The sequence below is a fragment of the Pempheris klunzingeri genome, chromosome 14, assembly GCF_042242105.1.
Source record: "Pempheris klunzingeri isolate RE-2024b chromosome 14, fPemKlu1.hap1, whole genome shotgun sequence".
Classification (NCBI taxonomy): Eukaryota; Metazoa; Chordata; class Actinopteri; order Acropomatiformes; family Pempheridae; genus Pempheris; species Pempheris klunzingeri.
In genome coordinates this window covers 17,369,185-17,513,363 of record NC_092025.1, presented here as the reverse complement: position 1 = coordinate 17,513,363, position 144,179 = coordinate 17,369,185, and the positions used below count along the sequence as shown (strand labels likewise).

At 39.8% G+C, this 144,179-nt stretch overlaps 2 protein-coding genes across 2 annotated transcripts; one reads left to right on the top strand and one right to left on the bottom strand.

Moving 5' to 3' along the window:
* Nucleotides 1-37,829: 37,829 nt before the first annotated feature.
* On the bottom strand, nt 37,830-87,767 carry LOC139212868 (gamma-aminobutyric acid receptor subunit beta-2-like). The gene is given in 11 exon segments (XM_070843425.1): nt 37,830-38,177; nt 38,775-38,915; nt 39,815-40,059; nt 42,156-42,308; nt 44,534-44,671; nt 54,484-54,566; nt 65,872-66,092; nt 86,552-86,619; nt 87,339-87,436; nt 87,594-87,689; nt 87,691-87,767. Coding segments are annotated over 11 exon segments (1,668 nt in total).
* A 13,916-nt stretch (nt 87,768-101,683) lies between these two features.
* gabra6b (gamma-aminobutyric acid type A receptor subunit alpha6b) lies at nt 101,684-119,824 on the top strand. The gene is made up of 9 exons (XM_070844233.1): nt 101,684-101,772; nt 101,932-102,050; nt 102,460-102,527; nt 103,627-103,847; nt 104,477-104,559; nt 105,119-105,262; nt 106,006-106,158; nt 111,482-111,753; nt 119,564-119,824. The coding sequence occupies exons 1-9, from the start codon at nt 101,684-101,686 to the stop codon at nt 119,822-119,824; spliced, it is 1,410 nt and encodes a 469-aa protein (XP_070700334.1).
* The last annotated feature ends 24,355 nt before the right edge of the window (nt 119,825-144,179 follow it).

Below are 144,179 nucleotides of genomic sequence, written 5' to 3'. Positions count from 1 at the left end.
AGGATCTGCTGTGACAGGAAGGATGCGAATGACACAGCATCTCTCCAACCACCATGAAGTTCATTTTCAGCCAGTGGCAGCATTTTAGGATCGTGTTTCACCTGCAGGACACCTATAAATGTCACTGAGTTAAAAACAAAGCAACCATTTTTAAACCTAAGGTAATTCTCCTTGCGTCACTCAGTAATACTATTGTATCATGAAGTGAAACGGTTGATGTTTATCTTGTGACTCCACAGTTCACTCACTTCACTCTGTTCTGTGTTTCAATGGAGCATTTCTGACAGCTGACAGCAAACAAACAAGGACCTGAGCTATCTGGCTTTATATACTTATATACCCATCAGAAATATCTGGATTGGCCATACACTTGTGCCCATGGATTGGTTTGGGACTTATGATTACATAGTTCAGTATTTTGTTTGTTAACTACCATGTAACTGGAGTTGTAGATGAACCTCCATACACAGCAGAGTAACCAGTATACCAGTAACAAGTTTTATCCTGACTGTGATGATATGCATTCTGTGATGTTTATTGGGAGCATGAATGATGCATACTTATGTATGCATGAAGGGTGCCTCTTGTCATTCATTGACTCTTAATCTAATCATTGTTCTTTTAATTTTCACAATGATTTCCATGTTCCTCATTTGCATAATAACAACATTTCTTATGCACACTAAATGATTACATCATTTCATCTATGAAAGGACATTTCTTCTCTACTACTCTCTTTCTACTAAAGAAAGCAGTTAACGCAAATGGTTATTGTGCCACACATGGTAAACAATATATATTTTTTCTAACCCTCAAACAACTAAGAAAAATTAGTTTTAAGGGAAGAACTCTCCGAGTAACACCATGGGGTGCAGGATCACAAAGTGAATAAAGAGGATCTTAACTCTCAAATTTGAGAGTTAGAAACTAGTTTGGGTTTTGAGATGATGCAGTTTCAGTTAAACCACCTCAGTGTTAATGTGATGACGCACAAAGTTGAACAAATCCCATCACCTTTAATTTGAACAGAAAATGAGAAAAAGAATAGACAATAACTGATGGAAGGAAAATTACCTGAACTGACAAGATGACTGTAAAGAAATGTCTCGTTGTGAAGCTGGAGCTGAGGCATACTGAATCCAGATGACAATATTAGTTTGGCTAAGATAAATATGTGCTTTACTCGAGTGCAACATGATGGCAAAATAATCAACTGAGAGTGGATATGAGTAAAGTATGAAGAAAACAGTTCCCATTTGACATGACCATTACCTCACTGTTGAAACATTGGTCTGTTTGCACTGTTAAAAGCTGCAAATCAATCAGTGTGGTGCAGTCCTCTGTTTCCCTCTCCGCTTGCTGTCCTTGATTTGAGAAGCAACTGATTTAGGTGGTCATTGCTGCAGAGACCATCGCTGCTTTACACCAAAACACTAACCACTTATCATGCTGCACACCACTGTTTTAACATGAAAGTTGTGTCAGTGGTCTTTAATTTACACTGAAAACGCTTCTGAATTAGTGTCAACTCCTGCAGGCTTATGCACCGCCTTTGGCACCGAAAATAAATAAATCCAGAAGCAGCTACGTATGTGCTACAGTTGCTAAACATTAACTATGCACATCGTGTAATCCAACCTGAAGTGTGCAATTTGCAACTTTGCCCTGAAGTGCTATGTGATTCAAATGTTCATGAGAAATGCCAGTCGTACTCACACTGCTGAATAAAATTCATCTCCAAGCTAAGGCCTCAGCTTTCCTCTCCAGTGCAATCCGATTGATTATGGAAGCATAAATACAGTGTGAAAGATGACAAAAACTATTTTGTTTACGCCATGTGGGGAAACAACAGACCAAGAATATTAAGTACTTGCATGACTCTGTACTCTCGTGTGGTTTAGAGGTAGGTGGAGAGCAAGAAAAAACAAGTGAATGATGACAAAAGGAGAAAATTAATTCAGGAAAAGAAAAGAAAATAATAAAAACTATGGAAATATACAGTATGTGTTCTTTTACTAGGACCTCTTAACCAACAGCAATATAAGCATGTACACTTAAGCCCAGGTCACTGAAGCATTTCACTACTTGTCTTCTCCCTGAGACAAAACCTTTTTTCTCAGAGAGCTCTGTGTGGCTTGCAAAGCACCTTTTGCCTTGTCATGTTCACCTTTTAAGAGGCTGTTTGAAGAATAATTACTACCAGAGAACACTCCAAGGCTCTGAAGCTGAACATGATCCCTGAAGCTGTAAACAGGTCAAAATGACTTTTGCCTTTCTCATGGGAACCAGTCGAAAATTACTTGCTAAGCTTCTTATTAGTGTCAAAGCCAGGGGAACGTCCCTGTTGTATAGATTGAGATTCTTTCACCACCTCGGCTAGCATTAATGTGCTTTCAAGGATTGTCATGCCTCTGTCAAACACTGCGGAGACAATTCTCAATTCCCAAACACATGTCTACATGTTGTTTAATTCCACTTGCTCAGTGATGCTCGGTAAACCTTTTTCTTAAGAGGTACAGTCTGGTCCTTTGATGAAGAGTTGAAAACAAACACATTTCTGATTTGTTAACCTACAGGTCCAACTTTTCAAAAGACGTAGGTGTATTTTACTCCAATTCATATGATCAAATAAGATAACATCTTGGGTTATTAACAGAGGATTTGTCCCGATGATATCAATCAATCAATCAATCATTATTTATTTATATAGTGCAAATTCATAACGTTACCTTTTTTTTCTGAACTTATTTTTGAGATCTGAAATGTTAAATATATGTCACAGCATCATTTTTTGAAGTTGTGTCATATCAACTTTTTCATAAAATATGGTCAGGTCAGGTTAATTGTAATCTAGAACAGTATTGGAATTGTTAAACTGTTTGAAACTTACCTTTTAAATACAAAGTTTTGCAATAGGTTTTAATCCGGCATTTTTGAAATGGTGTCCTGGGAACACAAATTGACACTGGTTCACATGACTGCACCAGGATGTTAAGTAGCTGTCACTTTGGGACTTCTTGAGTTTAATTCAAGGATAAAGCTGTATGGGGAAATCTCCAGAATATTTAAAAGGTCTGTGACACCTCTGTCACCGTGGATTCTTATGGCTTAAGAGAGAGAGACCCAACGAGTCAGGAATTCAAAATTAAGGATTCAAGAATCCCCACATGAGCAGCATCAGATATGAGGCAACAGTGGCAAAGAAAAACTCCCCTTTAACGGGAAAGAAGAAGAAACATTGAACAGAACCAGCCTCCGAGGTGGGCGGCTTTCTGTCAGGGTCTGAGAGAGAGAGAGAGAAACTAGGAACTAGTTAAGACAATAGGAATATAACTAATAATGACCAATACGTTAACAGTTAAAAATCTGATCTCATGTGGTCCCCATGGTAAAACCAGTCCAAACAAAATGGGCTATACTGTACTGTAGCCTGTAATTCTCCTAGCCCAGGGGAGCTCCCACAGTACGTAAGAGATACTATAGATAGGTTAATAATAACACACGGCTATAGATAGGTAGCCTACTGTGAATGTATGTTCAGCTCGTATATACCGCAGTCTGATTAGGAGATAGTGGAGTGCACAGAGGATCTGCTTCAGATGCTATGCATGTTAATCAGCCTTCGCAGTTGTCTTCTACTTTGGCACACACAATATGTAAAACCCCTACATACACCGACACATGCACATGAGATCTAAAAACAAATGTGCACAGACACAAACACACACACACACAGAAGCACACTCCTACACAGGAACATACTCCTACATAGGTTAACTAATTCAGGCTTGTGATGAGGACAGGCAGAAAACAGTATTAAGCTAAAATAGATAGGCCCGGTTAAGTCAAAAGCCTCAAACAATGAGAGTTACCATTGATTGGCATCTTTGTTGTCAATAACTCTGTAATCTTTTAAAATCAACATTATACACAATGAAAGCCAATATGGCAACAAAACATCTGAGACAGCCTGTTATTAATGGAGACGAGCAAGGCACATAATTATAACCGTCAAATAATTAAAATCACTTTCTCCACCGTTCTGTTTTTGTGAAAGAGTAGGAGAAAACAAAATTCTGTTGTGATTGCCTCGGTGCCCAGGCTAATGAATCATTTTCAACAAATTGCCGGCTTTGTTCAGTCGTCTTGATGTTCGGTGTTTGAGTATTTTCTATTCTCTTATTTTGGTGACGTTTATGCAGGCGCACGGTGGGTTTGGACGTCTCGACTCGAAGCCTACCACTGCGTGTATGGAAGTGCATTTGCCTGCCAAAACTCAAGTCCACTCGACGTAAATGTGTCAGTAAGTGGACAAGCTTCAACCAGTTCTGAGTTGGGGCAGGTGCACCAGCTGGCACTGCTGGAGAGAACCAAGCCTCACTCTATCTCCAGCTGCTGCTCCAAACACACCCGCCCATGTCACAAACAAATACCCCCAACTTGGATCTTCACTGCTTCCTTCTTCCTGACAAATTACTTAAAAACACTTTCCTCTCGTCTCTAACTTGCTTGCTACTTTTCCCTGTCCATATTCGATCCCGCTTTCCTCTTTACAGTAGTGAATTTTACAATGAGTCTTCAAACTCTGAGATTGACTTCTTACAGGGCTGGTTGGTAAGCTACTGAGGCCGGGTAGCGAACCTCTAACACGCTAGCAAATGTTGATGTTTGAAATGCTGGTGTGATACTTCATTTAATGGACACTCCAAAAGGAAAAAAGTAGCCAAAGTCAAGCGGTAATTGCAAAATTTCCCAAAGGTAATCTGAGAACAATTACCTCAAAAATGCACTTGAACCTGCCAGTCAATAACCTGGCTTAATAATAATGGCAGTACTAGAGTACTTCTATTTATTTATTTTTTTTTTTACAGCATATATCACACTTTCACTTAAATGAAAAGATCTGGTACTTTTTCCCACCAGTGCTTTTTTTTTTTTTTCACAACATCCTTGAAGGGTAACAGTTAGGCACATGGGAAACCCTGTGACCGGTTTTGCCTTGGGATCCCAAAGTCACTTTATCACCCCTTTCCTCGTCATGTCATCTCCCTTTTTCTCTTTCTGTTTCCCTCTCTGCTTCTTCACCTTCCTTTCCCCCCGTGTCCTCACCAAACCCTCTAAATGACACTTGCAGCCAAAGCAGAGGAGGAAAATAGTGAAATCCAAACAAGTGAAGCAGTTCCTCTGCTGACAGGCTGCTGGCCATCCATCCAAACACAGGTCAGATGTGAAAAAAGAACTGCTCAACCAGAACGCTTTTTTTTTTTTCTCCACTGCATGTGTGCTGTGTGTCACGGCATGAATGTGTGAATGCATGACTCTGTGCATCTTCTCATGTGTGTGTGTATGTGTGTGTGTCTAAGCTCGTGTATGGGCATTTATACAGCCACTGTGCGACATACTGTGTCTTCAGACTGGCTGAAGTGGCTGACTGACAGTTTTTTTTTCTTCCTTTCTTCCTTGACATTGAGTGATAGAAGAATTGAGATGGGTTTGAGTCTAATCTAAACAAACTGTGCAACACATCGAACCTCTGAATCCGAACATATCAATCATAATGAGGGATGAGAATATGAAAAATGGCTTTGTTCAATAGAGAAGTAACGACAGCGAGCACAGCACGTGATAGGACACAACATAGAGCCGCTTCTTCACTGGTCTCAACAATAGATATTTATTACTGTATTGATTATTGCAGGGAGGTCTCCTCCAAAGCCCTTTTCTTCCTCCTTTTGCACCTCTCTCGTCACAGGAGAGACGGGCCTCATGATGTAATAATGTAGCCTACACTTCTTGCATCATTTAACCTTCTGTTTTGTCCCCTCATGCTTAACCTCACCTCATTCCACCACTTGACTCCGTTTACTTTAATCACTAAATGTTGGTCAGTGAATCAACGAGTGACCGTAGCATGAATTGTATGGAAATTGTTTGCATTCATTAGTGAGGGAGGTCTTGAAGTACCAAAAAACAGGCATGAACAAGTAGAACAAATGGGCTATATTCTTACTAAATCTGAGACTGAAGTAATGAGCTGGGCCATTGATTACTCTTAAGTGAAGTTTAACAAAAGCGTGTGACTGTGTGGAATGATAGACACCCCTGCTGATGTGAAATAGGACACAGTGCAGTGATTATCGATTCGGCTCTACTTTCAGTGGTTGGGCACCACAGGATGAAACTGAATCAAAAACAATTCACATTACTAAAACCACTCGTATTTTTAAACAACTTTAGCTGAAAAAAAAAAATATCCTCACAAAACAAATGTTCTTCACAAATGAGTGGAAATCTTTATTTAGTTTTTTTTTTTTTTTACATCACCTTGTTTTATTTAATCTAATTATATTTAATTTATTTATTTAAATCACCTACAATCAATGCTTTGAAAGTACAGTTTGTATTCAGTGCTCACTGCTCCAAAATAGTGAATGTCAATACAGTCTCTAATTCACCTAGAACCCTATGACATATGGAAATCCAGGGCCCCTGGCAGCACACCACAGCAATCACACCACACTCACCCACACTCATTGCAAATTACCAAACATAGCATTGCATAAATAAACATTCAAATACGCACAAACACAATGATGGATGGCTCTGTAGGTGGACGTGTGAGCAACCGTCTGTCAGTGTGTTAGCCTGAAAACAGAGCGGAGCGGCGTGGATGTATGGATTCAGGCACTGTGGCCCCTGCGGAAGGTTGCTCACCTGAAAGCCACAGCATACCAATGAACATGCATACACACACATACAAACACACCGAGGAATACTTGTCAGATTGACTGGACGCCTGGGGACCTTTCCATTCTGGGAAAGGGCAGAAGCAACACAGCCAACTTGCATGAGCAAATACGCACACACACACACACACACACAGGCACAGGCACGCACACACACACACAAACACACACAAAAAACTCCTGTAGAATTTGTCTTAGATGAAATACTGACTCTTGCCATGTAATTATTTACATTTACTCCAAAATACCAACTGTTTTTTTAATGCAAGAATACATTTACACTTCTACCAGGTTCTTTAAACAATGCTTAGCGGATAAAGTCAAGCTTTCCTTGGAAAAATTAAACACACATTGATTTTAATTGTACATCAGCATTATTCAGACGATGTAGGGAGTTGGGCCAAGCTTCTGCACATTCATCTGGCAGCAGGACAAGATTTTTCTTTTGAACTGGAAATCAGGTAACAGCAGTTTGTTGAATAATTGGGTTTCAAGGCCAGCTGCTGCCTTTTTAACAGAATTCATTACATCTACAAGTCAAATTGTTCATGTGTGACAGAAATTACAGCTCCTAAATCCTTTTAATTAATTAGTCTCAGTATAATATACAGTAAAATAATACATGTGCATTTGTGCTGTGTACACCAGAGGCTTGCCTCATGGATTGTCATATGTAAGTATTAAACACACACACACACACACACACACACACACACACACACACACACACACACACAATGGTATTTAATTACAATTGAGTCTGAAATGGGTTTTCTGTGCATAAAGCTTGTGCATTGCTCCACATACTAATATTTAAATGTTTAATCTACTACATGTTTAGCTTGCCTATTTCCTCATACCTGGTTTCACTGCTTCATGTCAACGATCACATCAAAAGAGGGTAAGGAACAGGAAGGTGTTGTAGAAGCCTTTAGTCTATGACACATTGGACTGGTCCATACCCAGTCATTCATATACAAACTGCGACTGAACATAGCATATAGGTATTTAAGGTAGTATAACAGCATTACCCTCTGGATGTGAAGGGATACATTAAAATGATATGAACAAATGAATGAATGAACCTGAACGCCTCGTCTGTAAATATGCACTGTAATCTACACTCATCTGTCGTACTGGGATGTCTGGCAGACATTTTCAAGAGAAGCTGAACATGATGAAAAGGACAGTAGAATATGAGATTTGAGATATATATATATATGAGAATATGAACGTTTAATTCCAAACGTCATCCAAATCACACAGGTGACACTTTGACAAACGTTCTCCTCTGGAGCCGAAAGGAGACTTCCAGTTTCCACAGCCAAAGGTAGAAAGCCGGATCTTATCTGAGCTCTGGTTATATTTACATACTGTCAGGCCCTCCTAAAGCTGCAAATTCCATTACCTGGTGTATAAGGTGTAATATCCTTTAGGGATAGATCAGATTTGACTTGGAGCTGTGAGAGCTACTTATCAATAGTTAGTGTTTTACCAAGCATAGATTGCAGTCGGCACTCCCCCAGTTTGGAGAAGCAGGCAGGAGTTCTTATACAGATTCTAAGCAATGCACTGCTGTGGACAGGGGAATCAGAAAAACACATTTTAGGTATCTAAAAAAGGCCCACCCAAAAAAGTCAATATCAGTTCAAGTGTACGCAATGTACACATTTTCATCGCTTTTCATTGCCATCAGGTTTTGATGGAAAACCAAGCAATTCCCTTCGTCTTGGCTGGCTTCGAAGTCACCCAACCCCTTTGACAAAAATAGTCATTAAACTCACAATTTAAAACGGCAAAGTCACAAATAGCACAAGCAAACTGGCTAGACTGGCTACTCCCATTCACATCTCCACTTCCAATAATCAGAACACAACATTCTTGCAGTTGGTAGATATCAAGTGTTTTGCTCAAGGACATATCAACAGGGTATACATTTACTGACCGGGGGAAGAAGATGCCCTAGCATCTTGCCAAAGAACGCGGTTTCAACTTGCTACACCGTAACCCTTGCTACACCGCACCGCTGCCCAGAGCACTGTTAGTATCTGCAAATTGCTTTAGGGACTTGGGGTCCATAAGGAAGGGAGGAGGTGTAGCAGGATGTTCAAATTTTGTGTCCACATGAGATCATGTTAACAGGATGAGCTTGGCATGCCACATTTCATGCCATACTGTGAAAATTACCCACATTGGCCACCTTTTAAAGCCTTTCTATGTTTGGTTGGGGTGCGTATGATGTGGGGAGTTTATGCACTGTTGATGAAAAGCAGTAATGTCAGAGGAAGAAAAATCCACATAAATAATAGGATAAACTTTTTTTTTCGTTTAATGCAGTGGTTCTCATTTCGTCAGCATTTTAGCTGCATATATGTCTCAGTAAAATCAATTTTAACAGCTCTAATATCAAATATATCTATCAGCTCCTCAGGGATGAGTTTTAATAGGATGAAGGTACTGTCGCATTTATAAAAACTGATATCTGTTTTTGGGTTTTTCCCCATAAAGCTCAATGTTGTGAATCTATTCAGTCACAAAAGCCTTTGTTTTACATGCTGGTATATTTAAACATTCTGCAACACGGCATGCATTTTTTACATGCATACAAAAATAACACATTGAACTCGTGGGTATGCTTTTGCAGAAGTGCACTTATATGTTGATGAGATGTCATCAACATTCTGCTGGATGGTGGGGAATAGGAAATCACATCCTTGGCTGTGTTCCAACTTGGCTGATTATGTTGATGCTACCAGTTAATTGGCATTCATAAATAAATGCAACGGAAAGGGGCTGCCTGGTTTCACTTTCCCCACTAGCCTCACAAGAGTTTGAGGCATCAGCTCGTGATTTTTAGATTTGTCAAGGTGCTGTTGCATGATCTATGAAGCTGAGTATTAAAAAAACATCCCACTGCACAGCAGCACTTTGTTAGTGTGTGTGTAACTCTCTCTAAGTAATGTAGCAAACATTTCCCCATTGGCTTACAACAATCCAATTACTGCAAAAGGTAGGAGCTCACTAATTAATCAAACTTAGATGCTTTTTTAAGAGATTGATGATTTCCCCATCACGCATGCCTTAATTAAACTGTCTCTGCGACGTGTTTCTTTTTTTTCCCTTCCAGGTTGCACTTTCTTGAATCGTTCCCCCCACTCAGCATACAGGAATGGGTTACATACTATAATTAGCTTCTAGATTGGCTTTTATATTGGCTAATTTATCCCTTGAGGATAAATTCAAACCATACCAATAATTTTGTATTGTTCTTCGCTTTAGATGCAAGTATATTTAGAAAACACGTTACTTTTAATTATTGAGATGTTTTGTTATTCCTGCACTACAACCATGTATATGAGAGAAAATATGAATATGTTCTTTTTAATTATGTTGCCGCACTTTTTTTTAATCAGGCATAGCATTCCTTATGGTGTTATAGTGTGTCTGAGACCAAATTCAAAGAGTGATTCAGTCCCTGAAAGTGACCTGTGAACACTTGACAAAAGCATCAAACTTGCATTTCATTATCTCCGTTGTGTTAAAAGCAAAATTCTATTGGGGGATGAAACAATGGAATATTCCAGCTGTGAGTTCATTTTTCCAATGAACTCAAAGATATAGCACTGTAGGGCCATTCTAATTAAGGCTAGAATATCTTAAACTCACTTTCTTTTGAGGTGTGAGGAGCACATCAGCAATGACTTTTTAATTTGTTTCAAGCAGAGCAAATTGTGCTGATGACCTCTATGACTGTGCAAAGACAGAAGGTAGGTCTGTGTTACCAATCTTGTCTTTTATGCTACCCAAAGGAGGAAGCCTGATCACAGGCGTCTATGTTTAGCGGTCATCAAATGACTGGTTATCTATAGTGGGAGAAATTAGGAACACACTGAGAGATGAGTGTGTGGGAAGCGAAAGGTCACCTTTTGTTTCATAACGCCTTGTGACAATAGGAAATTAGACTAGGCCTGATCTGCTCTGAAGCCATTTACCTTCCATTAGGGATGGCCAGAATGAATCACAAAAAGTGCCACTTCATACAATGAAATGCAAATTCCACTAAATTAAGTGGATTCTTCACATTATCAATCACTCATTTCCACATTTTGCTTGTACTTTACCATCTCTCATAGTTTTCTTCGGGAAGCAGAAAAACAGCAACAAAAAATGGGTTTAACAATGTCAATCAGTCAGAAGTTTACAAAGGCTCAGAAGCACAATGTATTTTTTGATTTAACAAGATATTGTGTGTCTTTCATTCAAAGTCAGCACTTCGGAGAGAAAAGAAGGACTAGGCTATAACTCTGTTTAAATTGACAGATCAAACACAGACAGAACTTGCTTTAAAAATAATTGCAATTTGTTGGATTTGTAATTAGTCACATATAGATTTGTCCAATGCGTTGTTATTGCAACTCTGTCCCCTAAAAATGTTTCACCTAATATGTTTCAAGTGACACTGTTAATTCCTGCAGAGATCAAGTTGCATGTACAAAGAAACACTGTAATGATTGGCCGAGTTTCCAACAAACAACTTAACAATGCAAAAACAAAAGAAATCTAAATCAGTTAAAAAAAGAAAGGTTAGACGAGGCCCAATGCTAAGCGACAAGCTTTTTAGGACAACTGGACATACTACAACCCCTTAACTCTCAGTTAACCCAGAGGAGCTTCTAACCCTTGCTATTAAACAGAAAGCGCCTCCAAAAGTTGGAGCATAATCTGACAAGACAAGTAGATGAAATTTCAATGTGAAAACAATAAAGACCATTTTTTACTCTCAAAAACATGAGAACATATTAACAATACAAGTTGTTCAGAATACTTCAACAAACATTTCCCTGAACCACTGAAATGGTACAGTCTGAGTTCCCTATGGTATTAACCCTATTGGAAGGGTGCACTTCCTGTTTGGATGCTTGGATCCATGATTAGCAGGTAATATGAGTGGAAGCTCATGCAGCAAACATTTTGGTTAATTGCTACTCCACCATGTGCTAACATAGCTCAGCCACAGACGCCAAGGCTGCATAACTTGTGTTTGCAACCCTCTAGGGAACAAGTTAGCACCATGACATGCACATTCTTACCTGTTAGATGTTGTTGCCTTTTTTACTCTTTTTTTTTTCCTTTTTATAACTTTTCTGTTTTGGCTCTCTTGTGCATAAATGAGGAGACACTATAAACATCCGCAGTTACATGCTTACGGGAAGTGTCGTGCTGTCATTGTGAATATGGCAGTTCTGGTACTGCTTACAGTACATACTGTAAACAACCAGGGATGGATGTGACGGATCCCATTAAAACCCATAGATCCCTTAAGTAGTTCTCCACGTCAGCCTGCAGAGAACTGCAACTATGGCCCCTTTGCATTTTAAATGCTGCTAGAAATGCGTAATGCTTTAGAAATATTTCAATAGTGCTAACCCATAAATATGGGCTCTGATTCAATTTTCTGACAATCCACACGAGGATTTACTCAGTGTAAGACGTCTCATTGAAAGCTTTTCTCCCGACTTCTCATTTCAGACTCCCATGACATCCCAAAGAACAAACACAATATTGCCAACATAGTTTTAGAATTCAAGCTAGACACTACAATTGGAAGAGTGAGTTAGAGCGAGAGACTGTTTTCTCTTATTCTTCAAATGAAAGATTTGAATGTAATCCTTTAATTTCCTGTATTGAATCTGCATTTGTCCCAATGCACGCTGTATGAGCTTGCTTCTATAGGAAATATTATGCCGTTACTGCGAATAAAGCTGATAATGGCAACAACAGCATTCCTGTGGCAGAGGTTTCAGTTTTGCCTTGATTGCCTTAATTGAGAATAAAAGGGAAGCCTCCTGTTGCTATGAATAGGACGCTGACACTGTAACATATTTAGGAATGATTCTGCTCATATACTGCAGTCCATACATGTTTACTTTGTACTGACTGAGTTGGATGCTGGGTTTATTTGTCACTGAGAATGCATTTGTACAGATTTCCATCCAGGAGATGAACTGATATGGATAAGTTCTTTTTTTTTAATAGGGAGGGATATTGTCTTATCAGTGCTTCTTTTTTTTTTTTATAATATCCACAGGGAGGTGCGATGTGGGAGAAACATGAAGCGGTGAAGAATGTGAATATTCATTTATTATTGGATCACTTAAACGCCAACTGTTGCCTTTGCTCTGTTTTAGGAATTTAAGTGTGAGCAGTTATTGAGGCTTTTGGGGATTTTGTGTCCTGGTGAGCATTTGTCTTGAACAATGTGCGTTTGTGTTTGAATATACAAGCTTGTGTGTGTGTAGATGTGAGCGCATGAGGTTGGAAGGATCTTTGATTACAGCATGATGTCGCTGGTGATCATATTAGCAATTGAGAGCAACACGCAGGAAACTATAAATATGTATATATATTTATATCAACAAGCGCAGTGGGTGAGGTGGTTCAAATCATGTTAGAACATTCACTGATGTGCAGGCGTTATGTAATGCGTCAGAAAGGCCATGTTGTGGTATTGGGGTCATGTTGAAAATGTCGTTCAAGGTATAATTTGTCCACAATCAAATGTGCATGTTTACTGTGTTGTTTCGTGATGGGGTAGAGGAGTTTGTGTTTGTTTATTTCACATAGAAACTGGTCATTAAATGTGTTTTGTTAGAATGTGGTCTTTAGTCAATGCCTGAGGGTTTAGAGGTCCAGTCTGGTTCCTCTCATTGTTTCGTCGTCTGTTGTGATTTTCTTTTAAACGCTTGCACCTTGATTCATGTAAGTACAGATAACAACCACATTCTTGTGGCATTTTATCCTCTTCCTTGCCATTATGTTGCAGCGCCATATGCTGTTTGTTGGTGGAGGCTGATGGTTCATTTAAAGCACCTGGCCCCTGATTACTAACACCTGTTATTCAATAGGAAACACCTGTGTTTGCTTTTTTCTTGCTCTTCTGTATTGCCGGAGAAGGTTTGGGATAATCATTTGAAGAAAACAAAAAAAAAAAAACTGAAGGAACGCACTACTTTAGCTGACATGGTTTCGAGAATTCTGGTACCTGTTTTCATCTCCAAGTCATCAAATACCACCGCTTCCTCACTCTCCTCTGCTTCTGATATTGATGCACAAGGGACCCTTTCAGTTGCAAATTGGCCCTGTCTCTGTACGAATGAATTTGAATTTGATGCATGAAATTGTGAAGCTCTCCAACGTCCAGCTAGTTTGAGAGAGGGATTGTGATTGACCACTCATCAGGGTTCTAGTTACATGGAGCGGTCTGAGCTCCCATGAAAGCGGTATACAGCATACATTAACAACAAGCATTATCTTAATCATAAATAATGCATGTTTTAATGGAATGAGTATCATTTATGGTAACAAGACAAATAGGCTAAAATAACTATTTTCCAAAAAGAGCTAAGCACCATATTCTCTCATGAACGCGTGCCCAACATAAGTTGTTTTAGAGACCTCCTCAAAACCCAGATTATAACTCGAACCCTGCCTCTCATTAACAAAATCATATAGGCGGTGGAGAAGAAAGGATGCTGCTTGGCTGTACAGAGTGCAAGGGCAATATCAGACTGACAATTTCCTGTCTTGCCAGCTTTGTGCCACACCACCATTTTTTCCAAACTGCACTTTTAGTTCCAGCACTTGTTCGGCCTGCCTGCTTGTTTCTGATCTCTGGCCCTTGATTTTGCTAGCCGTCCTGCTCCTTGTGTATTCCCACTGACTGCATATTTGTTATCAACCTCGACCAAGTAAGCTGCCCTTTTAACCTACCTGCTTATTTATTGCAATATTTACATGATTCTGTTTTTGCAGCAGACATTTTGACTTGTCACAACAGGGAAAACACAGGTGTTACTACCAACATTAACAATGGCTCCGTTTGTCCCAGTGTGACAGTAACAGCCACAATTTCAGGTCTGCTGAACTGAAGCATCTAAATGGAATTCTGACATCATTAATGTTAATATTTACAATTGAGTTTGGAAAAGGCCTATTTATCATTTTATTATGTCTCTGAAGATCATTTGTATAAAAGCCTCAACAAACTCATCTTGAGAGTAATTTGGAGAGCTTTTTTTTTTAATCTCTTTCTTCTTTACAAAAGCAATGACCTAAAACGCACAAAAAATTAAACTGTGCTGTTTCCATAGACTGTAGCCAGCCAGGAAAATTGCTCTTCATATTGTTAAAAAGATTTAGCTGTCTTGCACTAAGCCATATCATGCGCTACTTGTCTCTGTCCTTTGCAGCCCTAATTATTTCCCCTATAATCTATTTGACTGTAAAGTCACAGAGCCTTATCAGATCAACCCTGGTTCTTTGCCATTTTCCAACACACCGATCCATATAAAGGTCCAGTGTCTAAATCACCAGCCACCATCTACTGTCCGACACTGATAGCTGGCTGATACTGCAGACATAGCAGTGGGAAGCACTTGAACGAATGCTCCCGCATCACTATCAAATCTGGAAGCCTTTTAATCACTTCACTACATTTGGTTGTGTGGTATCAGCGGTGTAAGCTTCTTCAAGAGGAGACAATGACATTAGGCTGAGATATTGTGTATTTATCTTCACTTATCCCAGATGCAGCCTTAAACTTTTTCATTTATTTTCAACCCATTTCAGTCAAATACTGTGCTCATGACATGTATTCATGTACCTTAGGCTCTCTGTACATAGGGCCATTATATGATTTTTCATTAGTAGATCTAACAAGATAATACCAGAAATTAGAAAGCAAAATAAAATACTAAAGAGCCAGTTTTTCCATGTGAATAAAGAGAAACTGCAATGATGAGAATGCTAGTGTTCCTGCCAGATGATCATTTCCTAAGCTCCCCAGACCAACTTATACACACCGTCTGGCTGAGGCCTGAAAGTCCACATAAATAAGCAATAACCAATAATCGAAACCCAGCATAATGTAGTCGCTGCCTGCTTGGAGGCAGGCATGCAGAGAGTGATTACAGAAGCGATGGCTGACGCGCGCCGGCTGCCACTGATGAGCTAAGAGGAGCCACTCAGCAGGAACCTTCTGTGCTATGGCGCCACTGCAGCATTGGCTAGTTAAATGGCCAGGCATTCAGTAACCAAAAGGCCTTCAGGAGGAGCCAAGAGGGGCTGGCTAACTGACCGAGTGAATGAGTCATCCTGCACAGCCACATGGTTTAATCAGAGAGCACACAAACATGAGAGTAGATGCTGTGGGGGGATGTGAAGCACATTAACATTCACATCGTTTGTCACATAGCCATGCATGCATAGGCTATAGAGTAGACTCACCTCATCACATTCAGCAAGACAATCAGCATACACTGGGTGGCAACTGGCAGTCTCTATAGCGCAGGCACTGCCAAAACAGTCAAGGTTGACAAAATACCCAGATTCGTCACAAGCAAACCTGCTATTGAATCTTAATCCTGAGTTTCCTCTAGCGAATGAATAAGGCGTCTATCTATAACTCCATCTTTATCCCTCCTTAGCCTTTCTTATTAACACATATATATTTTATTTATTTATTTGTTTTAGCTCATCTCTGATAGCTCATCTCTCTGCAAGTCAGTGTTCCAGAGTGCACATTCATGCTGGGGATGCATTGTCATTATTCCTTTAAATAAATGTTAATTGCGTTTCCTAAATATTTTTCTGTTTGTCTGCACAAGTGCCACTAAAATGTAAGCTTGGAGCCCATAAGTAAACTACACTCTCCATTATTGTTGCATATACTGATAAAATGAACAACAATGGTCATTTTAAGATGCACTGGGCTCTATTATTATGGGGCCACAAAACCAGACACTGCCAGAATTGCAGCTACAATGTCTCCCCCCCCCCCTGACATTTTGTGGCTCAAGATAAACCCATTCATGCTGAGGTAGGCAGAGCACCATGGCTGAGGTTTAATGTACTAATTGACATTTCCCATCAAGGTCAAACAGACAAAAACACAATTATTTTGACTATTTAAGAAGTAGGCCATACAAGAATAATAAAACAGGCACACAGAGTAACATTTTTGGTATCCCTCCCATAAATAGAGTCGATAGAGGATAAGAATGAGGCTGAAAAAGTGTTTTTAATCCCTGCTGTGAGGACACCTACGTTTGACCCCGTGGTAGTGTTGTTGTTGGTCAGTTCATCACTTTGGTATAGACTGAAAAATCTCAACTATCAAATGGATCGCTATGACAGTGTGTAGAGATATTTATGGTCTCCAGAGGAGCCCACTGACCTTGTTGATTACCTGACTTTTCCTTTCGCTGGCATACACATTAATGTCCCCCTCGGGATGGAGGGTAAACGCCCTTAGTCATCCCTTGTCATTTTATCTAGCGGCATCACCAAGTCAAATTTGCAGTCTGACTGATACTTTGACATATTGCCAATACCAATATACCTGCAAAGTGCTGCAAATTTGAAAATGTTAGGATATTCAAATGAGATGGTGATCATGGTAAACGTTATACATGCTTAGCAGCAGCATTTTCACATTGTAAGCACTCAATGCACAAACATGTCTAAATACAGCCTCACAGAGCTGCCAGAGTGGCTGTAGCCTTGGTCTTATTTATGATGCAAGGGGTTGGCTTCATAACCTCAGAAGCTGCGATCAGTCACATTGCATTAGACGGATATTTTCAAGCTCCACAGAGTGCAGGGATAAATAATCAAGCATATTCAACAGTAGTTTCAATATTATAATGAAAATCTTTGTTTGCATACACATTACGTGATAGAACAACACTCCAGGTGCATAATGGACAGAAAATGCAGTTTTTATTTCATGAAACCTATTTTTACTGTAGTAAATATAAAAAGAAAGATTGAAAAAATAAATTACTTTCTCCTGTACTCCTGTAGCACCATGCCTCATGCCACAAACCACCATCTGAATGGGTATGAAACCTTAAAAGTTGTATAAGAGAATGCAGTCTCTTGTGCTTGTGCACTAGTGTTGTAGCATTTTTAATATTCCTGGTGTTATCATTGTAACAACTAAGATAGTCCCATAGATTTCTTATCACTGTCTACACTGACTTCACATACACCACTGACAACCCCCACTCTCTTAAAAGTAAAATGTCAGCAGCAAAATGATTATTAGAATAATTTACAACATTTGGTGCAGGATATGCACTGACTTTTAAACAAGTACAAGCAAATTAGGATTTGTATTTGTACTAATGGATGACCCATAACTCCGGTGCACTGAGCACAAAAACAAAATGAAGGGGAGGAAGAAGTAAACCATGGAAAGATCAGTATTCTTTTAAACTACATAATAGATACAGTGATTGTTGTTCTGCGTTTTGCTTCCACGTCAGAGCCGCTGACAAAGTGCTTAAATCGCTACATCTGATAAAGTGTCAGCATTTCAATATGTCTGATCACCCTGTTAGCTCGCTTGCATGTTGTTTTTTTTTTGTCTCTTGGAGATGGAAGTGCGGCAAAATGTGGCCATGTTCATTTGATGAAATGCTGGCATGTTACATCTGTTATCTGTCATGTTTGGGGGAATAATCAGAACCTCAGTGTAGGAGGAGGAAAACACAATCCCTCCAATATCACCAAGGATGTCAAAATACAACCAGAGGGCGACAATATCAAATCAAAATAATGAAATATATCTCAACACAGAAACACAATCAGTTCATTTGTGCTTGCTCTTACCTTTAATTCCATGTCCACGCTTTCATCTGAGAATCCCCCTACTGTCAAAACTGATGAAACACCATCAAAGTGAGGCCGCCTGCATTCAGAAAATCATTATAGTACGTGAATGTGATTGGAAAGTAATAACGTAAAATATTACACCAGACGAGAAGTATCAAGCTCATAACATGCATGCTGGCGGACTGACAGGAGCTGCCACACTGCTGCCACATCAACTCCTCTCATGCACATGCTTAATGTTTAAATCCACAGTAAAGTCTCAGATCAGATGCTTTAATTTGGATTGTATTTCAATCAAGCTCTGATAGGCTGCCATGAATTATGCACAAACTCCCCATGATAAGGTAAATGAAATAAAAGCAATATACTGTTACATGTTCGCATCAATGCATTTATGAATTGTATTAATAATAGAGTGGATGTGCTGCAGTTTTAAAGAAAAAGACCATTGTCGCTGGCATCTGGAACGTGGCTCTTTTTTCAAACGGTGACATAAGAAACATCCTTTATTTTCATCAAATGTCTATTTTCTATAGGGTAGCAAGATATGTAGTAAACAGTGTTCAAACACTACACATACATTGTAAAAATAGCACGCATGCAATACAATATGAGAAATGTCTCATCAAGGATTCTTGATTGAAGGACTTGGTGCTTTTATGTTATTTCTTTTGTGTCACTGCATATAGATAGCACCACAGAACCTAGCTGACAGAAACTCATGGCAGCATGCTGTGCCACGAAATCCCTTTCTACAGTGGCAACCGCTGCTGTGTTTTGACACACAGTGTTTTTAAGAACGATTCGGGTTCTTTCAGCATTGGAGGGCAATTTGAGCAAAGAAACGACCTGTCGCTATTTGTTCCAAGTAGCTCAGGCTCTGGATGGTCTCCACTAGCGATATGTTCTTGCACAACTAATGCAAACACAACCTCGGCCTCTCTCTCTCCACTATCTGCTCCATTTCTTGTGCACAAAAACAACCTTGTTTGGTTAAGAGACAGATTGTTGATTGGGTTAAAATTACCTCTTTGATGACATAAGGTGAGCTTCATTGTCATGGTTACAACAATAAACACTTGGTTAAGGTTGGAAAATGATGGCGGTCATGCCTGACCTCCTCCCTGTATGGACTGTCTTTGAGTAATACCATCTGCTGACTTGCTCCTTACTCACACCATACATGCTATGGCCGCTAGAGGGTTTTGTCACTAAAACATATTTTATATTTTGGGCACTTCCTGAAATGGCTGATGCCGTTATTCGTCTTACGAGGACAGTCTCAGTGGATATGATATGAATCCCATGTTTTTGACATAAATGAAGCAGCCAAACTCTCATGTCATATAATGTATTTTTGTAAATTTATCAATTTATTTTTATCTATTGAGAGCCTTTGTAGAAAAAAGTGGATAAAAAGAAGCTCAGAAATATTTCATATTTCTTCTTTCACGTTACCAGAAAATTTCAAACTGAAAATAATCATATTTGTGTATGAAACTGTGCCTTTTGATCCGTCAAATTCTAAAATCCACACTAATACAAAGAGATTGTGGATCAGTTCTCCCACACAAACAGTCCTATTTTTTCTACAGGTTTTTTGTTCTCCTCTGAATTGAAATCAATCGGAGGCACAGAATGGTATAACTTATTGAAAAATATTTCTGGCAGAGCAAAAGGATTTTGTAATTATAGACTTGCTGGTGTGTTGGATACTTGGCATCAAATGCTTCGGAAGATTAGGGACAAACAAGAATGAATGTGATGTCTATATTTGTCGATGATCCCTTTTAAGCCAATTGGTTCACTAAATGTCAACTCACTAAACAGACAAAATTAAAACATTTTTACTCATTCAGTTTTAAAGATTTGTTCATAGCTGCTATTCATCAACAGTCAAACAGTCGCAAAACCCGCAAAATAAAGGTCTTTTCAATACCTAATGTCCCTTTTTATGCTGTTAATGTTGTGTAAATGAGGCTGTCTGGAGCACATGTGCTGTTAAGTGGAAGTGAAGCTATTTCGGACATCTTGGACCATATAATTTAAGTGCTAATGTGGCTAATGTGCCGTTTTTCCTGGCTTTGATAGACAGTTCGGTCTGTTAGGTTCAGCTTCATTCTCCACTCGTCTTTGCTATCCGTACAGGCAGATTAACACGTAATTATACAACATTTGTGCACAGCTAGGGCACCCTGCGGGATCCACCTGGCTCATGCAGCCCACAGTGTGGGTTTCACAGCGCCTCTCTTCCTGTGCACATGCTACTTACAGGAAGTGGGGGCCATTTTAAATGATACCCCCAACCTCCATGGACTCCATTGGTTTTCATACTGTATACTGTACACAAGTGATAACAGCAGACCCAGAGGGGGGTTTGGAAGGCTATATGCAATTTTCCATGTGCTATTTTTTAGTCTTTTTCTATTTTCATTTTTATTTTTATCCTATTTTGGCCATGAGCCTGTACTGAATTCCAACAGTTTGTGATACCATGTGCTGTATATTGGTGTGGTGCACAATGGTCAGGGCATGAGTGCAAATTAAATTCCTGTCCGTCCTAAATTGTGCAATAAATGTGTGGACATGAAAAACCAATGTACAGATACAATTATGATGATCATTAACCACCACAGAATGTTGAATGCATCTGTGCTGTAATAACCCCAAACCCATTATTTGTCCACAGTAGAGCTGATTAAACACACTGCATGTGCAATGAAAGTCAATTTGACGCCAACTTATTTCTGCATACATTTTGTGACCTCTCCATCATCGATGGCGACACGTATGACATTCCATTACGACGCCTGTCAACTAATCAAAATCGCATTCCTTTATTTCTGTGCTGGTGAAAGGCAGCTTCTACTTCAACAAGTAACACAGAGTTGTCCACAGTCTCTAGTTTTGGTGAGTGTTTCACATACCTGCTTATAATGCATTTTATGACATGCACTTATTCTGCGTGCTCTAAAAAATATTATTTCTCACAAATTAGGATTAGCTGGATATGTCCTTGGAGAGTGTGGCAGACTAAATGTGAACAGAATGTACATTTCTACAATGGCTCAAACTATGTTTTTTTTCCCTCCCCGGACTTCCTGCTTAAACGTGTGTAAACAAAACGCAACAAAAAACAGTTTTTCGATTGGTGATATTTTGTCAGGAAGATTATAGAAGAAATCCAATTTAGCCACTCTTGCCATCACAAAGGGTGTTTACCTCTAGTTATACCATTATTAAACATTAGAAGAATGGCTGCCCACTGTGCATCCACCTTCAATAGCAACAAAACACAAGAGATGTAACGAACAGATGTCTGGACTTCTGATGGAAAGAGCAGATAATTAATAGCCATGCTTTAGGTGGCCAATTTTACTTCCAAACCATCATACTAAAAATTCAATGCAGTCCACACTTCAGATAAAGGCATCCAAGAGCTGAAAAAAAAGGCAGGCATGTACAAACAGAGGCAAATAGCTTTTCTGCATATATAAATATCTGATCACACCATTAGATTGGTAAGAGCCTTTGATGTTTTTTGATGAACCAAACCAAGGTGAAATCCGGCACTTGACTAAATTAAACAATCTTGACCAAAAATTAAAAATAAATGTTGCGAGAATCTTTTGTTTGCAAGAATACTCAGTAGTAAGTATTTTCAAAGTGAAGTATGTTATAGCAATCAACACTCCTTAACGGAACAATAAAATCCTGTCTCTTAAATACTCAAAAAACTTCATTGCAACACTGACCTTGCATTGTAAACATAATATCACCATATTGTAAAGAAATGAGGGGCCTTACAGTATCAATATCTTTCGTTATACACAGACACAATAATGAGATATGCCAGATTGACATGCTGCTGTTCTTGGTGTATACAACACACCAACATGCCTCGCTCATGCCTCATCAGCCTTCAACTTGCCAGTGGCTTTTGCTGGCATATGACAGAGAAATGTGGGTGCGCTGATCCTGAAGGTGTGTGTTTGTGTGGGTGAATTTAGCAGATGGTGAGATCTAGATCTAGAACTATCTGGACAACCATGTCTCCTCTGTGGGTGTCTCAGAATGTGCAGAGATGTTTACCAACTGTAACAGTGTTCTTTTTTTTTTTTCCATTTTCAGTTAAAAACCCTTGATAGGCTACACGTAATCAGACATTTCTAACAGTTTCAGACAGTTTTAATTATAGAGCTTGGATTCATTTATATGAAGAACAAAATTTTGCCATTCTGAACAAAAAAAGCAAAGATGGATCATAAAACCTTAAATGTCACTTTTTTCACTAATTTGACCACATTTTAATTACTGTGTGCAGGTATGAGGCAACACATAGTCTTCTAATATGAATCCATAATCCATTAAACTACAGTAAAGAACAACGAGATTTCTTGTATAAATAAAAATGGATTCAAGGGAATGTGACAGCGGTGTTCATCATGTATCAAGTATTCATTGTGAAAAAGTGACGTGTGTTTCTGCTATTTTCTTGTAATCATGTTGTTAAAAGTTACAGCTTATACAGTATTTGTGTGTAATGTGCTGGAAATGTTCAGTGACGCGACTGGAAAAATAATAAATATATGGATTTAAGTCCGCTGCTCGAAATCTGACATTAATAACCTGTGCCTTTATGCAATTACTTCTATTGGGTTTGTTGACAATCAGCATGTAGGTTTAGCGTCAATAATAATAAGGCCATGTAGAAACAAAGATGAGAAATTGACATTATTAAGTATTTTTGACATCTTTGAACATCAAAAATTTTGAAAAAAAATGGAAACAAAAGGTGAAACCTGTACTGTACTGTCTGTGCTGTACATTTCATCCCATCATTGCCATCACTTCTGTGGATACATTCATTAGGGAACATTTAACTCCTTTTAGCTATATGCACCACTCTCCGCTTCATCAACAGTGACCTATTTACATAAACTCTAAGCAACAATCTGTCATGGTTGGCAGCACACATACAAAACTAAGCACGCTGTTACATTTATGATTGCACTATGAATGTTTAACATCAAAGGGCATGTGATTAATATGCATGATCAAGACTGCACAGGGGGTCCATTGCTTCATGAAAACAGTGGAAATGGTGGGCTGGAGAAACCGCCTTGTGCATTTTTATGCAAGTGCATATGTCTGTGTGTGTGCTTTGCCCCCTAGTCCCTCTGGCTCATGGTTGATAAATAGGTATTTGGCTTTGGTCACTGGTATCAATTCATAAGAGGATATACCAAACAGGGACATCTATCATGAAGAAAATGGCCAGTTGCTTGGCATATACTGAAGTTTGAATCATTAGAACTGACTAAATTACCCCATGTTGAAATTCATGCTGGTATTAAGGTGCGTAAGAAGCCATTTTTCATCATCTTTTGAGGATTCTTCTGCCAGTCTGAGGTGTGAAGCGGTTTTCTCAGTGAGCGGGAGGAGGAGATGAGTGACATGGCTATGAGCAGAGGACTTTAAATGGCTACAATGACCACCTGGTGAAGGACAGCATGACTCCAACCCTGTTTCCTGAGTGGAATTAAACAGCAGCAACCCTGTGACTGGATAACTAGAAAAAAAAAAACTGGATGTGTGTGTTCCCTTGGGATGTAAGCATGTGTTGTTGGAAAAGGGTGTATAATGATGGGGCAATAGACAGTGGGAGGTCTGTAGCCTCTCTATGGAAAATGTTGCTTGAAGGATAGGCTCGGTATGTGAAATCACTCTGTTTTTGTGAAAGCTTGTTTTTTCACACCCTGCACCGCTTCTGTATTTTAGTCACTTGCTGTGAGGTGTAAAAGGGATTCTGTCACAAATCATCAAATAGAGCATTGAATTTTGGTACCAAGGATTACTGGAATTTGCTCCTTATTTGCCTGTGTACTCAAGGTCAAATATTCTTTGTGCAATGCGTTTTAGTTTCGTGGCGTGAACGCATTGTGTGACGTGCAGCCCGACTTGAAAGAGTCCTAGTGAGGCGTCCAGTCATAATGAGCCTTTAGAACAAAGGTCAATGAGCCGCATTCACCAATATCGCCTTACGTTTTTTCTTAAATATGTTTTTAAGAAAGGTCATAAGGAAAGTCCACATAGGATTTTATAATGATGATGATAACGATTTATGATGATCTACCATTGTCCTCACAAGCTTGTGCCAGCTGTTCCTAATTACGACCCACGACTGATGAAATGAAAAAATTGTTTGATCATGAATCTGAAGCCAAAAAAAAATAAAAAAATACTGCAAAACACAGACAAGAGTGAAAGGCTTGGAGTTATGCATGAGCGCACTACAGATTGCATTCTCGTTCGTGCCATCATAATTGATGTGAGTTTAAGTGTGGAGTTTATGACCATAAAGCTTGGTATAATAACTGAAAATATTATAAATGACAAAAATATTATTGTAAGTGAAATCCTGTAAACTGTAGAGTTGAAGAAAATTAGCACAAACTTGTCAGCACTCAAATAGACTTAGACTTCTTTATTTTATCCCCCATAGGGGGAAATTTTCTTGTTACAGCAGCAACAATATAAACAGGGAGAGTGAAAGAAACAAAGCAATAGAAAAGACAAAAAATAGCAAATATAAATATAAATATAAATATAAATATGTATAAGATAAGAGCAAATGTGTATAAGATCCTGTTCTTACCTATTAGAACAAACCTCAAATAAGAAAACACTGGTGAATGAGGCCTGATATTCGCCGTCCTGCCCAAGTTCCTGAAGTCTCATTTGGTGTTTTAATGTTGATGGTGGACAGTGCTGTCTGAAATCTCCCATATGTGATCTGGTGACTGAAGGCCATAGAATATGACAGAATTTTAACTCTCATCAAACTATTCAGTGAGCCCTCCTGTCCTCTATGGATGCATCTGAATTTCTTATACTCTCTCTCTGCTCTGCTCTGCTCATGTTTGCAGGTCTTTTCTTTAATTCATCACCTGATGAACTCAATACACAGTATACGTGAAGAGTAACTCCAAAAGAGATGCACTGTTGGAGCTTCAAGCTTCTGGCTCTACTTCAAAGCCATCATGAACATACAATGAATTCTGTGCTTTTATTGTATTGTCCACAGGTTTCATTTGATTCTGCCTGAGAATTATGAAACTTACTTTTGAACTTTGGGCCCTGTGATTGGCTGGCGACCAGTCCAGGGTGTACCCCGCCTCTCGCCCGAAGTCAGCTGGGATTGGCTCCAGCTCCCCTGCAACCCTGATGGATAAGTGGTATAGAAAATGGATGGATGGATGGATGGACTTTTGAACTTTAGACTATTTTCATCAAAAAAGTCATGAGAATTACCTTTATCTATTCATTCAGATTTTCTAACTGAAATTAAAGATTGGCAACAGAGAGTCGGAGCAAATTTTAGGACCAATTATCTACATTTGTGTTTTTGTGAATCCAGGGAGTGATTTTGTATACTCACATGACATGACTTTTGAATTTTACAATTACTGAACAGTTTCTTACTGTGCTGTGCTCATTGTAGAATGAGAGCAATGCATTTAGCAAATGTGTTTTCTCCTCCCAGGCTAAACAAACGTAAAGTGTTTTATCTATACTCATTGTAATTCTGCACCTCCCACACAAGAACATCAGCGGTTATGACAGGTCTGCACTAAATTGTTGTCTTTCATCCACAAAACTGTCAGGGCACTTAGCCTCTGATAATGTATGTCTTCTAATCCAGCCCATTTTTTAAACAGTGCTGCATTGCCTATGCAGTTGGTGAAGATGAACTAGCGATTCATACCCTCCAAATTGATAGTTTGTGCATATTTTTACAGAATAATTTGTTATCCACTAAAAGTAATTTATGGGATGCCAAAGATAACACAACACTGTATTAAACAAACAAAATTTCAGTGACACGGCCACGTCTCTGTCTGTCCCTTGTGGCTGTTTGTGTCTGTGTGGGTGTCTCCCTGGCCTGGCTCCTACTCTCTTTACACATCCGCCTGCAATCAGCTCATCACCTCCCTCAAGCCAACTCACCTGCCATCCATCAGCTCATCAACTTGGCAGTATATCAACCACGGCCTTCTTCCCCACTCTTTGCCAAATCATTGTCATTCTGCTATAGTGAGACACGCTCAGCTGCAGTTTGTCTTAGCAGCTTTCTAGTGACAGTTTTCGTGCGCTCTTGTTTTTGTTCCTTATACTTATTTGTCCCTGCGCCTCAGGGTTCTAGCCAACCTGCCTGCCTGCGTACCCGCTCACCCATGCTCCCTCCGCTGGCCATAGCCTCTGGCCACCCATCTCTTCATCCCACTGTCATCTCCAGCCATCTTGTCTTCTCTTACAGGAACATTAAAATAAACTATTGGAGCTGTTCCGTACTTGGGTCCACCTTTTATAGTGAAACATGACCTGAATAATGTCTGTGGCATGTGTGTTCCTATCAGCCTAAGCTAACCAGCGCAGAAGTGACAAGCAGTGAAATCCATTCTATCATGTGAACGGTACAAGTGACAAATTCAAAAAACATTTCATTGTTTCATACTTGTTGCCTCAACAGTATCACGAGTTCATCGCAAAATCCTGCTTGAATCCAGAGGTTAAAGCCACAATAACTGCCGCTCGCAACGCTAATTTGTGCAAAGTGTTTTCCAGCCCTGGCGTCTGCTTTGCATCGTAACGTTTTTATTAATCCTTTGGCTGTGAGTGTATGACATCCGGTCATTTCTAATCATTTTGCGCGTAACCTTTTCAAACGACATCAAAACACTGCAACCTGCGCCCGATAACCATCGAAATGCCAAAGCAAACAGAGGGAATGATTTAATCAGTTTAGAGTATCAAACAATGATTATGGTTTCTACACACACAACAATTCATAAAGTGCAATCTCACCCTGAAACAAACATGGGTTTGTCTCATCCCTTCATCGTGGTTAGAGAAGCTCAGTAGATATAATCAAAGAAACTTCAAGCAAAATATTTCTCCCCCTCATAAATGTATCTAATCTTTGCAGTTCATTATTCATTGCATACATCAGTGCTCACATCAAACATGATGTGCATACTGTATGAGTGAGTCACTAGTGAAGGCACATACTGACTGTTTTTCTTTATGCAGAGGAGCTCCGAGCACCAGAGGAGTGTCACTCTTTCTTACAACCTACAGATGCTGGATTCTCGCTTCCTCTTTGCAATCCACATGGCACAGCATGTGGGCAACGCCGGAGATGGAAAACTGGAGAAAAGCCATCCGAAAAGATGGAATAATGTGATGAAAAAGGAAGCTGAAAGAGGAGGGTGAGAAGAGAGCGTTGAAGAGAAATAAACAGGCACACACAAAGAGGGTGTGACTCACATGAAGAGAAACTGAGAGGAAGAAAGCAGGATGGAGTCAGACAAAAGGAATTGTTAATATTAGTTTTTCTTTCTTTATTTATTTCTTGCTGAATACGCTGTTGCTATGGTGGATTTACAACATGAGGGGAAAAGTCTTTGATTTTCTTCCAGCAGGAACAAGCATAGCCTGCCTGCACATTGTAGCATGCAACGTTCAAAGTGACACCATGCAACGCAACAAAGTGGCAAAAACACACAGACACGGGCCCAGTAGCAAATAAAAAGACACACACCCACGCACACACATAGACAAAAAACCCATTATTAGATGATCACTGTGTTCCAGACTTAAATCAAGCCTGTGATCATCTGCAAGCCTGACATCAGTATCAGTAAAATTTGTATCTTGGCTATGACTAATTCCTGCTCACCAAAGTCAAGCTTAGTTATTCAAACACATTTTTTTTTTAACTTTATTATAAAATGTTAATTCATTATTGTAGCTAAGAATGTGTTTCATTTTCCAAGTGGAGAACAAACAGATACAGTACATTGTGTAATCTGTTCATCCAGTACATGTTTGAGCTGGGGTGATTTCCTCGACAAGCGAGCCAGCAGCAAGACACACACACACACACACACACACACACACACACAAGCACACACAATGACACGGGCGCACACATCGGGACTGGCTGACAGTATCTTCTCTCTAATCAGAATCTTAATTAGTCTGCTAGCAGCGTCCCATTAACATATATTCCTCCTAATTAACTAGGGACACACACATACACAGGGAGAGGAGCTGAGACAGACAAATTAAAGACGTTTCTTGAAGTTTCGTAAGATGAGAAAAATAAATGAACAAAGCAGAATAACAAAAGTAAAGCTTTAATCTGTCAACCTCGTTCTGTATTGCTGACAGAAAAACAGCTCGGCTCAAAGACTTTGCCGACCAAAGTCAACAGAAATTAAGTTTTTATCATTACAGCACTCTGTTCGGTAATGTTTCTCGCCAGTCAGCCATGTTACACAGTTTCTGTTTGCATATTTTTACCGGACAAGCAAGTGAATAAAAACCAAAGCAGAACAGCATCGGCTATCTGCGACCTCTAGGTTTATTCTTTAATCATGAGAAGTTTGTGCTTTAGCTCTATTTGTAGTTGAAGAAAAGGGCCATCTGTTTGTTTTGCAGTGTTAATATGCTTATGTCTGTCAGACAGACAAAGGTGGCACACAAACACACCGAACACAAGTAAAAGAGACAAATTCATTCATTGTTGGATGTTCTGAAAGTCAAAAGTTAACAAGTGAGTAATACAAATTAATAACAGTTAGATCTTCAACTGACTTGTGTCTATCAAAAAGATTCCAAGTAAAGACAACAAGGGACTTGTTTGTTTGTTTGTTTGACTTTTCTAGACCAAGAAGCTTAAAACCACATATTATTTGTGGCTATAGGAAGCTGTTTGTCTCTGGACATCAAAGGCACTGCTGCCAGACTAACCCACTGGTACTGCCTGGGACTTCCTTGTATATCTGTGTTGGAGTTTTTTTTTTTTTTTTTCTGTGGCTGCGATGGTGTGTGTTACCAAATCCAGCAAGTCTTGTAGTGTCAAACATGATTCATACAAGTCATTTACAAAAGTAAAAAGCAGGCTTTTACATACATATGTGTACATACACACACACACTTAAGCACATTTCTGGCATCTCATCTTCTTCCATTGCATCAGATGCAGTTTCTCACAAATCTCCTCTTTATATTTCAAGTATCCATCATAGGTGAGTCACCCGTCACAATGAGATGCCTTTTGCTAAACAAAGCTTCTGCTTCCCTTTGTCAGTTTAATCTGAAACACTGGATGATTTAGAAAAACGACAACGTGGGTTATGCGCAGACACACACACACAAACACACACACACACACTCATACATGGGCTGTGGGTGATGACCAAAAAGGGTGTTGTGGGTGAAAGATGAAAAGCAGCATTTTGCATTAGATTCTAATGCCTTTGTTGTAATGCCAGGCCTGCCTACAGTTCTGTGTCATGACTCAAGTCCTCCTATCCAGAGCCACCAGAGCTCTATTTCTGCACCGCAAATCTCAGCATCACACTATGCTCGCATAAAAAAGGCAATGCAAATTTCAAAAGATCTTTGTTACCATGGGATGCAGATTCTTTTGATTAAGCTGGCTTACACTGTGCAAAGTATGCATTTTGAACACACACATAATAAGCTGGATATAGCACAATATCTGCCAACAAAAAGCTTCCACTCAAACTTTGGACTGTTTTCACTGCTTTGCCCAAGGGCACTGCAGTTTTTGTTCTGTGGAGTCTAATTCATCCGAGCATTATTTATTTAGAAGCAACATTCTGTCAGATATTTTAGTGCACATTCATGTGGCGCTGCTTTTTTATCAGCGGTCCGTAGTGACAGCTGTCTTCCACAGCCCACATTTTCTTATCAACAGTTTCATGTCAGGATTTGAAATGGTGACAATTGGGACACACCTGTGTGGTTCTACCACAGCAAAAAAACACCACCAGGAGACTGATCATGCGTCACTTTTGGGAGCCAAAACAGTCACAGTTTATGATTACACAGCATTCACACCTGTCGTACTATGGATCTTTTGATCGTGTCCATGTGACTAGAAAGGAGGATGCTTTGATCACCCACAGTTTTAGCATGAGTAACACAGTGAGAAACATTTAATCAGGAAAATCTGTATGATTTGACTGTGGTCCATATCATGTTTCAGATATCGCTTCAGTACTGTTTTGATATTGGACAGACATAGAACTACAACTAAATGAGGACAGACCATCCTCTCTTTCTCCTGCGCCATCGTTCAGTAAATGTTTGTGTAAACGCTTCATTTGGATTTGGCTCTCCTGGTGATGCCCATAAGGGAATATGGTGAACATGTGACCCCTCCAGCCCTTCAGCAGGCCAACTATCTCTGTCAATACTGAACCTACTGAATTCACCTTGTTGTTTTTCCCTCACTAACACCGGCTCCCAGCGACAGGAAGATGTCCAGACGAGAGCGAAGCAGCAGATTGTTTCTGTATTTTTTTTGTTTTTTTTAACGAAGCATTCAGGCAGAGGCTGAAAACGGAAAAAAAAATAATGTAAACCTATTCGAATAAGACCTCCAAATACAAGTCTACACTTTTTTAATGTCTTTTCAATTAGAAAAACACTAAAAAAAAACACTGACCTGTTTCCATTAGAGCTGGTCGGTTCCGGGTTGATGAGTCGAATCTTTGTACTGAATCAGGAATCACGAGTCCGAGGTCTCCATTAATCCAGATCCTATGAGTCCTCCGGCCTGCTGCTGCTAAGTACACAAGGCGAGTTAGCGGACTCACGGAAACACCGCGGACTCACCGGAAACACAGCGGACTCAGGTGATTCAATTAGTTAGCGGACTAACCGGAAGTACTGCGGACTCACCGGAAACACTGCGGACTCAGGTGATTCAGTTAGTTAGCGGACTAACCGGAAACACCGCGGACTCGCCGGAAACACCGCGGACTAACCGGAAACACTGCAGACTCAGGTAATTCAGTTCACTGAAAAAAAAAAAAAAAAAAAGTTAAATACTGCAATAAACAAGTGGTTAAACACACTGGTGTTCCTTATATGGCTGATATATGTTATGCACATGCTATGATGATGATTATTAGTAGCTATTATTATTATTATCAGTAGTAGTGGCAGCATATTATTGTATGTGGATCCATGGGTTAATCCACAGCAGTGTTTTTTTTTTTTTTGGGGGGGTGGGGGCAACAAGACTGACTCAAGTGAACCGGATCACTTTAGTGAGTGACTCAGATTAACCCGAGTCCATAAAAGAGTTTACCACCACTAGTTTACATGTGATTTCAGGAGCATTTTAAAGTTGGCCAGCAATCCACACACCTGTGCATTACAGGATCCTGTGGAAATGCTCACCGTACCTCACCAATATTTTTGGTTATCATACTTTAGCCATTATCAGTGAGATAGAGGATAAAGTAGGCCAGAATAGAAAATAGGCTAATTTGTAAGTAACTGCTGCTTCATATTGAGACTCTGAGAAGTCAACTGCAATGAAATGTTTGATCCATCAATCCACCTCCCTACTATGCTTGACTTTGTCACTCTTTATGCTACGTCTCCTCACCGTCACTGCCCACTGAGTGACGCTGTATAACCTGGGAATTCACGAGTCCAGTACAACAAAGAATCCTGATTGACTATCCAAGGGCATTGTTTCTGTGGTCGTTTTTACACATCATGTGCCACCACTACATGATTTGGTTTGAAGAGGTCTGTTCATTTCATCGTCTAGGAAGAGTTAAAACGTCCATGAAACTCTAACTTTCTTGTTCACAGCTGAAATCACACTTCACTAAAGCTACACTGTTTTTTGTCATTTTTAACGGGACATTTCTGCAAAAGTACACTGACTTTTTAGCCTTAGTAGTCAAACTACACAAAGGCAACATCTGCTCCTGATGATAATTTACTTTTGGCATGAGGCTCAACTGAAGTCATTTTTACCATTATGAAATAAATACTACAGCAGAGCCTTGATGCGCCAAATGTGTGCTCTCCAGTTCCCTTAGATATTGTTATACATGTAAATTCTTTTCTTTCTTTTTTTCCAGTAGGTAGCTGCTTTTGAATTGCTTCCTGATGTAGAGCACATATTTCAAGAAATTAAATATGTTTTGTTTTATGCATCTTGTCTCTCCCCTCGAGTCTCCTTAGACTCGAAGTCCTCTTTTATTTAATTTACTTAATTTATGAAGAGAGTAGAACTAGTTTTCCTTTATTTGAACTGCTCCCACTCATAATGTTATAAAAATGGCCCCATTCAATTCATTTTTGCTTCGCTGATATCACAATACATAAGTCGTCGTAGTATCTCTTAACTCCAGATAAGCATTATTTCCCTCGACATTTTAATGTGTACTACTGATCTCTGTGATGTGAAGGCTTGAAATTGGAATGCAAATGCTTGAGCAGCAGTTTGGAAAATTTACGCAGCCAGCAAATGTAAAAGTCACCTTGTAGCTACTGAGCTTTGGAATAAAGTTGTTTGACAACTGAACAAACTTTGGAATTCATTATCTAGTCCACAAGTATCATAAAAAATACAGCACATTCTTTAAAGTGTGTACCAGATTATCGTCTTTAGTTCTTTTAAACTGTGATTACAGGTTCAATGTGTAGGATTTAGAGGGAGGCGTTTGCAGAAATGTAATATTCTATTCATAGATTAGTTTTCATGTGTGTATCATCACCTGAAATTAAGAATCGCTGTGTTTTTGTTAGTTTAGAATGAGCCCTGTGTATCTACTTTGTATCCACCGTCCTCTTCCATGGACTGATGTCCTGTTTCTACAGTAGCCCGGAACGGACAAACAAGGGCTTTTCACAATTTTATCTTGAACTGACAGCCTAATCTTTGTTGTACGAATGCACTGGTTGGAAGACAAATGCGAAAAAAGAAGAGAAGTTCCATTTTGGGTCATGACAAATGGAGGGCCATGCTTATTTTAGCACCAATGAAGTGATTGAATTGATTGAACTGACCCCAATTGATTGTGCTATATGAAGTTTTTCAATAACTTCATAATAATCAGATATTTGTTTGTGTACATCTGGTCTCACTAAAAAAAAAAAAAAACAGAATTAGAACTGTGTTCAATATTTATTGACAATGTATTCATTTCAATAGGTTTTTCATAGTAAAGACAGACACTGACTTTTACAGGGGCTTATCTTTGAGAAGGGTACAGCTCTGGGTTTCTGGGAATGTTCTCGTGAATGGCACATACAAGGATTTTTCAAGGTGGAGGGTGTTGAGAGGGTAAGAAGGATTGATGCTCCTTGGAGTGAAGTCCAGGGCAGCAGGAGGCTAAGGCTTCTTCTGTGAGTGTGTGCAAACATACACTGTCACCAAGATGTGTCATTTAGGCTTTTAGGATGTCAGTCTGTCCTCGCTCTCCAGAGAAGACTCTGCTGTCTGATGAAAACCTTGCACTTCCAAAAACCTTAACTTTCCAGGAATGAAGGAAAAAAAAGCCATTTTCAAACCATGTTCAACCATGTATTTTTTAACTTTATACAAGGGATCATGACAGGATTTTGTAAGCATACATGTCATTAAGTTTTCAGAGTCCCTAGATGACAATGAAATCACTTTGTATAGTATAAATGTGAAAACTGCCAAAATTGGATTTACAAGGTTTTGCCAAACAACAGTGTTTGCAGTTATATATTTTTTTTTTTACACAGGAGTATAGAAGTATAAAAATATATGAAACAAAAAAGCGCTGTGAAGTACAAACACATATTCAAAGTGTAGAACTTATGAAGCAGACCTTTCTTGCCAGTTGTCAGTGTGCTTTTGAAACACAGTACTGTCTGGCCGACATACATCCACTACACACTCTCACACTCAAATACACCATATCATACCACATAAAGTATTATTCTGAAGATTAAGAAATATATAAATATTGGGTAGGGTTGAGTCTTGTCTATGGCTGAGGTGGATTTAGTACCTTAATGACTTAAAATATTTTAGGTGTTTAGATTCTGCCGATGCTGAAAGACTGTCATACTGTTAGTACTGTAATGTGTACTGTATACAGTATTATGGTACAAACGAATAACAAAGGAAACATCTGAAACAAGCTCACTAAGGTACTTTTCCTTGAATACAATTCTTGGGTTTGAAGTTATAGTAAGTGGTTGTAGTGTTGTTAGTAGTGTGTATTGTGCTGACCTGAGATGGTTGACTTTCGGGCCGATACAGAGGCATCACTGACCTCTGACCCTGTGTGTGTGCGTGTGTTTAAAAAGGTGGTGTACATTAAGCTGTATTTAGCTGATCATTGGTACAAGAAATTGTTATACTGTTGCTGACACATTACAGCAAATACATGCTGCAAAAGAATATCAACTACATTCATGATTATATGTTACATTTTGGCAAAACCAAAGAAATGTGCTTTGACAAACAGAGCAAAAAGAAATCAAAAGTGATCAAGTGACACCGTAAAACAGACTATTTACATCGTTTCACATCAGCCTTTGCATTCTCTTAATGTTACAATATAAATGATATTGAAAATGTCCTTTTTGTCTTCTCCAGTGAGCTCATAGGCGTTTATTTACAGGAATAATATATCCAATTGATGATTAATAATATACTATTTGATATATACATACTTAAATATGTTTTTGGGACATTATCCCAAATTTTGAGTTCAACTCATTATCTATAGAAAAATTTACAATGCCAATAATCAGTTTTCTGGTAGAACACAGAATCTATCTGGTTTTTACTTACAAAATCAATTTGTTTAAAAGAAGTGTATATTAAAAACAAGAACAATTAGATCATTTTGTTGACATAACCACCATCAAATATAAAAACGAAACAAAACATATCAATTTAGTAACTATGTGCAATTTTCAATACCTAAATCAACACAGGGTGAAAATGATTAATTTTGATGAATGACATGTAAACACCGACGAGATGGACGTCCAAGGTTCAAACTGAACTGGACTTTGTTGTAAGTTAGAACTATGCACATCTGTACGATGTTCACTTGAAGTTTCTATTTCAGTTGTTGGGCAGTTCTTGTAAAAATGCATCATTGTGCCATTCTTAAAACAGTCCTAACTGTTAAGTAAATGCTTGTTAGAAAAATGTAAATATTCTTAATGTCATCATCAATATTTGCAATAGAATACATACGTTTTTTTTTTTATAAACTGTAATAACAGACGTGTATGTATGCTCCTTTTGAAATCAATTGACTTGAAAACAGAAAACACTAATGAAAAGAAACACTTCAGCAAGAAAAGAGAAAGTGATCAAAAACAGAATATCAAGGTGCTACTGTACAGAGCATGCAGTGAGACGTAAAGGTATGCAGCTACATTTTAAATAAACAATTAAAATACTACGTTTCAGCGTTCCTCACACACCTTCACAATCAAAATGAATGACACACAAAGAGAAACGATCCCTTTTAAATAAGATATTTGTTGTTTTCCTTTAAACTCAAAAGAAGCACATGAGACAACGGAGACAAAGTCTCCACTTACTAGTTTTCATATGAGCGTGATTCTTGAAAGATATTTGGAGTTACCTTTTCTTCCTTCCCGCAGCAGCTTTTTATGGCGGCTGCTTCAACTTGAACTCAAAGAGACAGTTTGCATTTCACTCTTTCACTCGTGGTTTGGTGCTTTGTGTGTGTGTGTGGAGCAGAGGCCAGCGCACCAGAGTTCACGCATACGGACAGTGTGGCAAGCCTATGGGGAGGGGGGATATGATGCTCTTGTGTATTGCAGCCCTAGTTGTATTTTTACATTTGAACCTTGCTGAAGGCTAACGGAAAACAAAGTGTGATCATAGTCATACTAAAGAAGTTCCTCTTAAGACAGCCCCCATAAGCACCAGGTATTAGAAGAACTACGGTACAGCCTTTATGGCTTTTAGGAACTTGTGTGCAAAATCTTTTATAAAATCTACCTTTGTGTGTACATACGGTCAAAAGAACAGTATCATTAATAAATAATCTGTAATTATCTGTAATAGGTTCATTTTGGATACACGGCTACATCCTTTATGATCATCAACCCATTTTTCAATCTGGAAACAATACATGACTGAGAGGTTTTTAACCTATAGTAATTATAATAATCCGTTTTGGGAGGCAGATACAATATATAAACGTTTTGAAAATTAAAAGAAAGATCATCTGGATTAAAAAACAACAACAACAACAACTTATATTCGATGATTTTTGTGCTTTTTATGCATTTCTGCCTTTCTGTGGACCAGTGGAGTCCTTTTAGTTGTACTGTCTCTGTTCTTCCTGAAAGAATCTTAGTAGTATAAAGTGCCTTTTCAGCATTGGTGGATATCATTTTATTAATGTTGCAAATATATTTTCAGGAAAATGAGAATAGTGAGCTGAAAAGGAAATTTCTCAGCTCATATTATCCTTATAATAACTGCTTAACATGGGTGATATTTACATATACAGTATAAAAACTAAACTACTTCTTTTAAGATACAATCCTTCCCAAAGACACCCATACCATGTATTTATGCTTTGGGTCGAAATCCAACATTAGTTACTATATAATAGATAAATGTAGGCCAATTCGGCTGACTGACATATTTGATACTTTCTTCCTTACATATTTTTCTTATCTATTTCTACTCTTTTCTCTTTTTCAGCTATTTGACACAGTGGACAGAATACAAGCATCATACTCCACGTTTGTTGTATTAGCTTCTTTACATTATGCCATATTTAACCTTCAGCAGGCTTCTTGAGTGCAATCTGGATTAAAACCTGGAAAATCTGGCGCGATTTTAGTTGATATTACTTAATGCTGCCTCATCGAAATGGTTTATGAACAGGAAAGAATGTTCAGAAATAAATTGTATAGTTATATAGAGTATGATAAAGTAGAAAAAGGTTGATCTGTAATAGCTCTCGCATTACATGATATTGTAAATTGTCAACTTCAGGCCCATATAATATTAGTATGAAATAAATTCTAGTAACAGTACATTTTGTTTCTTTGACATAATCTTAGAAAACCCTGTTGACCTGAAACTTGCTTCAGCACTTTTTAAGTAGCGTCGTTGAAAGTAAATGGTCATTCAAATATGCCAACTTGTCGATTTAAATGTAACTGATATCGTATTTTGGCAATGGATTATGTATGCTGTAAATCTAACATGATAAAAACATAAAAAAAATGCAAACAAGATTTTCAAAAAATGGCAAGACACACAATTCACAAAATATGTAACTTTCTAAACAATTACTCAGGAACAGGCACCTTATATGTTTGTAATCTCTCTTCTATAAGGTTTTCATGTGTTAGCCAGCAAGTGTGGTAATCCAAGATATGATGAATCCAGTCCTGAATATAGTAATTCAGTCCAGTGTTACAAGATCACATAGAAAAATGAAACAAACAAGAAATGACAACATATTTTGCTGTTTGTTCTTGCCCTCATTGATGTCCTTTTTTTTTTTTTTTTTCTTAATTGACATAATAAAGCCAGTAAACAATGTTGAAGAAGGAAAAGACAGTTGGAAAGATCATCCTTGACCATTTGTCAATAGAGTTTACATCAGTCAAGTCTGGGATGGTGATCTTTAGCTGTGAAGCGCGCCTTCGTAGTCGGCTCTTCTTTTGAGTCATGTGGCACTCAAGGGTGTTTCGGCCAAAGTTGTGCCTGGCAAGCCCTGCCTTACGGTACTGTAGGGTCGAGCTGTCGTATGTCAGCATGGTGTTTCTGGGATCATTGAGGCCCAGAGCCAGCTCTGAAACACCCATGTCATTCTTGATGTCCAGGGTGCCCAAAAGGATGTTTTCATGTTGGTCCATCTGTCCAAGAGAAGACTTAAGTTTGTCTAATGTATATCAAAGCAACAGCATTTATTTACCTAATAAATCACATTTCACTAAACTTAATAACAATGTGAAGGTATTAGAATTATAATTTAAAAAAGTGGAGTCTAGTGGAGTCTATAAGCACGTATTCTTCAGAATATTTTAATTAAATATGGGAGGGATGATTATGTGTAATGTTCTCATTCCTAGTGAAGAACCTACAGAGAATTATCATTATCTATGGAGAATTTTAACATCTTTCAGCTCATTGCTTTGGCATTTTACCTTCTGAGCACCAAGCAGAAAGCAAACATTTTTTGCTTAATGAACATTATGGAGCATTTGGAAGCCAGAAACACCCATGGATGTGTAAACAGGCAAATGTTATCGACGTTATAAAATGATAATATATTAATGTTTACATCTTGTTCTGTTGCCCCCAAATCACCAAAAAACAAAGAAACAAAAAAACATCAATAATACTTGCTTGTATTAAAACTAACAAACAAACTACTAGTACTAGTACTTTATCATGTTAAAAGTTACTTAGCAATTAAACTCAACTTCAAAAAAATATGTTTTTGGCAGTACCTTGTTCTTTTGATCACCAAGTCCAATCGCTGCGTCATCCACAAAGATTGGTTCCCACATCGAGTCGTGACCATCGAGGTCCCTTTGTTTCATTCTTGCATACAGAGTGTCATCTCTGCCAACTACATTCCCCACCAACCACTGCAAGCAAAAAGAATCACCATGGTTACTTTGAGCAACAAAAAAAAAAGTAGTGGAAGGAGGTTTCATTTGTGTGGGCAGGTATAAGTTGGCAAGACTGAATGTTGATAATAATAATAATAATGAAATCCCTGTGTTCAGAAGTAACTGCAGAGGTATGTGGGCATGAACTGCAGTACAGTTTTTAGTGTCGCTTTTGAAATAAGCATTCCTGTTGTCAGAGATTTCAGAACACAAGCCTAATTGTGCTTTCCTCCTTTTGCTTTACTTGATGTTACAGGATACTAATGCAATTTCATGCTCGGTCCTAGAGAGTGTTTTAAATTCTACTGATGTCAGCATGTGCATGTGCAGCCATGTTATGATGGCCATTGTGCATCCCTTTTAGTAAAGTATGTCAGCTGGGAGCACAAACAGGGGGAAAGTGAACGCAACTATTTCTACCAAGACAAAGAGCCAAGTGGCTCAGAGACCTCATTTCCCTCTGTTTCAGCTGGCAACATGTCAGCTTGGATTTCAAACAGGGATAGTACAAGCTTATTAGGCTGGCTTTACTTGGCACAGTGAAGGCACGAAACATTAGGTCAACCCTCCATTTGAAGTGGTGACATTTCTTTTCTTTGCTAGCGATTATTCAGAGCTCTTTAGACAGCTTTATGAATAATTAAATTGAAATTTCATCGCAAAGAAGAGATGAGATCCTGCGAATCTAGAGCAAATAAAACTGCTTTCACTTGAAAATATAAGTTTATGTGAGCTCGTGAGTATGTGCTTAAATCCGCATACGTGGAGGCATTTTTCTGAAAAATAGTCTGAATCTGAGGAAAGTCAGTCCTTTTTCTAAATGGAACTCTAAATTGCAGCTCTACAGAGGCAAGCTGAGCTATTCTTTAACATGCCTTGTTTGGATCCATCCTCATCTTTTCGTTGTTGGCTGTCGCTATCTTCTCAGCTGCCTTTTTCTGCCGCTGAGGGCCCCGGCCAAAGAAGATGTAGTTCACCAGCGCATACTCCAGCAGAGCCAGGAAGACGAAGACGAAGCAGCCCATGAGGTACATGTCTATGGCCTTGACATAGGGGATTTTGGGGAGGGTTTCTCTCAGGTGGGTGTTGATAGTAGTCATGGTGAGCACCGTGGTAATACCTGGCGGAGAAGGACAGTACTCATTGTACTCATTTTGCACACGCACATTGTGTAGTGGTGTAAATCAAGGATGTTAGAACAAAAAAGAGTACACATCAGCACACACAATTATGCCACTTATATGTAATAACCACAAATATGTGAGGTGAGCACCCACAAATTAACTTCTTGCATCTTTATTAAATCAGTAGCGACAATCACTGAAAACCCATAGTTGCTGTGCTATTCTGACTGAATTTGAGTGTTAATCTTTTGACTGCAAGACATCTTTGTGATCAACTTGATACCATGTCTGCGCTTCATTAAGCCTGTCAGGATCAATGAAACCGAGGGGCTTACCCCTGTGACTTCCAACTATGCATTGGGAGACAAGCTAAGAGACGTGCACCTGAAGCGGCGCAGCGATTTGAAATTCAAATGTCAACCTTGGTCTTGTTCATTAGCGGAGAACTCCTACTGAGAAAAGTTGTAGACAGTTTTCGAAAGCCTCGCCTAGAGAGCTGTGGGGATAGTTGCTGTCAGATTGAGTGTGCATATCAATGTGTTGAGTTTGTGCTTATTATGAGTGAGACGCTTACTCTGGCTAGCAGTAATTTCATTTCAATATTTTTGACATTGTAGCAAAGCACTGGCTCTTGAATTTAGTGTGCGTACAATAGTGTATGACTATGGTATTATCTATATGCAGGAATTATAGATGGTATGAGAGGCCTGATTCTAAAGCTTAAACATGATTTTCCATGCATGATTAAATAATTGTGTTCTCAGCTCCTATAGTGCTCACAAATCCTCTCCCACGCACCTGTATATTCTACTTTAAAAGCACACACAACGTGATTATTTAAGGCAATTTCAAATGAGAGTCTCAGTAAACAATTACTAAATTATACAGCTGTCACAAAGCTGTCAGATGACCACTGCTCAAAATAGGATTCAGGCAATTTTCCCAAGCTGTTGCTGCAAAAGCTTAACAATAACAACAAAGGATTTCTGCAGCACAGAGGCCATGTGATTTAGCCATTACAGGTCCATTTTAATGCCTGAAACCAGGTCAGAGTGAAGTGGTTCCTGAATCTAGCGTTGATTGGGGGGTGACCGAACATTTCCCAACTCTGTTGACCTGCCTCCATTATGGAGCATTACCTTTTTTTTTTTCATTAAATCCCATGCATGCCTTCCCCCTCGGATCACTAAATGCAGCTCAGTCGTCAATCAGCGAAATTGCCTTGTCGACTAAAGCGAGGGACGGGTAGAAGGATGGATGAAGCTGGGTGGATGGAGTTGGGGCGAAAAGAAAGCAGGGAGCTTCCAATAAACACTGAGTAAGATAGAAGCTCAATACGAACCTCACAGGCTACATGGGGTTTACATAATAGAGGATGACGGAGGGAAATTGTGACTTACAGAAAAGCACAGAGGCTCTCGAAAACAGAGGGGAAACAAACCACTGCTTAATACGGCCGTGGGACACGGCGACATTTGTTGTGCTGGGACGGGTATTTGACCCTGTTAACACTGCACTGTGACTGTAAAGGAAACATAGTGCAGCTGTAGATCAGCAGAGGGCTATTCTGCTCTCTTTAATGAGACGATAAAGACAAAAAGCACAGTCGGGAATGAATGCATTTGAAAAGGGTGAGAATTTAAGATGAAACGTTTGAAGAACTATATAATATGGATTTCGTACAGTGAAAAGCTTTCAGAGCACAGAAAAGCGCATCCGTGATGATGAATATTGCTAAATAATAAGATAAGTAATTGCATTTTATACGGGACACAGGTCAAGCAGGTATTCTATAAACTCTTTTACTTTTGTTCATTCGTATTTAATCTTTAAAAGCTCAGATTTTTTTTGCCATACTTAAAGTAGAATATGTTGTAAATCAAATTTTTCCTGAACTTGTCACCCTCAATGTTTCCTGTCTCAATATGCCCTTCAAGTGAATGATGTGATTGTTATCAGGCGAAATGTACTATGTACTATGTACTATGTACTACTTTGCCTTGGTCAGTCTATTCAGTGCCAGTTCAATCTTCTTCTAATTTTTTTTCAGCGTGTCCAGCCTATCTGTCTAAATTTGTATTGCAGGCCTCACCCAAAGCCACTCTGGCAGCAGAGGCGTCATAGTTGATCCAGAAGGAGACCCAGGAGAGGATGGTGATAAGTATAGAAGGCATGTACGTCTGCAGGATGAAGTATCCAATGTTTCTCTTCAGCTTAAAACTCAGGGACAGACGAGGGTAAGCACCTGCAGAGAGGGGGCCGGGGAAGGAAAAAACGTAAGCAGAAACAGTGTTAGGTGATGCATTTTCACAATATTTGCCACAGCTGCCAGCTCTCCGGGACTTTATGTTTTCTGATTATGCTATTTTAAAGAGAACTCTCCCTTACAGTGTATATTTTAGGATGTCCTCAGACCTCAGCATAAGTTCAGACAACAAGTCCACCTACCAAAACAACAAGACAGGTAATTTGTCAGAAAACAGGGAAGGTTTCAGACACACGTTTGTACTTCTGCCTTTTTTACTGAATGTGCCCAACAAAAGTCATCAAAATGTTTTCTGGTAAGTTTTAAAAAGCATAGAAATTAACAATCCTGCACTGTAATCAAAAAAAATACGTAACACGATTTCCCCAGCCCTAAGGTGCTTCTGTTTACTTGTTTTGTTCAAATAAAAAGTAGAAAGAAATCCAATGAAAATCAGCAAATCCTCAGTGGATTAACTAATCAATTAATCGGCTACTTGCTTCAGCATCACAGTCCTGTCTAGTGAAAAGTGATAACACTAAGTTTATGAGGGTAACCTAAAATGTAGACTGCGCTCCCTCTGAGCTCTTTTGTCAACATTGGGCTTTCATACTGTAAATCATCACAACATATGGCAAGCAGTCTGAGTGTAGTCTCTCATCCCACGGTTGCATCCAAGCGTTCAATAAAAAGCCATATTTGTTGCCTCCGCTCAAGTGAATCGTCAGTGCTCTCCAGAATTATCCGTTTTCTACTGCTCGCGCAAGAGGTTTGATAGTTTGTCTGTTGAGGGTCCTTTTTTTTTTTTTTTTTTCTTCCTTTTTCTTATCTCCGCTGTGTTTGAAATAAGCCCACAGCAGGGTTTTGGTGAGGGCAAATTGTATCAGCACTTATAATTCCCTCCTTAGGGAACTGGCTGTTTTTTGGTTTGAGTTGCATTACAACTGAACGGGGTGAGGCACCACAACAAGAGCTAGAATAGACTTCTGTTTCTGCATAACTTTCCAATAAACTGCATATTGCAGAGGGACGAGGGAGGTATATTAAGTCTTTTTAATGTAAGCGCCAACAATCTATCAGCCTCAGCTCCTCTTGGATCTGCTATTTCAGTTCAACTAATATCAGCATGAGCCACCTCGAGAATCACTGAATTATTTCTTTATGAAGTGAGGACACAGCTTGGGTAGAAAATGACAGGACAGAGGTGCAACAGTGAATATTTATTATTCATAAGGACGACAATGACATTGCCTATCCTTGGAGTGAAACATGACACTTGTATTGGATAACTGCCCAGGCACTAGTGCTGATGTTTGCATTTTCAGACTGACCCCCGGGTCGGTCCCTCCGTATCGCAAGTTAAAAGGGAATCCCCCGTCTACTATATTTCTGTATAAAGTAATAAAATCAGGGACACTGCAGGGACACGCTTGAGTGAACATGCACGTTAACAGTCAGCAAACACACACACATGGATACAAACAGTGTGTATTCCTCAGGAAGCATTATGTTTTAATAGGGTCGCGTGGAATGTGTGACCCCTGCAGACAAAACGAGCCATCTCATTTGTTGGAGTCTCTCCATTCTTATCGCATTAGTGTTCTGCTCTTATTCAATACAGTACCCAGAAACTGTATTCAGCTGTGTCCCGCTTGCAGTTGCTTACTTGCATGACAAATTCATGAATATGAAAATGCAGAGGAGATGCATATTTCATTATATCAGACAGCATTCTTTTTGTTTATTGCTGTTAAATAAGTCATGGTGTCTTCCGTCTCACAAGCACTTTATTCGTAGGTCTTCATGTGCATTTGTAGATTTACATAACATTTTTTTTGCATTTCTGGAAATTAGGGGATAGTGGAAGCTGTTTTCATATCAATAAGTGCTTAAATTAGTCAATATTTATGAACTGCCATACTGCCCTCTTTGCAGCAGCACAATGATAATGAAATGAAGTAACCGTAAGAGACAGAAGATAAATAAAGAGCTTTTTTAATGGAAATTAAAGCAAAGTAATAATCGATAAGTATGTGCATGTGCACGTCTTAACCTAAATTTAACACATGTGCTTCAATACAATATCTATGTCAGGGCTGCTAATACTGGATTACTTTGTTGTACTGGTTTAGCTGTTTGTTTGCTCGACCCTGTACATCCTGTAGTTTGATTTCTTTTAAGGCCGATTGTGATTCGTGCACTTCAGCCCGTTTTGACAGCATTACCTGTGGAGAAGACGACATTCTTGGAGATGAGCTTATGATCCACAATGGAGAACTGGGGCAGTTCAATCTTGTCCACCCCCGTCACAGCATTGTCTCCTCCTCGCCAGTAGAACTCAATGTCATCTGTGGTGTAACCATCTGAGATAGGGTAGGAGAACAGGAATTACTGAGGATTGTTAATGGTCTATATATATGTTCATCATCATGTCCCATCAGTCCAGTTAATTAATCACTTGGCACTTGATTAGGTTTGCATTTGTCACCATTTTACATTGTGCTGACAGCAGACACAGTAATTGGTCCTTGGTTCACTGACTAAAAATATGAGGTTATCCACAAGGAAAGGATGACTCACATCCTACTTGCTTTTTGTGCTATTACTACTAACTGACTTGTCCCACAATTACTGCATTTGCATGTCAAGAGGAAGAAATGTTAGCAAAATTGGACTAGACTGGTCAGATTTATTCAGCCTGTGTGCTCTTGACTCTTTTTTGACCCCAGGAAAAGTAGCTGTTGCGTTGGTATCAACTGATGGGGATCCAAATAGACAATAAACAATTGTGATTGTTAAAATTTCTCCTGAGCCTCTCCAACGTTATGTCATGCTGAACTGATTCTTTAACCTTGATTTATAAGCACTCACACAGTTCACATTTCACCACCACAGTCTATAGTCGGCCACTAAGCAGCTGCACGACAGTCCCATGTCTTACACACCTCAACATCAACTTTTGAGGTACCCAGCAGTGAGGCACATGCTCATATTTTGGTACTGTATTCTTGACTGTGGCTGAATTATGAAAAAGCCTGTTACAACTATAAATAATGAAATCAAGTATATAAAATTCCACACGGTAGCTGAGGGAACACTGTATACATGGGACTAAATATATATGAATCAACTTTATTATGTTTTGTCCCATGAGCAACTAAATTATTAAACACCATGAGCAAGAATGATTAAATAATCAGGCTTGGCATCAATTTTCATCACTAAAAACCCAGTAAAATCTGCAAAGAGACGAGAAGAAAGCCCATTAATATTAATCCGAACCAAAGCTACTAGCTCTTTTGCTCTCATTTTGGCCAAATCATTGGAGACATGGACAGCAAAGCGGCCAGTGGGCAAGAGCAATAAATGATTGAGTAACACAGTACTCTGTAGTTATAGCTGAAGACAAAAAGAAAAGTAAGAAATTTCATTAGACCATGAAACTTGGCTCTTGCATAATCCACTGCCTACTGCCTGTCTGCTCTGGTGCAGTTGTCATGTCTGCTGACTTCAGGGTATACGAGGTGGTCTCAGAGAGAGAAGAAGGAGATGAGGAGACGAGGAGAGACAGGAGACAGCTGGGATTAGTGTGCTTTTTCAGAAGAGTGGCTCATAACTAAAGTTAAAACTACATGAAACTCAACTAAAACAGGAATTTGTGAAGTAATGTATAAAAAGGGAATATATTAACCTGTGTGAACCTCTGTGCATGCGTATGAAAGCCTTCTTGAATAGCACTGAAATTGTTTTGAAGCCTCCCCTGAGCTACACCAGAACTCGTCATGATAATAAACCAATGCAAAATGCTGTGCAAACCCAGAAAAGCACCACGTACAGCAGACGCACTTGTTTTAAAGCATATAGACCACTATTGCTCATCCCTTTTGGCTCCAAAAGAGTTGAGAAGCGACACACACGTACTTCTTCTTGTGCAATAGGGTTAAGATGTTAAGATGCTATATTTATAGCAAGATGGTAGATTATTTAACCTCTGACAGCCCCAACAGCGTAAATAAGTGTGAACTTGCTCTTACTTACTCTTCAAGACATAAATAAATGAATATTGCAGTCTTTCATCATAAAACTATTCAGTCACCTCCACTGTGCACGTGTGTATAGTATTGCATTTTAGGTAACAGCAGGAGGTGGATTAAACAACACTCGGGAATGTTTTCAGTAACTCAACATAATCATTTGTGAAGGCTGCAACAGTTACAACTACATGTTTGCTGCAATGGGGATTTGCATGTTAGTTGAGTTTGCGTGAGCGAGTCATTTCATTGCATGCGTGGAAGTTGACTCTTTTTTTTTTGCATTAGCGCGGTTGTGTGTGTGTGACTGTCACTCTGTCAAATGCTGATGATGGGGAGATTTAGCAGCTGCAAAGTGAAATAACATAACATTTGCATGAGTGTGTACAGTACAGTACAGTACAGGGCCGGGCTGGATGACGAATGAAAGCATGTTTAATGGATCGATTTGAGGGAACTCCCACGCTGTTTCATTGATTATTGCATGCAGTATAGGCTGTTACACCACATCTCTTTTCTCCTCTTTGTCCTCAGGTCTTGCCTTCTTTTCTCCACCACCCCCTTTTTTTTTTTTTTTTAACTTGTTCTGTTTTTATCCCACTCTCTCCCACCACTTTTTCCATTTGATTACATTCCTCTCATTCTCTCCTCTCAGTTATTTCTATCATAACAACTATTACGTGTCCATCTATCTTTCACTCAACCCTCCCTTTTCTTTTCCATCCTCCATACCCTGCTCTCCTTAATTAATACTTATGTGACCTATTTAGTTGCTCTGAATTATTAAAGCAGACTCTTCAGTGGCTGCTTTCAACACCCTCACACTCTGACATCTCTTGCTCCTCTGGACAAATGTGGAGTTGGGTGCTCACTACATTTAAATATAATTCCTTTTTCCTCTAAAAAACCATTCATGTGCTGTACAGTTCATATCACACCATCATCATCATCATCATCATCACCATCATTGTCATCATCATTGTCGTCATCACCATCAGATAAGAGCAATCAATAAAATTTCAAAATGCATACCAAAAGAAATAAGTGGCCAAATGATGGACGGTAAAATGAGAATTACACGTCTTCTTCTCTCAGTTCCAGTAAAAAGTCTGGAAACTACATTTTGAACCGACTGCAGACGATTAAGTGCTTTCTCTTCTAAGTGCAGAGTATAAGGAAATTATATTAGTTGAGATGGGATGAAATAAAGGCAGGTCAGGTTGGGGCCAGACAGGAATAACCTGATTTTGGATACATTTCTTAAGTGATAAAACCGCAACTGAAAGCCTCCTTTTGCTTGAGATTCAAAATTTACATTTGCGTCAACATGCTCAGTCCCTGAGGATCGTTCCCAGATGATGAAAGCTGCTTTTATTGGTGACTCCCAGATCTTGTGCCACCACCAGGACTAATGTAATGTAATGTACAACAATCATTCTCTCTAGAGGATGAACCCTGTGTATTTTTGAAAATTCCACGAGCATTTCTTTTACACCATATTATGCCAAAACGTCAACTTTTCCAGTGATATATCTGAGGATGTAGCCCTCTAACCCTAACCTTAAGCCTATCACTCATGAGGTGTAATGCACATTACACTCCAGGGGGGCTAACATGAGTTTAAAAAGAGATTATTTCTGTCAACTGGCAACACACACAACTACTTGCAGATCTATGCATACAAACTTCCAGTAAAGAGGAGTGAGTACCTGTGCTTGTTTGTTGGTCTTCATATTTTTGATTGTCCAACTACCCGATCCACTTAGCTCCATTATTTTTACATCATTGAGGCTTACGTTACAATTTTGCGCCACTTCGCTTTCATACTGACATTATTACATCACAGTGTTTGACACAGATAGATCGTCCTGATTCAAAGCCTGCATGAAATTAATTGAAAGGAGTAAAGACTGTGAGAGTGAAAGACAAAATGAAAAGAGACCAAAAAAACATGATTTGCAATACATCAAAGACAAGAGAGAGAGTTAACCCACAGTATATCTATTAACTTCGAAAAGAGGAAATTAGCTCCCTGATACTTGGTGGCATGAAATGCAATGTCTTCCCTTCAGTACAAAAAAAGGAAAAAAAAATACTATGGGTGTGACAATAGGTATTTTATGCGAACACAAAGGCGTCTCTCATGGATTCCAAAGTCTGGAAGCCTTGGCAGGCCAAAAATAAATGAAATTGTTCACGATAGCATCAGAGGAGATAGCAATACAATACTAAAGCTATTTAACTGGGACTCTGGCATATCTCCCTGACCAAATCTGACTCCAGGCCTTTTTATCAAGCTTATGAAATAATGTCTCAGTTGATTTGTTTTAATGGGCAAAGAAGGATTTTGGAGAGAGATAAAACACTGGCTTTGATATTGCTCCGGGCAAAACATTATCAAGGATTTTTTTTTAAACTTCTGAATGGTGTTATAAAACATCATATACCTATGATAAAACTTAGAAAGTAGTGTAGAGTGTCCAGTTTGTAATTAACACCATTGTTATTGTGACATAGATTTTAAAGGCCATGCGGGAGCACAAACAACAAGCTTAAAAATCATCTCATCTGATTTTCACATTCACATCTGTGATGAGAACACATAACTTTATGCAGCTCCATTGTTTACAGACCTTAATGGAGAATAGCACCTTCAAATCAAACGATGTCACAAAAAATGTCAAACCTTTTGTGAATAGTAAATATGAGAATTTTGAGTGCCGCACCACTGGACAGCCATTAGATGAATTCAGAAAGCACACAGGGAGTGATTTGCAAATTATCAAACTTATGATGCATAGAGTCCTACACATCTACACAGCTAAACCTAACCAGACTTGTAGCATTTAAAATGCATGGCTTGGGAAACCTGGTTCTTTCCTCAATTTACAGGAGGAAATACAAGCCAGCTCAGTGCATATTAATAGACAACGATTTGAGGTGTGCGAGTAAACACGTGCGTACATGAGCACATGAAGACACATATGTTTGCATGGACGCACAAAAACATCCTCACACACGTCAAATCAAACCGCTGAACGCTCACTCTCACTCTCCCTTGTGAGCTGAGAAGGCTACTACACTCTTAAATATGTCTCAGATGAATTTTTGATTCCGCGCAGTTCAAAGCGACTTTAATGTTATTCCTGGTGTCCAATTAAAAATGTCTTCAAACTTTTGCAGTACACAGCAAGCAGCAGCTGATTGCATGCCTGGACAGGGACAGAACATCTAAAGATAAGGAAAATAAATAAGCCATACAAACCCAAGTGTAGAAAACCACTCACACCCCCGAGGATGTGTGCATTTTCTAAAAATGGGCTCTGATGGGCACAGATAGTGAGAGAGAGAGAGAGATAGGCAGTGGAAGTGGCTCTGTCCATATGATGTGCATCGCTGGTGCAGAAAATATAACTATTACTTGGTAGAGATGCTGTAATGAAATGATAGTTCCATTGTGAGTGCACAGGAGCTGCGTGAAATAACAGACGTAATGTGCCTTTTCACTCCCCTGTGAAAGGCAAGTGTGACGATGTGAATGTATCGGTGACTGGAAGTCTGTCTTAATTTGTGTTTAAGTTGCCATTCTCTCTAAATGCTTTTGTCAAAGCCGCTTCACGTAAGTTCCTAATGTTAGTGTCTCCTTAAGAGCCATCTGCAGTCACACATATGCTAAAGCTAAAGCAGCTAGTCAGGGGGAAAAAATGGGTCTTTATAGTATTCGGTGTTTAACGGCTGAATGGCCCTTCTCATGTTATGATTTATTGAAAAGGTGCGCAGCTGCTATGCCTGTGAGTAAAGTCAATCTTACATCTTTTACTAGAATCAGTTTCCTGTGAAGGTAGGCTTCCTGTACAGCAGGGTAAATACTGTACATAGTAAACTGCGTTACTGTAACAGTGACCCAGAACATCAAGGGTTTAACCCTTTTAAATAATGCAGTGAATGGTATTTCCTTGCTCTGAGGTTGTGTGGCCTACTACGCTAGTTGAGGCCCTAGATTATGCATGCATTATAGAGATGCTGAGCAAGTATAGTAACAAAACAAATGCAGAGTGACATTGCTTGGCCCCAATCCAGTGCAGCCAAATGCTAGGCTGAGGTTGAGTGGTATTAAAGCCAAACATACCTTGCCTCAAAACAAAAATAGACCAGAACTACATTGTATTTTCTTTTTTACGAAGTCGTTGAAGCAGTAACAGGGACAAGGACATATCTTCTGTACCTTCTGTCATATAATGCATTCAAATCCAGAGTGTAGTTATTCTTATCACCTCTACCCACCTCAGCTATGGCCTCTATGTTTATAGATATGCCAACAACGAGGTATACAGTACGCAAGTTATGAGGAAAAAGCCAATATACTGTCTCAAAGCTCTCAGTGGATGATGAACATGCAATAATGGTGTGAGAGCCAAGTGAGGTTTTCTTCAACTAAAGGTAGAACTTCCAGTTCAGAATGAACCACACCCCGTGTTTTATAACATTATCTTTGCTGTATTAAAGCTCTGGCCATATCTAGACACATTCCACTGAATGCACACTTCAGGGTTTTAGAGACCTGCAAACATTTTATACTCTGGTGTCATTTGTTGAGGAAATATTCCACTGATCTACAGGTGGCAGTGACACAACAAGATTAACAACAATAAACGAACAAAGACAGACAATATGATCATCAAAAACGACCCAAATGATCTTTACAAAAACTATTTTTATGAGCATATCATGACCTGTAGTAAAACTTTGGTTAATTTTTGGTAACTAAAATTACTTGGTTATGGTTAGTCATGATTAAAATGAACCAAAGTTGACAGATCACAAACTGCTCCCCGGGAACGTCCCTTGTTTTGCCAGTGACTATCCAGAATATATCATTTACATCTTTCTATCCCCACCACTATAATCATGATGTTTTATATTTTATCTTTCCCCCCCATTCATATCAAACATACTGCAAATGTTGAGTGTATAAGACGTCATCTTTGTCCATGCATCAAGTCCTGGTAACAAGGACAGAACAGGACAGAAAATCATAAATGAGAATAAAATGGTGCAGTTACAAAGGGATATAAAGGATATAAGGATAGAGTGTTTTTCCATGAGGCCTTCAACTGTCAGGGCTCGACGAAACAAAAGAGGGAACGGAGTTTGTGTTTAGTCTTTTTATCTGCAGGGCACATCACATTTTCAAGTGCACACATATACTGTACACACACTTAAACACCCATATCTATGCATGCCCACATAAACACAGTCCCAGTTACTGCTCCCCATCCAGTGTGTTTTAAACTTGGTTAGGGAAAAAAGACTGCCACAAAATTATAGAATAGTAATTTGTAAACAGCCAATGCCCATGTCTGTCTCCCCCCTCACTTGCCTTCCACCATTCCCATGAACTATGATTAAACAAGTAGCTTAAATGGACACTGCACAGTATGAGTTAACATTTGCAGTTATGAGCTCTACATCACCTCACCAGAGACATACCGGCTTCCCAATTAGGTTTGATTAAGGTGTTTTTCTTGGTTGCTCACCTTGGCAAGAGAAACTATAAGATGACAAGCAAGCAGTCTTGTGTATAGTGGTGTCAGCGTGAGGGTCATCCTCTCAGCAATAGCATGAGCAGAAAAAGAAGCAACATGGGTTTCTGTTTTTCTCTCCTCCACATAAGAACGTCAAGAGTCAAAGATAAAGTCAGAAGTGTTTCTATTTATCTTATATATTTCTATATATCTATTGTTTCTATTTGTACTTTATTTGACAACAGATAGCTTAATAGCAGATAGTGATATTTGTATAAAACCAAATGGGAGCCAGTAACACAAGTGCTGCTTCTGCTGCAGTGCATCAACAGTGCCAGCACCAAAAAACGGCGAGGGACAGTGAAATGCCACGGGTGAGTTGCCTATTGTAGTGTGGGGTTCTACATTGAAAATAATAGGGGCGGCTGGCCCACTTGCACAAAGCATTCCTAAGCACATACTCAGAAGTGGCAGTGACGGACAGACTGAGCAGAGGAAAAGGGCAGTGATGTTACATCGATGATGGACAGTTTAGATTTGATAAAGAGATGTGATGCCAGCTATACTGTCATCATCAAATGAGAGGGGCGAAGCCTGTGGCCCGAGGTCACCTTGTCAAACCTGTTGAAAAGCAAGTTCAATTGGTTTGTCCCCTCCTGGTTCCCTTCAACCACTTGGCCAAACAGCTTACACACAAGAATATTTCTCATCCCATTCCACTCTTTCGCACAAATCTGCCACAGTTTGATTCCAATTCCCCCCTCTGTTGGCAATCCTTCTTCCTAACTTTTGCTTTTTCACTTTGTTTGGACATTGCTACTGCCAACCTAACTGTGCATATCTCCAACCCAGATGGCTGAGGATGGACACTGTGTGTGTTTTAATTCACTGTTTGGTATCAACAAACTGTTTTCACAGGAATGATAGAATTTGATGCAATATGTGCTGTGATACAGTTGGGGAGCCGTATGTGCTCACTATTCATCAAGCAAAACACATTCTAGTCCATTAGCTGACTACTGTACAGCAGAGCCTTAATGCATTCCTGTAACCACAGACAGAAGTCAGCAGGCTGCTGCTGGACAAATGGCTTGTATCTGGGCACAGTACATTTTTAAAGTGCTGTACGCAGAGTTACTCTTGCATACAGAAAGATGCACGTCTTAATTTCGCATTTACAGGAGAAAGAAAAGTGATGGGGGAGGTTATCATGATAGAACTGTGATAGTATCTTTGTAGCAACTGTGGCACGAAAAAATCCTCAAAGCAGGTTTTGTTACTACAGGCACATTACTAGCAGTATCAGGCCTCTGTGGAACCTTTCTGTTTTAACTGTGCTGTGTGATCTTGAGTTCACAAAAACTCTAACACCTCCTTTGCTCCTTTCACACTACTTCCCATTGTACACCAATGCCGGCTTTAGGCCTTCCAGCTCACTTGTACAACTGAGTGTAACAACCTTTAGTTCCATCTCTGTCTTGCAACTACATTCAGATGCATTCACAGTCACCCAGTTGAGTTTAATGATGAGGTCACCCCTTTTAGCTCGCCGTTCGTCTCTTGTTTTCAAGGAACTAAGGTGATCGAGCTTTTGCCATTAGAGCATCAAGGATGTCAGCTGTGTTGGACAACATCCAGGAAAGTAAACATGAACCTACCCTCTAAAGATTTATTAATAATACTACGAGACAATCATATGCTTACTGTAGAAAAACTGAAAGAGATACAACAAATGTTCTGGGATGCATTCAAACCTTAAAAGCCATTATGTTTTGGTTAAATGGTAGGTGCCATAGAGGTGCCACAGCACCCCTTATGTAATGATGTAATGCTCATAAATTGTTGTCATAACTAGGCTGCAACTTTGAGCTTTGCACAACATTAGGATTCTCCATCATCACTTCAGCACCAGGAGAAATGCCTTTTGCTCTGTGATTTGTGTGAGGAGTCAGATGATGGTAAAAAAAAAGAGGTTGTTAAGCATAAAGGGATAAATGCACACAAATAAAATAGTTTGCTGATCAGTGTGGACAGACAGACACACACAAACAAACATGCACACACAATCAAACACATGATCCCCTTCAAGATTATGCCTGGCAGAGAGAGTGTTAGGCTTATTAAACCAATTTCACCAACATTTCCACAAATTTTTCCAAAGTCTCAGTACCATATTGGTGTAGCTGTGAAAGACACACTCTTCTACTCTTCTTGGTACCGATTTTTGTGCAATAAAAAACAGCTCTACAGTATTTATCTGGACTGATCCAATATTTTCTGTCTAGAAGAGCAAACTCTGCAAAGCGTATGTTTACAAGAAATAAATGGTTCTTCTTTTACCAAGGGAAATACAGGAAATTGGATGGGAAGGATTATGTTAAAAAATATTAAAATTCTGAGTAAATCCTCGCAGTAGAGCACAAATTGTTGGGACCCAGTGGGGCCCAGTCACAGATAGTTCCTGACAGCTGATTGAACAAAGCTGAGGCGATGCCAGTGTATGAGGGCACAGACACGTATTTAAGTCTAGAGATTTATAGCACTGGAAAGAGGCACAATATCAATAAATGAAGGAAGAGATTAAAAAATAGAAAATGAGTAAAGGAACAAATTACTCACAACTCTCTATCTCGAGGGTGCAGTTTTGCTCATCCAGTGGATACCTTCTCAGGTCCATCATACAAGCAGCAGTGGTCGTGATCCTGGAAACACATGACAATATGTTCAACTCACAGCATTGTGGTGGGATTTGATAAACAGCTAATTGGATGTTGGTTGTTTGTTGCATATTGCAGATGTAGACCAAGAGCCTATTAGTAATCAGAAGGAAAACCATCTCTAAAGTGGAAATATACAAAATTGTTACCTGCAGTACATATTTGGGATCAAACCTTTGGGGACCAAACCTCCACATCCATCCACCGAGGGCCCTGCACTGGCTCTCAACTCATTGGTGCTCTTACATTATAATTCACATCTCACAAAAATTTCAATGATGATTTTTATTTTTATTTTGAGTAACTAAACAGGACTTAAAATCTTCAGTAACCTCTACAGGTAAATGCAGCAGGCTTTGAGGGTTTGGGGGTGGTGGCAGCAGTGGTGGGAACTCCATTGGGGATTACAGGGCCAAAGCTAATCCTCATGTCCCAGTTTTAGCATTGTTTGGATAATCCTGTGTCGCCCATGTCAGGCCCCACCTGAGATGCGAGACGCGGCAGGGATCAAACTCTGTGGGACAGCGGTGGCAGCAATAGGCCAGAGATAACAGTGGTCGTGTTTGTAGTCTGACTGCTGCATGTCATCATCATGAAAGCTGTTGGATGAAAGGTTCATATTCTACAACCTGATGACATCCCAAAGACTTTACAAGTCAGGATTATTGCTTGCATTAAATACTATCACTACCACTAAAAGGAAGCGGAGGAAGACATTGGAGAATTCAGGTTATTTAAATAGCTGTTAACAACAAAAACTCTTGGGCAATATATAAATATAAATGTTGCATGTCAAAAAGCTTTATTTGAGTGTGTGATTTACAAGGCTTTCATGTGAGTGTAAAGTTTTCCTACAGTTATCCCTCCCTCTGTTGATTTGACTGACAGTGCTTCGCTTTGTGAACATGAGCGTGAAAAGTTGTATGAATAAAGACAAACAAAAGAGATCGTGGGAGGTTCTTTTATGTTTTTCTCCACTTAGAATCAAAGCATTTTTTTTTTTAATATTTCAAATGCTTAACCCCTGAAGTGTCACTTTAAAGGGAACAGTATACTCTTGCAAGGTGCTGCCACAACTCTATAAGAACACGAAAAATATAAGTGAGAGTATAAGGGAGATCTTTAAGCGAGTGAATCTATCTTCCCTCTGCATCTCAAGATACCAATGAAGTTACCAACTGTCACGGAGAATTATGTATCACACACATAAAAACAGCCAGTGAATGTTCCTCCGTGAATGTTGTGTAAATCAAGGGAGTTGTTTTTATTGTGCATCATGGGACGAATAGAATAGGCCTCTAACTCACTGGTATATATTTCATCCCAACACTGTTCATTTACAAAAGGTATTAGAGTTACCATTTGGTTATCATTTCATCTCAGGAAGTACTCTAAATGACAAATGTAAATCACGTTATCCCATAGCAAACTGAAATGGGATTTAACTTTAATCTCTGGGTGCCACAAATCAACACTGGCTGACTCTATGGAACGTGTTGAGAAAAAGGATCAATAAGGCTGTAGATTATTATCTTCATTTCAACTGGGATGGCATCAAAGGTGATTATATAGACAAATACAAGAGGTTTGAGGCAAAAGGGACAGTGAAGCATAAAGCTGACACCTGAGGCTTAACAGTTTGACTTTCCCTCTGGCAGAATCCAATTTTGACATGAAAACATGTTATCAACCAGGCTGATAAACTTGATTACAGTACAATCAGTGATGAGTGGAAACCAGATTACACTTTTAGTTTGGTAGCAGAGAAAACACTTGAATTATTTTTTAATTAACAATTTATCTATATTTGTATTTTTCAAATCTGTTTTTAGTAAGAAAAACTCTTCATATTTAACCTTAAACTTTGATTATCTGTCTACATGGGCAGAGGCCAAATGAGCAGAGGCCAAATCTGATTTACTATTGAAAAAGAAATGTTCTACCATGGTCCTTTTATAAGCTACAAACAGCGGTGGCCAGGGAGCTATTACCTTCTGCTTAACTGACCCTATCATATTTTGTGTATATATGTAAGCGTAATAGTATTCAGCCTTCCAATCACTATCAAAACAAACAGACAGGGATGAATAATAAGGGATAATAACAGCAGTCAACCATGAGTCAATAGATAAGGTTATGTTGTCCATCAGACTTTGTGGAGGGAACATAAGGATGAGGCTCTGAGTAATAGGCTGCCATTCTCTCCCTGGCTCTGGTCTTGTGTGAGAACTTGACTCCCACTGAGGGAGTTGCCACAGAGCAGCACAGCATGGTGGGTAATCGTCTAGGCACACCTGACAACATAGATAAATTTGTGCCAGAGGAGAGGCTCATCTTGAGTCCAATCCTCTGTGTTACACAGCAGAGATAATCGCCCTTGTGCACTTCCCTCTCTTGTGCTCTCTACTCTCTCTGCTCTCTCTCTCTCTCTCTCTCTCTCTCTCTCTCTCTCTCTCTAACTATTCCATTATGCAGACCAGCAGCCACTGCAATACCAATCTTTTTGCATCTCATAATGAAAGTGTTTCTAAAACTCCAAGCCAACCAAGATTCATGCACTTGCATATTGGACAACAACGCAAACTACTGCATGTGGTATAATTTGTCAGCAGGCTTTTGAAAAGATGACGCAGCAATACAGGAAAACTTTGGCAATAGCTGTTGTGGTCAGTTTTCTCTACAGAGGCATTCCGTTCTGTCTGTGTCCGAGCCACCGAGGTCACCGCAGGCGCCATATGGTGAACAGGTGGGACCACACCTTTCCAAATTCAAAACAGTTATAGATGTATGCCTACTGTGTCATTTTGAGGTCAAACCAAAATCAAGAAAAAAATCAAAGGGAAATGGTTAATATGGCCAATTTCTAGATTTTTTTTTTAGAAAGATGATTCTAATTCACCAAAAAAATATTGAATATCATCCTCTGAGCCTCAAGGGTTTTCCCTATCAGCCTCCTCTAGGCTTCTCTAGACTCGACCATCAAAATGAGCAAAGAGGTGACTAAAAACCTATTGGATACTGTGACTCATTATCTCAAGCGTGCTAATGCTGAAACACTATACTGTAAGTCCTAGACTTGTAAATATATTAGCATCATGAGCAAGTATTCAACAAAACAATCATGTACAATTCTACTTGTCATCAAAAACATGACATGATCGTTCCATCGCTGTTTTGACTGACATGAGGGTAAGTAATTTGTGGTAAATTACATATCTAACACAATTAACCAGTTGACTGCATTTGTACTGTGGTGGATGTGAAGATCAGATGATTGGGAACCAGCCCATTGATAGCTAAATTATCAATTTTGGTGAATATTGTAAAGGGGGATTCACCCACACTGTATCTAAATATCGGTAGAAACCTTCATATCACTGCATCTGAGGCTTCCAATCACTCCCTTTATAGTTTATTCTCTTTTATTCTACTTGTCTTTCTTTCATCTGTCATCTCTGCTTTTCACTTACTGGATTTCTTTGGTTACTCTCAGTTCTGTTATCATTCTGAGGTTGCGAAATGGCCAAACAAATGTTGCTTTAAACTGTTTCACGTCATTAATTTGGCCGGTGTTGCTTTAGAAGACTGCAAATGCTACACAGGGCCCTGAATTAAATGTTGGGGACACAGAGTTCACAGCATGTGGCCATTAGAGCGTCTACAAAAGAAAAAATAATTATATTGGTCATTAAAAGGCTGAAAAACCTGTTTTATGTTTTCCTAGCAAGCAACCTCGTACAGTGTAAATAATGACTGTCCCCTGGCTGTTTGTTCAAAAAGCTCGTGTTTACATTACATGCAAAGCTTCCTGTCTCCTACCAACAGTCACAAAGGTTTCTTTAAACTAAACTTTGACGATGATCCGAAGCAGTTTTTACTGTTTTTGTATTTTTTTTTTACTGAAACGGCCCATTTTGTTGTTTAGGTGTGATAACTTGTGGCTTTCGAAATGACTACATGAAGGGAGGGCAGCACGGCAAGAGACGCCACATAAGTGAAATGATAAAAAGAGAGCAGATGAGAGACCATCTGAGGACAGGGGGATATCAGGTGAGACAGCTAGGGGTCTATCATAGCAGCACCATTTAATGGCAATAAAGAAGTTCAAAGGGAAGAGTTCCAGCATTAACAAGTTGTTTCATATAACCCACCTCAGGGGTTTCCACCCCCCGGAGTGAGACAGGAAGGTTGTTTAAGCCTAAGAGGTTTAAATGTATTCTCCTTTTCTTTCTTCCTTGTCCCCTGCCTTTGTCAGCATTTATTTCTCTCTGATGGATTTGCTACTGGTGATGGGGCTGTGTGACTTCCAAGTGTTTAACCAAGGAGTAAATTGCCGGTTACTTTCTGGCAACTTTCTGATCTCTGTGTCAAGATGGAGTCAGTGTTGTAGAACTGAGAGCAAGAGCTTCTGGCAGAGTGTTTAAAAATGCTGTGTGGGAAAGGTTATGTATGTTTGTGTGGGGCTTGTGGATGTTTGATATGTTGCTGTCACTCTGTGGATATATATGTGTGTGTGTGTGTGTAAGTGCCTAATTGTGTTTGCAGCTTTCTAGCTCTCCATTTATCCTCACATACTTTCCTGCTTGCCCCATCCATTAAATGATGCACATTTCTCGCTCAGCCTTAGCTTAGTCCTTGGTTGCTTGGTTACTGCCTGAGGACACTGCCAATCGCACCAACTGAGGCCCATATGTTGCATCACCTGCAGTGGCCCTCCATATTTACCAGACTGTGCTCGAAGACTCTGTTCCTGGATGGATCAAACTTGTGAGGTCAAATCAGGGCCAAGTAGCCTTAAGGGTTTCCAGCAGTCAATGGGATTCAACCCAAGTAAATGTGTTGACTGTCACAGACTCCAACCAAACATGCTTGATGGAAAGTAACCAGGTATATTTACACAAGCACTTAAAGAGTAACTGTCTCTAAATTATCATTTCCACTCATTACATTACGTGTTTAGTCTCTTATTATATTATAAATCGATCCTCATTCCAGACTACAGAGTTCATTGGAACAGTTGTTGTTTGCCTTTTCCAGAGCAAATCAAATATTGCTGCCCGGCAGATTAGGAAAAAAATGTTTACACAAAAATATGTGGCATCGTCTGTTACTCCACGTTTTTGATCTACAAGGCTACAGCAACCTACATTCAGTAGTAGAACTTCTAGTGCTACTAATAATACTAATGAGCTAGGAATTTGCAGTGTTGATCAGTGTGATAGAGCTTGATGGAAAAAAAACATGTGTAGATCCTCCCTACCCATCAGTATTTTGTCACCATCCATTCCCTCTGCTGAAGTCAAAACGGGTAACTGCTGACCTACGGGTCCCTTACTGGGATATACTTTATTACCTCTGTGCCACCACATTCCAGTTGGAAATTTTATTCTTTTTACTCATATAAATTCAGTTTGACAACACTACTTTCTGTTTTTCTCTTTGCAGATTTGGATCTTACATACAAAACATAGGATAACCTTATAACTCACCCATCTCACGACAGTCTAGTCATTTCCTATTATTTCTCTCTGACATGTACTTTCAATGGAGTTTTTTTTTTTTTTTACATTGGTACAGCCACTTTTACTTTCATAAAGGATCTGAATACCTCGCTTCCATTGCTTGCAGAGTTCGACCACTTTCATTTTGAGACACACAATGCGCTGTGTGCCCGAGCTGCATTATTTGATATTTAAGATAATGACAGCATTCAGAGAGCACTCATTCCACAGAGCCGGCTGGTTCCCACCCACAGCCTACCAAGAAAACATAGGGAGTAGGGTGCCCACATAACCAAATCACTTGGACACTAAAGCACCAGTTACATATTCAACGAAAATCTCTCATTTTTAATGTTTGAAGGCAAAATGTTATGCTTGTTATTTACAGCAAATATTTAACCTGAGACCAAATACTTACTTATGCTAATTTATCTCCTTAATTGTCACAATTTTTCTTTGTTTCCGTTGTATTCCTGTGCTCACTAATCCTCGCTAACATTCACACTAGTCAGTTCGACAAAGAACATTCAACAAATAAGCAAATAACCCCGAGAACGAACAAAGACAAGACTCTTGTTTAGATGTGCCTTCCCAGGCCTACACTGCTCGAGAAATACAGAGAGGGACTTTTGTTGTTTGTTAGCTTTTTTGCATTATACAGTACTTCCTGAAGTTAGTTTCTGCTACTTGCTGTTATTTCTTCATAGGTAAAATAATACCCTTGGAATGATGGATGTAGTTTTAAAGGGTGTGGGTGCTACAAATGATGTAGAAAGATAACACTAGTTTTCATGTCAACAGATGTGTGCAAAATGAATGAATATCACCCAACAAAAGGTGGTTAGTGCTGGTTGCCTTTTAGCAACCATAATGAATCCCCGGAGTTGAATTGGCAGTTCAGTGGCAAATACAGTAAGTGTGTGTGTGTGTGTGTGTGTGTGTGTGTGTGTGTGTGAGTGTGTGTGTGTTGTTTTGTGTTTCAATCAGCTGTTTGTACATTTTCTGTGTGTGGCTGTCTCTATTATCAACATCTATGGACTCGCTGCATCCAATTACGTTTCCAATTGAGCCTCAATGAGAAGATTCTTCTTTTCAACAATGCATGTTGCTGTTTGTGTATGCATATAACGTGGCCACAATTTCCCCGTTAAAGTCTGTCTATTGTATTTCTGTGACAAATGAACTATTCACTGAGATGCACAATTTCCTCATGATGGAGAAAAAAAAATACATAACATAATTAGAGGCTGTTCATCAATACAAATCTTTCAATACAAATATTTAGCGATGTGATTTCTTTAATGAGGTCAATATTCAGTAGGTCTAGTCTGATGTTTCTTCATGAAATATCATTGCTGTTATTGTTTGCCAATTCTGTTGAGGCACATTTTGGTATCATCATAACTATCTCTGACTCTGGGAAAAATGTAAACTTAGAAAAAACTCCAGCACGTAACTCTTAAAACACTAATATTACATTTTTACATGAGTTTCTGTGTAAGGACTAAACAAACAAGACAATGTGTTTATTAGTGAGCTCAGAGTTGTTGCAGGATGTATTTCTGAACTTTAGACAGCTTGCTGTTTTCCACTGCTTCCATTTTTATATGAAGGTAGTCTAATCCTGGCTCCAGCTCCATTCTCAATCTTCTCATCTTATCAGTTTGCAAAGAAATAGGTTGCAGTAATAGATGTATTTCCTTTTCCTTTAATGGTCAGAACAAAACACCAAATGTATCCCTGATTTAAGATACTATATATTAATAATGTCACATTTACACATGTCACAAATAATGTCATATTTGTATTCATATATGTATTCTTATAGTAGAGTGATGGAATTTTCATTTGCATAAATCCCATTATTAATCATATTTGATTGTCTTTGGTGTATGGTTTTACTACTGGCCTCTGCAATAATCTAATTTTCATCTCTGGGACCATTAAAGTTTCCTGTAGTCTAATCTAATTTATTGGCGTAATTGATTAAATAACTACATAAATTGTATTAGGCTTTCAGGGGACAGTGATATGCTGTATCTGCATGCGCTGCATGAATTTGCGTGCGCTCTCTGACATGTGTAAGATCCCATGACCCAATTTAGGATTTGTACAAATCTGGTCATCCAACTCACATGATATTGAGTGTCAAGGATGATGGATTTCTTTTCCCAGTTTAAATCTAATCCCACTTCATCCAAAGTAATATTTGCACTGATTTTGTGTTGTAACTTCAGCAGTGCATGGGAAAAGTGATTAAGGGGTTCTCATTTGCATATTGGATTAAATGAAGCTTATCAATTTTAAGTGACTGGACACAGAAATGATTTGTAATATTTGAGTTCTATTTCAAGATAGTCTGGCCCTCACAATCTGCTGGTGCGTCTTTAGTTTTTCTGTATGCTTTTATCTGCTTTTTCCAAACAATGAGCACATTGGCTCTGATGCAAGAGGGAAGCACTTCAAAACAATGTTCAAACACCATTCTTATTAAATGAATAGCTGAAGCTGCTAAAGTACTCGCTGTCAGATTGATGTTCCAGGGGACTGACGGTACAGCACGTCCAGGATGTCACAGATTTTATTTCGAAAATTCCCTTATTCCCACACTGCAATAAACCTCAAAAGATCAAAAAATCAGGTGACTTCAAAAGCCATCAAGCTCTTTGCGCGATGCTGTGTTTACTGTGTGTAGGAATTTGATGTGTCATGCTTTGCTTTTTCATCAAATTAAGTGTCTGTAAATTTCCTTAAACCCAGCTATGATCCAGGAAGAATGGTTATGTCAGCAAACCACCTGTGAGTTTGACAGGAGGATTTGGTTTTTAGCAGGGGATTTCTGATTTAATCTGAACTGTATCAAGGAGCATAGGGAGTTCTAAAAAAAAAAATTGATTCAAATTCCAATTTGCAATTGCTATGCTCTGGCATTATTGGACACCTCGCTCAAGTGAAAGCCCCTTGCACCTTGTGATAAAACACCTAATGATCTAATTACTGTGCCTTTGATTGCCAGAAAAGTCCTCAAGTGGATGAATTCAAGAATATATTCAGTAGTCTTTTTTTTCCAGCTCAAGGCCTTAGACACTTGTTCCATGAAAAGTAAAATGGAACTGATTGTTGTTGAGAGATAGAGACGAATTTTACTCGAAGAACATGTAATGTTCAGAGGGCAAATAGCTGCCCGTAGGAATTCTGCTGCACTCATCTCCTTCCCTTACTAGTTGTCTCTTTCTTTATCTCCTGCTTTTTTCCATCTCTAAAAAAATCTGACTGCTCTCCCCTCTCCTTCCCCTTCTCTTCCCTTCTACTCTTGTTGTAACTACAACACACAAACTATGTGCCCTTTTGTTGCCATTCAAGTGTTCAGAATCAGAATACTTGGACTTCAACTTCCTTGGCTTAGATGTTTCTTTGGCTAACATGGAGGCAGTAAAAGAGACATAGTGTAACCTTGTGTAAGAAACCGGAGCAAATTACAACATGCTGAACGCTGTAACAGGCCAGTGGGTGAGTAATGAAGACAGACAACATTGATGAAGAAGACCAAGCAGAGCAATGCTGACAAGATTTCTTTCTAATCCTCTCCTTAACACCCCTCTCTCTCTTTCTTTGTCTCGTTGTCTCTCTCTCTCTCTATTTAATTTCACTCTCCCACAGCAGCGCCAATGCGCTACCATGATGGCCATTAAGATGTTATGGTTTTCAATAACTTTTTATAGAGTTTGGGCGTCAGAGGCCTATTTTCTAAATGAACTGATGAGACATCAGTGAGGTGTGAGAAGTGCACTGCAATCATGTTAACTTTGAGAGGTTGAAACTCTGTGGAATGGGCCAATCAATGTGTATTGTACAATAGGGGATTTGTTTCAGGTAACTGGAAAACAGATGGGACATCATATTAACATATCAAACACGTGAAGGTCTCAGCTTGGGGAAAAAAATAAAAAATTCCTGATGTTTTGTACAAGAAGTAGTCTTTGTAGCTTTAAGGGTGTCGACAAACTCGCCAAATGCTGAGAGCTGTCTGAGAAATTCATCCATTGCACTATGTAATTAATTGTTCTTTAGTAGGAGGTATGACTAAGATGAATGGATGTTTCAATTGTCTGACAAGATTACATTCGATGTCCAACTAAATCAAAGTAAGTGATCCATTTAGCTCCAAAAATAATGTCAATCTTCAGTTCATTCTAATTGCGTTTATTATTGAAAGGAAGAAAGAGGTCTTAGCCTACACAAACATTATTTAATAATCAGTATTGTGTTGACTATACATTTACAATAAATGACAGACATAATATCTTGCCTTCCAGCATTAAAAATGAGTGTTTTTTGATGTAACTAATGTAATCATTGTCACAGCATCCAAGCGATTACCAGCTGTGACAGCGTTGGCTTCCATTGTTTTCACCCTGTGAGTCTGAGAGTGTGTTTTAGAGAGGTGGGGGCGGGTACCTCATGTTATATTTAGGCATGGAGCGGCTAATGGGAAGACATGAGAAGATTCCTGATGGGCTGGTTGTTTGGCTACAAGGGCTGCAGGGTCTGTAAACACAATAATTTTCTAAAAAGATCATTTAGGCTGTCACATGAGCTCACGAAGCCACATACCTGAATGGCAGAATTTCATCAATTTTTTTGGGGCATATTGAATAAATCTGCAGCAGTCATGTGTTCTGTTGCAACACGCACACTAATTTGGCATCATGGCTGGTGTGATCTCACTGCAAGATGGTCTTTAGTTTTATTCTGTTGGTGTCACATCTCCTGTGTTTCCTTGATATACTAAAAACTTCCTCTTCTTCTCACGCTTCGGTGGGGTGTGTCAGTGTATGTATAGGATTGCCAAGGAGCCTCCCAGCTGTACGGCTCCTAAGTCAAGGGCAGACTGTATTTTGTTAGCAGTGGTATTTAAGAGTAAGGATCAAATTAGAATCTACACTGACCATAATGACATTTGCAGTGAATTTCTTTTTTTAACTTTTAATGTGCTGGAGCCGACCAGCTAATTAGCTATCCATCTTGCATTATGCTGACATTATAGTAGCAATCTACTGCTCTTCAATGGATGTTTGTTTGGTCCTTAATTCAGGACCAACTAAGGATGTGTTTGTTTGAAACATTAGTAGGAAAGCTAATGTGAGCTGTTGTTAGACTGTGGCCTTTGTCTGGTCATTATTTTCTCTAAGGAAAACACAAGATATGCAATTTACAGATAAAGAATCGTTGCTGTAGCAGAAAAAAACCCCACAAGTGTGTAATTTAATTTCAGCTGAACTTTACATATGCCTCTTTTACACTTTTGGTGGTGATAGTAAATAGTGCGCTGCTTGGCAAAAGAGTTGTATTTCACAATGTAGAAGCCTTTTGTTGATGGTGTGCATGTCCTCTAAATGAGGACACAGGTAGGTCATTATAATAATTCTCGCTCAGGGGCAATATTGTACCTCACATCAGTAGTTTTCTTCATCTGGCTGTAATGAGCTAATTACTGGATAAGTCCAATGCAGCAATTATTGTTATATTAAAGTTGGTAGAAGTTTCTTTTTTCTCCCAGGTTGTTTATTTGGGTTTTAAAATAGAAAGTAAACAGAAAAAAAAGAGTAAGTATGACGCATTTGACAATTTGAAGTGGAAATCACTATAATTTGTGCGGTGCAGTCTATCATTATCTGGTGCCATAATCATCAACATGTGGGAGTTTTTTTTTCTGTTTATTTGCCCATGTAAATATCTAGCCCCTTGTTGTGTCGTCAAAATGTTATTTTAAGAGATTAAAATCTCACCTTAGACCGTACAGAACGGTGCCATCTGGGTGCAGTCGGATCATTCTATTTTTCACTGTGACACCATGGACGAACGATTTCTTGTCGTTGAGGAAGTAGGTGTCGGGGACCCAGAGCTGGTCAGCCACCCGGTTATCTAAGGTCAGGTTGAGGGGGATCTCAGAGTAGGACAGCCGCTTGTCTCGCCAGGCCTGCTGGAAGTACATCGTCAATGTGTAGTCCTGAAGGTGCACAGAGAGAAAGCGAAGGGAAGAGAGGGAAAGGGCCAGAAAATTGGAGGGGAAGGAGTCCGGTGGGAGTGGGAAAAAAGTGGCCGGGGGAAGGGAGGAAGACAGATGGACAAAATAGAGGAAGGATGGAGAGAAAAGAGAAAAGAAGAGAGGGGTTACCCCAAAGTGTGTGACTGCTTTACACAGCTGCTCTGTGTGTTTCCACTGCAAACTCTCAGATTAGACTGGACTAGGCTTCAATATTGGATGAAGTTCACATAAAAGCAAATGGAACGGTAGCAGTACAGGCCAAAAAAGTCTCAGTACAAAGCAATTGGGAATTCCTTCCTTTCACGGAAACATGAGGTTAAGACAGATAGTGTGAACGATGGTGTGTGTGTGTGTAAGAGAAGAGAAGAGAGAGGGAGAGAGAGAGAAAGATGGTTGGGGTTTGGTGTGTGTGTGTGTGTGTGTGTGTGTGTGTGTGCGAATGTCAGTTTGGGTCTGTTAAAATGAGAAAAAAATGTTTGTGCGGAGAAATAGAGCAAGAGAGAGACCACATGTTCCAGACAAATTAAAATAACCTCCTAGCTACCTCAAAAATCTGTTTTACAAAATATCTCCTATATGCTCTATTTGCTTTGACAGTTGCTGTCAGTCTGGGATTAAGTATTGTTTGTGAGATGGGCTCACTATGTTGTACTTGCATAACATATTCACCCATTTTCTTCGGTTTGTCCTCTTAGAGCGAGAGTGGTAGACCATCCCCGCTCATCACATCAAGTCATGCACAGACAGCGTAGCCTTTGAGGGACTGTATATGTCTGCTTCACAAAGTAGACTCAGACATCTAAGTGTATTGGATGTAACATGCATGATACTGTATTCATGAACTCCTTTCCAACAACTTCAGGTATGTCCTTAATTTATTATATACATGAATGAAGAAGAGGCTTGTCCATTCAATAGTGTTACTGAGGCATTTTTTTTTTTTTTTACTCACTTAGAGTTTTGACTACTGGTTATGCTATAGAGCAATATTTTTATGAGGGGTTCCTGTATTATTTGTATCTCATGCTTTACTAGCATGTGTGAAAAGTCACAAACATACATGTAATAAAAAAAAAAAAAAGGTTAGTAAATTCACTGTAATCTTGTGATTAAATTCAGGGTTGGACTACATATGTACGAGGATACATTTTCTATTGTTATTTTGGCACAGACAAAACCTCACATACATACAGTAGGTTAACAATTTATGAAAAATACATTTCCCGATGCTAAATCTAGGACATGATAAAACAGTCAAGCCAGCAGCCAGATGCTCATGTAGCTCACTGAAGTAAGAAGCCTACCAATCATCCATGAAAAACTAAGTTAAATAAACTTGCTGTCTCAGGGAACTTTTTGTCATGACTGGCACATCCACTTCCTGGCAAAGAGGCTGAACATGCATTTTTGAATATGCCCGTCGGCTACAGATCTGACATCCCACAGCACCTTGGGAACTGGAGGCTTGGATATTGACTGGATGGAGTCAGGGAAACAGGAGCAGCTTTTCACAGCGAAGTCGTTGTTTGACTTAAATAGGTTTTGTCATGTTGTTGTTGTTTGTACCTTATTTGGCTTGAGGTGCTGACAAGCACGAGTTTGCGAATTGAGTTTTTCAAAAGACATAAATAGTATAGTGGCAATTCTAGCATTCAGTACAATTGGATTCAGAACGGGAATAGAAGGTTTTTTGAACAAATCCAGGGTAAAACGCTGAATGTCACTGTTGAAACTTACTTTTGCTAGCCTTGCTAGCCTGCGTATAAGAAAGAAATGCTGGAATACCCTGGTTAGCTTGAAGAAAAATGGATTTGAAGAGGCTTAGTGAGATGTTTGAAGATTAGGAAAGGTAGCAATATGTTCCTACTACAAAATATGGAAAGAATAGAATGAACTTGTAGGCAGTATTTTTTCTCATTTATGGAAAAAAAAACATAAACTGAAGAGGTCTAATATCTGTTTGACTTCATATAGTACTTGCACCAACTCATCCTTGCACGTGCTGCCTTCCCAACACTTTATCCCTGGTTGGTGGTTATGTAACAGCTCACACTCTGTTCTTTCTAGCATGCTGTGCATCACAGCACATGTGGCTGAAGAGATTCTTGTTGCCATGTAGTCCTCCTGAACCATCTTAGCTGCACTCATCAATACATACCATCAAGCAGGAGGGTTTACTCTGATGTCTGAAGCATCAGGGAAGCTTCTCTACCTCTCTTCCTTAAGCACACACATACACAACCAAAAAAACATGCACTCTCTTCCTGTCTTGCGAAATGTGGACGTTGAAAATGACATCTGCAGTCTGTCTCAGTACATCCCTTCTATAGATGCAACATCAAGAAATGACTCACGCACAGTGCATCTTAATATGACTCTGCACGAATGTGTCACTGTATTCTATGCATGCACGTCTACATAGACACATGTCCTATATACAGCATATGTGTGTTTTTGTTGTGCTTTAAAGATCACAGCCAGGAACGGAACAAGAATAGAAGAATAGAGTGAAGCTGTGATCTTCACCTGGCACTTTGGAGGCAATATGTGATATTGCAGTATGCAGCATGTCTTTTGCAACCTGTCACAAAGGGGATTAAATAACAAGAGCTCCCATTTTGCGTATTGCATCACTTGCATCGCTAGCACTCGACCTGTAATAAGCATCGTTTGTAAAAGCCATCAACCATTCGGGCATATGCACAATCCTCCCCACCACAGAAACCACTTTTTGAATCTGAAGTACTATTTAGTAGCAATGAAAAGTTAGAAAAAAAAACTGACGGCCATGGTGGCAGAAGAAGGTGGGATATAACATGGAGCGTAATTATTAAGCTTGGTGAATGTTTCCATTGTCATCACTGAAAGCCTATTCCTGCAGGCCTATCTACTTACGGTTTGCTTTGTGGGACAGGCTCTGTGGAGGTGCCACTCTGGCTAGTTTACTGAGAGCATAAAGCTCTCCTCAAAGACGGCTATAGTATGCCTCTCTCTGTGGGAGGAGGAGGTTGTAAATCACCAGAATAACTGCAGGAGTTGTGTGCATGTAAGTGCAAGGGAGGCTGTCATAACAGCAGTCATAATGAGCATCAGTATATAAACTATGTTGGTGAGAGAAAGAGAGAGAGGGAGAGCAATGGTAAGTGGATAGAGAGGAGACAGAGAGTGATACAGGAAGAATGATGTTGAATTTCTGAGTGCAGAATGTGCTGCCAGGCTGCCAAGCAGAGGACAATACAAAGTGATCATTATATTCTCACACTCGGAGCTACAACAGAGAGTGAGAATCCATTGTAACTAATAACTAAAATCCAGCTCCACAGCACGCTTCCCTCTGTGTTAATGTTTCCTCATTTAGAGAGTTTCCTGACAAATACATTTCTTACAGATCTTGTTAACCACACAAGATATTCAACGTGAGTCAGTAAGTCAGTCAATCAGTCAAACTGTCAATGATCAATTTTGCCATCTCTATTTGTCATTTCTGTTTGTTATGCTGATTCCGCTCCCCAGACCCGCTGCCGGCATTTCCTGTCGTACTGAGACATTCTTGAACAACAAATTCTCGTTGATCCAATTTTATATTCTTGAAACCTTTTGGGTTCAAATCAGGTCCTCTCTGTTGCTGGCTAATTCTGACTCCTTTTTTTTTTCGAGGATCAAACACATACTCTGACTTGATGAAGGCTGATAAACCTTCAACTCTCTTCCAGATTTTATTCAGGAGAAAAAAGCTTTTAAAGTGACAACTCTATCAATATGAATTGCTGGGAGCTGGCACTTAAGGAGTCATCCAATGATCAGCTGATCTGTGTGGCACAAATGACTTTTTCCTCCCAGGACTAACACTGTGAGCTCTACCTAACAGATCTATGTGACAAAGCCCTGCCCATACGCTCTGTAGTCCCATCCAGATGATGTGTTCCCAAAAGTACTCTGGCAAACTTCAAGTTTGTGTTTTATTACTGAAAGGGCACATTTTACAGCCACTGTGTGGGTAGAATTCTCAGACAGAGGCAAAGACTCCAGACAATGCTTCATCTGCACTATATGCTTGGTCAGTCAGCCCTTCAGGCAGCCAAATTGTGCAAAATCTCATACTGACATTTCATGCTATGGATATTACAGTTTGAGTCTGATATTGATTTGACCGCCAGGGAGACTCAGGAATGCCAAAAGTGCTAGTCGGGAACTATCTCACACAGCTCAAGTCACATGCTTTGCATTTGTCAGGACTCATCTGCACCATAAACTGGTCTTGAATGTGTGCACGTTATAGCTGCCTCAGCCTCAATTTGTAGCATTGGTTTCCCGGTGTTACAGAAAAACAAAAAACCCAATTTCTTCATATTGTTTCCTTTCCAAACACATCAGCAGTTATCAGTATGTACTTGTGGTGAACAAAAAACAATTGGAAATAAAAATGAAAAAAAAAGATGTTCCAGCTGCCCACTCTGACCTCGTCAACCCCACTCATCCTCCAGGCTGCCCTGTCTACTAACCCCTCACATCTCATCCCCACCCCCGCACCACATGGCTTCTGTTGGACTGAGAACAGCATGAAGAACTAATATCGGACTTATTTTGATGGACTGTTATTAGCTGTTATTTTTGATGGACCTCCAGCAATCCCTATTTTGTGTATGTACCAATTGCTACAGCTTTGTTTTTGTCTTTTACTAATTTGGACCGTCCATGAAGATGGGATATTATTTTTTCTTTCTTATAAAAGTTAAACCTAATAAACTAAAAGACAACATATGTTGTTGTCATTGTTTTTATGGAAAAATATGAGCATTTGCTGTTCTGCTGCTGCTGCTATTTAGGTTTAGGTTTAAGTCTATATTGTTATAAAGAAGACGCACCTGGGATAGTAGCCAACAATATTATAGGCATTCCAAGTAGCGTTGGTTCCTAAACCTAACCAAACTGGCACTGAAAACTGAGAAAATAAAGTCAGTAACTAAGTGCTAACTGCTAAAATGAGCATGTAGCTAGTGAACACAGTGCAAAGGAAGCAGATATTTCCCTCAGTAGTAAAAGGACACCAAAAGCAAATAGTGATCATTGGACTTACATTAGCTAGGTGGCCAGAAATACAACTCCAACTGAACGCTCACTTGACTGCTGGGTGTGTAAATAGGCAACTGTTTGTTAAGCAACCTGCACGTCAACTGCCCCCGAGTAGCCAAAAAAAATATATATTTGAAGGTATGAATTTGGGGAAAAATCATAAAAAGCATTCATGGTGATGGTTTAAAGAAAAAGCACAAAATCTATCCACCCTAGCCTCCTCCATATGTGGACCTATAAGTCTGTAATAACGTCAACTTTCTCCTTCACTCCTGACGGGCAGGAGTCATAATTTGCATGGCCACTAGGGCCCCTGCCCAATTAAACATGGTTCATTTAAGCATTAAACAGGTCATGTTCGGTAATTGAGCAAACAAATAGCTGTCGTTTTTCATGGGGAGTCGTTTTTGGTTCTTTTTTTTGATAAAGTTGAAAGGAAACAGGGAGAGTGAGAGAGGTGGAAGAAAAGATTGAGGAGAAACAGCAAATAAGCGTGAGACTCAGAACAGCAGGAAAAAGAAGACAGAGAGAAAAAGTTGGGGATTGATGGAATGTGATGGGAGGAGGACGAGGATAGAGGAAGGAGAACGAAGGCTTCAGTCTACAGGGAGAGAGAAAAGAGAGAGGGATCAGAAAAGGGGTGACTAAATAGTGAGTACTGGTTCTACATGTCTTTCTTCCCACTACCCTTGAAGCAAGTTTTCCATTTGAGAGCTGTGGAATAGTGTGGTGAGCTTGCTGGAAGGGTTGGGGGTGTGGAAGGGTTTTAGAGGGGGGGTAAATGAAAGGCACTGGAAAGCTCAGTGGAGCAGTGATGCAAATTGCTTTTACTCTCACAGCTCTTCACTTCCAGTCTCTGATTTCAGCACCAGCAATGACCTCCCCCTGCTACTTTCTCTCCCCGTTTTATCCCTCTCCTCATCTACTCGATCTATTCCCTTTTTCCTCTCTTTCATGTTATTTTTTTTTTCTATTTCAGCTCCCATTTTCCCTTATTCCTTTACACAAGTCTCCTTCCATCTACTACTCCCTATAGCTCCCCCTCTGTCTTATATCGCCTCTCCGTCTATCCATCTCAATCTCAGAGGAGCTCCCGTTGCATCTATTTGCATGCAGACGGGGGAAAAAAAAGGGAGAACACATTGGAGGTGAGTGTGAATGGCTTAGATCATTACCACTAAACAGATACAGCCATGGGAGCCGTCTAGAGAACATGACAGGTGTTGGATCAGCCTCTGAGGTGCTAGATGGGTTCTGAAGGGCCCTGAAAGAGGATTTGAATATTTCCTCCTCAAAGCTTGTGCTCAGTTCTAAAGCCAGCATATTTTACATTCAGGTAAAAGGCACCCCATTAACCAAGTTGATATTTTACAAATATTGACAAATCATGTGATTTTTGATGTGACAAACCATAAAGAGGTATATGTTGCTTTAAATTATTTCTGTAGTGTGCTGACCTTGAAGAGTGGCACTGAATCCTAAAGCAGCCTGCCTCTGAAACCTCCTCTGCCTCTATCCTCTCTGTGCCTGTCTTGCTCTCCCCTCTTCTCCTCTCTTTGAAATACCTTTAGTGGGGGGGGAGTTGTGATCCCTCCACCACTCAGCCATATGTCCATACCGCACTCCATCATCCACCTACTTCACTTCCTCCGAAAAGGCCCTCCAACAAGTGGCTTTCAATTTCCTGTCTCACACGGTCTTCATGCCGTCAGCGACAGGGTATGAGGAACCTGGCATAGGGCACAGCATTTCCAAAGGGGCCTAATAATAAACATGCCAATCCCCACAGAGCTGAGTGACATAAATTCCCCAGTCTCTGGAGATCTGTGTATGGAGTCCTTAGGATTCAGCTCTGTATCTGGAACAGCTTGTGCACTGCATGTAGTAAATCTGCAACAGGAACGCATACAGAGGCTGCTGCAGGGGTTTCATTTCGCCTCTTTGCTCCAGAATAAATAATGTGGATATTTTGTAACACGACAGTCAGACTGACAGCTTAAACCAAAATCAAGAAATAAGATTATATCGAAGAAAATATTTTGAACCAAAAAAAAACTATGATGGATATTTTTGACGTAATTTGGAAACGGTGTCTCCTTTAATGGTCTGTATACCAAACAACATTTACAAGTTAATTTTTAAACTGTCCACATCGTGGACACAGTTCTTTAATACTCAAATTTCATCTCCAAAGGGATCCTTGTTAGAAATCTTTGTATTAAAAAACAAATCATGATCATTACATCATATAAACAGTCCAATGCTTATGTGAAAAGAATTGATTAATACTTACAAGTGTTAATGTTGGATGCCTGGATGTGTTTTGAGGATAACGGTGAGAACTGCTGCTCATTTAGTGAGCTGGTGAGAGTGAGTGTGTGCTTTTTTGGGTTTAAGCAAGGTCTCCAGATTGAATATTACACTGACCAAAGCATTAAACTTGGCGCTCCTCTTGTATTTTTCTTCCTTAGTATTATGGCATGTCGGAAACTACATGACAGATTTCAATAAACCGCAGACTCTTGTTTGTTTACTTGTACTTTATCAAACCTCCCTTTCCATCAACTTGCTCCTCTCTCTGCCCCTTTGTCTCGCTGTCTCTTATCCCCCCCTCTCTCTCTCTCTCTCTGTATATCCCATTTTCCTTCCCTTGCTCTTTCATCATTTACTCTGGCCTGGACATTGCTTTCAAGAGGGCTTGCTGTTGAAGGTGAATCAAATTTAGAGGAACTATTTTTTTTTTCTTCCTCAGAGCTCTCCAAAGCAGGGGTTCACAGCTTTGCCAGTTGGCAGTTGTGCAGCTTAACTGAGTACATATAATTTATTAGAGTCGATCGGAGCATCTGCAGGCTCTTTTGTGTCCCTGGAGAGGAGCGGAGTGAAATGGCAATCTGGAGAGGGTTACGTTTGTTGTGGGAGTGGAGACTGAGGGCTGATGGGGAAGAGAGGAGAGGGCAGAGCAGGACGCAGATTATTAGGGTGCTTTTGAATCCCATTGGAACACAAAAGGGGAGCTGATGGAGGTTTTGGTCTCAGCTGTCACTCATACTAGACGGAAGGCAAGCTGGCCAAAGAGACAAGGGGAAAAATGAGTCTGTGTGTAAACGTCATTTGTCCCACTTACTGCTTCTCCTGCATGAGGAGATTTTGTGTGTGTGTGTGTGTGTGTGTGTAAATAGTGGGCATGGATACAAACACATTATATATGTGTGTGTGTGTGTTGTAGTTATACGTTTTACTACAAACGTGGCAAATTTCTGCCTTCCTGGTAATCCTAAAGCTATTGACAGCTGTTCTTTGACTACCCCTCATTCTCAACATAGACACAAATACACTGATCCACTTGAGGAGTCCCACACCTTGTGCACAATGGAGGACTGAGGAACTGAGGAATAAACTGATTGCTATTTAAACAGAGTACCAAGAAGCACACACCACATCTACACACTGTAAACAATGAGATAATGCAATGTACAGACAACTGTGGATCGATAGTACATATAGAGGCTGAGTGAGAACAGAAAACTGGTTATCCACCTATATCTGTGTGTGTGTGTGTGTGTATGTCTCTTTCTTTGCCCATGTACAGAGATGTGTGATTCCAGATTTGATGGCCTGCACACAGTATCTCCTTGAGCAAGGACACCCTTGAAGAAGCAATATCTCCTCACAGTTGGACTGACCTACAAGAGACGCAGGGATGCTTTAGGAAGGTGTCAGCCTCAGAATGTGCGTGTGTGTGTGAGTGTGTGTGTGAGAGAGAGAAAGAGAGAGAGAGAGATAACACTCTCTATGTGTCCTGTCATATACGTTTCATATTTGAGAATATTAAGAAAATGTGTATTGTAATTAAGTGATGCTGATACGTCACACGTGTTCCACAATTATGAGGTTTTGGGAGCTCAGATGGATGGGGTTGGTCACGAATGTGAAGTTTTGCTAACCTTATTTGTACACTAGCAGTTGGTTGGGAGGAGAAAAAACACCAAGTTAATCAAGTAGCCGTTACTAAGCCTGTTTTGGATGTTAAATCATATTAAGGAAACACTATTTCACCCCCTTTACAAAATGCAATAATATACCTGAGATCAGCAAAGTGAACAAGAACTTTGAGCTGCAAGTGGAAAAAAGCTGAAGTATCAAAAAACAAAAAAAAAAATAGTCAGCTCATACACTGTGATAGAATATACAGTGGTTCAAAACTTTGAACTGTATAATTAATAGAAATTCACATGTAAGGGAACACGACAGGCTGGTCACCTGCTGTATGTCATAGAAATGGAAGCAGAGAGTCACATTGTTCACAGTGGGGCATTCAATCAAACTGCAGGCAGCAACCTTCCTCAACATTCACTATTCCTCTATGACACAGTTTTTCAGCATGGAAATAGAAAGTTACAAACAGAAAACATCATGTCAGGTCGTTTTCACTCAAGAGGTCATGGACGTGACCTTTGATGACATCACTGCAGTCATGCCAAGGCTGGATTTGTCACACAAAACATCCGAGGTAGATAGTTTGTGTGATGTGTATTAAAAGCTACAGCCTGATGTAAATATACAATATAGAGGAGTAAACGGAGTGCTTAAGATATTTTGTCATTTTCTTTCATTTCATTGTGATAAATGACTGCAGGTGTGAACGTCTGATGTGAAGCTCTACGTCTTTTTGCTCCTTTCTATGGAGATTCTTTTGTTGCATCATTTTCGTTGTGGCTACAATGAAGGGCTTTTGTTCACTGAATGAATGTTTTGATGTTTGTCTCACCTATTGTCAAAACCCATGGGAAAAAAAATACCTTAAATAAAGAAAAGTAGGTTGGGTTAGGCTGTCCACAATGAATGGAAGTCCTAATACTGATAGCTACACAAATGTGTGTGAGAATGTGTGGTAATGACATATAAGGACAACAATGAAGGCATGGAATAGTAGAAAGTAATACAATCCATCTTCACATTACTACCTACCAAGAACATAAAAAATGATATTGATGTGAGGGACATATAATGGCTGGCTTGCTGCAGAGTCATTCTTCAGTAGAAGCAAACATTTTTTTTTTTTTTCCCATCTACTCCTCATTTTGAATTGTGGGAAACAGATAGATTAAGAATATTCAACATAATGGCTTTCATTCAAACAGGCTTAAATGGAAACTACTGTGATCTCCAGATATAGCTTTTAACAGCTAAGGTAAAAGTGCTGAAAAAGGTTGATAAAATCAGTGCTGGAAATTGTCAAAATTTACCTGGGACATCTCTCTCTGAAAAGTTTAACTATTATAATAGCATTATATAACTGTCACTTTTCATCTGCTTGAAATACCAAAAATGAAATTGCATTTTTCTCCACCCAATTGGAGGGTGATTGCACCTTAACCCCCTGACGGTGTACAAATAACATGTATAAAACAAGTTAATTTCTTTGCAATTGGCACTTTTACTTGTGTGAAGACAATATGTTCATGTTTATATCCTACTTCGAAGACTAAGCCCCTCTGATTTATTTTATGTTGAAATGTAAATGTTAAACAGCGCGGTAAAGCATTTGAGAGAGAAAGACACATATAAATTTGGCTTCATACATGTAAAAATGAATAAAAATCACTTGATGTGAGCATCAAGAATCCTTAATACCCGTACTAATCTGGAATGAAAGAGCCTCTGACGCAAATTTGCACATAGTAATCCTCACAATGCTATTTGTTTTTACAGAGAGTTGCTCCTCTCTTCATCTCAACTACAACAACTAACCTCTTTAATTTGTGAACGAGATTAAGATTATGGACTTGTTTTTCATTTCAGTATGAAATCTTCTACTCCTCAGAGGAAAAGTGATGAAAACATAAGCGTCAACTACTACCTCCGGCCTGTTTCTGGCCAGCTCTCCCATTGCTTACCAGGCAATAAAACACTTAGCATTGCAAAACCAATGACATGTAGAACACATCCTTTTCCCCACTCTTGGGAAAACCATTGTAACCAGAAGGAAAGCATTTAAAAACACTTAGATGACTGACTAACCTTTCATCCAGGTTTTGTTTTCTCTTCATCTTTTCCTTGAAGACACTCCCACAGCTGACAATATAAAGCTGAATAATTAAAGAAGCTGGGAACTGTTTCAGGCTTCATCTTCAGCATAAGTGCTGATAGAAAACTGCACTGCTTACTTGAATCAAAACAGACAGGCTACTACAAAGATAGCTCTCACCTAAGACCTTGAACAACTAGGCTGTAGAGACATTGACGTGTTATTTTCTAAGATTTTGCACTGTAATGCGCAATGTACTGTTGAAACTTTTTATGTAATGTAAGAAAAAATGCAGACAACTAAAGAAAGGTGAAGGCAAAAGTATGACAGACAGCTGACAGGGTGACAAAGTGAAGTAAGGAACAAGTACATGCAAACTGACAAAAAGCTTATTAGACTTACTATGAACCTCTCATTGTATGCACAACCTCCAGATTATATATTGAGCTCTTTATATATTTATATTTTTAGCTATCTTTTTGGAGTAAATCCCAATACGGAATTAGAATACAGATATTTTTATGAGATAAAACAAAATACGCACATACAAATACAGTGACAACAAACACTGCCCCGAATATCCACGCCAGCATGCACATGACATGTTTTTGACCTCTGTGAGGTCACTGCGGATAGATGAGCTGAAACGAAGCAATCTCACTCTAGTCACACTTTATGGGATATCATACTGGGTGTGTCAGTCTGAACATGTTACCTTGATTAACAATCTAAAAATAGATCCCACACAATGATGAGTGCTATCCCCACTACACAACACAGAGCAGTTGCTTACGCACCCAAGGCAGGAGGCGCAGAATTTCTAATTGTGTTTGAAACAGTGTTTTGAAGTTTATGAAAAAACTGATCACTGTAGTAAAATTCAATGATTGTGTTTCAATTGTTGCTAAGGATTGAAATGAAACGTGAAGTAACAGGAAAAGAGACAGTTGAAAAGTAGACTTTTTCTTTCCTATGTACAGCATGCCCTCGGATTTAAACTAACATTCATAAGTGTAAGTACAAGTTTTTGTTTCACCAATGATACACACCTACAATGACACAAAGGCATATTGCACTATCCAGTTTCCATCCTTGGAGATATGTGTGCACAGCAAGCTGTGTCAGTGTCAGTGATGTTGTTTAAATGCATGAAAAAGTAGCAGGCCCAGAGCCATATCAGCTCTATGACTATAAAATACTCCAGTCAACACTTGTCAAAAAGTTGTCAGTGAACATTCATCACTACGTAACACTGTCAATTATGCTGTTTACGTAGACACTGAGCCTTCGGTTTAGGGCATTTAGTAAATTTGGGTATTCTAAATTCAAGAAGTTTACTTGTTACTTTTGTGTCCTTCATGAATACATTTTCTAGTCTGCCTACTTTCTTACCTCACATCACATAATACGATATCAGAGCTTGTGGGTATATTACAGTACCTACTCCTGGCTACTCTACATATGTTTATCAATGTTTTAGGAAAATTAAAGCTCACAATGTAATGAACTCTGTCTTCAGCTATCAGTTGCACAGATGGTTCAGTTGCTGCCTCCAACTGTTACGTTACCTATACAAGCACTTTTTATAAGCTCCTATCGACAACAGTTATCAAGTCATGCCTGATTCTGCCTTTCGTGATTTATTTATTTATCCTGTAAGTAATGTACTGTATGTCATGTGAGCTGACACTTCGCTTTCGATCACCAGTGAGGGGAGCCTCACTGCTAAAAGCTACTGTCACGATGTGTGACGGCGATGATTCAGTGTAGTCGGTTTTAGCTTGAGATTTGGTGTTAAACATTTGTTTGTACATGTGTTGAACTTCTCTACCTCACAGTCTCGTTAAGTCATCCCGTGATGTGATGTTTGGCTGCAAGACTGAAGTGAAAATAAATGTGACACTGCCGTAACACAACAAAACAATCTAATTATTCTTGTGAAGATTAAAAAGAACATTAAAGGCGTGCTCAGACAAGTGATTCATTCGCGTGACTTTGAGTGCTGGACCAAGTTCAGCGTGAGTGGTATTGTTTTCCCTACAACAGCTAAACCAAAACTTTGAGCTGGTGAGCGAGACTTGTGGCACACAAACAAAGAGAGTGGTGTGGCCAGTGAACTGAGGAATGCCTCCTGAAATGGTAGGCCAGGCAATTAACCCACTTCGATTTGTAACTCTGTCTAATCCTCCCTGCAGCAGAGGTATTAACCAACAGGCAAAGAGAACACAAAAGTGAGAGACCAGAGAGTGAGGGAGGAACAAGGGGATGAGCGAATGTAGCGGAGGAGAGTAACATCAGCTTGACATCGGACAGGTGTGGAAATGATTGCCCTGCAATGAGTGAATGGCACAATGGCAATATGCTGTCAATCGCCTGCACTCTGCCCACCGACAAGAAAAACAAGATGCTGCTGGTTAACAGACCTACAGCTGCGGGGAACGCGCTGTTGTCTGATGGCGAAACAACCACCCAATCACTCACTGTCACGGGCAACAGTGAATCAGATGCCTAACTAGTGAGCTTGTTTAACCTGGGGGAATTGATTGCATGGCTTCCCTCCTCTGTGTTACTAATTGTACAATAAGAAGTGTCTGTGACATTAATAACGATCTAAGCAGTACATCTTCGGTGCTTTGAGATAGTGTGTGTGCACGTGTGTGTGTGTGCGTGTATACTGTGATGGGACTATGTCGCCCTATTCATCAATGCTACATGTTGCAGATTATAAAGACGTCCAATTTGGGTTGTATAGCAAGACAAGAAACAAACACATGAAGAATGACGTAACACATAAAGTGTTGCTGCAGGCTTCTTAGTACGCCTTTAAGTAGTCAGCTGTAAATGCTATAATGAATATATATAGATAGATAGATAGATAGATAGATAGATAGATATCCTTATTTTAACATCATGATCACCACCATCCTAGCAACACAACCACCACCTTCGTCATCATTTACATTAAGTTAATTGATTAACTAGCTATATGTTACATATTGTCACAATAAAATCCTCTTTTCACTTCACCATACAAACAACCCACCTAATGTCTGTCTTTCTACAGCATTCAAGTGGCACATGAGTGCAATCCAAATGGATAACTAAAATTCTACAGGGAAGCATACGTATCTAAACCTACCAGCATGAATAATGCAAGATGGAGAGCATGGTGTGTTTCAGCACTCTCCTCACACAATCCATCCACTCCTCCTCCATTCCCTCAACCGTCCCTTGTGACCTCCCACTGCACAAGCTTGCTTTATTTTCTGTATTCACATGTTATGTATACAGCTTCTATGTATGTTTTATGTTTTTTTTCTCTCTCTTTTTTTTTTTTTTTTTGCTGAATCTGTTGATGAGTAGCAGGTTGTTGCCAAGAGCTTCAAGTGGGAATGAGGAAATCAGATGGGGAAAAAAACATGGCTTAATGAAAGGGTTTTAAAAATTAAACTGACACATTACAGAGAAAGTTGGGTGAAAATATTTGGCCGCCTAGGGGGCGCCACTGTTTGAAATAAGACAGTCAAAGAAAAATATTGGTCACTATATAATGGAGGGGGTCCTCTATTGTCCAAAAGTGCACTTCCATTCATTTGGCCTACACAGTATACACTGGGGCTAAGTGGTACTTGCTGGGGTTAACAAATCACAAAATTCTTGGTTAAGTTAACTACAATTACAAATACAATTTCCATTGTATTTAGAATGATCTAATTAAGTGTTGCAAATTATTGACTAGAATTTTAACATTTGAGACTTTGGTTGACATTGTAGTAGACTGCAATACACTCGGCATAACTGCCCACGCAGATCTGACTAAGAGGGTTCATCTCAGTGACCCCATGGTTACATATCATGTCTTTAGGTAGTCTGCTTAAATAAGATAATTCCTTCAGGTCTTGATGAATATCAAAACCATGAAAAGAGCACACACTGAATTTACATTCATTGGACGGCCAGAAACAGAATCCCGAATTCATGCTGATGCTCATGTCACTTTGCGTTTGTTGGATGTGTAATGAGGCAACTCTTTGCTAACGCATCTGCCATTATCAACTTTGGTAGGTGATAAAATGTTAAACTTGTGTTTTCAGGTTGTTCTGCTGCCTACAAGTGGGCCAAAAAAAAATCCCTTTCAAATTTTTGCTTCAAGTTTAAAGGTTTTGTCAACACATTGTTAAAGTTATCAGTATTCACGCTTGCGCTGCCTGGGTGATTAATTCAATTTCTTCATGGCACATTTAAATGACTAAAATTACTTGCATCCAGTCTCCGCCCCTGAGATTGTGAGACTGTTCTTGTGTAACTCGTAATTGAGTCAGTCCCACTGTTTTATACTCTAGCGACAGCAGAGTCAGTGCAGTGATTATATCAAGAAGACACAGCTAACAGGAAGGATATGGTTAAATGGCGTATTTAAATGGTGACTGTGTTCTTAATGTCTAAATTATCTATTGTTTTCTTCCATCCAAACTTTCCACATGCAGTTATTAAATATGCAGTGAGGGTCCCCTTCTTCAGTGCACTGCACCAGTCAAGCCACAAGCCAAGTGGTATCCCTTAATGTATTTCAAATCATATTCGAGCCAGTTTTAAATGAAATTGTCTTGGAACAGGAGCTCGGAGATGAGTCTAGGTTGTTTTTTTTTTAAGTCAGGCTGATGTATCACTTATCCTAAGCAGTGAAAATAAATCAATACTGCTATTGTTAGAGCCTGGTTTTGTTCATAAATTATACTTCTTTCCATTACAGTGCCAAGGCCAATGCTCGCTTAACCCCCGGTTGAGTTTGCTTCTGTTATGTAATAGACAACTACTTTCCTGTTGGCTACATTAGCATAACAGTTTATGAAGAATCATGAGTGGAGACTAATGTAGGATTAGCATTCATGAATTTGTGTATTTATATGAGAGGCAAAGAGAGTGTACATGTACAAGTGTGCCATGTATATCCTATATGATAGCAGGCTTAATATAGGCTGTGGATAAGAAGGGGTCGCTGCAAGAGTCACCGCAATGTACTTCAGTAACTACAACCTTTAATGCAGTAGTACTATAATTTCCCTTTATATTGAACTCAAGTATTTGACTCGAATCGTTGCACATTTCAACTAAACAGCATTGTTGTGCTCATTTTTGTTTGCAGTTTCTTTGGATGCACGTTACAATGAGATCTTAAACTGGAACTGTCTATTAAATAGTCTATCACCCAGGATTATGTCAGGGGACTGAGGCCAATCTCCACTTGCTCATTAGCTTGTTATGAGTCTCTAAGATAGCGTGGAGATAATTTGAATAGGTTGACAGCTCATTTTACAGTGGGAAAAACAGTTTCAGTGTCTTCGCAAAATTCGCACACTTTAAATGAGTTTACCACATTTCTTTTCATTTAGCCCCCCCCACACAATTGGAATGCGCTTCAGCCTGTGAATCTTCACACATTGCCTCTACGCTCTCATTAGTTACTATCCAACCATCATGGAGCAGAAGTCAGGAGATATTTTTAGTCCTGATGCACTGATCAACCCTTGTGTAGAAGTTTGATGAAAACCCAGCCAGACAACAGTGTGTGTGCAGTGACAAAAACTAGAAAATAGCCTCACTGTATCCTTTCAAGAGAATACAATTACGATGCATCCGTTATATTCAAACATTGATTATATCATCCATCTATTAATAAGCATCATTAACATCACAATGAGCAGATCTTTTGCTCACCACTGCCATTATATACTGGCCATTAAATGTTTAAATACATGCCATGCAGATCTATTACATATTTTGGTTGGTGTAAGCTGCTCTTCTGCCCACACCAGCAACATACTGTCGAAGGCAGCTGTGAAAGATATGTAGACACAACTACAGATGCAGACTTAATATTATTTTAAAGCTCTCAGGTCTGGATGAAATATTATGCAGTACCACATAAGTGCTTCTGCAATCTTTACTTCCTTTTATTATCACATGGCAAGCAATAATCTCTTGCCTTTCAGCCACCATCCATTATAGTGTATCACATTTGTATAATATATTGCGGAGGCCTCGGTTTCAGTGCAATCTTGATACATTTACAGCAGACCCATCAGTGATATCTTCTGCTGAGAGGTGGAAATAACTGGGTACTAAAATTGGGGGCTCTGAATTTCACAGTCCCTCTCCAATAATCAATAAGCTTCTCTTGACCTTTATGTGCATCAATAATGGTATTTCTGCCTTTTGGAGGAGGATGAGAACTTAAGTTCATCCACAGACAGGAGTATTTCTTCCCCTGTGAAAACTGTTGGCTTAGGATTCAAGCGCTCAGGAGCTCAACCAAAAGCAAATATTGAGACTTAAATGGCAGTGGAGAAAGAGCACCAAAGAGAATTGCTGGGAGAAAAGAAAATGAAAGGAATCAACCAACGCTCCTACATGCCTACTGTGCATGTTTTCCATTCTTCCTTTGACCAGTGCATGAATTAAGTCTTGCTAAGCCACTTGCCTTGGGTTGAATGTCTAACATGACATTGGTATTCAGTGTGTGTGTCCCTCTCTGTATGTCCACCTCTGAGTCATGCAGAATGAACCCTCAGCAGCACTAGGTACACGACCTTCCCTCCAACACCAGCACCGCTTCTGGCTCTCCACATGGTAACTTGTTAATGTCAGAGCTCTTTCCGCTATCTATCTCTGTCTCTCTCTCTCTGTCACATACGCAGAGGTGAAAAAATTGACCCCTAGGTCTTACACAATCATATCCTATCCCTTTTCACCCTAGAAGGCTTGGGAGTTTGGCTCTGACACCCAGGAACAAGTGACCTTTCATGGGTATGTAATGAATACCAGCCACAGCCTCCTCATTCCACGTCTGGCTCTGGGCCGTACTGACATGTAATTTTCTACATGTTATGTGATTCAGTAAATCCAGCTGTATTAAACTTAGAACAGCTAAACACTCATCAATTGCTACCTTTTTCTAGAGGCTTGTCTTTATCTAAGAAAAGCAGGGGGGGAGGTTTGGGGATAAAGCCCTGCAACATGCTTGAGTCCAGGTTGTGCGTTTGGACATTAGAACTGCTAACATGACAAATACTAGACAGGACTTCACGTCCTCTGGGCCACACACGCTTGAAGGCTTGCATACTTAGTTTGGTGACTCATCTAAAGTGAACTAGAGGCCTGTGTTGTTTGCAAATGGGTGTCCGCTCCGTGACAAAACTGTTTTGTTTAAGACGAAGCTCTTTGCTGTTCCTTATTCTAATGCCCCCTCTGCATAAATCAAATAAATGTGATCACGCGTTCATTTTAATCAATGGCCCTCAACGGGGGAGCAGGTAGAAGAATGTATTGTTAATACACACCAAAGCACAGATGCCCCACTCTGCTGTAATGGCTAATGGGACAGTGTTGGATACATCCCTCAGTGACATCTCTCCATTATCCTCAGCCCTGTTTCTTATCAGTTCTCTAAAGAAAGTACACAGGGTGGTTCTATCCCCGCACCAAAATAAGTGGCAGACAGAGAGCCAGATGGGGGAGAGGAAATGGAAGAAAGCAAAGTGCTTCTACACCAGCTGCTATCCTGAAAAGTGGTTACATTTATAGGAGGGGGGAGCAGATCAAAGATGCCGAAACCATTACGCACACATGTGGCCTCTTCTTTTCATGAGACTCCAATGGGTCAGGTGGTAATGACTCCCCTTTCACATTAGAGGGTGTTTAGTGGTCCAAACCTGACAAAAGCATGGGATGATCAAAGAAGCTGTGTGGTACTGGCTTTGTGTGTTTGGATGGAGAGTGGGTTTTTTTTTTTGTTTTTGTTTTTTTTTTTGTTTGGCCACATGTGTGGGTGTGTTTGAATACAAACCCCGGCCCCGATGTTCTTCTGGACAAGAATAATGAAGCTGGGAACTACTCTACATTTTAATTCTGAAAGTTGTAGCTGAGAGGCGACGATAGCAGAAACAAGGTAAATAAAGCACATGAAACTTCGGAGTGTCCTACTGTCTAGCACAACAGTCATTTAACATAAATAATACCTTCCTTTTTGTGTTTGCTGTGTCAATTGGATGAAATAGCGATTATGCATTATGTGATTAAGATGTAGGTACAACATCTTACATCACACTTTGGTATTTGACTCCTGGAAATAGACCCCATGTCCACATTTATAATATACATAATGTACATTACTTGCAGAGACTCTTTTACACACACACGGGCAGCTTTCAAGCTTTTTGCATCGGTTACAAGGGGAAAACATGTCTTTAATTATGAATTCGAGGCCGCTGTGGAGGGCTCTGTAGACCTGCATTGTGTATGTGTGGGTGCAGAAAACAGCCTTTGGGTGCTGCTGCCAAAAATATTCCAGCGTGTAATCATTTCCTGACATCACAACATGACTCACATCACAGCTAGTAACGCCAAAACAACTGCAACTACGGGACACATCTATAGAAAATAGACGTAAATGAAAACCTGCCAACTCCAACAGTTGGAGGTCAAACAGAGTCAATGTTACCAAAGGGGGGAAAAAAAAAAAAACATATAACAATGGACCTATCAAAATGTAATGCACAACACCTTAAATACCAATTTTTGCTCACCTTGTCAGCTGTATCACAAATGTCAACAGTGACCTTCCATGATGACAAAACGCTGCCTCGACTTTCTCTGTAAACTGAGGTGTAGTTCTCACATGTCATCACTAGGAGGTGCACTTGTATGAAGCAAAACTTAATATCCACTTCTAATATCCACAGCCCAAGTTCTTCCACTGTTACTATTTCTAGTAAAGCACTTACAAACCAGATGCAACAAACACTCTGAGACATTTCCCGTGAAGCAACATGTATGTCACTGTGAAATAGAAAAGAGGAAAAGAAAAAGATTGAGACGTGGGCTGCTGCTCTAACTCTATACTATAATTTCTCTATAGAGCGTGTCACAGGTGATTGGATTGAACTTTTATACCCACAAAGCATTGATTTTGTGAAGTTAGTGGTGCTTAGCTGTGGACCTGCTCAGCAAATTAAGCAGCCATCAGCTTATGAGACCGAAAACAAAGCGTCCATCTCTGTCAATCAATGTGCAAACCCCAGAGAGGTTCAATTCATGCCACCAGCCCTCAAACAAAACGATCATTGCTTCTCGAACCCACAAGTCGATGCGAGTGATCGGGTAAAAAAGACACATTTACGCGGGGCAGATTTACGCATTGAGAGGGGTTTCCCCCGGTGGTTTGGCTTGGTATTCCCCTTGTTAGGTTTATGCATAGCAGGAATCATTAGTCCAGAATGTTGACTCATTGTCAAAGGAGAGGTGATAATGGCCTACTTACCATATTGACTTCTGATACCATGTCTATGCTGGCTATGTCTATATTCATTCCCACTCCAACCGGAGGACCTGGGACAGATCAAAACAATGGTGAGCAACAGAAATACTGTACATCAGGTGCAGTTAGTGTGTCTCATTGACATTTTTTTTACGAGCAATGGCTAATAATGCGTGCGTAATGAGAACACAGACCAACACATGTGAATTGAAATGTTGTCAGCCATATAATAGTTCGCAGTGTTCATCTCGGGTGGGATTAGACGCGCTGAGCTGCAGTCAAAGTGCTGCTAATTCCCCCTAAAAGTTGTTGACAGTAAACCTTCTAGCCCTGACCGTACATCCATATCTCCGTCGCAGTGAACACCTGGACTGGAACATGGATATAAACATGAATGGGCACTTATTTGCGTAAAACTCTAGCAGACGTGCACTGGGAGTTGACAGCCGCCTTTTTTTTTTTTTTTATTTTATTTTATTTTTTTATGTAGTGATTTTTCACTCAAAATAAACGAGCTGGTGAGTTTTATCGTCCACGTTCATCCACCAGCCACATCACTCATGTGTTCTCCCACTATGTCGCCACTGAGTTGTTTCCACACGTTTTGCCTCGACTGTATCAGATGAATAACCACAGAATATGGCACCCTACAGAAGCCGAAAAGACATGTCTCGTTTACTTTCAGAAACTGTAAACCTCACTGAGTTATCCGGTATCATTGCAGGTATTTAATCACTGTACTATTATACAGGCTGACAAGGCGCAAACTCGACAATACGAGTTCATTTACCTCCGAAATCTGGCCTCAATCGTATATCATAACCTTTCAACAGTCTATCCACCGTTTCTTTAACCAAAGACATATTGCTTGGGTCATTGACACCGGCACTGTGGAAGAAAAAAAAAGAGAGAAAACGTGTGCACAGCAGGTTAAGATACGAGACATTTTCTTGAGCCATAAAGTGTTCAAGTATTTTCCATGCCGTCTGTATCACAGCCACACTCAGTAAAAATGAGTGGAGCATCCTCCGACCCTTTCACTTACCTTTGGGCGCACACCACGGCCACTACGAGAGGGAACAGCCAGACACAAAAACACCTCATTCTCCGTATTCTGAACACTGCCATACTTGTGTGATGTTTTTTTTTTTCTTTTTAGTGAAGACAGACAAGGTCCAACTTATTCTTGCCAGTGCAGTAATTCCAATGCCGGGCGCATGCGTATTCCCGACCACAACATCAAGAAGCAGCGCTGCTGCTGCTGCTGCTGATGGTAGTGGCAGATGTAGTACCCCACCACGGAGGAAAATTTAAAGGAGAACCAGGACTGCACGGGGCAAAGGCACACGGGGGTCTCCCCTTGGTTTCTTTACAGCGAGCGTGGCCGTTTTAGAAGCGGTGACTGTGACGGGAGAGTTGACGGTTCGAATCCAGTGGGCGAGGAAATGTGGGGAATGTGGGTGGGGTTGTGTCTTTTCCCTTCCCTTCTTACACACCAGTCAAACTCATCTAGCTGTCCCTGAGCAAGGCACTTAGCCCACCTCCCCCACAGCCCCCACCGCCAGAGAAGCTACCCGGGGGTCCCTGGCTGGAAGTCTGGACAGGACAGCTGAGCTCCAAGTGTAAATGGATGTCTTATCGAAGCAGAGCGGCACGACAGATGACATTCAACTCCCACTGCATGTTTGCATCATGACCAGGTTTTCAAGTTGGCCACTAACCCCCAAAAAACTTTCAGCTCACAAAGCAGAGCGCGTGTTTTAGACAACAATGGAGATTCTCCACTAGATTGTGCGTCATATCATGTCTGGGTTTATTTTGAGTTCTGTGAGACATCAGTCCCTCCGTGCAAGGCAGCGAGCTTACACGTGAGGCAGATGCCGAACAAAGGAGATAAAAAAAAAAAAAAAAACTGTTCTTGTACTTTTGGTGAGTACTGCCAGGCGGGTCCCACGGGACAGATGATGGAACAGTGCAGAGTCGTTTGCTCACTCCCAGCAGAGCAAAGACAGAAAGAAAGAAAAACACTCATCAGCCGGTGACTCTGTCCATGGTGCTGAGATGCGTGAGCTCAGACACCCCCCCCCCTCTCTCTAACTCTGTCCATTGTGCTGAATGTGCTCCCCTCTCTCACTATCACTTTCACTCTACTCACAAGGGGGGTGGAGGAGGTGGTGGTGGTGTTGGTTGGGGGTGGGGTGGGGATCCGTGCTATAAACGCATCCCTGCACCAACAGTTGCTCACGCACCGATCTCCACGCATCTCGGGCCTCTGACGAAAACGAGAAGCGTGGCTTAATACACCGAGAGGCGCGGTGCCAATGCAGAGCCCCGGGGCTGGGAGCGGGATGCATGGAGCAGAGCAGCATGCACTGAAGCCTACACTCGGCGCATCTCTCGCAGCCATGCGCGCTTGTGGCTCCACGCACTGGTAAGCAGGATGTGCGCCACTGTGTAGACTCGGGACTCGAATCGTCATGGATATGGTGGGATCAGAGGCGGATGCTAGAGCAGTGAGCCCTGTGTGGGAGTCCTACAGCGGCTCCTCTAGAGAGGAGGGGAACACAAGTGATCCTACCGGGAAGATGCTCGGTGTACCGTAAAAAAAGCACAAGTGAAAACAAAATGATGACTGTCCATAATATGACTCTGCCCATGTTGAGATTTTATTGATTTAAACCCATTTAATACTGGAATCTATTTTATGACTTACAAATAATAGAACAATCTCCATCCTATTTGACCTGATGGGGGCACTGTAAAATGTGAAGACTTTCAAAGTCTAACTACACACAACACACATTAGTAATATATTGACAAGGAGTTGATATGAAATTGTTCAGAGACAAAGATTAGTGTGGCAGCTGCACTTTTGGCTTTACATTCATTTTAAAACGCCCCAAAACATATCGAACTACTTTCTATGTAAGATACAATGTAATTGCAGTTTTTGTTGCACTGTTAGCGAGGAAACAACAAAATCCGAGGGAGTGCATTGTTAAGGGATTAAAAAAAAAAAATTGGTCATAATAAGTTTCTTTCTTTTCTTTAAAAAGCTTAATGCACAGAAATACACTGATTTAACCCAAGGGAAGGTTTGTACTCATTTGGCAACGCAGTCTGTCTATGACACATGGCGTGTTGTCATGTGTCTTTTGCTCTGTTTTCCTTTGACGTATTAAGTAATTCTACAGTTTTAAATTCATGCACCTCTACAGATGATTCGGATGATTTTAAACAATCACATATCAAAGCGCTTAATGTCAGAGCTCTTTTGTAGCTGATAACTGGCATTAAAACAAATACGGCTAATCATTTGAGAGCATACGTTCTTTTTTGATGGTAATTTACTTTACTTTGTGACTAGTTTCAGTCAATTGTAGAAACGTTCTGTCCATTGTGTCGCTGTTCCTCCAGTTATCTAGACTGATGAACATGATTTAGTTATTTGGTATTTCCTAAAATTAGTTAATCAATCTGACACACACATATTTTCTGTTCAACACAGTGCCGTCGCTGTGCAAGCAGGGAGTTTCAAGACCGGGTGGTTTGTACACACACCACAGACTCAATATAAGTGTGCACAGAGGGTGATGGCAAGTAACCACACTTAATCTGGTGACTGGTTGTGGTGCAACCTGGTTACTGCAGGAACTACAAGAACTCCGCTGTGTTCTTGAGGATGTGCGTGCGTGCGCTCCAGGGCAGGCAGTGGGATCAGTACCATGGCTAGCGCTCATGACATTTGCTACATCTTTTCCTAATGGTCCTGCCACCATGTTTTATATCAATTATGTAATCAAGCAAAGAAGGGCTGCCATCAGAATCAAACTCAGACTCAGACTTATTTTTTTTTTTTTTATGGATGCACAGATTTTAGTGACTGTCAGACAAAAGCTAGTCGGTCCATCTCGATAATGAACAAGTTTGGTTCAGTGGCACATCAAGGACATGATTACGATCAATCAAGGGTTTATACATCATGACCTCTTTTCGCATGCATTTCATATTTCACTAATAATCATCAGAGGACGAACAGATGGTGGAACCACAGAGCGCTTCGCTAATCACAATATTGTGAGTATAAAAAAGGCCTAAGTTGTATTGTAACCCTTCAATGTCAGAGGGTGGATGTTCACATCCCTTTGAGAAAGGCACTAAGGCAAGCCAACACATATTTTGACCTGCTTTTCTGTTCTTAATGCCTGATTTACTGAATTGTTTAAAATTCCTAAAAGGGCTCCGGCTCTCTTCTTTTCTCTCTCTATCCATGTCTTTCTGCATCTTTGCACACTGAGAGGAATATAATGACTGACTTTCTGAGCCCCTCAGTAAAACACCACGCATTTCCGCCAGTGCAATATCCACGTTGTACTGTGCTGATAAATGGAGAAAAAAAAAAAGATGTCCCCAAATGTCTGAAAAAGCTATTTGTGTTGTTTCATGTCAGTAAACAGGGGTTTGTTTGGTGGCATCTTGGCAAGATGATGGAAAATGTGCATGTGTGGGGAAGAGGCTTGTGATCTCTCTTTCGCTCTATGTGTGTATGTGTATGGAGGGAGGGAGGGAGGGAGAGAAAGAGAGAAAGAGAGAGAGAGAGAGAGAGAGAGAGAGAGAGAGGGAGGACTCTGTGCCTGAGCACACAGATAATACATCTCGGTCCATCGTCTGCTATGACATTGACTTTTGTTTTTGCAATAAATAGCCAGCATGATGAACTCAAATATTAGCTTGAAATGTCATTGTATATAATTTGATGCCAAAACCAGTAGTTCTTCACACATGTACGCACACACACACGTGCTTTACCTTCAGCGGACCAGCTTTTTGCCCCAAAATGAGAAGTGAGTCCCCACATCATGAGTCTAGAAACTCTTTTGTCCCCACAAAGAAGTAGAATACACACGCATGTACATGCTACGCCATTCTAAATCCCTCAAAGTAAAGCAATACTTAATGAGGCTTCTTTTGAAAGCCTCTTTATATTCTTTTGGTGCTCAAAGACTTGGCGGTTTTGAGACATCGTGGGGATGTTTTGATTCATCTCCTATCATTATAAATTTCTAAATATGCACTATCGTCACAAGAACAGGTCCATGTGGAGTTTATCCGTGTTAAGTGGTGTGCCTGTCAGTCTGTCTCTACCCATTGTGTCTCATTTATGAATGTTTCCTCAATTACTAAATTGCTAAAGCTTTTGTAAAACCTTGCCAAATATTGGCAAACTGATAAAACCAGTGTGACAAGCTTATATTTATTTACACATTTCAGGCATGTCCAGAGGGAAGGTGGCAAGGGAGAAAGTGGATTACTATGCAGTACCTAATAAACCTCTACAGCTTGTGGTCTTACTGTGGAGTTTGCACCTGGTCTGTTCTCAGCAGGTAACACCTCCCATGGATTGAGTGTCTGATATCCATCCAGCTCCGTGGAGATGGAGCGGCAATATGCCACAGCACATGGCCAAAATACAGTGGATTCATTTCACCCACTTACTTCCATTACTGTGTCTTTCAAATTGCCATCAACAACGTGTATGTTCAATAAGCATATACATATAAAAATATCTATCTATATTATGCCTATATATGTGTGTGCCTATTTGTATGAATCTATTTTGCTTAAAAGGAGTCCATGGAGGTCCGTTTAATCTTGTCTGATCAAGAATGACCAACAGAATGAACATGAGCTTTAACAGTTAACTTACATAACATTTACAGTATAATCAAACACAATTTGTCAGCCAGAGAAAAAAGATTGCACTCTGCCTTTGCCTGTAATTAAAACACCTCTCTGTATTTCTCTTTTATGTGCACTGCAATTAAAGCATTGACATTGCTGATTAGAGCTCCTTAACTCAGCAGGAGGGCCCTATTAGAGGGTAGCGGAAGGTACATTTAAATGATGGTCTTCTATTTATTGAGAAGGTGAGTATTTAGGTCAATGACACACAAAAGGAATCCATAAACCAAGTATCAGCACTGATATGATACTGATCAGCATAACTGACGATATTCTGATTGATTACAAACACTAAGAAAACGTAACATTTGCATTTTTGGAACACAGACAGCAAACTTAACAAACTAGGTTCTTAGTCCAGCACTAGGCATGATGGGAAATGTGGGCTACTGTTACAATTAAACCATATTGACATGGCAGCCACTTTCTTCTGATGATTCAAAAGCTGCCTTTACCTTACAGTGACTCAACTTTGGAGCGATATTTAGCCACTTGCCCATTAAGCGATGACATGTTTGGTATCAATGAATTGATTGCAATCCTAAGATTCATATAACTAGCTAAAAGACTGAGCCCGCAATGGCCTTCAAAAGATAAATAAACCAAGAACTGAGGAGGAGAATGATTCCAATTTTAAGATCATAATAATCAATGAAGCAGAGTCTAATTAGAATATAAGTTATGGTTCTGTTTTATTTTTATTAGATGGTTAAATTGAGGCAGCATGGTGGTGCTGTGGTTAGCACTGTTACCTCCCAGCAAGAAGGTCCTGGGTTCGAATCCCGGTTTGAACCCGGGGTCTTTCTGTGTGGAGTTCGCATGTTCTCCCCATGCTTCCTCCCACAATCCAAAGAAATGCACATTAGGTTAATTGGTAACTTGAAAATTGCCCGTAGGTGTGAGAGTGAGTGGTTGCCTGTCTGTCTGTATGTGGCCCTGCGATTGGCTGGCGACCAGTCCAGCGTGTACCCCACCTCTCGCCCGAAGTCAGCTGGGATAGGCTCCAGCTCCCCCCGCAACCCTGATGGATAAGCGGTATAGAAAATGGATGGATGGTTAAATTATGTTACAAACAGGCCACAGCTGAATTTTGGCTTTGACTTAGAAACACTTCGAAATTATGTTTACTCAGTATTTGAATGTGTATAATATGCTTCTGTGTAACATTTTACATTGGATGGTATTTGTTTAAATCAAAACAGTTAACGAGAAAATGTCAGTGAATGACTAGCAGTTGTGAAGTGTTATGATACTTGACCTTGCAAGTCATTATAAAATGCTCTATAATGTGTCATGATTATTGTAGCACTATTGAAGCACTATGCATATTTAAGAGTGCTCATAACTACACTTATACAGTGCTGTAAGCGGAATATAACTCATATGTATGGTTATTATGAATTTTTCCTCAGGGCCCTTTTTTTGGACAGGAAATAATCATATACACTACAGTCATGTAGTGGTGGAGGAAATATATATATATAGATATATGTATAATCTTTGTGTCAGTAACAACTGCAAAACTATCATGTAAAAGTACTCCAGTACAAGTGGAAGTCTTGCTTTCAGTATCATGCTAAACTTAAAGTGAATACTTCCATTAGCATGTACTTCAAACATCAAGTGACAATATTAATGCATTAGAGTGTCGACAGCAAATGTAACCATTTCAAATAAAGTTTGGTAGTTAAATCTATGGGATAGCAATGCTCCATATCTTATAAACTCAGATGTATGTAAAATCCTAATCTTCAAATTAACTAGTGACTAAATCTCAGATAAATGTAGTAATATAATTGCATGTGAAAATGAAATAGAAGTATAAAGCAGCATCCAATGCAAGTACAGTACAAATACCTCAAACTGTACTTTAAGGACAACTACAGTTTTTTTTTTTTTTTGCATAGCTCATGTAATTATTCATGTATTGCATTCACTGAAGTAATCACTGAGAACTTGCTAAACTTGCTAAATTGCTGAAACACTGCTAAAATGGGCTTAATGAGGGATGTCAGACAATCAGAAGGGTTGTAATCAAGCTGACAGTTTGTTCAGATTACATAGAACACTTTTTTTTGGAGGTTTGACAAAAACAACCACGTCCCTAATAATCCCTCACTGCACAGGCAAACACCACAAGTGAATATGCATAAATACGGCAAGCAAGGAAGTCAGTCTGGATACTGTAATGAATGTTTACAACAGACAGTTGGGGTTGTAATATTACTGTTTGCCTTCATTTTCTCTTTCTGTGATGTTGCAGCAGTCTGAGATCTGAGCAATTACTTTGAAGGGTTACAGTAACTATGGAAACCTATGGCTAGAGCATGGAAAAGAAAACCCAACCTGAGTAAAGCCACTGAAAACTTCAATTTCATCATATCTGATGTATTTCTGCGTCACGGTAATCATTCAAGAGAGCAACATTCAAAGCTTAAGCTTGAAAAAGGAAAACATTACTATCTTCTTTTTCTAAAGTTGCAAGACAAAAACTCAACTATCTGTTTCATCGTGACCGAGTAGGTGCGGTTAGACACTTTCACCAGCAACTCCATCCATCATCCATTCACTTTTATTGGAGGCAAAACAGCGCATCAAATTGGTCTGAAGGTACCCATGGATGTGTCCAGGACTGCAGGGCTTCCATGCAAGCCCCAGCACCACCAGAGGGCTGCTGTTAGCCAGGAACTCCACCTGTCCCAGGCAAAATGTGACGGTGGTGGCTTCGACCTCTGAAGTGTAGATAAGCAGGACAAACGAAGTCCATCAGCCAACCTTTATGCCTCATTACCCTCCCTCCACCAGAAGAGGCGCCACCTGCTACCTCTTCAAGGTTGCAGCGTCCTTCCCTGCCTAGCTACCACCAAAACAACAGATAGTTGGCCAGTTCCTTGCCCACTTTCAATCTCTCTCTCTCTCTCTCTCTCTCTCTCTCTCTCTCTCTCTCTCTCTCTCTCTCTCAATCTCCATCTCTCTCTCAGCCCTTCACTATGCCCCTGACAGACGTAAGTCATCGCTGCCAGAACTGCTGACAGGAGTCCAGGGTGAGTGTCAGCTTTAGCCACAGTTGGAACCAGTGGAAATATGGAGGGAGCGATGGAAGGAGGGAAGGATAGGAGGATTATTTAAGGGCCTCTGCCAAAAGCCCCTCTTTTGGTGTCTTGGCACCAGAAGTGATGATTTAGACGGCGACACAGGATGATAACACAGTTGCTGGAACTGGTGTCGCCATTTCACCATGCCACCTGCAGATTACAAAGATCAAGAGTTACAGTTATAAAGCGAGGCCTGCGTTTGGCGCCATTCACTTTAGTTGCAATATGAGACAATAAGATTTTCTCTTATAGAAGAGCCTCGATGTCGATAGCTTTTTTTTTTTATCTCTTCAGGTATAAACCCAACAAGCAGCCCAATGGCACATCATCCAGTGATCCAGTGAATTGTGGATTAACATTTTTCATTCATATGTTTTTCGTCTAAAGTTAACCAATCCCTGTATTTATTCAGGTGAATAAATTGCAACCTTGACAGACAACCAGCTGTTTTGACCAGGTCAAGCTTATTCGGATCAACTCAGTTTGAAGACAGATCCACAGAGTTGGCAAAGTACTACCTCTGCAGGCTCGCTGACCTTAACGTGACATTGATTCTTTTTCCATAACTTCAAGTGGTAACCATAGAGACTGAATATTAACACTCTGTTCTTGCATGTGCTGAAGGAGGAATATCATATGCATGGCAAATGTTTCAGAATATCAGCACAAGTTTACCATCAGCTCAATGACTTGCACATTTTTTAACAACGAAACAGGTGTTGAAAGAAGAATACATTAAACTGCACATCATGGTAGTTTGTTATCTGGTAGGAATTGCTGTCTTGATCGCATTTAATGTTTTGAGAACTTCAACAGCGTTTCTTAAAATGAGGGTGCGTAAATAAGCTTTTCATTTACACATAAAAACGTACATCTAATGTTGATACACTGATGCACACATTTTTACACTTACACCCCAGTGCTTTCACAAGCAGTACAAATCTATATCAATAGTTTGCACATATGAAATAGTGGCACATACCTCAAATCACATCAATCTGTGACCCTAATCTAAACCCAATTTCATTAAAAACAAGAGCTTGTAAAATGAAAATGCACTGGATTTGATGTTTTACCTTCTTTGTATGTTACTGATGTTACTAATACTTATGTTCATAATAATGTTCTTGCCTTTTTTCATCTGAAGTTTACAAGTCAGCTGAGGCAGTAAGAAAATAAAGTTTTCTTAACAAATTGTCTTGCTGTGAAAATTGACCAAGTTACCATAGAAATAGTAGCATAGTGTAAGTGTTTTTCCATCTGCCCCTGTGATGTGTATTATTAGTTCATTGGCTCATGCGTACTGTACATGTGCAAACTATTTTTAATATATACTTTGTGTGTCTGCGTTGGCAGGTATTTTCAAATAATATTTCTGTGTGTTTACAGAAAGATGTGTCCCAAGCACTGTGTTGACAGTTGTGTGTCTTTCGGAGAAAAGATCAATTATTGTATGCATAACATTTACATTTCAATGACAAACGCAAACCTTGAGGCAATAAAGTTTATTGAATTGACTTTCTGTGTTTATTCCCTCTCTCTGTACTGCAGGCTGTTGGCAGCTGCCCAGCACAGTTCATTGTGAAGCTTTTGGCTGCAATCAGGCGAAAGGTCAACTGAGGCAGGGAGGACAACTGTTTTCTCAAAATCAACATTTATTTTATCTTACTATGATATGGTTTGGTCTCCATGGAAACTGCAGTGGAATTTCTATTTTTTTTTTCCCGTTGAATCAACTGGAGGTGGTGCAGCACATCATGTCTGAGGAGCAGAGATTTTAAAGAACTGTGTGCGCTGTTGTGGATGTGTGGCTGTGGGGGTTGAGAGAAAGAAAAAGGCTACCCAGACCCAAAGTTTTTCAATCCACTAGATTTAATGTAGGAATTAAGCAATGAGGTTGCTGACGTAGGAGCACCTACAAACACGTGCTGTATTTTCATCCAACCACAAACCGATGTGCATAATTCAATAGACCTATAATACATTATACATAACCTCAAACCTACACATTTCAGTCATGTGGGAATGTTTATCACCACCATTTATTTTCTAACTCCAGATCCTCGTACACCACCTAACCCCTGATAACATCCCTAAATTCAAGTCTTAACTCTAACCCCGGCATAACCTTTACTCATATATTTAAATCACTCCTAACTTTACCCCAGTCCTACGCTGTGACTCCATTCAAGTCGCTTTCAAAAACAATGACCAGTAATTCTTCACCTTTCAATTGTTGTGAACACATTTAGTTCCTAATAGTCCAGAAATACTCTCACACACACACAAACACGCACACACATTCCACCACACATGCTGAGTTTCTCCTACTGTAAGTGGTTACCATAGATACCACATGGTGAGGCTCGTGAAGTACAGTGGGTCCATCTCACGTGGGAGATATTGTGTATTTATAGAAGCACTGTGGTGTGGCCAGAAATGGGTTTAGACAATGCACTTTTTTTGGGTAATAACAAGCAAAGAAGTGCCGTAATGGGTAAGAGGTTCTGGGCGCTACGATGTACTACGTTTGCAGCGACTTTGAATTGTCATTGAGTACATCAGTGTGATAAAAACGAGTTGGGTGTTGGAACTGTCTGAACGTAAGATGCGCTGTAAGTTAATCACAATGTTCGGATCTTGAACGAGAGAGGTGTTTCTTTCTTCTGTTTCTGCTACTTTCTTCTCTTCCTCAAAGCACGCTTTGTGTATGTCAGTGTCTGTTTTCCACAGGAAAAAAAAATAAAAAAGACTGACTAGCTCTGAGCAAACAGCTTAACAACCCCCACTTTCTGGTTCTGCCATCTGAGAGCTCCTCTTCCTTTAAAAGGTCAGCGAGTTTTGAAAAGTTTCTTACAATAATCTGCTAGCTCGGCACCCAGCTGCATGTTATGAGGAATCAACTACAGAGTACATATCATGACATGTTTAATTAAATCCTATTTTGTTGAATAATGAACCAATTAACTCCCACTGAAGGATTTTTTTTCCTTTATCAAAACACGTTGGATTTTGAAGTATGTCCCCTTATCTTCCCAAAAGTAATTGTACTTCTGAAATTGCCATAATTGAATTGCTACCCACCCTGGCATCGGAGGTGTATTGTTCTCATGGAATGAAGCATACCTAATTGCAATCCATCATAATCACTGTGCCTTTTTCATCTCAATTCATACCTTAAGTCTCATGAATGGCTCGGTGATTATATTTTGTGGAAATATTGTCTATTAGATATAATGGCCTTCAATTATTTAACAGTGTTCACATGACATGGGCTTTAAAACCCTAATGACCGATTACAGACAATGTATAAATGGGCTCAGATGGAATATAGAATGAGATGTCAGGTTATGGCAGGACATTCAATAAGACTAGTGAAAGGATTTACCTTAGCTGGCTATTATATCTGTTGACTTGAAGTAATATCTGTTTTATATAACAATTGCATTGACATGCTCTAACCATCTGCTTCTCTCTGCAGCACTTATTGTGGATGTTTGTCTGACAGAGCACACTTGCTTCAGGACTTGGAATCCAGGAAGAAAGGCATTACATTTTGATAGCTTTCTATAAATCAGTCAGTCAGTCAGTCAGTCAGTCATCCAGCCATTTAGGAAATGCATCTATCTACTCAGCACACCATTCTATCAACCGGCCATTTAGCCAGCCAGTCAGACAATTAAAAAGCCAGGAAGCCTATATATCCTGAAAAATGATCACCATACTGACGGGAAAATCTGGTGAGCAAACAAGCAGGCAATACACAGGTGTATGCAAGAACACGCATGTGCGCACACATATAGATTCCTGGTGTAGGCCATGGCAATTATCCCCAATCAAAATAACACTGTGTGTGGCTGCAGACTCGTCTAAGTATCAGGTATAAATCCAGTATTATATTGTGTTTTTTTATGTGAATACTAAATGGAGTCTTGTGATAGGTGACATGCTTAAAAAGCATGATAATGACTGTGTGGGTGTGTCCAGTGCATGATACTGAAAGCCATCAGCATATAGAGGTGGATTAAAGAGTAATGGCTCTTGTCTATGTCACGTGAGTGTGTGTGTGTGTATGTGTGTGTGTTTACACTAATGCATTCACTGGACATCCACGCCGATGAGGGATGGTATAAGTTCACTCTTGTATTGGCTCACCCACAAGCTCATCTAGTGCCAGCAAAGTGAATCAGGTCAGGACCCCTTCATGGTCAGCGCACTGTGGTTGGTCGGATGATTTGACCTCACGGCTGATAATCTTAAATTGATCACAGCATTAGAGTCAGATTACTTTGTCTCCGTGCAAGTCAACAGCGAAACTGAAAAAAGCAACATGTTCTCAAGATTCATTCTCAATTGCCACTACAGCTGCTACTACTCCAGCACTACTTTAATGTATGTGTGGCGACTGCTGCTTCTGCAAGTCCTGCTGTACTTGCTTGCAGCTGCTGCTGCTATGTCTCCCACCCCTGCTATTCCTACTGCTGTTCCCATTATGTGCATTTGTCCCAACTTCTCCTACTGCTGCAACAACATCTTCTACTGCTGCAACTCTGAGGATAATGAGAAAGAAAATCATAAGAAAAACCAAGAAGTGGTTGGTTTAATTCCCAGTACACCCAGCAGGGTTACATATGTCCCTGAACGACAGTATACCAACTAACTCTTCTGTAATGTTGCACCGCAAGAGGCGGTGTCACTGTGACTTCTCTTCGTAAAAGTCTACTCTCTCTGTTTGTGCAGAACGCATGCGAATGCAAATTCAAGTCACCTTATATAAACTTGAAATCCTTGTGGTCCTTCCACTTTCATTATGCCCATGGAGCTAAAGCTACCAGCGCTAACTAACTAATCCTTCCATTCATCATATACATTACAGTAATGTCTAATCTTCTTTGAAAGGACTAACTGTTAGGGCACTTGATCTGAAAGTGATCCATTGTTGTTTGCGTATGATTGAAATCATATTTTGAGATCATTATATAACTTGTGTTTTGAGTACAAAGAGACCAGAGTTGAAGGATTATGTTGCGTAATCAGTCTCCACATTTTGATGCCGTCAGAAGAATATCCTATATTTCTCTCCCTCGTGTGAATTATTGATGAAATAACTATGATACCACTTATAATGAAAAAGTAATGATGCGCTGAAATAACGTATTCTAGTTCATTGATCAGTGGAGTGGAGACATAATGTAGTGAAGACACTTGCAGAAGTACAAACATCAGACATTGAATCTTTGATTTTTTATATTTATTTATCTATTTTTTCCCTATTGCGAGAATTCAGGGTGAAGTTGGGTTACGATGGGTTATGCACAGCGCAAGAGGTATCATTTGCCTTCGAATCCCAAATGGCAGTGCAGTCAAATATGATACCTCCAACACAGTGCTTGATTTCACAACTGGTGCATTTTTCCACCCAACATTTCAACTACAATGACTAAAAATGTGACAGATTCCACCTGTGCACTTGGCCATCAAGGTTTAACATTTGCTCAACTTTAACTGAGCACCGGTGTAAATGATGCAATTTCTTGAATTGTGTTTTTGCAGCAGAAACAAGCTCATGTCAGCCCCCCCGAGAATAGCTGACTTTTACTGTGTGGTATTTTCCCTTGCTCTTGGTCTATGGATATTGTGAGTTTGAAGTTGCACTAAATGTATCTACCACCTACTCCACTCAACCACACAACCACTATGTGAATCACAGTTCACCATGCTTTATCTCCAGTAGCAATTTGTGGTTTAACACACGCACGCACGCACACACACACACACACACACACACACACACACAAACTCAGCAAAATTACATAATTAAAAAAAATGTATACTGCTTTCAAAAGGTCACAAGGTATACTGTCGATTGATATATGATAGTACTGTATTCATGCATCCTCTCCTCCTCTACTTCTCCCTCCCTTTTCTCTCTGTTTCATTTTTTTTTCTCCATCGCTCATTCCTCTTCAACCCTTTAATCAAACAGGCACCGTCATTGCATCCATCCAACAGAAACATCTTCTAAATGTCCAAGTTGCGCTTGAGACCAGTGTATTTCTTGTAAAAAAAAAAAAAAAAAAAAAAAGCCTTGTTCGATTCATGTTAATGCCCCTCTCGTCCCTCCTCTTCACTCTCTTAAAAACTCTTCAGGTTTTTCCAACTGAGCGATTCAGGCTGAGGCGGGCGCAACCGCACTGGTGGGGAAGTCAAGTCGTGCTGGACTGGCGCGATATCCTCGCACGGTTCATAACTAAGAGAAGACCTGACCCGCTTTAATCATGCTTCTAAATGATGGAATATGCTGATTTTAAAAGTTGATCAGGGATTCCTAGTTGTGGGGTGTTTGCGAGGCATGGCTTTCCTTTTAACTTGCTTATTTCTGTCTTGGTGAGTATAACAACTCTTTTCTCTGCATGTTCTCGGACTTTTACGCACGGCGACCACGGGCTGTGGGTGGATGTGCATTTGAGAAACTCTCAATTTTCAACTGCTTCTTTTAATCTGTTGAAATAAGCGTTCATCGATGCTTATGTACTTTAGTTACAGTACGAGCAGTGTTTGGGGAAATCAGCACGGTGACACCAGTATCTATTTGGATAACATCACGCGTATATTGGATAGATTACTGGATGGCTACGACAACAGATTGCGACCTGGATTTGGAGGTATGCTAATATTGCATTTTATACGACATTGCTTCATAAATTATTGGATCGATGTGTCTTTTGTTAGAGGAGTAAAGTTTGACTTCAGAAGTTGTGTGTCCCTCATTTCCATTTAGTTCTGTGCTATAATGGTTAAATATTACAGTTCCTTTTATTTAACACAATTATGGTATAATTTCCAGCTAGGTCCTGAGAATCAACTCAGAATCAATTTCATGTTCTTGTTTGCTCTTTAAAACGAAATTGATTTTCTCTGGCTGTTTTGCTCAGTGTGTAGGCTTTACATTGAATATAGCTGTATCTATATATATATTTTTTGTACTCCTTTACATTTTGAAAAACATTGAAATGTTTGATTCAAAGTTGTAGTTTTTGTCTGTCAAAGCAACAACGTATCCTTCTGCTGTAGGTCCCGTTACAGAGGTCAAAACTGACATCTTTGTCACCAGCTTTGGACCTGTTTCAGATGTTGAGATGGTATGTAAACCATACTGACTGCTGAAACACTCACACAGGACACACAGGCTGGGTCACTGGCTTTCATATACATACGTGTTTTTGTCACTAGTTAGCAAAGTCATTGTCAGTGTATGAAAAAAAGAGAATGTGTACAGTTTTCTCGGTAACTCTGTGCATTTAGCTCCAAGTCATGGTTCTACCAGCCTTCATTATTCCAGCATTTGGGCAGGATGTCATTAGTGCAGCTTAGGATTTTAATCTGGTTGACAATCCCCCCGCGAGAGAGGGAGAGATAGATGTGGCTGATGCTGGGATGGGATAGGTTTGCTACTCCTGTCATGGGATAGGCTGAGTGCTTTATGTCTCTTGTACACTGTTTAGGCTTTAGATGCGGTTTCACTGCACCTAAAGCCTACTTGAACTGCCATGTGATATACTGGTAGCAGTTCTACAGAGAGGCGTGTAAAAGGCTCTTCAGGGCAGCAAGGCGACCCATTTGATCTAAAAGCATGCAGGAGAGACTCACATGGTGGACTTTAGGCTGATTCTGGGGATGAAATAAACAGCATCTTGTTTCATGAGTTCAACATCAATCAATCAGTCAGTGAATTCACTTTATGTTAATACCTGACAGCCCATAAAAGATAAAAGATAGCATAAGCTTATATGATTGAAGAAAATGATGTTTTATGCCTTGGCATCTGTTTGAGCTGCATGGTCTTTTGAAGGAATTTAATATCACATATATATATATATGACAGAGAAACATCATCTTGGGGCTATTTCGGGGGAATTACAGTACATGTTCACTCTCTTAAAACAGGGTAGTGAAATATATAAATAAGCGCAAACCTTGATTTGAATTTTTTTAGCACTAGCAGAAATAGCATAGTCCAGAAATTTAAAAAAAAAAAAAAAAGCAAAGAAACAAAACAACAGCTAATCACATTGCCAGTACTCTATCCAGCAGGTCCAACGAAACCATGGCTCACAAACCCATCTGCCATTCTCTCCGGGGGTAGTGGAGATAGTAGCGGCAGGAGCAGAAGCAATAGCAGTGGTAGTAGTAGTAGCTGTAGTAAATAAATCCTTAACTCACACTCTAATCTCCACTCAGGAATACACTATGGACGTGTTCTTCCGTCAGACATGGATTGACGAACGGCTGAAATTTGAGGGCCCCATCGAGATCCTGCGGCTCAACAACCTAATGGTCAGCAAGATATGGACGCCGGACACCTTTTTCCGAAATGGCAAGAGGTCGATCTCTCACAACATGACCACCCCCAACAAGCTGTTCCGCATCATGCAGAACGGAACTATCCTCTACACCATGAGGTAAACAGTGCTGGACAGTGAGCTCCAAACTCAGCCAAGACCGGAATAGAGCACAGACCTGGAAAGCAAATCAAACAAACAACCATCCAAGAATATGCACAGACATGAAAAGAAACGAAGGGTGCCATTCCAAAAACAAGATATGTGCCATCTGATACTGAAAACAGGTCTGGAAAGCAATTCAAACAAATATGACTCCAGCTTTGTTCCAAAAGCAGATATGTAATATTGAAAAAAAAATCCCCTCAAGTTTCAAAAGCAGATTTTTGAAATGATTAGATTATTTAAGTGGATCAACTCCACTTTAAAAAATTTACTGATTAAATTAAAGAGCTTTATTGTTCACCTGCGTAGTTAGTTACCTTTGTGAGAGTAATTGTTTTCTCTCCAACAGGTTATGATATATCACTTAATCTGAATATCAATAATCTGACATTATTACGTATTCGACTCTATGTTCACTCATCAGTGTTACATAAAATTTTTTTTTTTTAGTCATGTGCGTCATCCATTGTACAGCATGGCACAACACAGACTGGATCCAGCTTAAAACAGTAATCGTTACTGAGCCAGTAACAACGTATCAAATATAAATCAATGCTCCTTTCAACTCCTCTCTATTCTGACAGATTAACTATAAATGCAGAATGCCCCATGCGTCTGATGAACTTCCCGATGGACGGCCATGCCTGCCCGCTCAAGTTTGGGAGTTGTAAGTTTGTTTTTTGCTAAGCCTGACTAGTCTGACAGATGGTGTCACTCTCAAATGATCACTCTGTCACTGAGCAACTGACTGACTGAGTAATCTGACAGCATATATTCAAAGATTTCAATTTGGAATGTCAGATACAGTAGATTTGGGGAACTTAAAAACAAAAATATGTCAGAAGTTTCTCAATCAATGTGTGTCAGAAGGACAGGCCTGCAAAGATGTGTATGAAATTAAATTAAAGGTTAAATCTAAAGGTTATATCTAACTCCCATCATTTTGGATGAGTGATAACACTTGTGACCGAAACAAGTATACTAGCAGGGTCATTGTTTTTATGCTCATTTCTTAATTTGATTTCTTATTTTTGAGAATGCAAACCATAAGGTAAGTTTTGAAATCCAGAAAGCAGGAAGCACTAAAACTTAATTTATCTGTTATCCTCTCAAAGAGTCATATGTTCTTAGAACTTTGTGCCCTGAATTATATAAAAAAAAAAGGACTCTTTTGAGAAAAGGTGGATGTCTTGATTTTAACAAAGCTCTTCATCTATCCACCCTAGATGCTTATCCCATCAGTGAGATTGTGTATACATGGAAGAAAGGCCCTCTGTCGTCTGTTGAGGTGCCACAGGAATCATCCAGCTTGCTGCAGTATGACCTCATCGGCCAGACAGTGTCAAGTGAGAGGCTAAAGTCCAATACAGGTGAGCAAAGTCTCGTAGAAGTGTGCCTGAAACTGTGCTGAATGTCTGTCTAATGTGCAGCAAGTGTTGAGATTATAAGTCTGTCAAATCACTATTGAATAACTATTTGCTATGTAAAGATACCGTGGAGTAATCACGCTTCCTCTGTGTGAGTTGTAATCCGAGCTTCTATGTCCTTTGTTTGTGGTCATTGGGATCTGTGCATCATGGCCGCATGTGCATGTTAGTGCACGTGAGTCCATGCATAGCTCGGTGAGCGAACCCATAACTTCCTGTAAGTGAAAGCGAGCCGAAAAACAAGTCTGAGCTGCTGCCCAGCGACAGACTTGGCTACGCTACTGAGCAAAGGTTCTCAGTGAGTTGTGTAAAGAACGAACACGAATGAACAAGAGACCTCACCATGGAGCCGTGGTGGCACCAGCCTGGGGAGGCTCATCATTTGTTTTGGTCGGAGACGCTGAGATGTTGTGTAGAGAACCTTTAATGAAGTTTCTCTGGGTTTATATGATATCTTGCATGGCTTTTATTTTGAACTACTTTTATATTAAAGATATATCTTAAAATATATAATGTGCCATAGAATGACTTGCATGCAAGCAAACCCTTTAAACAATTATTGCAGTTATGAGAACATTTTACATTTTTGATGGATGCAACTATGTTGTCAGTTGTACTTGTGTGTCTATGAATTGCTGGTTTGCCACAAATAGAAACTCAAACGTCTTTTGTGTTTACTCTGTCAGGGGAATATGTCATCATGACTGTCCACTTCCACTTGCAAAGGAAAATGGGCTTTTTCCTGATTCAGACGTACATTCCCTGTATTATGACTGTCATCCTGGCCCAAGTCTCTTTCTGGATTAATAAGGAATCAGTTCCAGCTCGGACAGTGTTTGGTAAGATTTCTTTAAATTCACTTTGCTCGTTTGCTGTTTGAAATCCACTGTAAGATGCGAAGCGACACTTGTGCAGACTGGTGCACACAGAAGGAGAGCACATGCGGCACATTACTTTGCTGTTGGATTGGAATCATTTGGAAAATTCAAGACTATTCTCATTTTAGCTGCCAAAAATTGCAACAAAACAGTCTTGCAGATAATGGAAGCTTTGAAAAAAATGCCTCAGTTGTCATCTTGCATGATTGCAACCACTTAAAGCAAATTATTATGTGGAGAAAAATGTAAATCACGTCAATTCACTGGGTACAACAAGTCAGTTAGACATTTCTAAAGCTGTGCCCCTGATGCATCATTCATTATGGTGAAGTGTCTTACACTCACTGATGAGTCTTAGTTTTACATGTTGTAGGAGTTTATATGAAGTTCTCACAAAGTTTTCAGCTCTCAAAACTGATTTTTTTTTTTTCAAGTATACAAAACTCAAATGAGAATTATCTGGATTTATCGACTCACCACCCACTGGTTGACCCCAGTGAGAATCTAGCTGTGCAAACTTTAAGCAAACATATTTTTCTCTATTTGCTGCACTCTGATCGGATTAAACTGCACAGAGTGGTCCTTAAAATACATCCTTCTTCAAGAGAACAAAGACAGACACAGTCATCACAGTATGTTTTAACCTTTCTTCATTATCTCTATTCCTCCTCCACTGTGGTAGAGCTGAATTAATTGGGAATAAATGTCCTTTCTGAAATTGGTCATGCAAGGGCCGGGAGAGGGAGGATGTTTACTTGGCCCTCTTCCGAGCACTCACAGGTTCCGCTTGCTCACATTACATTACGCTACAGTTGCCATCAAGCTCTAGCCTCAGGAGCAGAGAGGGCGAGAGACACTGAACAAAGACACAGAGAGAGACTGAGAGGAATGAGAGAGACAAAAAGACACAGACAAAGCATAGAGGAAAAATGGGGTAAGTGTGTGAAAGTGTGTAAAAATTATACATTTTAATTTAATTTCCCCACACGTTCATTCTCAACAAGCTGCAGCTGAGCGGTATAACACTGCTGGCCCTTGTACGTTATGGTTCTGTGGTCTGTGCTTGTCTTTGGAAGCAAGCCAGCCTGCGCACTTTGTTAGAGAATAGAGCCCAATCATTAGTGTTAGCGTGGAAGTTGAGGCCCCATGCGGAAAGCACATCTGTGGCAACTCATTAAACCCACTCATCCTGCTGTTTTTATTTCACTCAATATTGGGTAAAGAATAAAAAATAACACCACATGTGAGAGATGTGGCCAAACTTTAGCTTCAAATTGCGCTAACGTTTGTTTCTTAAACTAAAGTGCCCTGCTTATGAGCTCTTAAAGTACTTGGAGTTACAATACGTATCACCATATTTTTTTCTGAAATAAGGGACAGCAAGCAATGGCTCCAAAAAACCATTATGTGAGTAACTTACATTAAAACTGTTGATGGTGCATGTGAGACAGGATGTTAATGCAAAAGAGAAGAAGAGAGAAGAAAAGTGAGGGGAAATTGCTATATGGATGTGCCCCACCCTGATAGTACATTAAGCCGTAGTATGTTGTGCGCTGGATAGTCAACAACCTCTCTAAGAGCTGAAAGTCCCTTGAGCACAAGTCTCACAGACTTAATTGAGTGTGGCCTAATTTGTGCCTTGCTTTTTTCCTATAAAAGCACATAAATGCCCGAAGCATTTCATTTCTATCCTGTCTTTATTCTTCGTCCCCCTCCCTCCTACACTCTTTCTTTCTCTCTTTCTTTTTCTTTCTCTTGCCTCACCCTCCTACCTTGACAGGCTTTCTTCCCATGTTCCTCTTCCCATTTGCAGTCATTTAACATGTGCTTGAGCTTCAGACAGTCGGCATGGGTTGGAGTTGTTAGCTTTCGCTGCTAAAGTGGTGTATAGAAAATGCTTTTTGAGACATTATTGGGTGCATTAAATCCTCCATACATCCGTGTACTGCTAATGAAATGTGTGTAACTACAGAGTGCATTTGGTAAAAGCATGGACAGCAGTGTTCAATGGCCCTTTTTCCCTGCTTGCTTTAGCTTGATGAAAGTGAATTAGATATGTACTTTGTTAATGGGCCATTAAAAGAGATGTTCATTGTCAGCATCTTTCTCTGACTTAATAAGGATGGAATTTGGCAAGACAGAGGAAAATCCTTTTCCAGTGATTTAGAGGCATTTTGTTAGAGGTAAAAATGCACCTATTTTTGGTATTTTTCCATAGTTTGACACTTCTAAAGTACATAAAAAAAGTCTAAAATGCTATGCTATTACTATGGTCCAAGCTATTTTCAAACAGAACATGTGAGTAAGAGAATTCATGAATGGCTTTATGAATGTGTTTTCATTATGCAGTGATTATGCAGTTATGCGTTTTTTTTTTTACAAGGAAAATCTGTTGAAGTCTGAAATATTTAAATATTTTTGGTCATAATATCTGGTAAAGTAAAATTATATAAGACAGCAACAGAGTATGACTGTTTTTTTCATTTTAATTCTATTTTATTTTATCTGAATCTGATAAAAACCTCATTAAATGTTAATCATTTGATTGCAAACAGGCGGCAGCATGTGGTAATTAAATGTTAGAAGACAGAAAGGCATGTATTTTCAATTTTGTTTGTAAATAGTTTTAATTCCGTTTCATTTTATCATATCATTATTTAATCATTTATTATTCATAATATGTAGGACTAACAGGAAGGCTACTCATAGGCTATTCATGTTTTATATGTGAGGTGTGTGCAGCCCTTTTACACAGCAACGAGTCAGAAAGTGGGTATATATTTACATATAAACGCAATCCCAAAACAAAACCTTACTGTTTTGTTTTACCTGTGACTCTGACAACCCTACGCCGTATGTGCATTGCAGGTGTAACCAGGAAAAAGATACATTCCGACGCACATCCACTCTGTTATGTTCAATTGAAGGACTTAAGTTATTTGGAGTTATAATGAAAATATTATAAACCAACATGTCCGAATGATGTAATTCCTTATAAAGCCAGTCATTCAATTGTTTTTAAGCTGAATCAACACAGATAACATTTGACTGGGATTTCTCCCATTTGTCTTAGATCTATTAGATCTATTTCTAAGTTTTCTGTACTTTACTGTGTTTCAGTCTGGAACCATGGACAGAAGAACTTTTGACAGACTTTAAAAAAAAGCCTAATACAGTCAGTCAGCCTTTAGCTGGGAAAGATTTTAAAAATCAAGTTGCTTTTACTCTCTCACTCTGGCTATCTTTTATCTACTATCTTCATCTTTCCACGTGCATTTTTCCATCATCTAACCCACAACTTTTATTGTGAAATACTTATTAACAGATAGTCACGTATTATCAAACACTTTGCGGCTTGTGTCTGGTCATCTTACTGGATGACTTTCTCGGGAATGTTTACAGATATTTGGTCACCGTGCCAGTGTGGGGGCATGGGTTAGTCTGCTTATGGACAGATTAGCATCCACTGAAGTGACTTTTTGGCAAACCTTACTGAGCGGTAATGCCACATGGCCTGACATTTTAGCTATATGCCATGAAACAGAGCTGCTGCCATGTGTTGAGGATATTCCTAGGGAAAATCAATTGTGTTGCATGAAATTACATTTAATGATCACCATGTTAACTATTAAGAGCTGGTGTGTAATGTTACACATGTTGTGTTTTGCATATAATTTAAGTTTTACAGAAGAAACTTTTGACAGTCTGCCATCTAAGTGATTAATGAGCAATTAATATGCTTTATATTTAAACTTTCTGTAGTGTGTTCAGATCATCATATATTCTGTGCAAACATTAACATGCATGTCTAAAATTTGAATAAGGGTCAAAAATTGATTATACTACAGTGCATCATCTTGTAAACTTGTCACTTTTTCTACTTTACTCCATTACCATTTCCATCATAATTACATTTATCAATACAGAGCACTCAATTCAAAGCTTCAGTTTATATGCAATTACACTGACATGTGCATGGTATTCTGCCACGCCGAAAAGAGTTTAAATGGCAACTTACAAAGAGACTCTGCTGTTTTGTTTGCCATTTTTTTGATGAGTGTGTGTGATTGTGCATCAAGGGTTTTCTCTGTGTCCAATTCGAGCTGATTGCAATGGTCTCTCCTAATCAAGCCTCTCCACTGATATTAATTAACTAACATTTCCAGGAGTCTTATGATGGTTTCTCAGAAACACACAAAAAAACACTTCATCTGGAACATTATAATCACAACATGAGAGTAAAGTTCAGGGAAATATTTCAGTCCGTAGGGACTTGGCTTAGGAACTGGAAGGCGGTGTCCTATGAGGCAGACCCCTCACTCTGACATTGCTCCATGCATTAATGTGTGTGTGGGTATGTGTGTGTGCATGAGTGTATTTTCTGGCCTATGTGTTTGTTGATAATTGAATAGAAAAAAAATAATAATTTTCTATAGAATGATGAATAAAAAACATCTTTTAGATAACTACTGTCCACCCATGTGTTAGAGATACCTGCTTATTTTGTCCAAGATTGTAGTATGTTTTACAAGAATGTTTATTATAACAATAATATTCTGAAACATTGAAGATCAGTTGTGAAGGACTTTGACGTTTTTCTCCCCATCACAGAGGAAGGGAAAATGAAAAAATAGACTAGAACACTTAAGACATAAAACGGAAAACAAGATTTCATTGTACTAGAGTCGTTGATTGAACCATCAAACACAACAGCAGTGAAGGAATAAGTTAAGATGGGTTACTTGGGAGTTACTTGGGAGTGAGATGAGAAGATCAATACCATTCTTATATGTGTGCATTAAGTATGAAGCTAGAGCCAGGAGGCAGTTAGCTTAGCATAGCATTAAGACCTTTAGCACCACCTGTCAAGCAATTCAGACGTTATATCTTGTTGGCATCTCAGGGAGCTGCATTACTATTCTTTAGCTAACAGCGGATGAGTGAAGTGATTTCTCATAGTCTTGTATGTTTGTGTGCAGAATAAACAAATAAGACACTCACATTTTAGAAAAATTGGAAAGAGCCAGCCTAGTTTTTCCCCAGGCTTTTCAGTTTTGATCCAAAGCTAAGCTAAATGCCTCCCAGACATGAGAGTTTAATCGATCTAGTCGCCTAATTCTCTGCAATATAGTTTGAAAAATGCGTTTCAACCAAGACACTGCAACAGTGTATCAAAAGAGAAAACACACGAATAAAGACAAGCCCATAAATCCGAGTACCATAGCAAGATTAGCTGTGAAATGAAGAACAGCACATTTTCTAATGGCCCTCTCCTCCCTAACAGGTATCACCACTGTCTTGACCATGACGACACTCAGTATCAGCGCCCGCCACTCCCTCCCCAAAGTTTCTTACGCGACAGCCATGGATTGGTTCATCGCTGTTTGCTTTGCCTTCGTCTTCTCCGCCCTGATTGAGTTTGCGGCCGTCAACTACTTCTCCACCCTGCAGGCCAACCGGGAGCTGCGAAAGGCAGCAGCCATGAAAGCGGCGGCTCAGGAGGCAGCAGCTGCAGCTCCAGCTGCAGCGGCGGGGAACGACGCCGAGGTTTCCTCTGTGAGTGTGCCCCACTGTTTCACACTTGTGTTCACAAGCATCGACACGCCTGTTCTAACTCAAGTTTTAACCTGTATAAATGCACATTTAAGACAAGGAACCGGGTAAAGATGGCAGGTATTTAACAGGCTTTGTGTGTAATCTCAATTTCTTCACTTGGGTTTTACAACTGGGGTTTTTCAATCAATCAATCAATCCATCTTTAATTATATAGTGCTGTACTTTAATTAAGAGAGAGACGCAACGATTCAAGGATTCAAAATTAAGAATTCAAGAATCCCCACATGAGCAAGCATCAGATATTATATTAGGCAACAGAGGCAAAACTCCCCTTTAAGGGGAAGAAACCTCGAACAGAACCAGGCTCAGGGGTGGCCGGCATTCAGTCTGGGTCTGTGTTGGGTGGGGGTTGGACAGAGAGAGTGTTTTAGTATATTTTATTGTTAACTTTTTCTCCCCTAATATTGACCCAGATACCTAAACTCTGGGAATCCAAAGCACTACCATTTTGCTCTCTGTTTTAAGATCATTCCTCTATGTGTAAGGTAACAGGTGGCTGTAACTATGCGCCAATTCTTAGCTATAAGAGGAAACAGTGACGTACCAACATATTTTAAGGCTTGAGCAAATTTTAATTCTTTGTTTGGAAAGTTTATAAAATTCTGTCATTACAATGTATTAACCTCATTACAACAGACACACAATCACTTCTGACTTGTGTCTTAAACATGTAGGTTGCGCGCACCTTGCAAATTGCACTGAGTTGCTGCGGTAAATGATGATCAGAGCCAATGCTGCACTCACAGGAAAGGAGAAAGGCTTCACTTGGCCTCATTACATGCCTCTACATCTCTTCATCAAACCACTCCAGCGGCGCGTGCTTCTCGCTTTTTTCTCACGAATATAACCTGAGCTGCTAAATAACGTAATTCTCAGCAGGGCTTTTAACTCCATTTGGTTAAAGTTATCGTTTTCTGAGCCATTCTCCTCCATTGAACTTCATCAAATGTGTATCAAAATGCCTTAATTAGAAAAAGTATAGCAAGTCCAATTTTGGTAACATTGGTAAACGGCCAAAACGTCTGGTTTCACACTGATGATTACTTTCAGGTTAAAATTCAGTGAAGCAAGCATGAACAAAGTGGTGGTTTTATATCAAGAGCAGCTTTTCACCTCAAAATTAGTTGATCCAAGCAAATGAATGGACTAGTCGTACTAGCTGTAAGCACTTCCTGTTTGCATTGCAACCACGGGTATACAGTCCTCAGCAGTATGACTTATACTTTAGTCCATTTTGAGTTATATCTCAGAGAAGCTGTGATATGATTTTTGAAGCAATATGCATCATTTTCTGTGCAAAAGGGTTAACCTTAGTATAGCCTGCAGCACTGAGGTTGGGTATTCTGGATGTATAGGGGTTACGATTTCTCTCTAAATATCTATATACTTCATGCTCATCATGTCTGTCCTCTTTTTGGTTCGACTCGCTCAGCTCTAGTCTCTTGCTCAGCTTGCCTCTATCTCCTCCTCGTGTCTGTCTTGTTCTGTTTGTCTCTCTTTCTGTCTAAATCCATTCTTAGCTCTTCGGCTTTATGTAACAATTTTCTGCTCTTTTTATATTTCATTTAGCTTTATTGGCACGCCGTGTAAACACACCTGTTTTGCAAAAGCATAAGAAGTAAATAGTGGATAAAGAAAAAGAAAGCAATTATGATTCTAAAACAAACTGCTCATAAAAGAACAGATATGAACCATGGACATTTGAGGAAATCAGTATATATCTTGTGTACAGGCATATATACAGTCTGACTATACAAGTAAATCCATGTCACATGCTCCATATGTGCTCATTTCATACATTGTACATTTACTGTATAATGGAAGCTGTTAAAGGCAGATGTACGCTGACAGGTTATTTCTCTTTGGTCTGTCATGTCTTGTGGCTGCAAGTAACTAATTGAGATGCTGAGTCCTGCAACAGAAAATGAAGTTCTTTTTTTTTTATCATCAAACAGGATCATAAAACCTGCAATAGCTTTTACAAAATGTGTGTAATAGTGATCTTTTGTCTGAAATCTGTGTCACCGATTAGGTGGTTGGTGGTCACAGTTGCGTTCCTCTGATGGCTTTCATCTCGTCATGTTGTCATGACCTCTTTCAACCTCCCGATCATTATTGTTTACTTTCTCTTTTGTAAAGATTTTACTTCGATTCAAGATTTAAAAAAAAACTTTTCTATGTTATGTTTATGTTATATGTTATGCTAGTTGAATACTGCATCCCTGTTGAGGGATTGGCAGGAGGTCAGCTTTGTGTGTGGTTTGTTTTTCTTCTCTTCATTGTGCACTGAACTCTTCGTTAAGTGTTTTTCAAATGAATGACATTGGTCTGTGGCTCTAGAGCCAACTGGCTGTATTGGTCATTATGTTGAGGGTCATAGCCAGCTGTTGCAGCGGTCCTACAGCCACATAGCACTGATTACTCAGGGATTGTGTTCGGCTCTGCCTGGTTTAGATGGTCTGCATTCTTTTTTATAACAATCATGTATAATTGTTCTGCTTTCTGACTTGTCCTCAAGTTCTTTCTACAAAATCCTTTTCCCCACCTCTCCTTCCTTTCTTTCCCCTTAAGCACACACACAAACATCCACCAACATGTAACATTATCCTTCTCTTTCTGCTTATTCTTGAGCCCTAAATTGTCTCTTGACACACACACTCTCTCTCCCTCCTCTTCCCATGCAAACACACACATCTCTTGACCATCCATCCTGGATGGATGGATCTCTCCCTCTCTTTTTGCTTGGACGTGCTGTCTGCACATACGAACTGAAACACCACAATCTCCACTTTAACCATGCTTGTCCCCACACACACACACACACACACACACACACACACACACACACAAGAACACCCGTCCACACATAATCTGCAGCACTCACTAAAACGTATATAAAGGCACGTGTACACATAATCTGCAGCAATTGATGCCCCACACATCCCTACAGTTAACTTATTAGTGTATGCAGTGTCTTATAAATCCATCTATCTACGGTATATCTATCATCCATCCATCGCTCTCCCCCAGTCCTCTTTTCTACCCTGTAACTATGTGATAACTACAGAGAGTGACACGAGGAGACAGGCGGTGGCTCTGTGGACGATGTTGCTGCAGATTATGTAAGAGCCATAGATTAAGGGAATATCCAGCAGATCACTGCAGGCTCGCAAGTCCGAGGGCAACCACCACAATGAAGCAGAGAGGGGGCTGAGAAAGCTGGCCCAGTGCATTTCTGTGGAGCAAGATGGAGAGATGGATGTGATGGGCCAGTGTGGTTTGTTTTTGTGTTGTGTGTGCATGAGAGACGGTTACACCGGGAGAAAGAGAGTGGGAGGAATGCATCATGGAAAATGACTGCTTTCAACAAATATGTAGGAGGGACGACTCTTCATTACACAGAGAAAAGAAGAAAAAAAAAAAACAACAAAAAAAAAACACAATGGCGTATCATTGGGAATAGAAATAGGCATCCACCAGTCACGATTTAAAACTCTACAACCTGTTATGACTGTTAGGTAAAGCCATAGCAGGAAAGGAAACCTCACAACAACATAACATAAATGGTTCATTTAATGAATCAAATGTACAACTGTAAACACAATGGAGAAGGGGGTGTTTATCAGTGTGTGTAAAGGGTGCTGCATGCATTGTCAGTGATGTGTGTGAGTAGGTGGTGCAGTATGTGGTGCGGGAAATTAACAGAAAATAAAACAGTCGTGGGAGGAAAAAAAAAGGAGAGGAGAGAGGGATAAGAAAAGAGGGGACCTTTATTTATAGGCCCAGCCACAGGTGCTGGCAATAACAGGATTGGCGGGTGAAGAGACATCCTGATGAAATTGGGACAGATTTGATTTTCAACCATTTGTCTTGGTGTCTCAGTGTTCTGGTAATTAGACTGAATGAGTTTTATTAATTTTAAGCTCAGGGAATAGTGGTAACAGCAAAAAGATGCCATGCACTGTATCAGAACTTACCCCATAGTGTTTTTTTGCGCACACTGTGTGTATCCTTAAAGCCTACCACTGCCAAATATACAAACAATCTGTGAAATAGTGTGAAACCAAGAGAAATCATATAGACCTCCTTTTACAATAGACACTGGCAATCATTCAGATAGATGCCAGTTTGGCATTTGGTGTTTTTGTCATCTACTTGGTGTTTTATTGGCTTGCTTGCAGAAGACATTTGTATCCGCAAAGGTATTTTTGTGATCTCACAGTTGTCATCTGTTTGCCCAGATTGATGTGAAAACAATGCTGAAATCCACATTCTGGCATTCTCCAGCATGCCACAGTGAGCTATCAGAAAAGGAGGAGTGCGTAGTGGCTCAGTTTGTGGAAATGTGGGACTTGAACGTTAGTTATGCCCTGAGCAGCAAGTCACAGAGAAAGCCAGCGACTAATATTATATCAGGGTTCAAGCTGCAGTGTTAACAGAAACACAAACTAATAATATAATCTGTATATTTTACAACCCATAGCCATTTTTATTCCCTTAGTTTCTGAACCTAAACAATAAAAAAGTGTCATAGCTGATATATCCAGGATACCTACTGCCTCAGATGCATTATATATAAAAAGCCCATTACCATACACATATCCATCTCCACCACCTCTTAATAATCATCCACAAGAGTATACACACCCACTCAACACCTCCATGCATGAACCTCCATGCGCTTACTCTCCTGTGCCATATTTGTAGTGCACAGAGTAACCTCATTTTACGCACACACACACCTACACATACACTATACACACACACTTAAATGTAGTTCCCAACCCCACCCCCGCACATGAATGCCCACACCCAAACAACAGCCATACATCCATCAGTCAGTGCCCATCCTCCCAGTGTCAAAGTGGGTCTGTTGAAATCTAGAGCAGTGGATAAAGAGAGGAGGAGCTGATCCCTCTGGGATTTGACCAGGAAGAAGCCAAGCAAGCCTGTTGTCATTATCAAAAATAGCCTGCGTATGGGATCAGCTGCACAAACGTACAGCGCACCACATGCCACCGCGCACACACACATGCCACACAAGTCACGCATACTATGCATCCTCACTGCATGATCTTTTACCTCTAAAAGAACCATTATAGTGATAGGTGGAGCTGACATTTGAGGCCGCAGCCTGGTGGTTTTGGACGCCAACCAATTACAACAGAAAACTAATAGACCTTCAGGACCGAATCCCTTTTTGCGCATAAATCTTGAATCCCAAATTAACCTTTCTGATTTAACAGGAGGAAGCATTCCCACTTACACATACACACAAACACACAAACGCTGTAATTGCGTGATGAGTAAGCTTAACATCAGGATGACCAGCTGTTAGATTACCTGGACTTTCTCCCTCTCTCAGCCCTTCTCAGTGGTCATGTTGACACAGGGTTTTACAAATCCTGATGTATTGTTTTTATCCCCTCTTCTACCCCATATGCCTTTCACAGCACCCCATTACATTTTTACACATGTCTCTGTGATGACTGAAATGCTGAGAAGACTCTTTTACTGCAGTTTCTTAAAGAAATGTCTCAGACTAATGAAGCCTGAAGAGAATTGATGAATTTTAAGATTCTTTGATCATAGTGCAGCGTACCTCTTTCTCTTCCCCCTCTCTCTCCCTCCCTTAGCTTGCCACACTTTGTTAGTAGTATTATACCACAATGAAGGGTAATCTTGTGTTTAAGGGATACCATGAATCAAAGTTGTGTGATTTACCAAAGACAGAGAAAGGTATTCTGTGTTTGTTTCCAAACACAGAGAATGAGTCTGTTACTATACAAGCCAGACTAAATCATAAGATGTTCTCAGAGGACTTTACAATCTTTAAAACATCCGCTATCCATAGACTTGTAGACATAGTCCTTCAGTTCAGTTATGGAAGACCTCGACCAAAAAACAAAAAAAACGACCAAGGATCTCTTTATTACATGTTTCCATGGTTATGCTCCTGATGTCAGACCTTCATACAGAATTGACATGACAGGATGACAGAAAATTAATCAAATCCATAATGTTGAATGGTCTCGAGGTTGCACATCTCAAGATAGCTGCCATACAACCTCTGATAGTAATGTTTTGGAGATGCGCATCAGGACAAAGTAATACTACAGCATCTTTTCATTTTGATTTAAGAAATGTTCTTTACAGTTTAATTGTACATTTTTTGTTGCATTAAACCCCTTAAATCTGTAAAAGTGTCATGTTTCGTGAAATTAATAACTCACGGACTTATGTAGTGTTATTCTGAGATTGGTCACTGTGTATTTTTGGAAGTGTTCCCCTCAGTCAGATTACTGTAACAGTTTACTAGTTTCTCAACCTGTAGAGAGAGCATGTAATCCTGCAGCCTCACAAATCCAGCCTAAACCTCGCGAGTTCAGTTCAGTGACTTTTGCTGCAAGGCTGTAGTCTGGAAAAGCATCCACTGTGAACTGAAGAAGCCCAACAGCTGGAGGCTGCACTGGTCAGTGAACTATAGGGAGTTTATTTCCTTAAACTTATGAACAACTATTCATTCTCTAAAGTGTTCACTGTAATGAACAGTGTCATTATTCTGCCAAAAGAATGGTTTAATTACGGATCACAACTTTATTTTAGTAAATGGTATACACAGTATATATATATATATATATATATATATATATATATATATATATATATATGGTACTGAACAACAATAAAGATAACATTAATGATTGTGTTGTTCAGTATTAAATCAGTTTAAAAAGGGTCGTAGCAATGTAAGAGAAAATACAGAAACAATGTGTGTCCCTTTAAACCATACAGTCTTGCAAACATAAGGTTTTCAAAGGGTAACATCAAATATTGCCCATAATGCTCATTTCCATAATAATTCAACTGAGCCACTGTTCGGTATACCGAGATTACTTTGATCCATCAACAAGTCACTGTTCTATTTTTGTGGTACATCATGATGTAACCATAATTTGTACTGTTTTCTTCGCTTTGACAAACGGGATGGCCCTCTCTTTCAGTCTCTCTCTCACTCCCTCTGACTCTACCTGCAGGCAACATGGTGTTCCTTGACCCATTTCCCAGATGTACCCTCCCTTCCTCTCTGTATACATACTGCGGCTGATTTACAACTATTGGAGCAGGGAGCATGTGCCGAGATCACACTGGTTTGCTGAAAGTTGATGAGGCATAGCGATAACCATGTGTCAATATACTGTGAGCCTCTTTTGTTTAATATGTTTTGTTTGCTTCCCACAATTGCATCAATCTTCATGGAACGGGTTGATTGAAATCACTTCAAATCAGAAACAAAACATCATTGATTTCCTTTGTTGAGCTTAATTACTGTGGTTCTCATTGGTATTCTAGACGGTGTTTTACAGACAAGCACACATTCTCTACATGCATCGATCAACACACAGCTGTACAAATCTGGCACTACCTTCACCATTATAAAATGATGCAGAATCAGTTTTTACTATGGTATCAACATTCTTAGCACATGAAATATGATGTTTCATGAATCTCTGTTACCACAGCATATCACTAGTTTAATTATTAATACGCTCATATTACATTATGAAATACTGTCTTTAACCCGCCAGAGTCTTGGGGTAAAATGGCCGTTTTTTACTACTTTTCATTTTACCGTTGTGTTTCCCATTAAAACTATTCAGCTTGCTTTCTTTGTGTTTGTGTCTTTGACGCCGGCGGGCGGTCCGAGACTCTGAAGAGTTAATGTGAATTTCTGTTTTGCCTCTCAAAGGTGGATGCCAGTAGTGTGCTGAAGAAGAGGATGAACTCTGCCCCGCTGTTTGACCGCCCTGCAAAAACATTTCCCAACCCGCCCGTCAATGCCCAAGCCTTCCTGCAGCAGGGTTCAGCTGTACCAGCCAACAATGTTCTGACTGGCACCAGCATCATCGACAAATACTCCCGCATACTCTTCCCCCTTTCGTTTGGCGCCTTCAACCTGGTCTACTGGATTGTCTATCTCACCAAGGACACAATGGAGATGTCCAGGTGAACAGATGGCATGGTTTTTACAAATAACTCCAACACTTTCTCACTGAATATACCTTATTTGGCTAAATGCCGCACAATCTCAACCAGACTACTGCAAAGCATTTTCACAAGTTCTGTACTTATGTATATATTAAGATCGGTTATAACCCATTATTTGTTAAAGGAGATGTGACCACGTTTAAGACAGACATTCAGCTGATCTTGAGCAGGAACTGAGGTAGTCTGAAGATGACTCACAACCATTACAAGACCTGTTTTTCAATTAAGGGTTTTTTTACAGATCTCTCAAATGCCTGAGTTCATTAAAGTTGTTGGAGCAGGCCATTTGTTTCAAACGTTTTATTGTAATAATGAAATGTTCACAGATGCATGCAGTAGGTAATTGGTGTATATGTGATTGTTGCAGTTTGTTCAGTTTGTTGGGGGAAAAAAAGGTCACATCACATACTGTATGCTGGATTACACGTTGAGACCATAATGTATGTAAAGATTCTGAGTGCAGTAATCCATATTTAAAGCCATATTTAAGGGCTACACCACATAATTCAGTAGACGGAAGTGCCCCAATAAGGTAAATAAAATGGTTGGATGGTGCAGTTGTACTTTGCTTTGCTCATCAATTCGTCTTTTGTGTGTTTATGTGAGAATGTATACGTGGGTGTGTGTGATGGGGGTGGCAGGGGAATGTACAGTATGTATCTGTCTTCATTATATGCTGGTTTTCTTTTGCATGTGTGTTTGCCAGCCTGAGAGCCCATGTTTAATTCAGCAGCCACACAAAGCTCTTATACTTTCAGCTATAATTATTTACCATATGGCTTTTCCAAATGTGTCTGCAGAGTTGAAGAGTGGTCACAGGCTTGATACAGTAGCTGAATTATAATTGCAATACAGACCACCAGGAAACACTGGCAGGCTCTGAATTTGTCATTCAATGTTTTGCAATGTGTCTAGCACTGTACAGTGCCAACGGGCTGCAGTACTCATAGCCTGTAGGTGTCTGTGCTTTCAATACACAGTGGACTATAGCTGAAATGATGGCAAGAAAATACACATAAGTTCTAGTGTGTATCTGTATCTAAAACTGTACTCTGTCTGCATTCTCGGTCAACAAAATTTTTACTTCAACGGTATAAGATTTTTAGATTCACATTCGATAAAATGCTACCAACCCTTACATAGCTACATTCCCATTTACTATATGCTATTGAACTAGTTTTTCACATAACAGCTGTGATCTGCTGTGAGGTTTCAATCAAAACACCATAGAAATGCAAAGAATGACACTTGAAACAGCAAGATAGCTATTGTAGTTGTCAAGGTGAATTGCTCAGAGGGACATTAATGTCATTTGCACATGTGGTGTCTCAAATGCATCTGATCAAACTGAGAGATATGACTCACAGTTGTTATTGAAGGTAGATTCCCAGAGCAGTCTTCATGGCATTGTTATTGCCAAAGCAATATGTCGAAATCATGCCGCGGGTTTTTGATGACATCAAGAGATGTATGTTGCTCTCATACATCGCCTCTACAGATCCAGTAGGCTTTGACACTTTGGCAGGATGCTGAGGGTAATGCTGGTCGAAGGAGAAAACTCTGTTTATGATGCATGTGTGCATGCAAATTCATGTGTTTAAATTGTGCCAACCATATGCTCTAAACAGATGCGTATGCCTGGTTGTGCATTTATGTTCACACTATCGATGCACATCGGGACTCCGGGGCTTTTCAACTATGTGGGTTCAGCGCCTTTCATTCCCTGTCTTGCTCTTTCTCTAAAAAGGGAGAAGCCCTAAGGCCTGAGCCGAGACAAGTCAGATGACATGACAGTGTTGGCAGGCATCAGGATAGCTCTGTGTGACTAACCCTCTTAGCGACACTCTCTTAACCGTTTCTATTAATTAATAGGGACTGTAAGCGAAAGAAACAGATCCAGACAAACTTCTTGTAGGAAAGCAGCAGAGCGATGTTCCTCAGGTCTTCAGAATCGGCAGGAATGAGAAATAAGTCATGCAATATAGTTTGCATGTGTGATTTTGTATATATTTGTGTTCATATGTGCATTTGCAAAACACAGGAATGTCTGCACATACGTTCAAGAGTGTGACTGAGCAAGTGCAAGAGCAATTGATTGGGGGCAGTGATGAAAGGAAAGAGGAGGTGGTACAAAACACAGTTTTTCAGGGCCAATAACTGAAAATCCCAGTGGTGTCGGAACTTGTAGTTGACCTGTGAGTGCAAAGTACAAGTACATACCACAGGTTGTCATTGATTGTGGTCACATCATTCTCACTGAGCTGTCACCATACACAGTAGCGCCAGATGGTGTGGTGGAATTTACTACTAAACTCACAAAATGGCTGTCTACCAACAAGCCTAAGAATGCAACAACTAAGGCTGTGGGCTTGTTGGCCCAGTGATGATTTATATATTAAACTCTGTGCGTCTGAATAGAGCCATTGTAAGCACTAGCTCTGGTTAAGCAAGTCTTGCTCGGTGATCTTGACCACAGCTGAATCCCAATCCATCTTACAATGTTTCACACTTCCACAATTACGCTAACACTTTACATTTCATTGCTATTTTTATGCAGCACCACCCACGCAAGTGACCCCTTGATTCTGAGTAAGACCCACCTTAATCCATTAAATGAAAGCAGGCAGTCCTTTTCACTCAAGAAATATAAATATATAGCTCCCGTGGCCCTAACTGAAAGCATGTAGCAGTGCAAGCAACAGACTCCTTTTTTTCTCTTTGTAACTTTGCTTTTATTATAGAGGGCTGCCCTGCAAAGATGAGCTAGACCAGAAGAAAACTCTATTTGTGTGAGTGTGTATGCAGGTGGATTTGTGTGTGTCTACTTCTGTAAGGATACAGGCGTACAAGTGTATAAATGTGCCATGGCAGCAGTGCCTACCGACTGGAGGCTATTTTAATGAATAGCACTATTCAGGGAGCGACATGAAGGAAACAAATTTGTTGAAAACACTTCCTTCCATGAAGGGCCACAGCTGGTTGGCTGACTGGTTGCTGACTGGCTGGCTGGCAGGCTGACTGGTGTATATATGTCAGAGTGGGTACAGCAGGTGATAAGCCTTGCTCCTCTTTATTGCCCATCAGAGTGCCAGGCTTGAAAAACAACTCTCCCATTGTTGCTCATAAATCAAAGCCACTAAATGCTGTTTCCAACTCAATTCCTATTTTCGACTGCAGGGCCGTAGCCATAACTTTAGTGTAATGATCATTCAATTACAGGCCACTCAGAAAGGGAGCGAAGCAGACCGATTTAAACAGAGATCCCCTATCTATCATATTTCTCTCTGCGGCCTCGTGGGAATTGCTACATCTGCCTTTGTCACCTAGTTTGTTTGTGCTTGCATGAGTGCGTTTCTCTCACATCTGCCTGTGTTAACATGGACGTCTGTGTGCACACTGAGGCGGAGAAATGTGAACATTTACAAATCCTCACAGAGAGATAAATTGGTATCACACGAGAAAACTACTCTTTGTCCCCAGTTTCTCTTCACATACACCATACATGCTTCTTTTTTTCTCTCTCCTACCATCCCTCACACTCAATTGCTCTCTCTATTTCTCACTTTATCTCTGTGTCACTCTCTCAGACACATTCTCTCCCTCTCTCCGCGACCCCCTCTCTATCTCTGTACTCCCCCTCCCCCATATCTCCCACTCCCTCCCATGGTGAACTGCCTGTACTCTGCTTCCCCATTGATAAGACAGGACAGCCCAACAAGCTCAGCAGAGTGTTGTCCCTCCACCTCATCTACTTAGCATTAATCATCTAGCCATTTCAGAGCAAAGAGGAATCTCGTCTCTGTAGGACTGTACAAATGTCTTGTTTATCAGTCTACATTACCGACTGCACTGATCCATATTGGCCATCTGTTTACTTTAGCAAATACAGTTAATGTAGCAGGACAGCCTCTTCTAAAGAGAAATGGTCCAATCACCAAAAGGTCACAAGTTCAGCCTCTGCAAGAGCCAATATGGGTCTACCAGCAGTTGCATGACCTGCCAGTGTGCCCTAGAGCAAGACACTGAACCATGCTCACTCATTTTAAGTCACAGTGGATACAATTAGTTATCACTTGCATGTGAGGCTTTTTAAAAAAAGCAGTATTATTATTATTATTAATATTTGTAAGTCTGCCAACAATATTAGATTGGAACTTGCATAGATTATCTTTTGTATCATATAAGACCGTACAGACACAGTAAAGCATTATACAGTGGTCATAGAAATTACTAGTTTATGATTGGCTGGCAAGTGTTCTTAGAAATTAGTTATAATTGTTAACAGTTTTTAAAATCACATAAGATTAGATGTTTGTAATAAAGTTATTCTAAATGCTTTATTTCAATCCAGCAATGTAATTTCAACCAATATAAGCCATATAGTGTAGTGATGGTGACACATATGGCAATTTACAATATTCAACATATGGTCAGACCACTGTTGTTGCCCAGAAATATTCACAGGCTCTTCCTACATTCTTCCCACAGTCAGAGACATACCTGTGTTTATACACACAAAAATGCCTCATTTGAATAGATCACTTAGTAAATATATACAGTGCAAGATTGTCGGACTGGAATTAAAAAAGTAAACCATGATTTTCGAACTCAAATTGAATGTCCCTGCAAACTGCCAAACTCCCAAACAGACAAACATACGGCACATTTGCATACTGCACAGATTCCAGTCTTGGGTTGCAAACCAAATTCTTAATTTAACAGGATTTTAGCTCCACGTTCTGCCCTTTAAAGTGCACGGACACAGTGCCTATTCTACCCCAAAATGTCTCCCCACCTACGTACCAACCACAAACACACAAAGCTGGCATTTTTTTTTTTTTTTTTTAATGCCAGAAGCAATGTAAGTTCTCTGGCTGAAAATGGCTCTCAGTGCTGTCAAAAGTGTCTCCTGCTTTAACACATCAGGAGGAGGAGGTGGAGGTGTAAACTACCTGGCAGAGGTTCCCAGACGAGTTTCACAAGGTCTTTGTGAACAACATTGGCAGCGAGGGACTGAATAAATTCAAATTTTAAATTCATCCTGGAATGGATGCCAACCTTCACAGCAAGACTGAACCAGAGCATGCTGTTACATCACACCAATGTGCATTTGTGCTTGTGTGCAGGCAGATGGGGACGTATGTGAAATGGAGTAGGTGTGTGTGTGTAGGTGTCTGTATGCATATATCTGTGTGTTTGTACATGATAAAATATAAAATCCATAATTCAAAAGAGAAAACCTTTATTTACTCTAGGCATCATACCAGGCTGGCCCTCTTTCTCTTCCTGTCTCTCCTTAACACACACATACACACACACACAGTGCGCACAGTTGACATTTTTTAACTCATTCTACCTTTATTTCTCTTCTTTCTGTCTTACAGGGATACCGTCTAAGGCGAGAGTCCGTCTTCCTGGAAGTCACACACACACGCGCATTTATATACACAATAAATTGATGACAGACGTTTGCCAAGCACTCTTTTATGCCGCCTCAGTGCATTGTATTTCTTTTTAAGTACTCCCTTGGAAAGTGAGTGTGTTGAGAGCAGATGAACCAGCTCCTATTGCCAACTTGACCCGGGAGCTCACAGCCTGTGGGCCCCAGGCTCTGGAACCATTTCAAACAGGTATCACATCTCTCTCTGTATCCCTCATTTCTTTATTTCTCTTCCCCAATATATTAAAAAAAAAAAGTTAAATCACACATTAGGACACATTTTCAGTGTCTGTCCTGTATTTCCTGCCAGAGCGGATGAGGCAAGATGAACAGTTAAGCTAGCTAGGCTGCAGAGCCAGAGGCAGAGCCACTACTTCGTTATATGTAGTTATGTTTGTATGCGTGCAGCATGCATGCATTTCCACACATGAGAGTGATTTTGCATGGATGTTTGAAATGACACATTCCCTACCCTGATATTTAGAACACACTCGAGGGAAAGAGTGTACCCGTTGTCCTGACTGGATATAGGATATAGTGTGACTGACTGACTTGCAGGAACTCTCTTACTGTCAGCTCTTCCCTCTACTCCATTTTTTCTCCACAACGCTCAATTGCAACATTTTTTTTTTTCTTTGTTCATTGGCTTAATTTCCTTCCACTGATGGAGTACAGAGGATGTGAGGCAAAATCTTCAAAGGGTTTTTATAGTGTGTTCCACAGATACATTGGTCTGCTGAAATATTCACTGTCACATGCACATGCCGATGGAGAAATGTGCACGTGAAAATGTGGAAAACATACAGGCATTAAATAATACACACATGCCACTCATTTTCACTTTGTGTTTTCCACAGTTTTCAGCATTGTACACCTTAGACAGATAAAAAAAAACAAAAAAAAGAAACATTGCATGATTTACTGAGGAACACAATCTATCTTGTTACAGCCCAAAGCTGTGATCCATCTGATCCATCTGGGAACTTTTGTACCTGCCCAAAGGGACAGTGAACACTCCAAAATTGTTGGGAAAGCAAATGTTCAAGTTAAAGTTTGCCAGATATTTAATGTAAGCCTGAGGAATTAGTTTGACCTGCAACATTAACGACATGCAAGGCACCTCGATGTGATAATGAATGTAAATACAGTAGATGGAAAGTGTGGCAGACTCTTAAACATACAGTTAACCCACTACTGCATATGTACGCGCTAACATCCCAAACAGTAAGGTCTTCATGTATCCTGGCAACAACCCATCTTTCCCCAGAGAAGATTTGGCCTTTATACGCTAACATTGTTATCATGTCTTTTTCATTGTTTCTATTTATTATAGTCATTTGAATTGAAGTTAAAGGATTCCTACACTGGCTGCCAATTATTTCTTGAGACGACAGCTCTCGTTTCTGGTTTTTCATTAAAAGAAGAAGCAAAAAATAGAAACCTAAACCTATCATCATCAATTATACGAAATGCCAAAACATATTCATTAATAATCCACTTGTGTGGATTTGCATATGATTATACACGGTTTCCAATTAAGTAGAGAGGGTAACATGTTTATACCATGTGGTGTCTAAATATAAGCTGATGTGTGTTTGCATCCTGGTGGCATCCATCATCCAGGACGATGTTCTCATTAAAGGTGTCTCTTATTAACACAGGTACCTTTTAAAGTGGAAAAACCTGCACACTGGGCCAAAAGATTACAGTAGCGTTGGAAACAGCACTCTTCCTCTGGTTGTTTAGTTATTATTTGATTATGAGGAAGATTTTCACACAAACTCTATGTGAAAAAGTTGATCAACTTACTTGTGTAAATTACAGCTTCATTTTACATTTTGTCTTGCACATACTGAGGCCCCTATCCACAGAAGTGATTAAGCAAGAAGTAACATGTTCCTGTTTTTATTTATTTATTTATCTTTTTATTTATTTCTCAGTTGGCAAAGAAGCTGTTTATTTTTTTGCAATTATGTGCATTCCTTTATAGCACTTTAATTTGTGAACAGACCAGCATGGTAGAACTCAGTTCAACACTGATATATTAAATAGACAATGCATGATTAAAATCTTTGCATCATAGTTTTTCAAGAATAAAAATATGCAATGCAACGAAAATGCAATAGAAACTCGGGTTGGACTTCCAAAGTTGAGATCCATTGCTTAAAACTATATACTGAAGTTGCAAAGCTTTCATGAACTAGCAAACAAGTAAGTCTTCCGCCTGACAGGGACACCAATATTGGACAATTCTGCAAACTGGCAGATCACATCCATTGCCAAGGATTGGAAACTATGGTATGGTATGGTTAGGGTTAGGCTACTAAAACATAAAACTTTAATTGCAGGTCTGTGACGGGATGCAAAGTCCAATGTCTGGCATGAAAATCTGATGTGGTAGGTTTGGAGTATACTAAATGTTCAGTCAGTTGACATTTAAATGACATGTAATTATGGCCTTATATTGTCAATTATTAGTGCAAATGATTTGTTCATTTTAAGGCCTGTTGTTGCACGTTTTTTTTTATTTTCATTTTTTTTCTACTTGTACACCGGAGGACTAAAAAAACAGTGGTGTCAGACTGTATGAGCCGTCTTTGTATCCTCCCTCTTTCTCAACTTTATTCATCACTGCCCTCCCCTCTATCTTTGAGGCAGAGGCTGATGTGACAGGGCATTCCAGCCCTTATTGCCCTGTATGTCAGACTCTATTGTGGCAAAACCTGACTGCAAGTGAACTCAGACTGCTACAGAACTGCTGGCTCAACCCCAGTGGAGCCCCACAACACCAACGACCTCCCACCTCCAGCGGTGACTGAGCGCGTTCCCGCAGAATAAACTTCAGTCGAATAGTCAAACAGAAATAAACTGCAGTGAGAGGGTGTGTATGGATGTGTGTGCGCTTTTTTTTTTTTTTTATACAACTGAGCTAATTTGTGACCCAATTGATCTGTCCTCTGACCCCGGCCTAGCTGCTCAGCTCCATCACACCTCCATGAAAAATGCACTTGCATGACCTCCGACCCTTTATGTGCTTGTTAGGGTTGCCGAATGTAGAAGGTTATGAACTCCATAGAATATAGAATTCTATTGCTATGGTGACTGCGGCCAAAAAGCTGCCCTCTCGTCATTTCGTTTCATTTCACAGGCATGGGCTTTATTGATTCTTTCATTTAGCCAGGGTTAATCCTTTTTTTTCTCTTTTCTTTATTTTTTATTTCTGCACTGTCATTTGCCTAGAAATTGTGGACACAATTTAGAAGACAGTGAACGCTCTACACGTTTATTTCATGTGTATATTTTGTGAATATGATTAAGTATTTCTGTAGGTTGCTATTTATATTCTAACTGTATGACCCTGCTTGATGATCAGCTGCACTGCATTAACCATTTGTATTGGGTTGAATGACAAACCACCAAGTTTTGTATTTTAGCAGTTCAGTTCCTCCACATTGGCTCCTTGTACCCATTGCTTTCCATTAGTTTTTATTGTCATGACAGCAGCCTGTTTTTTATTGCAATAGAACACAACATGTGCATATTCAGGTCTTTTGTTCCCTGTTAATAAATGAATCCCTTCTCACGTTCCCCACAGAATTGTATATTACTATGTTCAATAAAACCAAATTATGTATATATATTTCTCTCTTCCACTTTATATATAACTCCCACTGAGCAGTGAGATATGCGGTTCAAGTAGCCTTTGAGGCTCTGCTCATTGTAGGATTTTGAAAGTACAATCTTTGTTGTATGACTGTGAAGATGCAATCTCTGTAGCCCTTCTTAGCAGGGTATTTTTCTCATTATTATTGCTATTTTCATTATATGACATGTGAGGAACTATTTTCATCCAAACGCATGCCTGAAATTGCATTTCTAGACAATTATCACAGTCTGTCCTCATGCAAAAGGTCACAATGTGCTATCTCACCAGTTTTCTTTTAACCGCACAGTGTGAAGACAATAATTCTCCTTCAGCACATGAATGCTACTGTACACTAAATGTGTCTCCTTGACTAATCCCAGTGATCATAGTAATGATGTGATTCGAGATGTCATGAGAGAACAGTAAGGATGTGGTTTGGTCAGTGACTCACACATTTATGTAATTCAGTGTCATCGCGTCCTACTCTGTGAATGGGTTAAGGTAAAGTTAACTATAGCTTATGACACTGAAAGTTGGTTGACATTCAGTGAAACTTTGTACTGCAAATGGATACACGCAAACAATCATGTTTACTCAGCTATATGTATCCATGTGCACACACACATGCAGTGCATGCCCTGGTGTAGATGGAGAGCAATGAAACCTGTATTTTCATGCATTTAGCCCTAAAAGAGAGTGATCCCTTAACCCCTGCAGTTTTAACTCCCCATTAATCCACCAAGAGTGGTGTAACCTCCTCCCCCTATCCCAGTCACACTCTCCCCTCATTCTGCTTTAATTCCTCTAGAGTATGAGCCGCCCGGCAGGCAGAAACAACCAGAAGACTAAAAACAGTAAGTTTTGTCATCCAACTTCCTGTATCGTTCAGATGCAAACGCATGTGCTTCCAGACCTGTCTTAGTCTGGGTCACCGTAGCCAATCACAAAAGGGTAGAGTGCCACCTATTGGTGCACAACCTGAATCCTCTCTCCTCTTGAATCACCACCTATCCACTCTCCCTCCTCCCACAGGCACACTGGCGCTCAACTCCTACACACTGACTCACCATATGTTTTTACACACGCACGGGAAAAAATCACAGTTTGAGCACACAGTACCCACACGCACACAAAGACTGACATGTAGAAATATCTTGGTGTGTGTACGTATGTGTGAGGATGCACAGAGATACTCATGCATGCACAAATATGTACAGAGTTGCAGCACACAGATTCAAACCGAAGCAAAAACTAATCACAAATTACATTAAATGCAGAAACAATTTGAGTTGGACAAGATTTTTTTTTTTATGATTGGGGCTGAGGACCTTTTTTGCATGTCATTCCCATTTCCCTTATTTCCTGTAATTGCTCTTCTGTCCAATACATAACAAAAGCATGAAATTGCCACAGAAATATATAAAAAAAAGAAGGTTTATTTATCACTTAAGTATAAAACTATGCAGTACGTAGGACCTCTACTGTGTTAATTTAAATAAATTTCATAACCTAATGGAAATAGCACAGTTCAAAGGCAAAAACCTTTTTTTTTTTTTCAAATAATTATGTTCTTCATATAATTTAACAATTAACATTTCAAGAAATTCATATTTATCAAGCTAACACAATCCTTTAAAAAATGACAAGTTCAGGTATCCATGGGGCAAGAAAACCAAAAAAAGTGACAAAACATGAATGTAATGTCCAGTTTAACGTATTGAGGGGACTCACCGTAAATCAAATATCAGTTTTAGGTGCGGAGCTGAGCTTGAATAAAGAAGAGGGAAATACAAAGTTTAGACACAGATTGTATCCACAGAATTATATAACTCTTATTTTGTTTCCTGAAGTCCAACACCATGAGAAGATGTGAATGTGAGTATCTCTTTAATTTTATCTTTCTGTCATAATGATGTTAATTCCTGAACGGACGGCAGGATGATACATCAGGCCAGAGAAAAAAGGAGGGTGGTTTATCCTGCTGACCTTTGACCCAAAGGAACATTTTTTTTATTCACACACAAATGTGCCCACTCACACGCACAGATACGTGAACAAGCAAACACATGCTCCCCCCCCCCTACGCAGACACGCTAGCAGCTGGGTGATTGAGGGTAGCTGGGCTAAAGTGTAGCGCCGTTTCAGTGCTCCTCCACTGTGAACGATTTCCACAGTCCTGTCAGCAGGCACCATATTAACCACATCAGATTCACTCAAACGCCAGACTGTCACATGCAGTCTGATTCATCAACTTTCCACACTGTCAACCCAGGAGAGAAGAAGATAGAGAGACGGGAGGAGAGGAAGAGAGGTATGGGGCAGAAAGAGAGAGGGGAAGGTGAGAGACGAGATGCAAAGATGGGGAGGTGAGAGAATGGAGGAAAGCGGAGAGACTCAGACAGAGTGAGATACAATAAGTAGAAAGAGAGAGGTGTGTAGCAGATTGCAATAGAAGATGAATAAATAAAAGGGACACATGAGCAGAAATCCAGCTCTTTCGTGCCTGACATGCCAAGCTGGTATGTGAGAAGAAACATGATGGCACAAACCAGCCAATAACCCAGAACGCAGAGTGTCACACAGATGGAAAACATACTCCGAATCTCTCTTTCTGTCTCTTTCTGTGTGACAGAGCCACAGAAACACTAGCGGTAGTGTTTTGTGTGGAAGGTGCCAGCTGAATCTCATTTCATTTCGTTCCATCTCCTTTTCCTGTGAAGGATGTAATGCGGTGTCATGCACACAGATCTCCAATTCCATTTGCTGCTTGGAGGCAATACAGTGCATGAAACAATGCTTAGGAGGTTTCACTTGATGTGGAGTGTCTTGAACGGAACTTTCACCAGGAATATCACATTTCAGCTGTTGAATATATGGAAAAGTATGGGCCTGGAGTGTTTTGAAGAGCGCTGATCCACTGAGGCTTTAGTGGTCCTTCTTTTTTCCTTATTTCTTTCCTTATTTTCTATCAACCCAAGGAGAAAATGCAAAATAGCTCTGACGAAGCTCATTACAGCTGGAGTGACTTTCTAACTGTCACTTGTTGCAAAATAAGAATAATCTTTAGGTTGATGACAACATAAATAATGTGTCATTTCATGTTTTTTTCCTGTTCACTTCACAAGCATGGACATTTTGCTGATCTTAAGGAAAAAAAAAATATTTACACACCAGCAGGGGGTTGTCTGCTGAATGTGATTACACTGGTTGTTATGGAATATTGAAATAAACTGAAATTACATGATGGAAATTATACCTGCATGCTGCAGTTTGGTTTTCAGAAATGTTGGGCAACATTTATTATTGCATCTATCATACTGTACATACAACAGGCCAATAATAGAGAGATGATGGTATGGTAGTTAAATGTAAGTGTTACATCTTAACGAGAAAGTTCTTCTTAAATTTACCGGGAAGACTGCAAAGGGTAGAGATCAAATTGTTATCATTTATAATTTATATATTAGAATTTGTTTCTTTGGTTTCAATGGAAAGTAAAAAACAAGAAAACAAAAAAAAACTGAGCATAGACTTTTCATTAATCTGAAAAATGAATATGTCGGTGGTTTATTGCTCCATTATGAAGTAACTAATAAGCTTAACGTTGTCTGCTTCAAAGCTATTATTGGAGGAATTGCAAAACCTTGATCTGCATTTAGCCCCAGTAACCCTTCTGTGTAGCTGACCTTTGTCTGCTACATTATGGTAGGTTATAGACCCACTCTCATTTCATTTCATGAAAATATACTTCCTGGTTAATTTGATGAGGAACCTCCTGTTCTGATTAGACCTGCACAGGAGGGATGGTTAAAAATAACCACAGAATCAGTGACGAACGACCTCCTTCGATACACTCCAGCGCTCCACATGCTCTTGGAACGGAAACACCACACTGGGCAGATGAGGAGCTTCAATGAGCATTTTAATTCCTGTCCCTGGATGTACTACAGTCTGGAAACTTTTAATGTGTTCTTTTTGAGATACATACCTGGCAGCTTTATTTGATCAACTGGTCGAATTTAGTTTAGGGCCTTGATCGTTTTCAAGGATTTTCTCCTGCCAACTGTACTGCTCACGCTCGTGCATATGTTTAGCTTCCCCCCGAGCCAGATTACTCCCAAAAAGAAAAAAAGATGGGAAAAGTAAAACTGAGTTTAAATGAGGTAAGGGTGTTGGCTAGTCTGAAACACTCTCTTTGGTCAATGTGGATGCACTCTGAAGATGTTCCCTAACTACAACATGTGCAATGATGAGGAACGTTTATGATTCAGAGATCCTTCCACAAAGACCAAATCTGAACGCTGTTCACTTTTGTACAGAGAGCAAAATCATTCAAATTCTAGTTTTTATGATATTTATTGTGTGACACTCCATAATACAAATAGTGTTGAAACATGTATGCCCTCAATTCTTAAATAGCATTAATAGTTAAATGGTACTCTTTGCAATATTGACATAGTGGAAAGGAACATGCACCACCACCTGGGTCCCACTTAAAACAAACCATTGACCTAATCACTTTTGGTGGTTCAAATAACCCATTGCCATCATAGACATGGAGATGCGGTGCACTCTCCGGCAGCTATAAAGAGGTTTCTACAAAGCCTCTACATGGAAACATATCCAAGCATATCATTAAGATTCATCTGGATACCATAGCAACCAAGTTTTTCTTATTGCATGAGGTCAGTTGGAGCTTGTAAAGATGATGGCAAAGTACCAACGGCTGGGTCTCCCACGCTGCCAGGCAAAAGGTCACATCTCAACTCCTGCATCAGGCTTGTACTCTCCTCCAACAAATTACTCATGAGGACGCATCTGTTTCTTTATTCGTGTTACTCACGTCCCAGCCATATTTTCCAGACCCTCAATAGCTCTCATTGTACCCAACATTCAGACTTGTTATTCTGGGTCTTGCGGTCTTTGTCACCATCTACACACCTTTTGCACAAGACTGTCTACTGGCGTAGGAAATTACCTTTTATCTCCTTGTCACTCATTTCACTCTGAGAGTACAACTCTCAAATATCAGATTATCAAGTTTCTCCAATTAAATAAACCTTTGTCTTTGTACGCCAGGGTACCAAAATAGCAGTTGGTTATAGAGTGTAACAAATGTGTCTGACTTGAAGGCTAAACTTTTATAATGAAGTTGCTTCAGAGGTGATTACTCATATGTGTGCCTGGGCGACGAGCCAAATAAATTCTAATCAAAACCATCTTATTTAAACAAGGCATGACAGATGAACACATCTTGGCTCCAAACACTTCCCTCTGTGATTGTTTCAGACTAGATACAAAACAAAATAACAAAACCGAACACCTCACTTCTTTTGTAGTCCACGATCCACTCAAAATGTTAAAACTGTTTAAAGTCAAAATATTCCACCCTGGAATTTCTATGACTCTGTGGTGGCGTCTGCAGTCCTCTGTGCAGTGGTCTGCTGAGGAGGAGGGAGCACGGAGAGGGACAGAAAGAGACTGAACAGACTGGTCAGGAGGGCCGCTTCTGTCCTGGACTGCTCCCTTGACTCCATAGAGGAGGTGTGTGAGAGGAGGACATTAACAAAACTCAAGTCCGTCACGGACAACCCCTCTCACCCCCTGCACGGGACTGTGGGGGCCCTCAGCAGCTCCTTCAGCAGCAGGCTGAGGCACCCACCCTGCAAGAAGGAACGCTACCGCAGGTCATTCCTTCCATCAGCCATCAGACTCTTGTGTTAACATCAGCATCACTGGCTGATGTTAACACACTGTTTTTCATTCATATCATTCCATTCCTTTCATATTCCTGTCCATACTTGTACATTTTATGTCCATAGTGTAAATATTTATTTATCATCACAACATATATCAATTTTCTATTGCTTATTTTCTACTGTTGCTTTCTTCACTCTGTCTTTTCTATTGTTGCTGCTGTAACATGTGAATCAATAAAGAAAGTCAGTCTAACTCTAAGTCTAAGTCTAAAAAAAAAAAAAAAATGAGGATGGAAACTCAGTGGGTCATTTTAAAGTCAGCTAGGGTGTTTTGTAGGGACAAAACCTGTTGACTCAGTAACATTGTGTATGACAATGTGGCCTGGGCTATCAGATACTGTAAATGTCCTCAGACACAACAACCTGGAGAAAACCAGTCAACTTGTTTCAACTTTTGGAAACCGAAAGACAGCTGTTTTCTACTCCAACTAAACTGTGCAAAAGTACGTAAGTAAGAGTTTGATAGGTCGTGCAGATGATGTGACAAATGGCACCCAAAACAGTGCAGCACAAGCACTTGTTTTTGTAGCATTAGTATAAAATGGTTCTTTTCATCTATTTCATTTTATTTACTATCTTTACCTCGGTGTTCTTTTAAGGTTTCATTTGATATTTTTAACCAGGAACTGTTGAGTCACCTATTCAAACTAATAACTGATTTCATCTCTAATCATAAAACTTTCCATTTTTACTGATTATGATTCAGCACATTAAAGTAAAAGTTGTTTATCATGTCGTATTTTTGAAAAAAAATAATCCAGGGGCACCCTGACATCACTGACGTTTATACATTGGTGGACAAATTAAAATAAGGTGCAATAGATTACTTCACTACGACAAACTGTTGCCTACAGATTGACTGTAGAGTTCATTCAACAAGTCTCTGACACAATCTAAAAAAGATGAACAACCAGCCTTTGTTAAATTCAACAAAGGCTGTTGTATAAGAGTGCAGTAAAGTGTCCTTGTTAATTCATGACATATATTAACCCATACCTCTAAAAGGCTGAAATGCATTCCAACATTACTGACAAATCCACTACACAGCTAAACACCACTGCTGCTAGCTCAGCTGTCCAGTGATGTATGTTCTAACTTTGCTCCTGTCCACAAACGGGTACACCTAAATCCCACGTTCAATCAGAGTGTGAAGTGTAGTGTTACTCCTGACACTGCATTTTAGGCAAAAGACATTCATTGTGAGGATTACAGCAGGAGAGAGAGAGAGAGAAGGAGCGAGAGAGAGAGAGAGAGAGAGAGAGAAGAGAACATACTGGGTGATGGGAAAAGCTGATCTGTACTTACAGAGGAACCAGTGCTATTAAGCAGCTTGGTGTGACCTCAACATCTAGATTATACTGTAGATATATAGTTCTGTGGATGCACTCTGCCATTAATCCACATAACATGAAATAAGACACAAGCTGATGTCCCCGGGGTAATTTAACAGAACGTAAACTATTTACATGCTTTGCATATAAAGATATTTGTTTTTACATTGGCTCATTTACATGCACTGCATGAAAAAAGAAATAATAAAAAAAAATATGGTGATAAACACGCAGCCTCTAACCAGGCCAGCACTTATATGGTTGTATATAAACAGCTGTATAGGCAATTTATAGCATCCAACAATATATTGGGCACCATGATTTTTGCATTAAAGCATCTCTATAAATCAGCCAGCCTTCCGGGCTCCATGCACTCAAAAGGAAAAAAGAATAGTTTTATTGGCAGGAAATCCTGCATCAATAGCAGTTAGGACTCCTCATTGAAATCAATGCGTTTGCCTTTTTTTTTTGTTTTGGCATTTTGGTATGAGCTATAAAAACTGCAGGTTGAGACTGGGAGGAGCATTGAGCAGACTGACGCAGGGAAGAGAGAGTTCAGGACGGTAAAGGACGAATTCAAACGCAGTTAAGCGGCTCAGATTTAAGGTGACTGAAAGTTCATTGTACAACAACAGTAGAGTGCATTTAAATACACTCACTATATCAGCTTATATCACAAGCTCTAGTGGACAGAGAGATCCTTTATGCTTGTTAAAAATAGCACTTAATGACTTCTTTATGAATTGATCGAGCATTGCAGCCTTAAACACTGTGGCAAGAGGTGACACTTTAACCATTTTTTCATTACAAGCAGCTCATCTCTTTCTTAACACGTATCCACAAAACCCTGTGGCCTGTTTGAAACACAAGATAGACATTAAACATAAAAACTTATAATCATGGAAATTCACAAAGCAGACGGATCCATGCTGTCAACCAGCATTAGGCTCTTCTGTAAAACTGACCTACAGTTTTCTGTCGTCTGATTTTTTTCTCCTTTTTTTTCCGCCGCAACTTTGCATATCTTAACTGGAAGATTGATGACAGGCTGCATGCTGTGGACAGAACCTATGCTAATGAGGAACACAGGAGACCTCCCCTGGGTTTAGAAAGCAAGTTGAATGAGAGGAGGCAACAGTGACTCCAAGCACAGCGGGTGCTGCCTGATTCTGCTGGAAATAGGTGTGTGCGTGTGCGAGTGGGCAAACGGGTATAAATAACGGGTGTTTTCAGTTAATGCGGGTTTAAGTGGATATCCATGTGACTACACTTATGCATTTATAAAAGGAGACATTAATCCCATTTTATTAAAGAAAGGGTTTGCTGTGTTGGTGGTGGTGGTGGTGTGTGGGGCAGTAGAAATATTAGACACAAATAAGGTCAAATCCACATTACCATGGTAACCCACCAAAAGAGACCAGCTGGTCCATCTGTTCCTCAGCTAACTTTGAGTCGGTTCTCCCACACCTCATACCAGCTGCTGTTGTTATAGTCATACAGGATCTGCATGTTCACTCAAGCAGCAACATCCTGTGCTACGCAGTTTCACTGGAATCCACTTCTGAAGAATGTAATCAAAAAATACATAAAGAGAAAATCAGGACTTCTCTGCCCAGCACTGCATTGACAATTATTAAATACAGCAAAAAAATAAAAATACTTCCTCTTATGGAAATGGACAATGGTCCAGACGTAATGTTTTTTTGCTGTGTTTCTTTGTTTTTGGGAGAGCCGGGGGTTATTTTATGCCTAATATGATAACTTATTCGTTTCAAAATGCTCAATAAAGAAAAAAGTGAATCACCTCTTAACACAAAAAGTTAGTGTGCCGTCTGTGCAGGAAGATGCTTCAGAGAAAAAACTTGTACTAAGTACACCCAGAGTCGATAACCATTCCCATAACACAGGCTATTACGGTGACATACAGTCAAATCAACCACAACTGCTCTATCGCTTACCATTGCCAGTGGCAGGTGAGGCACTGTGCCGTAACAACCCTCTGTTGTGGAATTAAATCGTATCGTAACACAGTGCCGGTCTGCAACGCATCCTGAGTGTAGGTGGTATCTTTTGTGCTAAAAGTGCCAGTTTAAAAGGGCAGTGAAATAAAGCCCTTTTAATTTGTCTTTTTAATCAACTTTCTGGCCTTGTCTGCCCCACAATGCCTTCACTCCTGCAGAGCAACGAGACCAGGGTCACAGTTGCGTAACATGTCCGGCTGGAGAGCATTCAGTCTGTATGTCAAATAGATAGTTTTCTGGGTAATTTCTCACCATGGCGGCCACTCTGATTATCATGTGAGTGTGGGGGGTCCAGAGCTGAGAAGCTAATGAACTGCTTACATAAAGTCTTCTGCCAAGGTTGTCTCTCTCCGTCAGGATGTCTGGGAAAAAGCTCACTGCTCACTGGAGCAGGGCATTCATGTCATGGCTGGGCTGTGGGAGAGAGAGAGAGAGAGAGAAAGAGAGCAAGAGAAAGAGAGAGAGAGAGAGAGAGATAGAGAGAGAGAGAGGGAATAGATGAAAGAGGTAGAAAAAGAGGGAGTAGGGAGCAAGGAAAAAAGTTGAGAAAATAACAGATGGCTAGCTATAGCTGGATGGGTGGGTGGATGGATGAGGGGATGAGAGAGAGATAGATGACGAGATGGGTAGATTTATATATTTTTGAATGTATAGTTGGATGGCTTTAGCTCAGAGATGTGAGCTTTTGAAAATGTGGAAATGTGCGGGGGGGGTCATCATAATCATTTTGCTGTTATAAACACATACAAATACACCACTAAGACAGGAATGAGATCAATCTGAAATATAAGAGCATACCTTCCCTACCACAAATACATGAGAGGAAATCTTACTGAATAACAAACCCTCAAGAAAATGATGAGCTCTGATGAGATAGTGGTGTCCCATGGGTCAAGGCAGGGTTGTTATGGTTGAATAGTTTCCTGATTGCCTAACCCCGACGACACAAAAAAATAAAGAGCAAAATCTCAAGAGAATGAATGAATAGCAGTGTGTTTGAAATGTAACAGATAGCGGTCAACTAATTCCTTTTGAACCTGCTGTCTATGCTTTTCAAGTACAAAATTAGTCTGATGTTCCAGGGAGCACTTTTTAATCTGCAAAAAAAAAAAAAAAAAAGTCCCAAAAATGCACATTTCACAGTTTGAGTAAGGTTTGCCAAAAACTACATTTCCCAGCTGTAAAAAGGGGTTACTGTGTCCTTTCATAAAATATGAATCTACACACAATGTGATTGAGAGCCGTGTTAAAAAACGCAGGATTAAAGACCAAAACAATTATGTATTTTTAGTCACAAGGATTATTCACTAGTATAACAACTATCATTATGACACCAAAGAGAGAGAACAACCTTACCATGAACTATATACATAGACTTTAATGGACAGTACCATCTGTCCTGACAGATGTGTATGCAATTAAGTGGACATAGTAACAAATAAACATTTCTTAATCCATCAGCTAGTTTAATGATTTGGGTTTAACTACATTTACATATAAATAATACATCTCATTTTATATTTTAGATTATTTTCCAGACCTTGGTTCATACCCACATTAGCCCATTCGCTAAATTCACAAACTAAGCTAAAGGAGTAGAAAAGTTGACGCTATTGACTTCTTCGGTAGTCTGAGAAAAAGAAAAACCTCTACTGAGCGAAATGGATGAGTATTAGTAATATTTTGGCTGAGAAGATTCAATCCATGTCCTTCTCAAGGGTGCAAACTCTCCTTAGACTCTGCTGTCTTCATCGATCATTTTTAAAGTTATATAACATTGTTTATATACATATTTTATTCAAATTTAAAATGTTGACATCTTATCATATTTGAAACTTCCATTTAATGAGTAAGAAAAAGTGTTTTCACTGCAAAACAGAGAGGAACCACAGTCAACAGCAATGTAAGCCAAATTCTGTCAGTGCCACAAGCCCAACACACAATCACCATAGTTATGCATATAAAACAGAGGAAAATGTACTGGGAGCATAAAAAACACCTCGGGTTGTGTTTATGCATGTATAGCCTCATTAAAATAGAAGTGTATCTGTTCTGCCAGACAAGGATGAGAGTGGAAACGGTAAGGTTAGGTTTATATAATTAAAAAATGTCAAGTTTAGATGTAAGTTAATGTATAAGTCTGAAAATATTCATGCTAAAGTTCAGCGTCTTCTTTTTTGGACTTGTTTATTTCCCAATTCACAATACGGCATTCTCTATAAACTTGCAGTTCCTGTCAGTGATCTGATTCCCAAAAGTTGTGACTTCCTGCCCGCAGCTCTGCCACTCGTGTTGGAGCTCACAGCAATGCTTGACGTACAGCGCAGCCTTGATCTGGACCCCGAATCTGGGGAGTGTGAATCTGCCAAAGGTTAAGATTGTGGTTATGATATGACACAGTGAGGCGCTTCAGCTCTCCCAACCGTAATGCAGTATACTGTATCTCTGACTTCTTCAACACAGCATGGTCTAATACATTTAATCAAAGCATTAGAACAGTGTTCTATTGTTTAGGGAAACCTAAAGTCGTTGTTTTATTCTTTTTAAAAACTATTTTAAAAGTTTGTGTTCATACAAGCTGCATTTAAAAACACATCTTAAATACACAAATGTATTCCTGTTTATTATCATGTTTTCTTTCACCACCCACGATGCATTAAAAAAAAACATTATGCTAATGTTCTTCACTGTTACCTATAGAAGCAAAATGATAATGTGCCTCTGAATAGCAAATTAATGACTTTCGTAGACTTCACATGATTAAAAATCTACGCACAAAGAATGTTACTGTAGTGTAAGGCAGTGAGTTAAGCTCATTCAATGACTTCACTGATTTCTGACTATTTTCTGCAGGCTATGTAGCTGATCATGTGAAAGCTGGTGGGTGGTTGTGCATGACTAGGCTGAGAGCAAAACCTAAATAATCCCTGTTGATCTTACTGTATGAGTAAGATTGATTTTTTTTTCACATTAATCTAACAGCTTTGTTTTCCTGGCAATATATCGCTTGTGTCATAATCTTTCCCTACTGTGTAAAAGACTACGGCGTGACATGTCCTGATGTGCCGGCAAACACATTTTGTGATACTGTTTTCATGATAATCAACACCAGTTTCACAATAAAAAGGTTTTTCGTGTTTTAATCTATGAATCATTCCTCAACTAGGTTACTTAAAAAAGATTGTTTAAAGACTTAATAAAACGATGAGTAAATAAACCACTGCTCGCCTTTATACAATTTATCTTTAGCTCATTTTATTTCATGACTTTATTTACAGACCCCAAAATCTACATTGCATTGAAATAAAATCCATAAATAATCTAAAAACCCTAAATGGGAGTGTTGAGTGCACACTAGGGGGCATGTCGGATTAAAGAAAAAGCAAAGCAGCGGGGAGGGAGGAGAAGGGCAGTGAGGGAGAAGTTCTTGTCCATTATATAAAGTAAGAGAGAGGCTTGTAGTGGCATGGAAAAGGCAGTGGAGAGAGGCAATGAGAAGATGATGCAGAATGATGAATGATATTTTGAAGATGGAGACATGGGAAAATGATAAAGGTGAAAGCATTAGTGTGGAAAGGGGAGCAAAAAGAAGAGGAAAGAGGAGAAACGCAGTCAAGAAGAGGGATGTGTGTGGGAATGTGGGAAAAGAAGATCAAGCAAGGGGCAGAGGTAAGGTTACAGGGAGTGGGGTTAAGGAGGAGGAGGAAGAAGATGAGAGGTGTTATGGGAAAGTGATTGTAAGAGTGGAAAGAGACCAGAACCAAAATGGAGAGATGAAGCTGGGATATGAGTCTTTTTTTCTGGGGGGAAAGAAATAAAAAAAAAAAAAATGTTCCTGTGAAATGAAAGGAAAGAAAGCAGAAGGGGTCTGAAAAATGGTGCGCAGAGAACACGACGAGTGAAGAATAGGAAACAAATAATGGAGCCACAGTAATTTAGTAAGGCTGTAGTAGGGCTGAGCAAAGAGTGAATTGGAAGAAGATAAATTAACACGAGGGGGTAAAGGAGGAAGCGGAGGGAGGAGAAACATACAACGCTACAGGTGAACTCAAGATAAGAGATGACGGCCGGATGTAATGGAAGAAGATAAGGGTTTGGCTGGATGGACCGACGCGTGTATCTGGGTGAATAAATGGATGGACGGATGATGGCTGCATGGGTGTACGGACGGATGGATGAAGCTTGTAAATGAGGAAGGAGAGGGTTTGCCAGAGAAAAAGAAATGAGAAGGGAGGCATCTGAACACGGTCAGTGTGCTGAACAGATAAGTGAGCGTGGAGAGGAGGCGAGCATTACAGAATAACAGAGACTGATTAGGGCAGAGGTGTGTGACAAAAAACGTGTACGGAGATGCAGCGCATGTACTGGTAAACAACAATAACAATGACGGTGACGGCGATGATGATGCTATGCCTCATAAAGTCCAACCCCTCTATTCTTCCGTCTTCCTGGCATGGATGGCCTGCTTGTCAGAGATTGCTCCCCATAGAAATGCACATCAGGACTCGTGCAGCCATATTCTACGTCAACCGATTTATAGCCCGGTCTAATGTGCTGACGGTGCTCAAGTAAATACCTGCTCCAAGGAGAACCTCCAGGCCAATGTTGAGTTGACATATTTCACATCAGCATATATCATTTTAGGCCTGACACTCAACCCAAACAAAAGAAAACATTCCTCTTCCCGTAGCCCGCGGAAGCACAGCTGTCAACCCACAAAACCTCAGCCAACAATAGATCCCTTGAAAATGATTACTTCCAGGCAATTTAACATAGACAGACTACCCGGCCACATAAAGGTCACGTTTGATGTATTCAGCATAAGATGGGGTTTAACATTTTTAGAGACGAACTTAATGGTCAGAAAGAAACTTCAAGGTAGTTTGACACAATCATAAGAACTCAGGCTTTGATAACTTAACTTAAGGAATCAGCTCTGTTTTCTGTCCACTGTAAGCCATGCTAGTGGGAGAGTCACATGCACAGTACCAGGACCCTTAAACTGAAGCTGCTAAATGGAATTCAGCCATTTCATTATCTAAACCTTTGCATTTCCTACTATGACATGTCAAAATGTATTCCATTATAAAAAAAGATTATAAAAGTTCAGAAATAGGAAGCAAAGATTTAATCTTTTCTTCCCCTCAAGCAATTTCTGGGGTTGTTTTACCCGCAATTGCAATTTGATTTAACTACTGCAATTTCAGCTTTGAGTTGATGTGATTATGTTTACATCAACTCAAGTGTTTTTATTTCCTGTACTGACTTTTTGAGGATACTTAAGTTGTCACTCGTAGATGTGAACACTCTGCATAATCAAAAACCTGTTTTGAATTAACATGTGGCGTGGAATTGGGACAAAATTGTGCTGAGAAATCTTTAATTGTTTGGCTCTGTTTTATTGAGGTTTACCCTCCAGAGCTGCTCTGTCTCCGGGAAATGTTTGTAGAGCTAAAACTCCAATCTGCTGTCTCAGCAGCCAACGTGTTCACTCCGTCGCACTGTCATTGAGCAAGACACTGAACCATTCCTGCCCATTTTAAAGAGCTCTGGGTGAGAGCATCCGCTGCATGCCAACATGCAAATAAATATGGAAGGCCACCTCTCCAGTGATGTCCTTTTGGAAATAGATTCAAGGGTCAATCCCTACCTTGTTACAGCATTGTCAGAGAGGTGGCTGGATGTAGAAAAGACCCATGACCTAGTTTTAGTCTGTGGCCTGGCGGAAAGAAAGAGTCCTGCTTCTGCTTCAAAAACACGTGAAAAGCAAAAATTGAGTCCGACACAAAACATTCATTAGCAAATTCTAATCACCGTAACCATAATGTGGGGAGAAAGATTCCAACAATATTGCATCAGAGAGGCATTGACCATCAACTTGGAAGCTAAAGAAACCTCAGGGTCCTGGAATTTACCACCCACTCTGACACAAGTGCCTTCACCATAAAGTGGATAGGTCATATTAGCAGAGTGAATGGCTCCAGGTGTCCAGCACAATTTTACTCCCTCTTCAAAGATTGATGTCTCAGCCCTGGAGGTCAGAAAAAGCATTAATATGACAATTCCAAATCATAGCTTCAGAAATGCCACAGGTGCAGGAAGCACACAGAACACAGGGGA

Excerpts from the sequence above, each read along its gene's own strand:
- gabra6b (XM_070844233.1), top strand. The coding sequence starts at position 101,684 with ATGCTGATTTTAAAAGTTGATCAGGGATTCCTAGTTGTGGGGTGTTTG. Across the intron at positions 103,848-104,476 it reads ACTATCCTCTACACCATGAG|ATTAACTATAAATGCAGAAT; the intron begins GTAAACAGTGCT and ends CTATTCTGACAG. Across the intron at positions 111,754-119,563 it reads ACGACGCCGAGGTTTCCTCT|GTGGATGCCAGTAGTGTGCT; the intron begins GTGAGTGTGCCC and ends TGCCTCTCAAAG.